The 117,263-nt window shown below is 43.5% G+C and overlaps 3 protein-coding genes and 1 long non-coding RNA gene across 6 annotated transcripts in view; 2 read left to right on the top strand and 2 right to left on the bottom strand.

Moving 5' to 3' along the window:
• Positions 1-12,757: 12,757 nt before the first annotated feature.
• On the top strand, positions 12,758-67,121 carry LOC109874184 (volume-regulated anion channel subunit LRRC8A-like). 2 transcript variants are annotated; one of them, XM_020465993.2, is made up of 3 exons: positions 12,758-12,896; positions 32,230-34,351; positions 46,397-48,013. In XM_020465993.2, the coding sequence occupies exons 2-3, from the start codon at positions 32,240-32,242 to the stop codon at positions 46,670-46,672; spliced, it is 2,388 nt and encodes a 795-aa protein (XP_020321582.1). In that variant the 5' UTR covers positions 12,758-12,896; positions 32,230-32,239; the 3' UTR covers positions 46,673-48,013. The 2 variants fall into 2 exon arrangements, with proteins under 2 accessions (XP_020321582.1, XP_031665211.1); XM_031809351.1 differs by lacking the exon at positions 46,397-48,013 and adding an exon at positions 65,721-67,121 and having other exon boundaries at positions 12,783-12,896.
• LOC109873536 (myomegalin-like) lies at positions 65,288-76,358 on the bottom strand. Its single transcript, XM_031809350.1, has 13 exons — positions 74,979-76,358; positions 74,569-74,703; positions 74,344-74,463; positions 72,863-73,075; positions 72,331-72,501; positions 71,403-71,513; positions 71,114-71,251; positions 70,722-70,901; positions 68,583-68,777; positions 68,263-68,454; positions 66,327-66,459; positions 65,951-66,130; positions 65,288-65,811 (listed from the first exon to the last, which is right to left on the bottom strand). Exons 1-12 carry the CDS (start codon positions 76,071-76,073, stop codon positions 65,982-65,984), a joined length of 2,832 nt encoding a protein of 943 aa, XP_031665210.1. The 5' UTR covers positions 76,074-76,358; the 3' UTR covers positions 65,288-65,811; positions 65,951-65,981.
• On the top strand, positions 70,455-96,211 carry LOC116358286 (uncharacterized). 2 transcript variants are annotated; one of them, XR_004206160.1, is made up of 4 exons: positions 70,455-70,856; positions 93,119-93,163; positions 93,506-94,372; positions 94,488-96,211. It is a non-coding gene; the product is annotated as an uncharacterized LOC116358286 (long non-coding RNA). The 2 variants fall into 2 exon arrangements; XR_004206161.1 differs by having other exon boundaries at positions 93,280-96,211.
• Positions 96,212-116,456: 20,245 nt separating this feature from the next.
• Positions 116,457-117,263, bottom strand: part of LOC109874366 (phosphatidylinositol 4-phosphate 5-kinase-like protein 1) — a 24,054-nt gene continuing 23,247 nt past the window's right edge. The window contains exon 10 of the mRNA XM_020466239.2: positions 116,457-117,263. This exon is cut by the window's right edge and continues 4,194 nt beyond it. The gene's annotated coding sequence lies outside the window, so the exon portion shown is untranslated.

The following is a 117,263-nucleotide window of genomic DNA, read 5'->3' as shown; positions in this document are numbered from 1 at the left end:
GGGAAGCACAGTGACACAAACATACCAATGACACAAACCTACCAGATGAGCTGCCCAGTGACACAAACCTACCAGATGAGCTAAATAAATTTTATGCTCGTTTTGCTCCAAGTAACACTGAAACATGCATGAAAGCACCAGCTGTTCCGGACAACTGTGTGATCACGCTCTCCGTAGCCGATGTGAGGCCTTTAAACAGGTCAACATTCATAAGTCCGCAGGGCCAGATGGATTACCAGGACGTGTCCTCTGAGTATGCGTTGACCAACTGGCAAGTGTCTTCACTGACATTTTCAACCAGTCCCTGACTGAGTCTGTAATACCAACATGTTGCAAGCAGACCAGCAAAGTCCCTGTACCCAAGAACACTAAGGAAGCCTGCCTAAATGACTACCGACCCGTAGCACTCACATTGGTAGCCATGAAGTGCTTTGAAAGGCTGGTCATGGCTCACATCAACCCCATCAACCCAGAAATCCTAGACCCAGTAGATCCACAGATGATTCAATCTCTATTGCACTCAACACGGCCCTTTCCCACGTGGACAGAAGGAACACCTATGTGAGAATGCTGTTCATTGACTACAGCTCAGCGTTCAACACCATAGTGCCCTCGAAGCTCATCACTAAGCTAAGGACCCAGGGACAAAACACCTCCCTCTGCAACTGGATCCTGGTCTTCCTGACGGGCCGCCTCCAGATGGTAAGGGTAGGGAACAACACATCCGCTACGCTGAACCTCAACACGGGGGCCCCTCAGGGGTGCATGCTCAGTCCCCTCCTGTACTCCCTGTTCACTCATGACTGCATGGACAGGCACGACTCCAACACCATCATCAAGTTTGCCGATGACACAACAGTGGTAGGCCTAATCACCGACAAAGATGAGACAGCCTATAGGGAGGAGGTCAGGGACCTGGCCGTCTGGTGCCAGGACAACAACCTCTCCCTCAACGTGATCAAGACAAAGGAGATGATTGTGGACAACAGGAAAAGGAGGACTGAGCACGCCCCCATTCTCACGACGGGGCTGTAGTGGAACAGGTTGAGAGCTTCAAATTCCTTGGTGTCCACATCACCAACAAACCATCATGGTCCAAACACACCAAGACAGTCGTGAAGAGGGCACAACAAAACCTATTCCCCCTCAGGAGACAAACTGCCTCCTGCCTACTCCTCTCTACACCAGTGACAGGGTTGTTATTTTACCTGAAATTGACAAGGTCCTCTATTCCGACAATTAATCCACAGATAAAACGGTAAACCAAGTTATTTTCCAGTAATCTCTCCTCCTTTAGGCTTCTTCTTGTTTGGACTTTATAAGGTGTTTGGCAACCAATTTAAGGTACATTACCACCACCAACTGGACTGGAGAGTGGACCTCAGTTCATCTTTCAATCACCCACATGGATATACAGTGGGGCAGAAAAGTATTTCGTCAGCCACCAATTGTGCAAGTTCTCCCACTTAAAAAGATGAGAGAGGCCTGTAATTTTCATCATAGGTACACTTCAACTATGACAGACAAAATTAGATTTTTTTTCTCCAGAAAATCACATTGTAGGGTTTTTATTAATGTATTTGCAAATTATGATGGAAAATAAGTATTTGGTCACCTACAAACAAGCAAGATTTCTGGCTCTCACAGACCTGTAACTTCTTATTTAAGAGGCTCCTCTGTCCTCCACTCGTTACCTGTATTAATGTCACCTTTGAACTTGTTATCAGTATAAAAGACACCTGTCCACAACCTCAAACAGTCACACTCCAAACTCCACTATGGCCAAGACCAAAGAGCTGTCAAAGGACACCAGAAACAAAATTGTAGACCTGCACCAGGCTGGGAAGACTGAATCTGCAATAGGTAAGCAGCTTGGTTTGAAGAAATCAACTGCGGGAGCAATTATTAGGAAATGAAAGACATACAAGACCACTGATAATCTCCCTCGATCTGGGGCTCCATGCAAGATCTCACCCCGTGGGGTCAAAATGATCAGAAGAACGGTGAGCAAAAATCCCAGAAGCACACGGGGGGACCTAGTGAATGACCTGCAGAGAGCTGGGACCAAAGTAACAAAGCCTACCATCAGTAACACACTACGCCGCCAGGGACTCAAATCCTGCAGTGCCAGACACAGTGCCAGACACGTGTCCCCCTGCTTAAGCCAGTACATGTCCAGGCCTTTCTGAAGGGGCTGTTTTTCTGCAAAGGGACCAGGACGACTGATCCGTGTAAAGGAAAGAATGAATGGGGCCATGTATCGTGAGATTGAGTGAAAACCTCCTTCCATCAGCAAGGGCATTGAAGATGAAATGTGGCTGGGTCTTTCAGCATGACAATGATCCCAAACACACCACCCGGGCAACGAAGGAGTGGCTTCATAAGAAGCATTTCAAGGTCCTGGAGTGGCATAGCCAGTCTCCAGATCTCAACCCCATAGAAAATCTTTGGAGGGAGTTGAAAATCCGTGTTGCCCAGCAACAGCCCCAAAACATCACTGCTCTAGAGGAGATCTGCATGGAGGAATAGGCCAAAATACCAGCAACAGTGTGTGAAAACCTTGTGAAGACTTACAGAAAACGTTTGACCTCTGTCATTGCCAACAAAGGGTATATAACAAAGTATTGAGATAAACTTTTGTTATTGACCAAATACTTATTTTCCACCACTTTTTAAGTGGGAGTACTTGCACAATTGGTGGCTGACTAAATACTTTTTTGCCCCAATGTATGCTCCTAAATACCAATGATGGGAGAGCACGTCAAGTTCTATTTTAGCGCCTGGCTACGCAGAAGCGCATAAACAGTGTGATTGAATAACTTCTGTGTACATTTATTTTGCACCGCTTGCGGGAGGCGTGGTCAGCATGCTTTGTCTTTCAGTACAAACTATTCCGCAACAGCAAATGTTTAGGTCGAACTGAACGCACCACAGTTGTCTTGAAAACACTAACTGTTGCACACGTGTGCCACATTCAAAAAAACTTGGAACTCAGAAATCTCCAACTTCCGACTGGGAAAAATCTATTTTAACGGTCCCCCGTTCTGAGAGACTTGGCATTAACTCGGGAACTTGTTCTGAACGTGGCAGTATGTGCAAAATCTACACCACTGGGGGAAATGGAATGAAAATAGTCACACAGTGGGAAGGCATTGGAGCCAAAAGTAATACAGTTGATATAGTAGTCTATCAAAGTAATCAGACCAATTATTTTACTAAATTTAACTTTGACTATATATAACTAAAGCAAGTCCCACAGCTTTACCTGTAAAGCTACCATCTAGTTAGCTACCGAAAACACTACCTAGATTTGAAAGTACTGTGTGGTTCAGTAGTAGTGGTCATTATTTGTAGTTTTGTGGTTGTGGCCATTAGTTGTGTGGTTGTGGTTGGTAGTAGTGTGGTTGTGGTCAGTAGTTGTGGTCAGTAGTTGTGATCAGTTGTTTTGTGGTTGTGATCAATAATTGTGATCAGTGGTTGTGGTCAGTACTTGTGGTCAGAAGTTGTGTTCAGTAGTTATGGAATGTAGTTGTATGGTTTTGGTCAGTACTTGTGGTCAGGAGTTGTAGTCTGTAGTTGTGTTGTCGTTGCCAGTAGTTGTGTGTGTTGTGTTCACTAGTTGTGTGTCTACATTGTTGGCAAAGTAGCTGATTTGTGTCAAAAGTTGTATTGTTGCATTTACAGTGAATGGAATGTTGTAAGTCATGATGTCACAATGGGACTTTTAGAATGCTGAGGAAATCCCATAAAAGTGGGAAAAAGAAGGATAGAACATTTAATGTGCTGTTATCAATAAAACGTGACAATACGGTGCAGAGCATTCCATTGGGCTGCTGGGGGGCAAGGAGACGCCGAACTCTGCTAAAACCATTGACAACTAAGTGCCGTTTTCGAGGGATTGTTAAATAAATGTTATAATAAAACTATTTGATTTTAATATCGTTACCTCGAAGTTCACTCAGAACTACACTTTTTAGCCCCGTGCCAGTCTCCTGGGGCTAAGATACTCCGGGGCTAAGAACAATGCAGTGTGAAAAGGCCTTAGGTCTACTTACCACTGCACGGCAAATTCACCCTTCTGCTGCTTGAAAGGCAGAGCCCACAAAGGAACGAGAAATGAACCTAAACCACTCATGCTTGTATAGTTCACTTTAATTTTATATCAGTCAAATATCAAATTAATGGTGGCCAATATTGAGGGGCTACCATCACATATCTGAAATTACATGATCAATTTATGTTTACTGATCATGAAAAGCATGCAGTTACTTGCTTTATATCTCTGATGATAGAGCTAAATGTGCACAATTACTTTGCATGGAATTATCAGAAATGTGTAGTTCTGACTATGCTCTTCAAGATCGAGGATATTACAACCAAATGGTAAACATTTATTTAACAATACTGTGAAAACGGCACTCAGTTGTCAATGGTAGGGGAGCTGGAGAGTCTCCTTGCCCCCCGGGAGGCAAATGGAACGCTCTGCCCCATATTGTGACCTTTTATTGATTACGATCTCTTCATGTGTTGCAACTCGGTCGCATCGTTACCATTGTTTTCAACGTTCTTCAGATGTCGCAGCATATGATGTCTGACTGATGGTTAATGCCAAGTCTCTCAGAATGGGGGATGATGCTACGAGGGGCATAGTTAACTGGTTGTCTTTGTACGAAGGGAGTGAGACAATCAAATGACAGTGTCGCGAGCGAAGCACAATCGACTCTCGTTTTCTTGCCTGACAGACTAACTACAGAGTTCGCCAATGTTAGCTTATTAGCTAGTTACGAATATGGGACAGTTTCCAAATGAATAGCATCCGTAGAAACAGGACAAAACAAGCAACTTCTTAGCTGGCTATGTAAACAAATATCACTGCCACTCAATATCTTATGAGTTCCACTGCGCGGGCCACTAAGACGACAGCTAAACTGTCAAATAATAGGAAAAGGGCAACGTATAGCCTATGAATATCTGTACCTACCAAACATAATGTCATATATATATGTTAACATTCATACACATAGCTCATATATTATACAGCGCCAAGCCAAACCGCCTGACTCAAGTCATCTTACGTACCCCTGCTAAAACAGGAACCAGCTCACACACCCAGCAATAAAACTACCCCCCTAAAACTACCCCCTCAGCTCTGTTGTCTCACGACCCCAGGAAACAAAGACATTCCATCGCAAGAACACGTACACCCAGCCATAAAACTGCCCCCTCTCTGTTGTTCCTGCCTCACGATCCCCTGACACACAAATATCTCCTTGCATAAACACACACATCTCAACCCCCCCTCTACTGGTCGGGTGCTCAGAACAGAAGATTCTGCTGTGCACCAATGGGGCTCCTGCTCTGGCCAGAGCAGGTCCGCCTCCAACCCTTCAGGACCATCCAGAAGGCGACAAGACTCTACCTACTTTTTTCTATGTATAAAAATTATTGTAACCTTTGTATAGGTCCCTTTTTCACCTAACTCCCTACTGAGTTATGCGAATAGGTCCGTGCACGTTAAACTGCAGGACAAGATATCTTTGACTCGTTAAAACTGCCTTTTGTTACATCTGAAATCCACTCTGTCCAGCGTCCGTGATTTGGTCTCGACTCTCCAGTAATTGAACATCAACAATGACAAACCATAACTTTATCCCAACAGATTAACACGAATTGCTCTAATCTCCATTTTGGTGGCTAGTTAGCTGGTTGACTGTATGGATAGCTGAGGTTGATGCTTCAAGAGCGCAGCCCACATTTACCGGCACACAACTTTTCTTGCCTTACAGACTAGGTAGCTATAGACTAGGTAGCTATAGACTAGGTAGCTATAGACTAGGTAGCTATAGACTAGGTAGCTATAGACTAGCTAGCTATAGACTAGGTAGCTATAGACTAGGTAGCTATAGACTAGGTAGCTATAGACTAGCTAGCTATAGACTAGCTAGCTATAGACTAGCTAGCTATAGACTAGGTAGCTATAGCAAGCAGCTTGAGCCGTTTTCATATGAATTACATTTGTAGAAACAAGACCAAACAGCCATCTAGTTAGCTGACTGTACACAGCTAAATGCTGGAGCTAGTTCCATGAGACAGAAAGCAATCATTCAAGCATTTTGAGTAATGAATTGAAAGAAAAAAAAAGTCACACAAAAAACCTAATGTCAGCATACCCTGTTTCCGGTGTCTGGTTGATGACAACAGCCATGCGAATACTAAAACAAGTTGTTAGCGAGTTCATTTTGTGTTATTGACAGAGACATTATTGTTAGAAAAACAAGACCGTTCGCGGCCGCTATATTCATTTAAAGAAAGGCCATCGAAGGCCGATATGGGTTGTAAAGGGTTAAAAAGTTGTATACAAGCAGCGCAATCCAGACCACCATTCCAAAAAAGTCCTACAGGAATCCTTCACAATACATTTAGCAGGAATCCTGCAGATGATTTATCCTGCAGGAATAGGAAGTCATGCAGGATATCCCACAGGATTTTCGGGGCCACTTTCCTGTATGACAATGCCGGTAATCCTTCAGGAAAACAATCCTGCAGGGATCCTGCAGATAGTCCTCAAATAAATGCTGCAGGACTGTTTCCTGAAGGACTACATGAAGGAATTGTCCTACACCAAAATGGCCCCAAAATCCTGTGGGATATCCTGTAGGTAAGAGTCCTGCAGTTAATTCCACAAGATTTCCAGGGAAGAATTCCTGTAGATTCTTTCCTCCTCCTTCAGATAATTTAATGTAGGTCAATCCACATTCCTTCAAAATAATGCACAGATTGCACAAGATATAAGGTTGCATGGCAATTGTATTATCCAATCAATCCAATCAATCCACACCTGACGTTTTTTGATTGTCCATTTTACCAGCAATGCATAAAATATAATTCCTAGGAGAAAGAAAATATGAGATTTTTAATAAATATGGTAAAAGCTGAATTTATAACAAGAGTGAGAGTAATGGTGACATCACATGAACAGCTTACAGTATGTATGTGTGTTGGTGTGAAGGGAAACAGATGTCTGTAATGGTAAACTTGGTGAGAGTTGGTTTTAATATGGCTGTTAAACCAACATCTGTGAGTATGCATGTGTCTTAGGCTCCGTTTTAAAGGGAGAAGTGAGAGGCTGAAACTGTGTGTGGTGTTATCGTCGCCTGCATGGCTGTCCAGTACTGCCTTCTGTGGTGTCTCACTGTTGTTTACAGGCTCTGTTTTAACTGGGGAGGTCAGGAGACAGATGAGGGGCAGAGTTCAGAATAGAACTGCAGAACATCTGTGCGTTACATGAAAAACAGCGACAAAATACTGCAAATTATATATTAAATGTATTGTTTTCTCATGCACTTACCAACTCTAATGCCTTCTGCTAAACTATTAGAAATACAAGGTAAAGAATTACAGTGAAATACTAAGTGTGTGTATTTTCTGTGCTCTGCATTTTCTGACTGTTTCTAGTCTGAGCTATAAGGGGAAACAAGGCAACTCACATGAGGGTGGTGGTGAAACTGTCCAAGCTAAAAGTAAAACAGAGAAAGTCAAATCAAAATAAAATGACTTTAGTGACATGCGCCGAAAATGCTTACTTTACAAGCCCCCAACAATGCACTATTAAGAAAAATAAAAGTATAAATGTTTTACAAAAATAAAATAATAACAAGGCTATATACAACGGGTACCGGCACCGAGTCAATGTGCGGGTGTACAGGTTAGTTGAGGTAATTAGGTAATATGTACTTGTAGGTAGGGGTAAAGTGACTTTGCATAGATAATAAACAGCGAGTGTCAGCAGTGTAAAAAAAAAAGGGGAGGCTCAATGCAAATAGTCTGGATTTGATTTGATTAACTGTTCAGCAGTCTTATGGCTTGGGGGTAGCAGCTTGTCACGACTTCCACCGAAGTTGGTCCCTCTCCTTGTTCGGGAGGCGTTCGGTGGTCGATGTCCCCGGCCTTCTAGCCATCGCCGATCCACTTTTCATTTTCCATTTGTTTTGTCTTTGTCTTACACACCTGGTTTCAATCCCCAAATTCCCTGTTCATTATTTAACCCTCTGTTCCATGTTTGTTTGTGACTGATTGTTTCTATGTAGGAAGGTCCGTTATTGTGGGCTCTGTATTTGTATTGCATTTATCATATGTTAAGTAAAATATGTTTATTTACTCATATCTGCTGTCCTGCGCCCGAGGGAGTATGATTGGATGGCTGCCGGATGCCAAGGGTTTCTACTACAGCTGGAGCTCTACCTGGCGACGGTCCACCTGGCTCCTTCGGGTCGTGAGAGTATGTCCGCCCTCGCCCTGGAGTGGGCCGACCCGTATGGAGTGAGGGAGGTTGGACCATTACGCAGACTTCACCCGCCGCTTTCGGGCAGTGTTCAACCACCCGCCTGAGGATCGAGCGACGGGTGAACGTCTGTTCCACCTGAGGCAGGGGACGAGGAGCTCACAGTCGCCTTGGACTTCCGGACCCTGGCCGCCAGCGCGGGATGGAACGACAGGGCCCTGATCGATCACTACAGGTGCAGTCTGAGCGAGCACGTCCGTCGGGAGTTGGCCTGCCGAGACACCACCCTCACATTGGACCAGCTGGTGGACAACCTGCTGACTGTCCGTGGACGTCCGGATCGGGACCTGTCAGTTCCAGCACCTCTGCTCCAACGCCGATGGAGTTGGGGAGGTGCTGCACTTAGGGCGACCGGAGGAGGGGCCATTCCCTGCACCATCTGTGGCCGCAGAGGGCACACTGCTGGTCGTGCTGGGCGGGTTCCACCAGGGAGTCGAGGCAGCAGGCAGGACACTATCGTGTCACCCCAGGTGAGTTGGCACCAGGCTCACCCAGAGCCCCCTGTTGCTCACATGTATGTGTTAAATTCATTTCCTGAGTTTTCCCCGCATTCCCCACATAAGGCGCTAGTAGTTTCAGGCGAAGCTGGGAATTTTATTGTCCGTTCATTTGCTCATAGTTTAGGGATTCCCCTTGTTCCTGTGGATATGACTTTTCCTGTGCATGCCCTAGATAGTAGCCCATTAGGGTCAGGGCTGATTAGGGAGGCCACCGCTTCACTTGACATGGTTACACAGGAGGGTCATAAGGAATGAATCAGTCTCTTCCTTATTGATTCTCCTGCGTTTCCCGTGGTGCTGGGCTTACCCTGGTTGGCCGGTCATGACCCCACTATTTCGTGGAAACAGAGGGTTCTCAGGGAGGTGTGTGGGGGTTTCCAACAGTGCGACTACGGTGGAAAGTCCAGACCAGGTCTCCACCGTGCGCATCCCCTCAGAATATGCCGATTTGGCTCTCGCCTTCCATAAGAAGAGGGCGACTAAATTACCACCTCATCGACGGGGGGATCGTGCAATAAATCTCCTGGTAGACGCAGCACTTCCCTGGAGCCACGTGTATCTTCTGTCACAGGAGGAGACGGTGGCTATGGAATGATATGTCTCCGAATCCCTGGGGCAGGGATACATTCGGCCCTCCACTTCACCTGCCTCCTCGAGTTTCTTTCTTGCGCCTGTGTATTGACTATCGAGGGATCAATCAGATCACTGTGAGGTACAGCTATCCGCTGACTGATGAATGCTCCATCAGTCTTCCAGGCCTTTGTTGACGAGATTTTCCAGGACCTGCTTGGGCAGGGTGTAGTGGTGTATATCGACGACATTCTGATATACTTCGCTGCATGTGTCCCTGGTGCGCAGTGTAATTGGTTGACTGTTGGAGCATGACCTGTTCGTCAAGGCTGAGAAATGTCTGTTCTTCCAACAGTCTGTCTCTTTCCTAGGGTACCACATTTCCACTTCAGGGGTGGAGATGGAGAGTGACATCATTTCAGCCTTGCGTAATTGGCCGACTCCCACCACGGTAAAGGAAGTGCAGCGGTTTCTATGGTTTGCCAACTACTACCGGAGGTTTATCTTGGGTTTTGGTCAGGTAGCAGCTCCCATTACCTCGCTGCTGAAGGGGGGACCGTTGCGGCTGCTGTGGTCGGCTGAGGCGGACAGAGCCTTTGGTCACCTGAGGGCTCTGTTTACCTCGGCTCCCGTGCTGGCTCATCCGGATCCCTCTTTGGCGTTCATAGTGGAGGTGGACGTATCCCAGGTTGGGATAGGAACCATGCTCTCTCAGTGCTCGGGCACTGAGAGAGTGCCTGAAGGCTCTGAAGGCGTGGAGATATTGGCTTGAAGGGGGCTAAACACCCTTTTCTCATCTGGACTGACCACTGCAATCTGGAGTACATCTGGGCAGTGAGGAGACTGAACCCTCACCAGGCAAGGTGGGCCATGTTCTTTATCTGTTTTTTTTATTATTCTGTCCTACAGACCAGGTTCCCAGAACGCTAAGGCACTGTCCCAGATGTATGACACAGAGGAGCGGTCAATGGATCCCATTCCCATTCTTCCGGCCTCTTGCCTGGTGGCACCGGTGGTGTTGGAGTTGGACGCGGACACAGAGCGGGTGTTACGCACAGAGCCCACTCCCCCCCAGTGTCCAGCTGGGTGCCTGTACGTTCCGTCTACTGTCCGCGACCATTTGATCTTTTGGGCCCACACGTCACCCTCCTCTGGTCACCCTGGCATCGGTCGGACGGTGCATTGCCTTAGTGGGAAGTACTGGTGGTCCACCTTGGCCAAGGACGTGAGGGTTTATGTTTCCTCCTGCTCGGTGTGTGCCCAGTTCAAGGCTCCCAAGCACCTGCCCAGAGAGAAGTTACAACCCCTACCCGTTCCACAACGCACCTGTCAGTGGACTTCCTAACAGATCTTCCTCCATCACAGGGCAACACCACGATCCTGGTCGTTGTGGATCGGTTTTCTAAGTCCTGCAGTCTCCTCCCTTTGCCCGGTCTCCCTACGGCCCTACAGACTGCGGAGGCCCTGTTTACTCAAACTTGTTGCATATTGAACCCTCTGTTCCCCCCCATGTCTTTGTGTGGGATTGTTTATTGTAGTGCCTGTGCACGTTCCCCGTTAGCGCACGGTGGGTTATTTTTGTGCCTATTTATCTTGTTGTTCTAGATGCCGTTGGTTTTGCATAATAAATCTCATGTTATCACCCAGTTCTGCTCTCCTGCGCCTGACTTCTCTGCCACCCATTACGCACCCGCTACAGTCAGACTTGATTTTTCCTCACAAATGTATCAACCCCTACAAAAATGTTAATTAATTATAATTCTCATTCCCTGTTATTGCATGATTATTGTCTTACTGTAGCAAACTGACTCAAATTAATCAAAGTGATGACATTTCAGATTTACATATGATAATTTATCATGATGTAGTTTGGATGTAGTGAATTCCTTTTTCAAAGTAATCTAGAGGCGAAATAAACTACACCTATTTAGTCTTGCTGGCTAGCGGAGTAGAACACTTATAAAATAAAGGAGAGCCGCACACTATAGGAACTCAGATGCAAAAAATATTTAAGTCCAACGTTTCGACAGACAAGCTGTCTCCATCAGGGTATAATGACAAACGCTGTGAGATGACTCGTTTATATAGTGTCAAAAGGCACACACAGGTGTCTGTAATCATGGCCAGGTGTGGCCTGATATCATTGGTTAATTCTCATATATTAAAATAGCATACAAAAAACACAAATGGATAGCATACAATTTGGCTACATAAGCCTACAAACATTTACAACAGCAAAATCACAACAATCACAAGAATGGCTTCAGATCAAAGTCGACGTTGAGACCGAAGGGAGCAAGGGACTTTAAATTAAAGATCCAGGCAGCCTCTCGTTTTAACAATAAATTGTTGAGGTTACCCCCTCTCCTAGGGAGGGTGACGTGTTCGATGCCAATATAACATAGAGACGAAATCGAGTGGTTTTCAACTGGGTAAGTCAAGTTGTTGCATCTACTGGTGCTACGATGCTCCAAGATGCGTACTATTAATTCACGCTTTGTTTTACCCACATCATTTCCCCCACAAGGACAAGTTATAAGATAAATAACTGCCTTAGTGAAGCATGTGATAACACCTTTGTTTTACCCACATCATTTCCCCCACAAGGACAAGTTATAAGATAAATAACTGCCTTAGTGAAGCATGTGATAACACCTTTGTTTTACCCACATCATTTCCCCCACAAGGACAAGTTATAAGATAAATAACTGCCTTAGTGAAGCATGTGATAACACCTTTGAATGGGATTTGTTTCCCGGTTTTGGGGGTGTTTGAAGGATCTACATTTATGAGTGCCATTGCATTGAGCACAGCCGTTTACATTTGTAGTTTCCATCCATCAAAGTAACTTTATTTAAGAAATGTATATTTTGTGAGGGTAGTTTTAGTGTAGCTTAATTAACTTATTCCAGAAGGAAGTACATGGTAACTTAATAAACTATACTTCCAGAGTAGCTTCGCCACACTGCATTTCATGGGTGCACAATCCATAGGTCAGGCTGTGCAGTTCAATATGAATGTTCAATATACTGCCTGGGATAGTGATTTCCCACAGTTAAAGTCTTGCAATAAGAGCTAAAACACTAATATTTGTTTAAATTCTTCATGGGTGCACAATCCATAGGTTAGTCTGTACAGTGCATATAAGTATGCCCCCAATGAAATTCTGAATTCAAATACATCCCCATCAACTGATTTATACTTTTGGGGGGGTTCACATGAACTAATAATTGTATTTTGTTAATTTGTATATAATTATAGTTCAATTGTGGCATGTTTTGACTTTTTATCCGTTTGCATCAGTTTCAATTGCAGACTTTTATTTTGCAGGCGAACCGCCGATTCCACTATATGCTAATGTTGCTCACGACACACACGTGCTGCGGATGGTTAGTGTGAACGGTAACATTGCCCCTCTGTGAAACAATACGAAATGTTTCAATTATGTGCTGAAGAGGATAAAGACAGTTACTGTAACAAATTAGGTGAGTAAGGACTTTATACATTATGATGTTCAGAGAAAAAATGCGACTCCTGTGTATGACATCGTAACAGCGTCACCGGGGTATTGTTTAGGAATCCAACAAAGACTGTCGGTGATAACGTAATTCTACCTTTGTTATAGACACGAAACGACTTTATATATAAACGTACACTGTATTTTGTGCCTTGTTGCTTCATTATCAGATTATGCATTTTGTTGGAGCCATAACACGTGCCATTCAACCGGCACCTGGCACACGCATTTAGACTGTTAGTCTTTTTATGATTTCACAGCGGTTTAATCTTACACCAGTCTAGGTAGGCAATTGTATATCACTATCCCTATAAATCGTTGCAATGTGGATAAAATGTTAGTGCCGATAATGAATGATTTCTGGATATACACTTGTTAAATTAATGTCATGGGATGATATTTCAATATGGAATGATTATTTGGAAAAATGTAAAGTAGGCCTTACAACATGTATTGTAAAAAACAACAACTAATAACAGCTCAAACAATGGCACACAGAAGCACATATTGAGTGGGCCTTCAAATGCTCACCGGTCTTGGATTATCTGTAGTCTGTAATAGCACATCAGTTGGCAACATGTCATTCTATGCAATTGCATTTCAGCAAATAATGGATTTGGATAGTGATGGGTGAAGAATGTATACAGTTACATTATTCTGCGGTCTGTTGGCATTTTACCTGCCTCAGGTAGGCTACTGTCCAGAACATCATATAGGACTGCCAGCCAGGCCACTTAACATTGTCCACTGAACCTCATGGAGAAAATTATAAATGCAATGTACACATCACATTGATGCCATCAGAACCCTGTATGTGAGTTGGACATCAAGGCTAAATTGGAGTGTTTTTATTTCAGAGAGGTTGAACTGTTCACAAAATTGCTATTTATTCCAAAAGAAACGGCCACCACTACATGTCCCCCCCTCCACCCAGTTATAACACCTGAGCATGGATGCCCTGACATAATATGATGATGACATCTTGTCTCTCTGTGAAACTGTCTGTCCCCGGGGCTGGACATCGGCAAGGTCACTGGAATGTTCTGCAAAGTGTTATTTTTGAAGTTACTCACCAGATCATAACAAACACAAACAGCCCTCATGCTAATCCTATGCACTGGACTGTGCTACTGTCTCAGCCTTGGTCTACTTTCAAAACATTGTTGAAGAAAGTCAACATCTCTTTTACAAGGCTGACATAAAGAGGGACACAATGTAATTACCCTGTGTGTAAAAATGTTACAAACAACTTGACCTCTAACTTCTTTGTTGAGTACGTGGTGTTGATTAGGTTGCTAACAAATGGCTTGTTTGTCTGCTACGCACCACCATGTTTGTAAATCAAATGTCATTTGTTTTTAAATGTTGAGTGTCTCAACTGTCCTTGGATCCTCTTGGCAAATCACCCTCTGATGAATTTCAGCTACATCACTCAACATCTTAATGCTCTTTTAGAGGGATGGTATTTGTTCCCTATTTTCACAGGGACCATTCTTTGATATTTTCTCTAAGAATGACTCCCTGTAGTTCCAGGTAAAGAGCAGTAATGCCCTTGGAGGAGGTTATTTGGCCTTGACTCAGGGATATAAGTTTGGCTCAGGTTTGGCCCCCATAGAAATATAATTATTAGAACTAGCATCTCCAATTAGTGTACCTATCATGGTACATACAAATCGCAGTGGTGACGGGCCTTCTAGTAATTATATTTCTATGTTTGGCCCTTTTTCTAATGTATGCCAGTCAACACTGCCTGGACAAAGCAGCCCTGCCTGGACAATGGTAGCTTTGTCTTCAGAAGGTGGGAGCACTGACTCACTGTACCTACATAAGGCTGAGGGTAGGATCTGAAAACCGGCCACCAAATTCTCTTATTTTACTCCTCTCCTCAAAGCCTTACATAAAACAAGCTATACTATTTAACAGACTCGTCATCATCTTTGCTTGTTCTGGATGGAGACCTAAAACAGACTCAGGTAATCTCTTACTGAAATGCATTAACGTCCAGTGTTCAGCTGGGCATTACTATTCTCCTGTACCCCCATTTCTACACAAGGACTGTTCTGGTAGTGGTATGCTTTCAGATTTCTGTAGCCCAGACGATCAGACTACGTCGATCAATCTACTGGGGAATAACATAAATTAAGATGCAGGAGGGGTGGCAGGTAAGCCTTAAACTCTCTACCTGCCTACTTGAATACTATGTCAGGCAACTGTCAGGGAAACTATTTGAGTGGTAAAGATATGTTGCAGTTCAATCAGGCAAGGCTTCACCATGTGATTATAATTCTGTCTGACATTTTGGAGATAATGTAATATATATATACAAGGGTTCACATACTTTTCCCACCCTGCACTATGAATGTCTACACGGTGTGTTCAATAAAGACAGAACTCATAATTGTTTGGGTGTTATTAGTTTAAGCAGACTGTTTGTCTATTGTTGTGAGTAGATGAAGATCAGATCAAATTGTATGACCAATTTAAGCAAACATCCAGATAATTCCAAAGTGTTCATACTTTTTCTTGACACTGTACACTACCGGTCAAAAGTTTTAGAACTGTTACGGTTTTCTTCCGTCGAAGGAGAGTCGGACCAAAATGCAGCGTGGTAAACTCGATACATCTTTAATGAAAATTAAACACGAACATACAAAAACAAGAAACGGAACGTGAAAACCTATAAAGCCTATCTGGTGACAATAAACACAGAGACAGGAACAATCACCCACAAAACACTCAAAGAATATGGCTGCCTAAATATGGTTCCCAATCAGAGACAACGATAATCACCTGCCTCTAATTGAGAACCAATTCAGACAGCCATAGACTATGCTAGAAAACCCCACTAAGCCACAATCCCAAAACCTACGAAAAACCCCAATACATAAACACACCACAAAATAAACCCATATCACACCCTGGCCTGACCAAATAAAGAAAGAAAACACAAAATACTAAGACCAGGGCGTGACAGAACCCACCCCAAGGTGCGGACTCCCGGCCGCACACCTAAACCCATAGGGGAGGGTCCAGGTGGGCGTCTGTCCACGGTGGCGGCTCCGGCTCGGGACGTGGACCCCACTCCAACCAAGTCTTAGTCCCCCTGTAATGCTTCCTTTGATTGGCGACCCTCGCCGCCGACCTTGTCCTAGTAAACCTCATCAAGGACCCCACTGGACTGAGGGGCAGCTCGGGACTGAGGTAGAAGCTCGGGACTGAGGGGAAGCTCGGACTGAGGGGAAGCTCGGGACTGAGGGGAAGCCCAGTACTGAGAGGAAGCCCAGTACTGAGAGGAAGCTCAGGCAGGCAGTAGGCTCTTGTAGATCCTGGCTGGCTGGTGGTTCTGGCAGATCCTGGCTGACTGGCGGATCCTGGCTGACTGGCGGCTCTAGCTGCTCTGGCTGCTCCCTGCAGCTCTGGCTGCTCCATGCAGACTGGAAACTCTGGCTGCTCCATGCAGACTGGCAGCTCTGGCTGCTCCATGCAGACTGGCAGCTCTGGCTGCTCCATGCAGACTGGCAGCTCTGGCTGCTCCATGCAGACTGGCAGCTCTGGCTGCTCCATGCAGACTGGCAGCTCTGGCTGCTCCATGCAGACTGGCAGCTCTGGCTGCGCTGAACAGGCAGGAGACTCCGGCAGCGCTGAACAGGCAGGAGACTCCGGCAGCGCTGGAGAGGAGGAAGGCTCTGACAGCGCTAGACAGGCGGGAGACTCCGGCAGCGCTGGAGAGGAGGAAGGCTCTGACAGCGCTAAACAGGCGGGAGACTCCGGCAGCGCTGGAGAGGAGGAAGGCTCTGGCAGCGCTAAACAGGCGGGAGACTCCGGCAGCGCTAGAGAGGAGGAAGGCTCTGATAGCGCTAGACAGGCGGGAGACTCCGGCAGCGCTGGAGAGGAGGAAGGCTCTGGCAGCGCTAAACAGGCGAGGCGTACTGAAGGCCTGGTGTGTGGTGCTGGCACTGGTGGTACTAGGCCGAGAACACGCACAGGAAGCCTGGTGCGGGGAGCTTCCACCGGAGGACTGGTGTGTGGAGGTGGCACAGGATGGACCGGACCGTGAAGGCGTACTGGAGAGCCTGAGAGCAGGACTGGCACAGGACGTGCAAGGCTAGGGAGGTGCACAGGAGGCCTGGTGCGTGAGGCTGGCACAATCTTCACCAGCCGACTAACACGCACCTCAGGACGAGTATGGAGCGCTGACCCAGGTGCCATCAAATCCCCGACAAGCTCCGTCGGGCAAATATCGTACCTAAAGCACCAAGCTAGCAACTCCCTCATAACTCTCTCCTTCACTTTCCCCATTAACTCCTTCACAGTCTCTGCTTCACTCACCTCCAACACCGGCTCTGGTTCTGGTCTCCTCCTTGGCTCCTCACGATAAACAGGGGGAATTGGCTCAGGTCTGAACCCTGACTCTGCCACACTCTCCCTGAGCCCAATATGGCTGCCTAAATATGGTTCCCAATCAGAGACAACGATAATCACCTGCCTCTAATTGAGAACCAATTCAGACAGCCATAGACTATGCTAGAAAACCCCACTAAGCCACAATCCCAAAACCTACGAAAACCTACAATACATAAACACACCACAAAATAAACCCATATCACACCCTGGCCTGACCAAATAAAGAAAGAAAACACAAAATACTAAGACCAGGGCGTGACAAGAACACCTACTCGTTCAGGGGTTTTCTACATTGTAGAATAATAGTGAAGACATCAAAACTATGACAGAACACAAATGGAATCATGTAGTAACCAAAAAGAGTATAGAACATATCAAAATATATTTTATATTTGAGATTCTTCAAATAGGCACCCTTTGCCTTGATGACAGCTTTGCACACTCTTGGTATTCTTTCAACCAGCTTCACCTGGAGTTCCCACATATGCTGAGCACTTGGCTGCTTTTCCTTCACTCTGTCGTCTGACTCATCCCAAACCATCTCAATTTGGTTGAGGTCGGGGGATTGTGGATGCCAGGTCATCTGATGCAGCACTCCATCAATCTCCTTCTTGGTCAAATAGCCCTTACACAGCCTGGAGGTGTGTTGGGTCATTGTCCTGTTGAAACACAAATGATAGTCCCACTAAGCCTAAACCAGATGGGATGGCGTATGGCTGCAGAATGGTATGGTAGCCATGCTGGTTAAGTGTGCCTTGAATTTCAAATAAATCACAGACCGTGTCACCAGCAAAGCACCCCCATACCATCACACCTCCACATCCATGCTTCACAATGGGAACCACACATGCGGACATCATCCATTCACCTCCTCTGCATCTCACAACGACATGGCGGTTGGAACCAAAAATCTCATTTGGACTCATCAGACCAAAGGACAATTTCCACTGGTCTAATGTCCATTGCAAGTGTTTCTTGGCCCAAGCGACTTTCTTCTTATTATTGGTGTCATTTAGCAGTGTTTTCTTGGCAGCAATTCGACCATGAAGGACTGATTCATCAGTCTCCACTGAACAGTTGATGTTGAGATGTGTCTGTTACTTTGAAGCATTTATTTGGGCTGCAATTTCTAAGGCCTGTAACTCTAATGAACGTATAGTCTGCAGCAGAGGTAACTCTGGGTCTTCCATTCCTGCGGCGGTCCTCATGAGAGCCAGTTTCATCATAGCGTTTGATGGTTGTGAAAGATTGGCGTCGACAAAGAGTGCTGCCTCGTTTCTAGTTCTTAGGAAACTTTTCCGTTATTTAGTTTTTATGTATAATTTCTTACATTGTTAGCCTAGAAAATCTTAAGTGTTATTGCATACATCCAGGAAGAACTATTGGATATCAGAGCGACGTCAACGTCAACTCAACCAGAACTACGACCAGGAATACGACTTTCCCGACGCAGATCCTTTGTCCGCCCCAGCCAAGGGCATTTGAACTGATTCCAGAGGCCGACCCAAAACAACGCAGCTGGAGAAGAGAGAGACTGGAGCGGTCTTCTAGTCAGACTTCGGTGGCGCACACACCACCCACCACTTTCGAGTATATTACTCGCTAATGTCCAGTCCCTAGATAACAAGGTAACAACTAAATCAGATAACAACAAAATCAGGACAAGGGTTGCTTTCTAGATTGACATCAGGGATTTTAACATACTCTGTTTCACGGAAGCATGGCTCTCTCGGGATATGCTGTCGGAGTCGGTACAGCCACCTGGATTCTCAGTGCTTCGCTGCCGACAGGAATAAACATCTCTCCGGGAAGAAGGGTGGGGGTGTATGTTTCATGATTGATGACTCATAGTGTAATTGTATAAACATACAGAAACTCAAGTCCTTTTTGTTCACCTGACCTACAGTTCCTCACAATCAAATGCCGACCGTATTATCTCCCAAGAGAATTCTCTTCGGTTATTGTAACAGCTGTGTATATCCCCCCTCAAGCCGATACCACAACGGCCCTCAAGGAACTTCACTGGAATTTATGCAAACTAGAAACCATATATCCTGAGGCTGCATTTATTGTAGCTGGGGATTTTAACAAAGCAAATTTGAGAAAAAAGGCTACCTAAGATCTATCAGCATGTCGACTGTAGCACTTGCGCTGGGAAAAACACGAACACTGTTACTCTGACTTCCACAATGCTCACCCACCCTTGTTTCAGAAAATCTGACCATTTTTCTCCTCCCTTCCTATAAGTTGAAACTCAAACAGGAAGTACCCGTGCTAAGGACTATTCAATGCAAGGCTGACCAGTCGGAATCCACGCTTGGAGATTGTTTTGATCACGCGGACTGGGATAGGTTCCAGGTAGCCTCAGAGAATAATATCGACATATGCGCTGATTCAGTGAGTGAGTTTATAAGGAAGTGTATAGGAGTTGTTGTACCCACTATTATTAAAACCTACCCAAACCAGAAACCGTGGATAGATGGCAGCATTTTCACACAACTGAAAGCGCGTACCACTGCATTTAACCATGGCAAGGCAACTGGAAATATGGCCAAACTGTGTAGTTATTCCCTCTGGAAGGCAATCAAACAAGCATAATGTCCGTATAGAGACGAAGTGTACATTACTTATGTATACAATCACGGACCACAAAAGGAAAACCAGCCACTTCATGGACACTGACGTCTTGTTTCCAGACAAACGAAACACCGTCTTTGCCCGCTTTGAGGATAATACAGTGCCACCGACGCGGCCCTCTACCAAGCACTGTGGGCTCTCCTTCCCTGTGGCCGTCGTGATTAAGACATTTAAACATATTAACCCTCGCAAGGCTTCCGGTCCAGACGGCATCCCTATCCACGTCCTCCGAGCATGCACAGACCAGCTGGCTAGTGTGTTTACGGACATATTCAATCTCCACCTATCCCAGTCTGCTGTCCCCACATGCTTCAAGATGTCCACCATTGTTCTGTACCCAAGAATGCAAAGGTAACTGAACTAAATGACTATCGCCCCATAGCACTCACTTCTGTCATCATGAAGTACTTTGAGAGACTAGTCAAGGATCATATCACCTCTATCTTACCTGTCACCCTAGACCCACTTCAATTTGCATACTGCCCAAATAGGTCGACAGATGACGCAATCACCGTCACATTGCACACTGCCCTATCCAATTGGGACAAGAGGAATACCTATGCAAGAATGCTGTTCATTGACTACAGCATTCAACACCATAGTACCCTTCAAGATCATCATTGAGCTTGAGGCCCTGCGTCTCAACTAAGGATGCCCGATATATTTCAAAAAATGCCAGCATCGGCCCAATGTCTAGTTTAACACCAATGTGCAAAACCAATGTCAAAGCTGACGTGCATACCTAATAAGGTATACTGAAGAAGTTTGGCATGTCACCTAAAACCCTCACAAATTTAACAGATGCACATTTGAGAGCATCCTGTCGGGCTGTATCACTGCCTGGTATGGCAACTGCATTGCCCACAACTCTCTTGAGGATGGTGTGGTCTGCACAACGCATCACCGGGGGGGGCAAACTACCTGCCCTCCAGGACACCTAAGGCACCTGATGTCACAGGAAGGCCAAAAAGATCATAAGGACAACAACCACCTGAGCCACTGCCTGTTCATCCCGCTACCATCCAGAAGGCGAGATCAGTGCAGGTGCATCAAAGCTGAGACCGAGAGACTGAAAAACAGCTTCTATCTCAAGGTCATCAGAAGTGTTAAATAGCCATCACTAGCACAGAGAGGCTGCTGCCTACATACATACTTTAAATCATTAGCCACTTTAAAACACTAGTCACTTTAATAATGCCACTTTAATAATATTGACATATCTTGCATTACTCGTCTCATACTGTATTCTATACTATCTATTGCATCTTAGCCTATTCCGCTCGTTCATTGCTCATCCATATATAGTGGGGCAATAAAGTATTTAGTCAGCCACCAATTGTGACCCTCTGATCTGTGTGTATTAGGTATTTGTTGTGGAATTGTTAGATATTACTTGTTAGATATTGCTGCACTGTCAGAACTAGAAGCACAAGCATTTTGCTACACTCGCAATAACATCTGATAACCATGTGTATGTGACCAATAAAATTTGATTTGGTTTTAGCGACTGCACTTGAAACTTTCAAAGTTCTTGACATTTTTGGTATTGACTGATCTTCATGTCTTAAAGTAATGATGGACTGTCGTTTCTCTTTGCTTATTTGAGCTGTTTTGCCATAATATGAAGTTAGTCTTTTACCAAATAGGGCTATCTTCTGTATTACCCCCTACCTTGTCACAACACGACTGATTGGCTCAAACGCATGAAGAAGGAAAGAAATTCCAAAAATGTACTTTTTAAGAATGCACACTTGTTAATTGAAATGCATTCCAGGTGACCACCTCATGACGCTGGTTGAGAGAATTCCAAGTGTGCAAAGCTGTCATCAATGCAAAGGGTGGCTATTTGAAGAATCTCAAATCTTAACTCTTTTTTTGATTACTACATGATTCCTTATGTGTTATTTCATAGTTTTGATGTCTTCACTATTATTCTACAATGTAGAAAATTGTAAAAATAAAAGATAAACCCTTGAATGAGTAGCTATTCTAAAACGTTTCACCGGTAGTGTAACTCCAGCAGAAGGAGAGAAAGTATGTTGTGTTTACTGTTGTTGGATGGATATGTTTAATACCCCAGGGGCAAACGGGAATGATTTATCAAGCTGCCGTATAGTGATCCATGTGAACTGCCTTTACAGTGTCAGATCTGCCAGATAGTGCTCAGTGCGCAGCTAGGTACACTGTGAACTGTGCAGCTGTATAACGGCCTGTTTGAGTCACCCAGTAGGCTGGCACACATTATTCATTATGCTCTCAGACGGAATTGTAGAAGTCATGCCACCACGACTTGAAATTTGTGCAAACAAAGACTTCATTTGATAGGTTACTTGGTTCGTGCTACAGAGGGGAGGGGGTGGGGGTGGGGGTGGAGGGAGGGAGGGAGGGGGGGAATAACAGCGTAGAGAGAGAAACAAACCTTTTTTTTTCGGTCTCAGTCGGAGTGTTTAAACTAGACTTCTGACAAACTGGGAGCTACTGTAAGAGTGGGCAGCGAACGAAATAAATAGAGTGACTTAAGATGGCTTTGTCTGACTGGTTTGGACTGGATGAGGCTCTTTTGTGAGCTTCCACTGACCACACTCCCTTATTCTCTTCCTGTTAGTTTGTGCAGGTAGAAGGGGAGGTGCACATGGAGAGAGGGAGCTAGAAACTAAAGTCTACAGCCAGTCCACCCCAACTGACCTCACACATACAAAAGGAAACGGATAACTGATTAGATAACTGATTAGATAGCTGATATTGGAAGGGGTTGTTCTGCTGGGGCACTCTAAGCTTTACTATGATCTCAGTTTGAGATGTTTTCATTAAGTAGCGTGTCTGGGTTAAACAGTCCAAATGCAGAGGACTTGTGTACCTGAATAATGATTTCATTATGGTTTCCCCAGTAGACCGTAGTAGTAGTATTAATGTCTCAGGACAAAGGTGTTTCTGACCTCTTGTCCTGACTAGGGTAGAGATTATTTTCCCTAATCAGGTCATGTGATCAGTAAAAACTCCTGGCCCCAACAATGTCCTAATAAATGGGTCGTTCTCTTTCAAATATTAATTTTGATATCTCACATGTGGGGGTTCGCTACGACCGCCTATTCTCATGGAAGTACCTATCAAAAGCGTCTGTTGGAGACAGAGGTAGAGTAGTGAATGAGGTGATACTCTCACTTCTATAAAAGGAGCCACTCTACCACCCTCTGGTTATTCTTGCTTCTCTTCCTCACGAATGCTCACTACTCTAGCTCGCCGCATATCGACTGGATACCCAGAAATGAACCCTGAAGGATAACTTCTGACTTCAACTGGTGGTCTTCATACCCTGTCGAGAGGTTGTGTACTAACCGGAAGGTTTTTGTTTTTCTCTTTCTGAAGTCTAACTTGGCCAGCACTGAGCTAGACACAGCACACCTTAACCACAAGGTAGCTTCTAGCTAGCTAACGCCCCACTAGCCTCCACTCTCTCCCCTCAATGGCTGATGATGACATAGTGTCAGGGGAAGGCGAGTTGGGGGATCACGATGGGATTAATATCATGGAGATCCTTGAGAGAGTGCAGGAGATGGGGACTGACGACCCCGTTCTCCCACCCTCTCAGGCCCACAGACCACGTCCAGTGAAGTTTGGACTCTTTTATGTCTGAAAGCGGCTGCGGCCAGACTGAAAATTGTGTGGCCATCCCCTGTAGTGGCTCAGCGCCCGTCAATGGATCTATACAATGGGAAAAGACTCAAGCCCTGATTTTTATTTGTTATTTTTATTTATTAACTGCTCCCCGCAGTACCAGTTTGCCTTTGCCTCAGGGAAGCTAAGAGGCCCTCACTAGCAGGATTCATGCTAAGGCTACCCTGAGCCTGGACATTGGATTACCCAAAGTCAGTAATGTAATCTCATTTACTTTCCGTTACTTTTGTATTACTTTCGCCTTAAGATGCATTAGAAGAAGACAAAAAGGATACGTGACCTCTGACTTGTGGTCAGACTCACTCAGGTGAAACAAACTTCAAATTGTGCCTTTTTTCCAATGCTGAATTGAATGTCATTGATAACAGAAAGGTGTCTCTTTTTTTCTTTCTAAATTTAAAAGTATTTTTTTTTGTAATCAGTATACATTAATCAGTTACTCCCCAACCCTGGCTGCCGTCATGCAGGGTTTAAACCCTAACGAACAAAGCAATTCTCCACCCTCACCCAGATTCTTTAGAAAAAAAGGGAAAGAGACAGGCCTGCAACTCTTGGAAAAGAGTGGCAGCCACTTATGCAAGCTTTCTGTTTTCACAGTTGGTGTGTTGTTTTTTTGTGGAGAAGTGGTGTGACAGATTGTTTTTCACTACACTGTTTTCCATGGTCCTATGCTCCTTGCAGGGTTTGTTGGGGTGAGAGAAGGTTCATATTTGTTATGGTCCTTTAGCCACTTTTTCAGCCTTCCAAGGCTCAAGGTTTTCTAGCGGTAGGGACTGGGAGACTAGTCAGGATCAAGGCAAAGATGAATGGAGCAAAGTTCAGAGATGCTTGAAACAGGTTATCCATAACTGTTGTGTTGTCTCTAAACAGGGCACTTTGCTTAAGCCCAGTCTGAGATTTTAGCTCGTCCTGGGACGTGTCTATTATTAGCCACTGGAAAGTATTCCTCCTTCATTCACTTTATTAAGGCCTTTGGCATCAAGAAACGTATGTGTGGACTGTGCTTTACCAGTCACTGTTCGCGCCAACAGTCTGCCCTGGGGTTTTTCAGGTCAATGTACCTAACCCTATCTTTGGCCCGGGTCGTCTTTTTCCCATTGTCGCACCTTGGAGCCTATGGCTTTTCACCTGTTGCCTTCTCTAAAAGGGTGTCTCTGTTGTCCATTAGGTGCAGTTCGCATCTACTTGGATTGTAGGAGAGCTCGGGCAAGGGTGTTATGCGCTGCACTTATTGGGCCCTTCTCTTTTTGACGATATCCTGCCGGATCATGGGAATCATTATAATGGGGCGATAATCTTTGGAGGTGCCTGGAAGGTCCCTCTCCTACAAAGGAGTTTACCTCTTGGGCACTGTTTTTGTAGCATATCTCATTAAACTGAGATTGTATGCGTCTTATTTTGGGCTGACCCTCACTTTATGAAGATTTTCCCCTGTTGGGTTGTCTCTGCACCTCTTCGGTACGTACTCGGGACCTCTGAGGGTTGCTGATGTTGGGACTTCCCTGGCTTTGGAGAGCATGTTTTGCAATACGGGAGTTGGCCATATCCCCATGTGAGATATGAAAACAAATAATTGAAAGGGAACTGAAGATTACTTTCATATCCCTGGTTCTCTGATATGGTATGAGACATCTCACCACATTCCCCTGCTCGCAGGAGCATGAGGAAGAAAAGCATGCTTGAGAATAACCAGAGGGCGGGAGAGTTATTATTTTTATGGAAGTGTGAGGGTTTCACCTCATTCGCCACTCTTACCTGTCTGTCTCCAACAAACACTTTTGATAGGCACCTCCGAGAGGGTGGGCAGTCTTAGTGAAGAGATCTCACTCATAATAGCAGAGAACCAGGATTACGCAAAGTAACCTTACATTTCTCCACGTCTGTGCTGTCTGGGAGATAAAATATCACTGGTGGAGAGGATACAGTTTGACTATAGCTGAGCTAGACATAACAGCTGGAACACCATGAGGATGTGAGCCTTTTCGGCATAAACACATTCTAGCCATGTTAATGGATTCAGCATTGGATTTATTATAATCAGACAGGCTGTCTATGACATTTAGCTGTTGGCCCATAAATACCGTCATTAAATCTCCCCCATTGAGTAATATGCCTTCAGAAAGTTAACCGTTAGAAACATGTTCACTCTTGCAGCCAGTCCCTGTTTTCTTAATGTACTTTTAAAGGCCAAAGTTCTCAAAAGCTCGCCTTCCTGACAATGTCAAGTTTGCCTACCTGATGGGCTTGTCCTTTTTAGAACTTTGTGTTTTTAAAGTACGAGTCACAATGATTACTCATTTTTGTTCAGGGTCTTGTAACAATACATTTATTGCTTACTTTAGCATTTGTGTGCTGTGTCAGTTTCTGTTCCCCTCTGCATCCAGCTTCCGCTGTCTTCTTGGAGCCACATAGTGTTCTCTGTCTGCTCACAGGATGTCTGGGATGTCCCTGACATGGAGTACACCCCCCCCCCCACACACACACACACACCACTCTGGCAACCCACACACTGGCTTGACCTGAAAGTAGCTGACTGGGCTGTAAGGCCTATTGTAAAAGGCATGATAAATATTACTTCTTAATTGTTTGAATTAACTTGGTGATGAAGCGTAGCCTAAACATTTGGCTAGAGCAGGGTTTCCCAACCTTTTGTCCCCAAGCCCCCTTTTTTGATGTTGGAAAATGTTGTTTTGAAGCTAATTTCCTGAAATTGTACTTAGTTAAAAAATACTGACATATTTTAGGTAGGCTATTTAATGATGATGAATGAATCCAAGATGGTGTAGCAGTCAGACGTCTTTGTCCTGTCGTGTCCCTTGTATATATCGCATTACAACTTTTTCGTTACATATCCTGTAAAATATTTTGCTAAACCTCAACATCTAAATACTCTCCTGCAACCCGCCTCACCCAATGGATCTGCTTTTTTTCCCTAAAGTATTTATATTTACTTCGGATCTGGAATCCCTCAACTGAAGCTAGCCAGCAAACTACCCAGCTATCAGTCAGCAAACCATTGCCAGCTGTCATCAGCTAACCTTCAGCTCGGAAAGCTCTCGTCAGTTCGAACAACGTGACTCTAATCAGAGCATAACGGACCTGTTATGTTTATCCCCGGATTCCTACCGCAAACTGAACATTTTCATCTGGATCTTCACAACTAGCTAACCGCAATCCCGGACGAATACTCCTGGCTAGCGTTTCCATCCCAGAGCAAGCACCAACTAGCTTGAAGCTAGCCCGGCCAGGGCTCCTGTGCTACCACCGAAGTATACTCCTGGGCTACAATATCCGGACCCCTTCTACAGCCGGTACGGGGCATGGAACCCCGCAGATCCCCTACGACTGGAATACCGACATAATCTGCCCGAGGACTCCAACAGGCCTCTCAGGCGCGACGCCCGCTGAAGGCAGATTATGCTAACCAGCTAGGCCTGCTAGCTACCTAGAGCTACTTGGAACCCTACTAATTGCACAACTGGTCTATCGACGTCACTGCACGAAGAGGCAAAAACAGACTTATCCAGGTGTTAGAATGGCCAAGTCAAAGTCCAGACCTGAATCCAATCGAGAATCTGTGGAAAGAACTGAAAACTGCTGTTCACAAATGCTCTCCATCCAACCTCACTGAGCTCGAGCTGTTTTGCAAGGAGGAATGGGAAAAAATGTCGGTCTCTCCATGTGCAAAACTGATAGAGACATACCCCAAGCAACTTACAGCTGTAATCGCAGCAAAAGATGGCGCTACAAAGTATTAACTTAAGGGGGCTGAATAATTTTGCACGCCCAATTTTTCAGTTTTTGATTTGTTAAAAAAGTTTGAAATATCCAATAAATGTCGTTCCACTTCATGATTGTGTCCCACTTGTTGTTGATTCTTCACAAAAAAATACAGTTTTATATCTTTATGTTTCAAGCCTGAAATGTGGCAAAAGGTCGCAAAGTTCAAGGGGGCCGAATACTTTCGCAAGGCACTGTAGCTTGTTTAGCCCCGGCTTACTAACTTTTAGCTTGTTAGCCTGCTAACTGTCTAAATTGTCCCCAGCAGCCCAACCACTCACTGGACCCATATGTTCACTTGGCAACGCATGCCTCTCTCTAATATCAATATGCCTTGTCCATTACTGTCCTGGTTAGTGATTACTGTCTTATTTCACTGTAGAGCCTCTAGCCCTGCTCAATATGCCTTAACCAACCATGTTGTTCCACCTCCTACATATGCGATGACATCACCTGGTTTAAACATCTCTAGAGACTATATCTCTCTCTTCATTACTCAATGCCTAGGTTTACCTCCAATGTACTCACATCCTACCTTACCTTTGTCTGTACACTATGCCTTGAATCTATGCTATCGTGCCCAGAAACCAGCTCCTTTTACTCTCTGTTCTGAATGTGCTAGACGGCCAGTTCGTATAGTCTTTAGCCGTACCCTTATCCTACTTCTCCTCTGTTCCTCTGGTGATGTGGAGGTTAATCCAGGTCCTGCAGTGCCTAGCTCCACTCCCACCCCCAGGTGTTCTCATTTGTTGACTTCTGTAAACGTAAAAGCCTTGGTTTCATGCATGTTAACATTAGAAGCCTACTCCCTAAGTTTGTTTTACTCACTGCTTTAGCACACTCTGCCAACCCAGATGTCTTAGCCGTGTCTGAATCCTGGCTTAGGAAAACCACCAAAAACCCTGAAATTTCCATTGCTAACTATAACGTTTTCCGCCAAGATGGAACTGCCAAATGGGGCGGTGTTGCAATCTACTGCAAAGATAGCCTGCAGAGTTCTGTATTACTATCTATGTCTGTACCCAAACCATTTGAGCTTCTACTTCTAAAAATTCACCTTTCCAGAAACAAGTCTCTCACTCTTGCCGCTTGCTATAGACCTCCCTCTGCCCCCAGCTGTGCCCTCGATACCATATGTGAATTGATTGCCCCCCATCTATTTTCTGAGCTCGCACTACTAGGTGACCTAAACTGGGACGTGCTTAACACCCCGGCCATCCTACAAACTAAGCTTGATGCCCTCAATCTCACACAAATGATCAATGAACCTACCAGATACAACCCCAAATCAGTAAACATGGGCACCCTCATAGATGTCATCCTAACTAATTCATCCTCCAAATTCACCTCTGCTGTTTTCAATCAAGATCTCAGCGATCACTGCCTCATTGCCTGCATCCGTAATGGGTCTGCGAGCAAACGACCACCCCTCATCACTGTCAAACGCTCCCTGAAACACTTCTGCGAGCAGGCCTTTCTAATTGACCTGGCCGGGGTATCCTGGAATGACATTGACTGACATTGACCTCATCCCGTCAGTAGATGAAGCCTGGCTATTCTTTAAAAGTGCCTTCCTTACCATCTTAAATACGCATGCCCCTCTCAAAAAATGTAGAACTAGGAATAGATATAGTCCTTGGTTCACTCCAGACCTGTCTGCCCTTGACCAGCACAAAAACATCCTGTGGCTTTCTGCATTAGCATCGAATAGCCCCCGTGATATGCAACTTTTCATGGAAGTTAGGAACAAATATACACAGGCAGTTAGAAAAGCTAAGGCAAGCTTTTTCAAACAGAAATGTGCATCTTGTAGTACTAACTCCAAAAAAGTTCTGGGACACTGTAAAATCCATGGAGAATAAGAGCACCTCCTCCCAGCTGCCCACTGCTCTGAGGCTAGGAAACACCGTCACCACCGATGAATCCACTATAATTGAGAATTTCAATAAGCATTTCTCTACGGCTGGCCATGCTTTCCACATGGCTACCACTACCCCGGTCCACTGCCCAGCACCCTCCACAGCAACCCGCCAAAGCCCCCACCATTTCTCCTTTACTCAAATCCAGATAGCTGATGTTCTGAAAGAGCTGCAAAATCTGGACCCCTACAAATCAGACAGGCTAGACAATCTGAACTCTCTTTCTCAAATTATCTGCCAAAATTGTTGCAGCCCCTATTACTAGCCTGTTCAACCTCTCTTTCGTATCGTCTGAGATTCCCAAAGATTGGAAAGCTGCCGGGGTCATCCCCCTCTTCTACATCCCCCTCTTCTACAGACCTATAGTGGGGCAAAAAAGTATTTAGTCAGCCACCAATTGTGCAAGTTCTAATTTTCATTATAGGTACACTTCTATGACAGACAAAATGAGAAAGAAATCCAGAAAATCACAATGTAGGATTTTTAATGAATTTATTTGCAAATTATGGTGGAAAATAAGTATTTGGTCACCTACAAACAAGTAAGATTTCTGGCACTCACGGACCTGCAACTTCTTCTTTAAGAGGCTCCTCTGTCCTCCACTCGTTACCTGTATTAATGGCACCTGTTTGAACTTGTTATCAGTATAAAATACACCTGTCCACAACCTCAGACAGTCACACTCCAAACTCCACTATGGCCAAGACCAAAGAGCTGTCAAAGGACACCAGAAACAAAATTGTAGACCTGCACCAGGCTGGGAAGACGGTAAGCAGCTTGGTTTGAATAAATCAACTGTGGGAGCAATTATTAGGAAATTGAAGACATACAAGACCACTGATAATCTCCCTCAATCTGGGGCTCCACGCAAGATCTCACCCTCTGGGGTCAAAATGATCACAAGAACGGTGAGCAAAATTCCAAGAACCACACGGGGGACCTAGTGAATGACCTGCAGAGAGCTGGGACCAAAGTAACAAAGCCTACCATCAGTAACACACTACGCCGCCAGGGACTCAAATCCTGCAGTGCCAGACGTGTCCCCCTGCTTAAGCCAGTACATGTCCAGGCCCTTCTGAAGTTTGCTAGAGAGCATTTGGATGATCCAGAAGAAGATTGGGAGAATGTCATATGGTCAGATGAAACCAAAATATAACTTTTTCGTAAAAACTCAACTCGTCGTGTTTGGAGGACAAAGAATGCTGAGTTGCATCCAAAGAACACCATACCTACTGTGAAGCATGGGGGTGGAAACATCATGCTTTGGGGCTGTTTTTCTGCAAAAGAACCAGGATGACTGATCCGTGTAAAGGAAAGAATGAATGGGGCCATGTATCGTGAGATTTTGAGTGAAAACCACCTTCCATCAGCAAGGGCATTGAAGATGAAACGTGGCTGGGTCTTTCAGCATGACGATGATCCCAAACACACCGCCTGGGCAACAAAGGAGTGGCTTCGTAAGAAGCATTTCAAGGTCCTGGAGTGGCCTAGCCAGTCTCCAGATCTCAACCCCATAGAAAATCTTTGGAGGGAGTTGAAAGTCCGTGTTGCCCAGCAACAGCCCCAAGACATCACTGCTCTAGAGGAGATCTGCATGGAGGAATGGGCCAAAATACCAGCAACAGTGTGTGAAAACCTTGTGAAGACTTACAGAAAACATTTGACCTCTGTCATTGCCAACAAAGGGTATATAACAAAGTATTGAGATAAACTTTTGTTATTGACCAAATACTTATTTTCCACCATAATTTGCAAATAAATTCATTAAAAATCCTACAATGTGATTTTCTGGATTTTTTTTCTCATTTTGTCTGTTATAGTTGAAGTGTACCTATGATGAAAATTACAGGCCTCATCTTTTTAAGTGGGAGAACTTGCACAATTGGCGGCTGACTAAATACTTTTTTGCCCCACTGTGTGTGGGAACTCCTTCAAGACTGTTGGAAAAGCATTCCAGGTTAAGCTGGTTGAGAGAATTCCAAGAGTGTGCAAAGCTGTCAAGACAAAGGGTGGCTACTTTGAAGAATCTAAAATCTGAAATATATTTTGATTTAACACTTTCTTTTACTGCATGATTCCATATGTGTTATTTCATAGTTTCACTATTATTCTACAATGTAGGAAATGGTACACATAAAGAAAAATCCTTGAATGAGTAGGTGTGTCAACTTTTGGCTGGTACTGTGGGTCTACACCATCACTGGTATTATCAGGCTGTTTAGCTAGTTACGTTTGCTCTGACTCAGTACATTTATTAGCTAGTTAGCGATTAGCATTAACGGCTAACAAGATTCAGGCCCAGTTTGCTAAGATAAGACAATCTAGCTGTTTGCAGATATAAGAAACACAAACTAATAGAACACTAGTGGATTTATATTAAGAAGCAAAGTGAAAACAGCATCTTTGTCTTCAACATTGTTTAATGTGCTGCATTAATCATGCAGAGACTGAATTCAAGTATCTCGTGGTTGAGGAACAACATCTGCTCCTTGAGTGTCGGGGCGGGGCTAGGTCTGTGTGGAAAGAGGCATGGAGAGAGAGCAGAGAGAGATGACTTAAGTAGCGAAGTAATCTATAAAAATGTACGTTACACATGGCATATCACATTTAACAAACCAAACATTCAAATACGTTTTTTGAAGGTAAAGTAAAAACCCAAACCGGTCCGTGTATCAATACCAGTTCATGGCCCAGCCCTAACTCATGCTGACATGGCGTATTTCCTCACAACGGAAATAATTCTCTGACTTCATTGTGCAATCCTGTTCGATTTGATGAGCTTTGTTGGAGCCAACCTTTTGAAGCTTTTACTCTAATGAACTTTGAAGTATACGAGTGGCATTGTGAATGTCTTGCATTACATTTTTCCTCTATCCCTTTCTATAGGTAAACCATCATGATCCCCATCACAGAGCTCCGGTACTTTGCCGACACACAGCCGGCGTACCGCATCCTGAAGCCATGGTGGGACGTCTTCACAGACTACATCTCCATCGTCATGCTCATGATCGCCGTGTTTGGGGGCACGCTACAGGTAACCCAGGACAAGATGATCTGCCTGCCCTGCAAGTGGGTGGTCAACAAATCCTGTGAGTACCTCAATATGAGCTTCCGTGACCCCTTTGACCAAGAGCCAAAAGGCATCCAGTATGAACTGGACCGGCACCAGTACAACTACATTGACGCGGTCTGCTATGAGAACAAGCTGCACTGGTTTGCCAAGTACTTCCCCTACCTGGTGCTACTGCACACCCTCATCTTCCTGGCCTGCAGTAACTTCTGGTTCAAGTTCCCCCGGACTAGCTCCAAACTGGAGCACTTTGTGTCCATCCTGCTCAAGTGTTTTGACTCGCCATGGACCACCAGGGCTCTGTCTGAGACTGTAGTGGAGGAGAGCGACCCCAAGCCTCTGGGGAAGATGAACGGTACCACGGACAAGAAGGCATCATGCATCAGCGAGGACGTGGAGGCCAGCGTGCCCATGCTCCAAAGGACCAAGTCCCTCATCGAGCAGGGCATTGTTGACCGCTCCGACACGGGTGTCCTGGACAAGAAGGAAGGCGAGCAGGCCAAAGCTCTTTTCGAGAAGGTCAAGAAGTTCCGGATCCACGTCGAAGAAGGGGACATTGTCTACCGGCTCTACATCCGCCAGACCATCATCAAAGTCATCAAGTTCATCCTGATCATCTGCTACACGGCCTACTATGTGCACTACATCAAGTTCAGTGTGATCTGCACGGTGGACATTGAGAAGCTGACGGGCTATAGGATGTACCACTGTGCTCACCCGCTGGCCACACTCTTCAAGATTCTGGCATGTTTCTATATCAGCTTGGTGGGGATTTACGGTCTCATCTGCATGTACACCCTCTGCTGGATGCTCAGTCGCTCGCTTAAGCGCTACTCCTTTGAGTCAATCCGCGAGGAGAGCAGGTACAGTGACATACCAGACGTGAAAAACGACTTTGCCTTCATGTTGCACATGATAGACCAGTATGACCCGCTCTACTCCAAACGCTTTGCGGTCTTCCTGTCGGAGGTTAGCGAGAACAAACTGCGTCAGCTGAACCTCAACAATGAGTGGACGCTGGACAAGCTGCGGCAACGTATCACCAAGAACTCCCAGGAGAAACTGGAGCTGCACTTGTTCATGCTTAACGGAATCCCTGAAACAGTGTTTGACCTAATAGAACTGGAGGTGCTCAAGCTGGAGCTCATCCCTGATGTCACCATCCCCCCCATCATTGCCCAGCTAGTCAGCCTGAGAGAGATGTGGCTCTACCACACACCGGCAAAAATTGAGGCCCCAGCTTTGGCCTTTCTGAGGGAGAACCTCAAGTCCCTCCACATAAAATTCACTGACATCAAGGAGATTCCTCTATGGATCTACAGCCTGAAGAACCTGAGCGAGCTGCACCTCACAGGGAACCTGAGCGCAGAGAACAACCGCTACATTGTCATCGATGGGCTACGAGAGCTCAAGAGGCTCAAAGTGCTCCGTCTGAAGAGTAACCTGACCAAGCTGCCTCAGGTGGTGACAGACGTTGGGGTCCACCTCCAGAAGCTGTCAATCAACAATGAGGGCACCAAGCTGATGGTGCTCAACAGCCTGAAGAAGATGGTGAACCTGACAGAGCTGGAGCTGTTGCGCTGTGACCTGGAACGTATCCCACACTCCATCTTCAGCCTGCACAACCTGCAGGAGATTGACCTGAAGGACAACAACCTTAAGACCATCGAGGAGATCATCAGCTTCCAGCACCTGCACCGTCTGGTAAACTTGAAGCTGTGGTACAACCAGATCGCCTATATCCCCATCCAGATCGGCACCTTGACGAACCTGGAGAGGCTCTACCTAAACCGCAACAAGATCGAGAACATCCCGGGCCAGCTGTTCTACTGCCGCAAACTGCGCTTCCTGGACCTGAGTCACAACAACCTGACCAGAATACATGCCGACGTGGGCTTCCTCCAGAACCTGCAGTACTTTGCTGTGACAGCCAACAGGGTGAGTACAGATCTAGCATTTGAGCGTCCCAGAGAAAATATTTGATACACACTTGGAACTAACTCTATAACCAACAGTTTTTCTTCTTTCCTCTAACTGTCTTTGTTAGGGCCCAGATTATTTCCAGGTCAGGTCAAATGGTCAAAGAAACACTTGTCTTTGCATTTACCTGTGTGTCACAGGAAAATGTTAGACATTTGTTCTTGAAAAGCCCTACTCCCGTCTACCTGCCTCTTTCACATGTGAATGGGAAGGTAAGGCTTAGCATAATGATGAAGACCAGAACGTGGTTATGTTAGGGATAATTTGCCCTAATGATCTTGTGCACATATTGTAGAGTTTTGTGTAGTAGACCGAGATGTCTCCAACTCCATTAAGTTGAAATTATCGCTTCAATAGTTCATTTGCCCAATATTCTGAGACGGTAACAGCCTACCCTGCTAGTGCTAATAATATGTTTCAAATGAGTTCAAGTTAAGTAACTGTCTGATGTGATGCAATGTGCCCGAGTTTTAAAAGTACACTGATGGGGGGGCACTAGTGAGCACCATGGAGTAGACACTTCTCCGACTACCTCCTCACCCTTGCTTAAATTTGATTTAAATTCTACTTTTGCCCAACCAAACTGCTACTATGAGCAACTCCATGAGAAACACGGCCATGGGGAAACTAATTAATCCAAAAACAACAAGCAAGATGTTAAAGTCCCCACCACAGCACAAGACGAGGATGGCGATGCTTGTGTTTGCCTGACCGTAATGGCTAGCCCTGACTCGGAGCCCTCATCGACTATTATTTTATCAAGACAATGGAAGAGGACATCCTTACAATTAGTGCAAACCTCCCTGGCTGAACATACAACCCACATTATTGATCTGGAAGGAAACGCAGGTGACCACGAGACATGCTTCGCCACCCTCGAGGGACAGTATGAAGAGCTACTAAATCTTTATTCTAAAATTGCAATACTTGCACTTAATGCACCAGAAATCATTAAATGAGTTTGGTCTGGGCAAGAGTGTTGTCTCGTGGCCTGAAATACTATATGCGTGCCCGACGGCTTCAGTTCTCACTAATTACAATAATTCCGCTCCTTTTCACTTTAACATTCCTGCAGCCAGGGATACCCCTGGAGTCCGTTGCTATTTGCCACTGCTATGGAACCTAGCTGTCTGTATCAGAAGCCGTCCTGCCTGCTATTGCTTCAGCTAAACATAGGCAAGGTTGATCACCGCATCTCGCTCTATGCGGATGACATCATCTTGTTTGTCTCATGCCCCAAAGAGTCATTTCCACTGCTGTTGGAGCTCATCGAATCATTTGGAGAACTCTCTGGGTATACCATAAACTGCCAAAAAAGCGAATTCATGCCTCTTAAAGGGGAGTTCCTTAAACATATACCTTTTAAATTCACAGGAGACTAAATTAAATATTTAGGGGTTGTCATCCCCAAGGACCCTAAATTGAACTACCACGACGTGATAGGGATGTTGAAATGCAACATTGAGATCTTGAGAGTGTTGCCTCTATCTATGATAGGCCGTGTTAACGCTATTAAAATTGTTACACTCCCCAGATTCCTTTATCTCTCTAAGAATTTGGCTATATTTTAAGTAAAGCTTTTTTCAAATCCTTGGATTCTATTATCTTGCCTTTTGTGTGGGGATACAAAGTACACCAGATCTCTAAAAAACATATAATCAAGCCCAAAGAATTAGGTGGCCTGAGCCTACCAAATATTCAACATTGTTATTGGGCAGGTTTATTAGGTTTATTGGCAGGATGCATACCCTGGCGTGGTAGATCCAAGATACACACAACACCTCTCTTCCAGCACTTTTCTTTTCCTCAACTAAATCCTCTACAGGTATTACTGGCAATAACTTTATGCAAAAATGGTATTGTAAGGAAAACATTTGGTCTCCCGGAGACCTCTGTATGTACTCCTATTTGACATAACTATGCCCCCCCCCGATCTCCCCGCCTCTAACTTCTACCGATATCTTCAGATAAGAAACTATGTTTACTTAAATATACCACATTTTGAGGCAATTACACCTGCCCACCAGTTGTATATTTTCATGAACTTCGCCCCTGGCTCCAAGAGTTTGATCTCCAGCTTTGTAGATAACTTTACAGCATATTACTCTAACATTTGAAGGAGACCTGGGAGGAAGACCTTGTTATAAAGATTACTGATGACTGTTATGGTGATTGCTTCAAGATATTCACTTGTGCTCGATAAACTCCCGACACCAACTTATTCAATACAAAGTGATTCACAGACTACACTATTCCTGTACCAAATTACACTCGTTCTACCCCTCGGTCTCTCCGATATGCCCTCAGTGCAAATCTGCAGAGGGTACCCTGGGTTACCTCTTCTGGTCACGCCCCAAACTGCACACATTCTGGCAGGATATTTCTAAGTGTTTCTCAGGAGTATACAGCTGTAACCTCATACCAGCCCCAGATACTGCTGTTTTAGGCAGGTCACAGCACCTAACGGCTTTAACCCACTGGGAACAAAAAAACATTACAATATGGCAGGGTTATTTCAAAAAAGAAACATTTTGAGCCTTTGGAATAAGGAGACTGTACCTGTTTTTAAAACTTGGTTAGCTGAAGTCACCAGCTTGCTACACGTAGAAAGGATACGACATGATATCTCTGGCAGATATAATACATTTGTTAAGATATGGCAGCCCTTTATCACGTATCTTTCAAGTGATGGTGGGAAACAACATGCAACCTGCAACCAACCCTGATCCACAGTGATTATTTTTAATGCCGAGCATAGTCCTTATACTGTGCAGTATGTCAAATATCATTGAAGCAAGGTGCCAATTCCTTAAGAGCAATGTTGTGTTCTGTTGTTTTTGAATGTATTGAGTTGTCTCCAGTTGAGGGGTGGGGTGTATTGTTTGTCATTATCTGTCTGTTTTGTAAAGCAAAAAATGCATAAATATGTCTAGTGTATTTGTTTTTAGGACTATCTAAAGCAGTGTCATTCTTCGAACAGTGTGTCCTACAACCCATTAGATGCAACTCAGCCTTGTTAAGCAGATTTTTTATTTTTTATTTTACTAGGCAAGTGAGTTAAGAACAAATTCTTATTTACAATGATGGCCTAGGAACAGTGGGTTAACTGCCTGCTCAGGGGCAGAACAACAGTTTTTTTGTTTTACCTTGTCAGCTCGGGGATTTGATCTAGCAACCTTTCAGTTTCTAGTCCAACACTCTAACCATTAGGCTACCTGCCGCCCCAATGATAGCTGGAAAAGGTTTACTGTCTTCTGTACAGAACACCTCAGGGTTATGCTGTCTTAGACTCATTCAGGAGTTTTGTGAATTGTTTAAGAAGATTATTTGACTAAATATACAATGTATAATGTAAACACATTACATCATTTAATATATTTTTATAATTATATAAATGTGAGGTGACTTAGCCATAGCGCTTGTCATTTATGTTTTTGCAATGGCCAATTTGTGAATTTTGCATGAACAACACTCGGATCACCTGATGAGCTGACCTCATACTCTTTACAAACAATTTGCCTGTAATGTCTAATGTGCATTACTGTCGGTTTAAACACGCCGTTCATCCAATTGATTTATTTAGGGATCGAGTTCACAGTGAGAAACATGCTTAGGGCTTGCAAGGAATTCTGGGAGGTTATACAACATTCTCCCTGTTGTGTTCAGGTGGGCATCTGCTGTGTGTGGGATCAAATGGTTACTCTAAACGATACTATTATCATGGTTTTAAGGCGATTCCACTCCAGCGGGAGCAAAACATATTTTTGGTATCTCAGATTGTTCTGGCAATTCTCACATAGAAACTTCATAGGGAGGAAGGATGTTTAACCCATAAGAGTCTAAGCTATTAACCCATAAGAGTCTAAGCTATTAACCCATAAGAGTCTAAGCTATTAACCCATAAGAGTCTAAGCTATTAACCCATAAGAGTCTAAGCTATTAACCCATAAGAGTCTAAGCTATTAACCCATAAGAGTCTAAGCTATTAACCCATAAGAGTCTAAGCTATTAACCCATAAGAGTCTAAGCTATTAACCCATAAGAGTCTAAGCTATTAACCCATAAGAGTCTAAGCTATTAACCCATAAGAGTCTAAGCTATTAACCCATATACAAATGCATTGAATAACTGATAGTCCAAACAAAACATCTAAAGGAAGTTCTGAAGAGTCTGTCCTATATCTGAGAGATTCATTTTATTTTTTACATGTACGTATTTCACCCCTTATTTTTGTTACTAAACAGTCTCCATATGTGACCAACCGACTCAATTCGGTCTTATGTAGCGAAATCTGAAATTCTATTTTTATATTGGATAAAAGTAGAGACTCAGAGCTAGAAAATTGTATGTCATACACTATGTTTTAATATCTTTATTTCACCTTTATTTAACTAGGCAAGTCAGTTAAGAACAAATTCTTATTTACAATGACGGCCTACACCGGCCAAACCCGGACAACGCTGGGCCAATTGTGCACCTCCCTATCACGGCCAGATATGATACAACCTGGATTTGAACCAGGGACTGTAGTGATGCCTCTTGCACTGAGATGCAGTGCTTTAGACCGCTGTGCCACTCGGGAGCGTGGAGGAACAGTGGGAAAGTAATTCTGCATTTAAAGTTGATAAACTTATAACCCCACTTTTCAGAGTGTAACAAACTAGGTTCCATGTTGACTGGCTAACATTAGGCTATAACTAAAATGGCCCTTGAATGTTTTGGTACCTACTGGAGAGCTCATCTTTGTCTACACCCATTCAGCATCGTTCACACCCTCTTAAGTCACGAAAATCAGAAAAGCAATCAAAAAAATCGTTTACCTTTGATCTTCGGATGTTTTCACTCAAGAGACTCCCAGTTACACAACAAATGTTCCTTTTGTTCCATAAAGATTATTTTTATACCCAAAATACAGCCGTTTGTTTGTCGCGTTATGTTCAGAAATCCACAGGAAAGAGCAGTCACGACAACACAGACGTATATTCCAAATAATATCCATAATGTCCACAGAAACATGTCAAACGTTTTTTATAATCAATCCTCATGTTGTTTTTAAAATATATATTCGATAATATATCAACCGAGTGTGTAAGTTTTTCAACAACAGCGGGAGGAACAATGGCCGCTTTACTCAGTTGTGCAAAACTCACTCTGAGATCCCCCACCTATCCACTTACGCAATGTGATCCTTCATGCTCATTTTTCAAAATAAAAGCTCACTCTGAGATCCTATGTCTAGACTTTAGACTATGTCTAAAGACTGTTGACACCTTAGGGAAGCCATAGAAAAAGGAATCTGGTTGATATCCCTTTAAATGGAGGATAGGCATGCATAGGAACACAGAGGTTTCAAAATATGATTGGATTTTCCTCAGGCTTTCGCCTGCAATATCAGTTCTGTTATACTCACAGACAATATTTTTACAGTTTTGGAAACTTTAGAGTGTTTTCTATCCTAATCTGACAATTATATGCATATTCTAGTTTCTGGGGCTGAGAAATAGGCCGTTTCAAATGGGTACGTTTTTTTTGCCAAAAACGAAAATACTGCCCCCTACACGCAAAAGGTTAAGGGTTCACATGTGAGTCCATGTGGTAAACCCACACCAAATCAAATAGAATCTAAGTTTATTTGTCACATGTACAGGATACAGAAGGTGTAAACGGTACAGGGATAATACTTGCATAGGAGCAATATCAAAAACAAAGTGTCCAGATTAAAAATATTTGATAAACATTTTATCGTTATTAGATGACGCTTACCCGACACACTTGTCTAAATTGATGGGTCATGTGAAGGAAATACTCTAACCACCCCTCACCCACATCTAGCTAAGTGGATGGGTCACTATTGTCTAGACGTACACATGTTCACAAAATACATTTGATGGCCGTAATCACTCCCAGACACACCTACTAATTTGATGGGTCATGTAATAATCGGGCCAAAGTGGAGTCTTCTTTTTGTTTAGACATGTAACTAGCTAGCTAAACAATGAACCGGCATAACCCCAACTTATACTACTACCAATACAAACTCTCTTAGCAAGAGTATGAATATGTAGGTAGCTAAAGCTAATGAACTAGGTTCAATGTTAACTAGCTAACATTATCCTATAATTAGCAATGCAAATGGATTTCTGATTTTAATAATATTACTACACAGATCATACAGGTAACATTAGCTAGCAAGCTAACAGTATGCATTAACTTGCAATAAAAATGACTTTCTGACAAAATTAGAAACTTATCTGGGAAATGTAGCTAGACTCTTATCTGTATACGTGGATGAACGCTTCACGGCAGACTTGAACCATTTAACTTTGTTTTGTTTGTAGCTTCATCTTGTTTGGCCAGCTTTGTGTCAAGTCACTCCGTCAAGTCACACATCACTTTGTATACTGATCTGTCGGTAGCACCTACTAAATTCAGGACAACGTTGAGAAAAGTAGCAAAACTTTTGTAGTTCTCGGTGGTTAACGTTATGTCTTTCAAAAACGGCGCCGTAGAAAGGACTGTCATCACATACTGAACCGCTCACTTTATAGACAGAAGCGGGCTACATGGCAGACCAATCCAAACTCAACTCCCGGCATGTCCAGCCCATACATTCTCAGCTAATCATGGCTAGTGGGAAGGTTCCTCACTTTTTCCATGGCTAAACCAACTAAGCTCGTCATTTTTAACAATTGTATTAATATTTATGGAAGGAATACAACTTTTTTTTAAGGCACATGAACGTTCACATGTTCCAAAAGGCATTTCTGCCAAAAAACGCATTTTGATAAAAAATGTTTCTTCAAATGCTGCTCCTGTGAAGTAGTGACATGTGACATACGCCTAGTTTCCTGAAACGAGACATGAATATCTATATACAGTGGGGAGAACAAGTATTTAACACACTGCCGATTTGGCAGGTTTTCCTATTTACAAAGCATGTAGAGGTCTGTAATTTTTTTTATCATAGGTACACTTCAACTGTGAGAGACGGAATCTAAAACAAAATCCAGAAAATCACATTGTTTGATTTTTAAGTAATTGATTTGCATTTTATTGCATGACATAAGTATTTGATATATCAGAAAAGCAGAACTTAATATTTGGTACAGAAACCTTTGTTTGCAATTACAGAGATCATACGTTTCCTGTAGTTCTTGACCAGGTTTGCACACACTGCAGCAGGGATTTTGGCTCACTCCTCCATACAGTCCTTCTCCAGATCCTTGAGGTTTCGGGGCTGTCGCTGGGCAATACGGACTTTCAGCTCCTTCCAAAGATTTTCTATTGGGTTCAGGTCTGGAGACTGGCTAGGCCACTCCAGGACCTTGAGATGCTTCTTACGGAGCCACTCCTTAGTTGCCTTGGCTGTGTGTTTCAGGTCGTTGTCATGCTGGAAGACCCAGCCACGACCCATCTTCAATGCTCTTCGTGAGGGAAGGAGGTTGTTGGCCAAGATCTCGCGATACATGGCCCCATCCATCCTCCCCTCTGCGGTGCAGTCGTCCTGTCCTCTTTGCAGAAAAGCATCCCCAAAGAATGATGTTTCCACCTCCATGCTTCATGGTTGGGATGGTGTTCTTGGGGTTGTACTCATCCTTCTTCTTCCTCCAAACGCGGCGAGTAGAGTTTAGACCAAAACGCTCTATATTTTGTCTCATCAGACCACATGACCTTCTCCCATTCCTCCTCTGGATCATCCAGATGGCCATTGGCAAACTTCAGACGGGCCTGGACATGTGCTGGTTTGAGCAGGGGGACCTTGCGTGCGCTGCCTATTGTCCTGTAGCCCATCCCAGCCTTGTGCAGGTCTACAATTTAACCCTGATGTCCTTACATAGCTCTCTGGTCTTGGCCATTGTGGAGAGGTTGGAGTCTGTTTGATTGAGTGTGTGGACAGGTGTCTTTTATAGAGGTAACAAGTTCAAACAGGTGCAGTTAATACAGGTAATGAGTGGAGAACAGGAGGGCTTCTTAAAGAAAAACTAACAGGTCTGTGAGAGCCGGAATTCTTACTGGTAGGTAGGTGATCAAATACTTATGTCATGCAATAAAATGCAAATTAATTACTTAAAAATCATGATTTGTGATTTTCTGGATTTTTGTTTTAGATTCCGCCTCTCACAGTTGAAGTGTACCTATGATAAAAATTACAGACCTCTACATGCTTTGTAGGTAGGAAAACCTGCAGAATCGGCAGTGTATCAAATATTTGTTCTCCCCACTGTGTGTATATATATATATATGTATATACATCTCGAAGGAATGAGCGTTACACCGAGGCCTGTACTCTGGAGTGGGATCGAGTTGGAGGTGGAGGGACCGTCATGGTCTGGGGCGGTGTCCCACCATCATCGGACTGAGCTTATTGTCATTGCAGGCCATCTCAACGCTGTGCATTACAGGGAAGACATCCTCCTCCCTCATGTGGTACACTTCCTGCAGGCTCATCCTGACATGACCCTCCAGCATGACAATGCCACCAGCCATACTGCTCGTTCTGTGCGTGATTTCCTGCAAGACAGGAATGTCAGTGTTTTGCCATGGCCAGAGAAGAGCCCGAATCTCAATCTCATTGAGCACGTCTGGTACCTATTTGGATCGGACGTTGAGGGCTAGGACCATTCCCCCCAGACATTTCTGGGAATTTGCAGGTGCCTTGGGGGAAGAACTGGCAAATCTGGTGCAGTCCAAGAGGAGGAGATGCACTACAGTATTTAATGCAGCTGGTGGCCACACTAGATACTGACTGTTACTTTTGATTTTGACCCCTTCCCTCCCCCCTTTGTTCAGGGACATTATTCCATTTCTGTTAGTCACATGTCTGTGGAACTTGTTCAGGTTATGTCTCAGTTGTAGAATCTTATGTTCATTCAAATATTTACACATGTTAAGTTTGCTGAAAATGAACAGTTTACAGTGAGAGGACGTTTCTTTTTTTGCTGGGGGACCTTCAGACAAGTCTTGTGAGGTCTTATGTGGGTATCCTAGAATTAGGACCTTCAGACAAGTCTTGTGAGGTCTTATGTGGGTATCCTAGAATTAGGACGCATCCAATGCAACAACAAAAAACATCTCTAGCTAAAACTGTCTGATTTGTATGGGATGTTTTTTATTTTGCTAATTTGATTTCTGTGGGGGTGCAGACATCGACCTTGGGAGGTTAACCAATCACAGACCACATTTTGGATTGCACATTCAGCAAGTCAACAGCAGAGGGAGTTCCCTTTGAATCCATTTTTCCATTCACTGTGGTGGTGGTGCGCATATAATTTGACATACCTTCAGAATTAGCAGAGAGCCCACTCTGGAAATGTGATGTACTTGTGGAGTATATTGCTCCAAACAAAGGGTAGTTTAATTAATGAATGTGGAAATTATATTTTAGATTCAAGACATACTTCATATTTTAAAGCACAGTATAAGTAGTATAATGGCACCAATATGTTGTCTTTATCACGTTCACAGGTCATATGGTTTTACAGAAGGCATAGGTCCAAAAAATGACATTTTCATCATGATTTTAAAAAACGTGATAAAAATGTCAAAAGAATTTCAAACATCATTCCTCCCAATGAAGTTGGAAAACTATTAAACACCCTTTGCTGCACTCCTTTGTCCACACTGAAAATAGTCCTGGAACAGAGTGTTATGCATCCCAAATTAGCCTCGTTTACAAGGAACCCCTCTGATGTGTTCCGTTTTTACAATCCTCTCCGGAGTCTTCTCTTTGCAATTTGCACATTATTGACTTAAATGAGTTGTGTAATTTGCAAAATGTCGTTCCCAGGTGGGCCCTAACGAGGATCCAATGCTTGCAGCTGGACACCAATGTGCTACATTTTAGTTTTTTGCTCGAAGAACAATGCCAAAGTAGCCCCAGCCATCTCACATATTCAGCGCATGAAGCTAAGAAAAGCATTTGTAATTTGTTAAGGCTATTTTTAGGCTCGTAAATTGGCTTACTCTGATCGTAATTGTCTTACATTAACATAATCTATATAGGATGCACTCATTGTGCTGTTGTCCCAACAGATGGCAGCCAATAATAACAGGTGTCAGTGTGGGCATGATGCATAAGTTATTATAGAATATGTACGTGTACAGTGCATTCGGAAAGTATTCAGACCCCTTGACTTTTTCCACATTTTATGTTAGTCTTCATCTAAAAGTAATTAAAGTAATTTTTCCTCATCAATCTACACACTATCCCATAATGACAAAGCAAAAACAGAGCTTATTTACAGAACTACTCAGACCCTTTGCTATGAGACTTGAAATGTAGCTCAGGTGCATCCTGTTTCCATTTATCATCTTTGAAATGTTTCTCCAACTTGATTGGAGTCCACCTGTGGTAAATTCAATTGATTGGACATGATTTGGAAAGGCACACACCTCTCTATATCAGTTGACACAGTTGACAGTGCATATCAGAGCGAAAACCAAGCCATGAGGTCAACGGAATTATCCGTAGAGCTCCGAGACAGGATTGTGTTGAGGCGCAGATCTGGGGAAGGGTACTAAGAAATGTCGCATTGAAGGTCCCCAAGAACAGGGTGGCCTCCATCATTCTGAAATGGAAGAACTTTGGAACCACCAAGAATCTTCCTAGAGCTGGCCGCCCAGCGGTCAGGGAGGTGAGCAAGAACCTGATGGTCACTCTGACAGAGCTCCAGAGTTCCTCTGTGGATATGGGAGAACCTTCCAGAAGGACAACCATCTCTGTAGCACTCCACCAATCAGGCCTTTATGGTAGAGTGGCCAGATGGAGGCCACTCCTCAGTAAAAGGTACATGACAGCCCGCTTGGAGTTTGCAAAAATTCACCTAAAGGACATGAGAAACAAGATTCTCTGGTCTGATGAAACCAAGATTGGCCTGAATGCCAAACGTCACGTCTGGAGGAAACCTGGCATCATCTCTATGGTGAAGCATGGGGGTGGCAGCATCATGCTGTGGGGATGTTTTTCAGCGGCAGGGACCGAGGATAGAGGGAAAGATTAACAGAGCAAAGTACAGAGAGATCCTTGATGAAATCCTGCTCCAGAGTGCTCAGGACCTAAGACTGGGGTGAAGGTTCACCTTCCAACAGGACAGCGACCCTAAGCACACAGCCAAGACAACGCAGGAGTGGCTTTGGGACAAGTCTCTGAATGTCCTTGATCTCTTTAGAGACCTGAAAATAGCTGTGCAGCGATGCTCCCCATCCAACCTGACAGATTGAGAGGATCTGCAGAGAAGAATGGGAGTAACTCCCCAAATATATGTGCCAATCTTGTAGCGTCATACACAAGAAAACTCAAGGCTGTAATCGATGCCAAAGGTGCTTCAACAAAGTACTGATTAAAGGGTCTGAATACTTATGTACATGTGATTTCAGTTAACTTTCTTACAAATTTGCAAAGAATGTTTCAAAAAAATTATATTGATGTGTCATTATGGGGTGTTGTGTGTAGATTGATAAGGGGGGAAAACAATTGAATCCATTTTAGAATAAGGCTGTAATGTTACAAAATGTGGATAAAGTCAAGGGGTCTGAATACTTTCCGAATGCACGGTATGTCTGTACCTCTACCTAAATCATTTACTCTAGATTCTTGGCTAGGGTATCATCCCAGTCTTTGCTTTAGGGCAGATTGTTTTGATTTGTTTCTGATTGGTTTAAAGTTCTATGGGCTGGTGTGTGACTGGTTTTTGATTGGGTAACTACGGCGGGAACAGTGCACGGATTTCTCGGCTAGGGTATCATCCCAGTCTTTGCTTTAGGGCAGATTGTTTTGATTTGTTTCTGATTGGTTTAAAGTTCTATGGGCTGGTGTGTGACTGGTTTTTGATTGGGTAACTACGGCGGGAACAGTGCACGGATTTCTCTCGCCTCTTTTTCCAAGTCTGCTATTACAAATATAGCTGTTAACTATGCACTGGGGAGAAGTTAACAAATACAAGAACCTTTCTCCTATTTTTCAACATTCATCCTCTCTCTGTTCTCCCTCCTTGTCCCTGTCAGATCGAGTCCCTCCCGCCGGATCTGTTCCAGTGCAAGAAGCTGCGCACCCTTAACCTGGGCAACAACTGCCTGCAGACTCTGCCCTCGCGCTTTGGCGAGCTGACTGGCCTGACCCAGCTGGAGCTGCGGGGGAACCGTCTGGAGTGTCTGCCCGTGGAGCTGGGAGAGTGCAGGCTGCTGAAGAGGTGTGGTCTAGTGGTGGAGGAGGACCTCTTTAACACCCTGCCCCCCGAGGTCAAAGAGCAGCTGTGGAGGGCCGACAAAGAGCCGGTCTGAGGAGAGACTCCAGAGAGCCTAAGGAGAGGAGGAAAGCGGGAGAGAGAAGGGGTATTTGGCAGTGGAAGATGATGTCATTTTAAATCAGCAGCCATCCTCCAATTTCTCCCTCCACCAGCCTCCACTGGTATCGGGAAGGAGAAAGGGGTGAGAGGTGTCAATATTTCTGGACGTACGTTTAGAGAAGGATGGTTGGTTGGTGTCTTGGCTTTACTGGTTGAATTAGTTTGTTTAGGTTCACAAGATGCTCTTTAACAGACTAACCAGACAGAAACCTCTCTGAGATCGAGGCCCTTTTTTAGTACTGATTCGTCTCCGTATAGACAGAGACCACAAAGGGACAAGGGGTTACAAAGCTAAGCAGTACCCCCACGGTTCCCCCATGTGGTAAAAATAAAAAAACACACGCACTCCTAGAACTCAGAAATATAGTATTTTCTGCCTAACTGATCCACTGCTAGAAAGCCAGTGGTCAACATGGAAAAGACGCTGTATGGGAGTGGAAGGCTCATGCAGCCTACCAAGCAATGTGTGTGTGCTCTGTTTTCCATCATTATCACTTTAAAGTATACAGTCCACCAATACCAGCAGTATGTGTTTATCCAAACGGCAGTGAGAGGACACAGGATCCGACTGGCTTAAGGGAACACATCTCAATGGCAATACATCCAAAGCAGGGCCCTGTTCATTAGCCACCAAATGGAAGAAAATGGTCTGAAACAGAGGGACTATCAATAAGAAACACATATTTTTGTTTCCTGTTGCTAAATGTTTTGAAACGTTTGATACTGTGCCCTAATGAAAATGATCCAGATGTTTGCACTCCAAAACAGTGTCCATGGATACGGCATTGGCTCATACAGTACATGTTAGTGCAATATATTCTGCCGGGATATCGAAGAAGAGACACTTTTATCGATTGGACTTGGAGTAAAAATTTGGAGGGCAATTGCCACCTCAGCTGATTCCTTCAAGACCAGCCAGGCAACTCTTGTTACTAATATGGCCTTACCTTTTGGGTGCTGTGCTGTACGTCCCACATTGTCTGTGATTAAAACCATAATGTTCATGATTTTGCTAAATATGCAGACAAATGTATAGCTGTTGTAAAATTGTTTTGAGCATAGGCATTGATGGTTTTATTTTTCTCACCAACTGTCCCAAGTTATATTAGGAGATGAAAGCCTAACTTTGGAGGAAAGGGAGATTAATTCATCTTTGTTCACACAATTATTTTCATTTTATGTATAAACTACATATGTCATTTCCCTTTTCTTGCAATGTTACTTACCGAATAAAACTTTCCAGCTAGGTGTTTTGAATCTAGCTCTGTTCTGAAAAGTTAGCGGTTTTGGATTTGTTAGTAAAGGCTAGGGCCCAGATTTAAATGAATGGAGCAATGCTCACAGAGTAGGAGTGCATCAGAAAGGAACAAGCGATCCCAGAGCAAAGGCTCGCTGGTCGAGACCAATGATGTATATAAACCCTGGATTGCTGATGCTAAAAATGCACCAAAAAATATGTTTTTGTATGTTTAGCCCAAGTAATATAATTTAAAAGTATGCAATAAGGTGTACCAAGATGGAGGCGTGGTGGTTTCAACACAGCATCCCCAATTAGTAATCAAGTGTGTATATAAATCATGGGTTGAGACCAATGATATATATAAACCCTCGATTGCTGATGCTATGTATTGGCCATTGAGAGGCCACCGAACGGTCATATTGGCACTCCCCAGTAGGAGCAGTCCTCTATAGGAATGCATGGAATTCTATAGTAAACTCAGCAAAAAAAAGAAACTCACTCACTCAACTGTGTTTATTTTCAGCAAACTAACATGTGTAAATATTTGTATGAACATAAGATTCAACAACTGAGACATAAACTGAACAAGTTCCACAGACATGTGACTAACAGAAATTGAATAATGTGTCCCTGAACAAAGGGGGGGGGTTAAAATCAAAATGAACAGTCAGTATCTGGTGTGGCCACAAGTACTGCAGTGCATCTCCTCCTCATGGACTGCACCAGATTTGCCAGTTCTTGCTGTGAGATGTTACCCCACTCTTCCATCAAGGCACCTGCAAGTTCCCGGACATTTCTGGGGGAAATGGCCCTAGCCCTCACCCTCCGATCCAACAGGTCCCAGACGTGCTCAATGGGATTGAGATCTGAGCTCTTCTCTGGCCATGGCATAACACTGACATTCCTGTCTTGCAGGAAATCAGGCACAGAACGAGCAGTATGGCTGGTGGCATTGTCATGCTTGAGGGTCATGTCAGGATGAGCCTGCAGGAAGGGTACCACATGAGGCAGGAGGATGTCTTCCCTGTAACGCACAGCATTGAGATTGCCTGCAATGACAACAAGCTCAGTCTGATGATGCTGTGACTAGAGGTCAACCGATTAATCGGAATGGACGATTTAATTGGGGCCAATTTCAAGTTTTCATAACAGTCGGAAATCGGTATTTTTGTGCGCCGATTTTGCCGATGTTTTTAATTAGATTTTTTTTACACCTTTATTTAATCTTTATTTAACTAGGCATGTCAGTTAAGAACACATTCTTATTTTCAATGACGGCCTAGGAACGAGGCAGAACGACACATTTGTACCTTGTCAACTCGGAGGATTCAATCTTGCAACCTTACAGTTAACTAGTCCAACGCTCTAATCACCTGCCTCATGAGGAGGCTGCCTGTTATGCGAAAGCAGTAAGCCAAGGTAAGTTGCTAGCTAGCATTAAACTTATCTTATAAAAAACAATCAATCAACGACTGTCGTTGCTCCAATGTGTACTTAACCATAAACATCAATGCCTTTCTTAAAATCAATACACAAGTATATATTTTTAAACCTGCATATTTATCTAAAATAAAACCAGGTTAGCAGGCAATATTAACCAGGTGAAATTGTGTCACTTCTCTTGCGTTCATTGCACACAGAGTCAGTGTATATGCAACAGTTTGGGCCGCCTGGCTCTTTGCGAACTAATTTGCCAGAATTTTACATAATTATGACATAACATTGAAGGTTGTGCAATGTAACAGGAATAGTTAGACTCATGGATGCCACCCTTTAGATAAAATACGGAACGGAATAAACGTTTTGTTTTCTAGGTGATCGTTTCCGGATTTGACCTAAGGCTCGTATTTGATATTTGATAGAGCAGTCTGACTGAGTGATGGTAGGCAGCAGCAGGCTCGTAATAGTCAAAGGTATATGGTTTAGAGAGAAATAGTCGACGCGTTATAATTCCTGTAATAACTTGCGGCTGAACTTGAAAGAGGTTCCTTCGTTATTTTACCGTTCATGTCTTCCATAGAGAATGTCTTGATCTAATTCAAATAAGGTCTGTGTTTCATGCAGGTTAGGGTGCAGGTTTAAACCGCCTCGGCGTTTTGATTACCCGTGTAAATCTCACTAGGATAAGGTAACGTTTGTCAAAATATTTTCATAAATCCACTCTACAATTTTTTTTATCTTTGCTTATATTTAGCCAATATTGATCAGAGTTACCTTGTCCTATGGATATCTACACAGTTATAAAATTGGCAAGGTGGTGTAAGCCTACACAAAACACAGACCTTATTTTAAGTGAATGTAAAAAATATCCTATGGAATAAATGAATGAAGGAACCGCTTTTCAGATTTGTCTAGAAGGTGTCATGGGAATTATGACTCGCACTTTGGTAGTCAATTCTTACCATGTCCATTATTAAAATAGGATTTCCTGCATATAGAAATTACAGTTTTTGTTTTCAACATTCATCACAGGTAACTTAAACTCTATTTTTATTCAAACAGTTGAGAGTATTTGTCTCCTAAGCAGACTCTTCAGTATCGTTGTCACTTCAGAGCTGTGTGTGTGTTTTACAGATGGCAGAGAAAAGCAGAGCACCAGTGTGGGACTATTACATGGAATTGGCACCAGGGAAAGCAAGGTGTCTTATTTGGGATAAAGATGTAAGCATGGGGTCAGCAAAGGCTAAATCAAAAAATACCACCAACCTGTGGAATCACCTTAAGAACACTCATCCAAAAGCCCATATGTATTATATTAAGTTAAAATAAAAGTGTTAATTCAGTATTGTTGCAATTGTCATTATTACAAAAATGTGTATATATCACAAAAGTGAGTACACCCCTCACATTTTTGTCAATATTTGAGTATATCTTTTCATGTGACAACACTGAAGAAATGACACTTTGCTACAATATAAAGTAGTGAGTGTACAGCTTGTTTAACAGTGTAAATTGGCTGTCCCCTCAAAATAACTCAACACACAGCCATTAATGTCTAAACCACTGGCCACAAAAGTGAGTACACCCCTAAGTGAAAATGTCCAAATTGGGCCCAATTAGCCATTTTCCCTCCCCGGTGTCATGTGACTCGTTAGTGTTACAAGGTCTCAGGTGTGAATGGGGAGCAAGTGTGTTAAATTTGGTGTCATCGCTCTCACACTCCCTCATTCTGACTGGTCACTGGAAGTTCAACATGGCACCTCATGGCAAAGAACTCTCTGAGGATCTGAAAAAAAGAATTGTTGCTCTACATAAAGATGGCCTGGGCTATAAGAAGATTGCCAAGACCCTGAAACTGAGCTGCAGCACGGTGGCCAAGACCATACAGTGGTTTAACTGGACAGGTTCCACTCAGAACAGGCCTAGCCATGGTCGACCAAAGAAGTTTAGTGCACGTGCTCAGCGTCATATCCAGAAGTTGTCTTTGGGAAATAGACGTATGAGTGCTGCCAGCATTGCTGCAGAGGTTGAAGGGGTGGGGGGTCAGCCTGTCAGTGCTCAGACCATACGCCGTACACTGCATCAAATTGGTCTGCATGGCTGTCGTCCCAGAAGGAAGCCTCTTCTAAAGATGATGCACAAGAAAGCCCGTAAATAGTTTGCTGAAGACAAGCAGACTAAGGACATGGATTACTGGAACCATGTCCTGTGGTCTGATGAGACCAAGCTAAACTTATTTGGTTCAGATGGTGTCAAGCGTGTGTGGCGGCAACCAGGTGAGGAGTACAAAGACAAGTGTGTCTTGCCTACAGTCAAGCATGGTGGTCATTTCTTCAGTGTTGTACCATTAAAAGATATACTCAAATATTTACAAAAATGTGAGGGGTGTACTCACTTTTGTGATAAACTGTATATACATTTTTTAAAAATCGTCCGACTAATCGGTATCAGCCTTTTTTTGCCCTCCAATAATCGGTATCGGTGTCGGCGTTGAGAAATCATAATCGGTAGACCTCTAGCTGTGACACACCGCCCCAGACCATGACAGACCCTCCACCTCCAAATCGATCCCGCTCCAGAGTACAGGCCTCTGTGTAATGCTCATTCCTTCGAAGATAAACGCGAATCCGACCATCACCCCTGGTGAGACAATACCGCGACTTGTCAGTGAAGAGCACTTTTTGCCGGTCCTGTCTGGTCCAGCTACGGTGTGTTTGTGCACATAGGCTATGTTGTTGCCGGTGTTGTCTGGTGAGGACCTGCCTTACAACAGGCCTACAAGCCCTCAGTTCAGCCTCTTTCAGCCTATTGCAGACAGTCTGAGCACTGATGGAGGGATTGTGCGTTCCTGGTGTAACTCGGGCAGTTGTTGTTGCCATCCTGTACCTGTCCCGCAAGTGTGATGTTCGGATGTACCGATCCTGTGCAGGTGTTGTTACATGTGGTCTGACACTGCGAGGACGATCAGCTGTCCGTCCTGTCTCCCTGTAGCGCTAACTTCGGCGTCTCACAGTACGGATATTGCAATTTATTGCCCTGGCCACATCTGCAGTCCTCAAGCCTCCTTGCAGCATGCCTAAGGCACGTTCACACAGATGAGCAGGGACCTTGGGCATCTTTCTTTTGGTGTTTTTCAGAGTCAGTAGAAAGGCCTCTTTAGTGTCCTAAGTTTTCCTAACTGACCTTTAAAGCCTTTACAATGAAGATCTGTGAAGTTATTTGGATTTTTACGAATTATATTTGAAAGAAAGGTTCCTAATAAAGGGATGTTTATTTTTTTGCTGATTTTATTTCAATTAAATGTTTCAACTACAAAATTGCATGTATTTAAGATTTGTTTTGTTTGTAGTAGCATTAATCCCCCCCAAAAAGTGTACTTTAATATTATTAATCTCCCAAAATTATGCTTTAATTAAGGAAAATGTTTATATTTTTTTCATTTTCTATTTTTATGTTTAACTCACATACGTATGCATTAAGGTGTCTGTAATTATAATACATGTGGCAAAAACAAATGTAGACATTTAATAAATGCATTTTTATAGCTTCTAAAATATATTTTTTAACGGTGGGGGAGTACCAAGATGGAGATACGGTGGCTTCAACATAGCGCCCCCTAACAGTCATCTAGTGAGTATATATAAATCGTTGTTTGACTACAGACATACTATAATGTCCAAGTATTCCTCTCTGATCAACTGCAAACAGGTACAGCTCTCAAACGGACTCCTGGTCATTCCTTGACAGGGCTGTTATGATTGATGACCAAAACTGATCTGAGTGCCATAGGATTTAATCTCAGGGCTTCACTGGAGAGCTCATTGATTCACAGCTTTAGTGTGGCGCGGGCTTGAAAGGGTGAATATGATAACAGTTAGCGCTGACTGACTCAGAGTAGGAAATAGAGATTCTGCAAATAAAACTGGATAATATATTTGAGTATATTTCTCTTCTTTGCTGTGGCCATATAATTAAAGTAATACTTTAACAGCCTTATAGCGTCACAAAAAAAAACCCTTCTTTGTGTAGGCCTCTATGTTCAGCTGAGGTGATGGTTACATGCTATTGTTTTGAATCACATCTAACTCTGCTTATGTACTGTTTTTACACTGTTAAAACATAATTTTTTATGAGCTATTTGTATCTAACTAATCTCTAGCTTTTTATGTCCTTTCCATGCCCCTCCCCCAACAAGCAAAAATGTATATCTGTTTTGTACTTGGCCTGACGGCACAGTGGCAACACTTTCACCTTTGAGTCACAAGACTGTAGACTTTCCCCCCTAAATGCACATTGAACATCTATCCCCACTCCACTCCAGCATGTCACCATAGAGGGAACAGGCGAGTTAAAGGACCGATGGTGAGGTCAGCCAAGTGTTTACAGAGCAGTGGTGTGTGTGTGTGTTGTGTGTGACCTGCAGAAAATATCTGATTACATGATGACTTAGGCCCCTGTAGGAACGATATCTGGCTCTACATGTTGCCCTTAACGACAGATCTAGGGTCAGATTGCAATACCCTCAATTATGAGTTTAGTCATTGGGGAGATTAAATGGCATGTGATCTTGTATCAGTCTTTGGGGAAGACCTGTGCACCTACCCCCACTGTGCCGTCACTTTAGGTAGGTCGCTATGCTATGGTCCCAACAGTTTATGCTGTTACCCTGTAACTTCTTTTGTTACCTCCCATCAGCAATGTGCCGGTTTTTGCATATTTTACATACAATACCAGTCAAACATTTGGACACCTACTCATTCAAGGGGTTTTCTACATTGTAGAATAATAGTGAAGACAAACTATGAAATATCACATATGGAATCATATAGTCACCAATAAAGTGTTAAAAAATTAATATTTTATATGAGATTCGTTAAAGTAGCCACCCTTTATCTTGATGACAGCTTTGCACACTCTTGGCATTCTCTCAACCAGCTTCACCTGGAATGCTTTTCCAACAGTCTTGAAGGAGTTCCCACATATGCTGAGCACTTGTTGGCTGCTTTTCCTTCACTCTGCAGTCCAACTCATCCCAAAACATCTCTATTGGGTATATTGTGAATTGTTTAACACTTGTTTTGCTTACTACATGATTCCATATGTGTTATATCATAGTTTTGTCTTCTATTATTCTACAATGAAGAAAATAGTAAAAATAAAGAAACTCTTGCATGAGTAGGTGTCCAAACATTTGACTGTACATGTATATGTCCCCAAATTCCTATATGTTTCTGCAGAATGACTGACAGCTTGCTTTCACAAGCAAAATTGTAATTCTCACAGAAATGGTCTTCAGTGCTCCATTCCTTGCTTCGACAATCCTTTTGTAAATTCAGTGTGGGTGGAGCGCCCCCGTGTGAGCACTGAGTAGGCCTTAATTTTGTCATGTAAGAAAAAGGTTCTATGGTTGTGTATTACCATAAAAATATCATAAATGTCTGGCCATGAAGATTAGAGAAATTAACGAGATTCTCAATCCATAATTTGGGTTGCATACCGACTTGTGGTCTTTTACATAGTCTAAGCAGCATTGATGCTCCTCATGAGTATGTATTTTACATGTTTAGGAGTATAGTTTCTCAATTAGCAACGCATTGTTGAAATCCTAACAATGAGCATATTCATAAACAGGCACTACCTCAGTGTTTCCTAAACTCGGTTCTGGGAACCAAAAGGGGTGCACATTTAGCTTTTTTCCCTAGCACTACACAGCTGATTCAAATCATCAATCAGTGGTGGGCAAAAACTAAAACGTGCACCCCTAGGAGTCCTCAGGACCGAGTTTGGGAAACACTGCACTACCTGCTAAAGTTCATGATATAGTTAAAACGTTCTCACATTTTAAGGGAGGCTGAGACAGAAAACTGCTTTTTACTTTCATTACATAATGTACTTGGCTTAGCAACAAAAGGTGCAGGTGCAAAAGGTTGACATGGTACGATGGCATTAGTTAAATAATAGCTCAGCAAGAATGACAAATGGACATGGACAAGGCATGCTCTCTCAGTATTGGAAGGCCCATGGAAGTTCAGATTGTCTTTGTCAAACAATTTCGTTGTTTCTTATAAGCCATACATTTTTGGGTGGTTGACAGGACAATGATACATATTTCAGTCAGCCAACTGAATGAGTTCATAGAGGTTTTTACTGTTTTGTGTTCACTCTGATTGAGGGGTTGGGTTAAATGCGGAAGACATTTCAGTTGAGTCAACTGACTAGGATTCCCCTTTCAATCTAGAACCGCGCTGGCTGGCATTGTAAGGGCCCGAATGTGCTCTATGCTGGCTTTTGTCCAGTCAGGTTTTGGTTCCACTCCATCTTTTTTGATCATTGGATGGTCATATTCATCTCAACCTACACATTGTATGCCGCCCACAGTGGGCGGTACTATAATGTTCTTGTTTAATTTAAATGCAGAATATAACGTGGACCTGTGTCAAAAGTGAAAACAAATAAACCATCTCTGTTTCTTCATCACCATTATGGTTGCCCACTTTGTTTCCAAAATGAGTGAACACTAGCTTTCTAAGTGTAGAAATGACCCTTGTAACAGTGGGAGACTTTAGTCTTCACAACACCACGACAGGTGTTTTACCATTCCCTTTTTACTATTGTGATACATTATTTTATTATTTATTTCCTGTAATGACATGTATGGCAAACAAAAAAACATTTGATTTCAAAAGTTATTCTGTTACCAAACACTATCTGCAAAGTTCTTCCAGTAGATGTTTTTGTAAAATATTCTGTGGAAATTGTTGAAAGTAGTCATTGTGCATAGTTATTTTTATTTATTTTTTACTTTGAAATCAATGTTTTTTATTTGGTATACCTTTTAAAGTGAGAAATCGGAGCCTGAGTAATTCCATTATCATGGAATTGCCCAGATATACACTGCTCAAAAAAATAAAGGGAACACTTAAACAACACAATGTAACTACAAGTCAATCACACTTCTGTGAAATCAAACTGTCCACTTAGGAAGCAATACTGATTGACAATACATTTCACATGCTGTTGTGCAAATGGAATAGACAACAGGTGGAAATTATAGGCAATTAGCAAGACAACCCCAATAAAGGAGTGGTTCTGCAGGTGTCCACAGACCACTTCTCAGTTCCTATGCTTCCTGGCTGATGTTTTGGTACACTTTTGAATGCTGGCGGTGCTTTCACTCTAGTGGTAGCATGAGACAGAGTCTACAACCCACACAAGTGGCTCAGGTAGTGCAGCTCATCCAGGATGGCACATTAATGCGAGCTGTGGCAAGAAGGTTTGCTGTGTCTGTCAGCATAGTGTCCAGAGCATGGAGGCGCTACCAGGAGACAGGCCAGTACATCAGGAGATGTGGAGGAGGCCGTAGGAGGGCAACAACCCAGCAGCAGGACCGCTACCTCAGCCTTTGTGCAAGGAGGAGCACTGCCAGAGCCCTGCAAAATGACCTCCAGCAGGCCACAAATGTGCATGTGTCTGCTCAAAAGGTCAGAAACAAACTCCCATGAGGGTGGTATGAGGGCCCGACGTCCACAGGTAGGGGTTGTGCTTACAGCCCAACACCGTGCAGGATGTTTGGCATTTGCCAGAGAACACCAAGATTGGCAAATTCGCCACTGGCGCCCTGTGCTCTTCACAGATGAGCACATGTGACAGATGTGACAGTCTGAAGACGCCGTGGAGAACGTTCTGCTGCCTGCAACATCCTCCAGCATGACCGGTTTGGTGGTGGGTCAGTCATGGTGTGGGGTGGCATTTCTTTGGGGGGCCGCACAGCCCTCCGTGTGCTCGCCAGAGGTACCGAGATGGGTACCGAGATGAGATCCTCAGACCCCTTGTGAGACCATATGCTGGTGCGGTTGGCCCTGGGTTCCTCCTAATGCAAGACAATGCTAGACCTCATGTGGCTGGAGTGTGTCAGCAGTTCCTGCAAGAGGAAGGCATTGATGCTATGGACTGGCCCGCCCGTTCCCCAGACCTGAATCCAATTGAGTACATCTGGGACATCTCCATCCACCAACGCCACGTTGCACCTCAGACTGTCCAGGAGTTGGCCGATGCTTTAGTCCAGGTCTGGGAGGAGATCCCTCAGGAGTCCATCCGCCACCTCTTCAGGAGCATGCCCAGGCGTTGTAGGGAGGTCATACAGGCACGTGGAGGCCACACACACAACTGAGCCTCATTTTGACTTGTTTTAAGGACATTACATCAAAGTTGGATCAGCCTGTAGTGTGGTTTTCCACTTTAATTTTGAGTGTGACTCCAAATCCAGACCTCCATGGGTTGATAAATTAGATTTCCATTGATAATATTTGTGTAATTTTGTTGTCAGCACATTCAACTATGTAAAGAAAAAAATATTTAATAAGAATATTTCATTCATTCAGATCTAGGATGTGTTATTTTAGTGTTCCCTTTATTTTTTTGAGCAGTGTACATAGTCTCCACTGTCCTTTAGTTATAATTTACATGAATGAGTGACCCCCGGTCTGCTGTCACCTATGTACGTTATCAGCTGCATCTGGTTACTTGTCCCTTGTGAAATTATGGGCAGAACGACAAATTCAACTCCATCTTTCATCAAATCAGATAGCTTATTCATCACATAACCATTTGATGTTGCCAATTATTTTAATGATGTCTTCAAATCAAATGTTGTCACATACGCCACATACAACAGTGAAATGCTTACTTAAAAGCCCTTAACCAACAATGCAGTTAAGAACAATACCTAATTAAAATTAAAAATATATTTTTTTAAATAACAATAGCGAGGCTATACAGAGTCAATGTGTGTGGGCACTGGTTAGTCGAGGTAATTGAGGTAATATGTACATGTATGTAGAGATAAAGTAACTATGCATAGATGAGAGTTGCAGCAGTGTAAAAGGGGGGAGGGTAGCCATTTGATTAGATGTTCAGGAGTCTTATGGCTTGGAGATAAAAGCTGTTTAGAAGCCTCTTGGACCTAGACTTGGAGCTCCGGTACCATTTGCTGTGCGGTAGCAGAAAGAACAGTCTATGAAGTCCTGAACATTTTTAGGGCCTTACTCTGACACCACCTGGTATAGAGGTCCTGGATGGCAGGAATCTTAGCCCCAGTGATGTGCTGGGCCATACGCACTACCCTCTGTAGTGCCTTGCGGCCAAGCAGTTACCATTCCAGGCGGTGATGCAACCCAGCAGGATGCTCTCGATGGTGCAGCTATAGAACCTTTTGAGGATCTGAGGATCCGTGCCAAATCTTTTCAGTCTCCTGAGGGGGAATAGGTTTGTCATGCCTTCTTCACGGCTGTCTTGGTGTGCTTGGACCATGTTATTTTGTTGGTGATGTGGACACCAAGGAACTTCTCAACCTGCTCCACTACAGAATGGGGGCGTGCTCAGCCCTCCTTTTCCTGTAGTCCACAATCATTTCCTTTGTCTTGATCACGTTGAGGGAGATGTTGTCCTTGCACCACATGGTCAGGTCTCTTGTCGGTGATCAGGCCTACCACTGTTGTCATCGGCAAACTTAATGATGGTGTTGGAGTCGTGCCTGGCCGTGCAGTCATGAGTGAACAGGGAGTACAGGAGGGGACTGAGCACACAACCCTGAGGGGCCCCCGTGGTACCGATGGTACTTCATTGGCAAAGTGGGCAAACTTAGGCAGGAAATGCCAACAACGAACAGTGAGCCATTGTACTCAAAACAAATAATTAAAGAAAAGCATTGCAAGTTAGAATTTTGTAAAGTTAGTGTGGGAGAGGTCGAAAAAGTTATTGACCAGTAATGACAAACCTCCTGGCATGGACAACTTCGATGGAAAGCTACTGAGGATGGTAGTTGACTCTATAGCCAGTCCTAGCTGTCATATCTTTAATCTGATATTTAATCTGAAACCAAAGTCATTCCATTACACAAGAGTGGTAAAGCGGCCTTTACTGGTTCTAACAGCAGAATTATCAGCTTGCTGTCTATAGACTAGGGCCAAATGTATTTATTTCAATTGACTTATTTGGTTATATGATCTGTAACTCAGCAAAATCTTTGAATGTTGCGTGTTGCGTTTATATTTTTGTTAAGTATAAATCAAGCTTCTCTTGGTAACAGTAAAGAATCCCCTCCTGGATCAACAGCCTTGCTGTCTAATATTTGTTTTGTGCGTGCAGCACAAACTGTGAGTAGCATATTTCTTTGACACTTTATGAGCTGGGATGTCTACATTTAGATCGTATTCATTATGGGATTTTACATTAACGACAGAGGCTCTCTGCGGTTTGAAAATTGCGCCCCTTGTGTTTAGTGCCAGTAGTACCGAATATCCCGGGATGACACAAGGTTGGTATGACAACCTGGATACCACCCAAGCCTATTACTTAACCAATAAGAGAGGTTCAGTGGTGATCACAATAGCTAGATTAGCTAGACAGAATTATCTCAACTGCAGAGAGCTGACCTTGAGCTGACAAAATTATACAAATTAAATTGTAAATAAACAATCAATTGGGTACATAATCATACAATGAGACTGTAAATAAACAGCCATTCAGATAAAAGAAGATCAGCATAAAAGATTGTATCCTACTACATCGGCTCTGATACTTGTCAGACGTGGCAGGGCTTGCAAACTATCACGGATTATAAAGGGAAAGCCAGCTGAGAGCTGCCCAGTGAATCGAGCCTACCAGACGAGTTAAATGCCTTCTATGCTCACTTCGAGGCAAGCAACACTGAACCATGCGTAAGAGAACCAGCTGTTTTGGACATCTGTATGATCACGCTCTCTGTAGCCGATGTGAGTAAGACCTTTAAACAGATTTACATTCACAAGGCCGCAAGCCCAGACGGATTACCAGGACGTGTACTCAGAGCATGCGCTGAACAGCTGGCAAGTGTCTTCCCTGACATTTTCAATCTCTTTTTGACCGAGTCTTTAATAGCTACATGGATCAAGCTAACCACCATAGTCCCTTTGCCTAAGACCGCCAAGGTAACCTGTCTACATGACTACCGCCCTGTAGTACTCACATCTGTAGCAATTAAATGCTTTGAAAGGACCCCTCTAATTTGCATACCGCCCCAACAGATCCACAGATGATGCAATCTCTATTGCACTCCACATAACTCTTTCCCACTTGGACAAAAGGAACAGCTACGTGAGCATGCTCAGCGTTCAACACCATAGTGCCCTCCAAGCTCATCACTTTTATTTTATTTTGCCTTTATTTTACCAGGTAGGCTAGTTGAGAACAAGTTCTCATTTACACCTGCGACCTGGCCAAGATAAAGCACAGCAGTTCGACACATACAACAACACAGAGTTACACATGGAATAAATCAAATCAAATGCATTTATATAGCCCTTCTTACATCAGCTGATATCTCAAAGTGCTGTACAGAAACACAGCCTAAAACCCCAAACAGCAAGCAATGCAGGTGTAGAAGCACGGTGGCTAGGAAAAACAGGCCAAAACCAAGGAAGAAACCTAGAGAGGAACCAGATAATGAGGGGTGGCCAGTCCTCTTCTGGCTGTGCCGGGGGGAGATTATAACAGAACATGGCCAAGATGTTCAAATGTTCATAAATGACCATTATGGTCAAATAATAATAATCACAGTAGTTGTCGAGGGTGCAACAGGTCAGCACCTCAGGAGTAAATGTCATTTGGCGTTTCATAGCCGATCATTGAGAATATCTCTACCGCTCCTGCTGTCTCTAGAGAGTTGAAAACAGCAGTTCTGGGACAGGTAGCATGTCCGGTGAACAGGTCAGGGTTCCATAGCCGCAGGCAGAACAGTTGAAACTGGAGCAGCGGCACAGCCAGGTGGACTGGAGACAGCAAGGAGTCATCATGCCAGGTAGTCCTGAGGCATGGTCCTAGGTCTCATGTCCTCCGAGAGAGAGAAAAAAAGAGAAAAGAAAGAATTAGAGAGAGCATACTTAAATTCACACAGGACACCGGATAAGTCAGGAGAAATACTCCAGATATAACAGACTGACACTAGCCCCCCGACACATAAACTACTGCAGCATAAATACTGGAGGCTGAGACCGGAGGTGTCAGGAGACACTGTGGCCCCATCCGATGATTCCCCCGGACAGGGCCAAACAGGCAGGAAATAACCCCCCCCAATTTGCCAAAGCACAGCCCCCACACCACTAGAGGGATATCTTCAACCACCAACTTACCATCCTGAGACAAGGCCGAGTATAGCCCACAAAGGTCTCTGCCACGGCACAACTCAAGACCACGTCAGTGACTCAACCCACTCAAGTGATACACCCCTCCTAGGGACGGCATGGAAGAGCACCAGTAAGCCAGTGACTCAGCCCCTGTAATAGGGTTAGAGGCAGAGAATCCCAGTGGAGAGAGGGGAACCGGCCAGGCAGAGACAGCAAGGGCGGTTCCTTGCTCCTGTGCCTTTCCGTTCACCTTCACACTCCTGGGCCAGACTACACTCAATCATAGGACCTACTGAAGAGATGAGTCTTCAGTAAAGACTTAAAGGTTGAGACCGAGTCTGCGTCTCTCACATGGGTAGGCAGACCATTCCATAATGAGCTCTATAGGAGAAAGCCCTGCCTCCAGCTGTTTGCTTAGAAGTTCTTGGGGCAATTAGGAGGCCTGCATCTTGTGACAGTGGCGTACATGTAGGTATGTACGGCAGGACCAAATCGGAAAGATAGGTAGGCGCAAATCCATGTAATGCTTTGTAGGTTAGCAGTAAAACCTTGAAATAAGCCCTTGCCTTAACAGGAAGCCAGTGTGGAAAGGCTAGCACTGGAGTAATTTGATCAATTTTTGGGGTTCTAGTCAGGATTCTAGCAGCCGTATTTAGCACTAACTGAAGTTTATTTAGAGCTTTATCCGGGTAGCCGGAAAGTAGAGCATTGCAGTAGTCTAACCTAGAAGTAACAAAAGCATGGATAAATTTTTCAGCATAATTTCTGGACAGAAAGTTTCTGATTTTTGCAATGTTACGTAGATGGAAAAAAGCTGACCTTGATATGTTAATCAAAAGAGAGATCAGGGTCCAGAGTAACACTGAGGTCCTTCACAGTTTTATTTGAGACGACTGTACAACCATCAAAATTAATTGTAAGATTGAACAGAAGATCTCTTTGTTTCTTGGGACCTAGAACAAGCATCTCTGTTTTGTCCGAGTTTAAAAGTAGAACGTTTTCAGCCATTCACTTCCTCAGGGCTTCACCATGTTTCATTGAAATGTACATCTGTGTGTCATCCGCATAGCAGTGAAAGTTAACATTATGTTTTAGAATGACCTCCCCAAGAGTTTAAATATATAAGGAAAACAATAGCGGTCCTAAAACGGAACCTTGAGGAACAGAGGACAGCGGACAAACCATTCACAGAGACAAATTGATATCTTTCTGACAGATAAGATCTAAACCAGGCCAGAACTTGTCAGTGTATACCAATTTGGGTTTCCAATCTCTCCAAAAGAATGTGGTGATCGATGGTATCAGAAGCAGCACTAAGGTCTAGGAGCACGAGGACAGATGCAGAGCCTCGGTCTGATGCCATTAAAAGGTCATTTACCATCTTCACAAGTGCAGTCTCAGTGCTATGATGGGGTCTAAAACCAAACTGAAGCATTTCGTATACATTGTTTTTCTTCAGGAAGGCAGTGAAAACAAACAGATTTTTCTAAAATTTTAGAGCGGAATGTAAGATTCGATATAGGCTGAAAGTTTTTTACATTTTCTGGGTCAATGTTTGGCTTTTTCAAGAGAGGCTTTATTACTGCCACTTTAAGTGAGTTTGGTACACATCCGGTGGATAGAGAGCCGTTTATTATGTTCAACATAGGGCCAAGCACAGGAAGCAGCCCTTTCAGTAGTTTAGTTGGAATAGGGTTCAGTATGCAGCTTGAAGGTTTAGAGGCCATGATTATTTTCATCATTGTGTCAAGAGATATAGTACTAAAACACAAGTGTCTCTCTTGATCCTAGGTCCTGGCAGAGTTGTGCAGACTCAGTACAGCTGAGCTTTGGAGGAATACACAGATGTAAAGAGGAGTCTGTAATTTGCTTTCTAATGATCATGATCTTTTCCTCAAAAAAGTTAATGAATGTATTACTGCTGAAATGAAAGCCATCGTCTCTTGAGGAATGCTGCTTTTTAGTTTGTTAGGTAGTTAATTAACAGATTTTTGTACTCTGGCGTCCTTGGTAGGCAGAGGGAGTCTGGAAGGGCATCAAGGAATCTTTGGGTTTATAGCACCACTTTTGATGCTCCTTGGTTAGGGTCTGAGCAGATTATTTGTTGCGATTGCAAACATAATAAAATGGTGGTCCGATAGTCCAGAATTATGAGGAAAACATTAAGATCCACAACATTTATTCCATGGGACAAAACTAGGTCCGTAGTATGACTGTGACAGTGAGTAGGTCCAGAGACCTGTTGGACAAAACCCACTGAGTCGATGATGGCTCCGAAAGCCTTTTGGAGTGGGTCTGTGGACTTTTCCATGTGAATATTAAAATCACAAAAAATTAGAATATTATCTGCTATGACTACAAGGTCCGATAGGAATTCAGGGAACTCAGTGAGGACCGCTGTATATGGCCCAGGAGGCTTGTAAACAGTAGCTATAAAAAGTGATTGAGTAGGCTGCATAGATTTCATGACTAGAAGCTCAAAAGATGAAAACGTCGAGGTATTTTTGTAAATTGAAATTCGCTATCGGAAATGTTAGCAACACCTCCGCCTTTGCAGGAAGCACGCGGGATATGGTCACTAGTGTAACCAGGAGGTGAGGCCTCATTTAACACAGTAAATTCATCAGGCTTAAGCCATGTTTCAGTCAGGCCAATCACATCAAGATTATGATCAGTGATTAGTAGTTCTTTGACTATAACTGCCTTTGAAGTGAGGGATCTAACATTAAGTAGCCCATTTTGCGATGTGAGGTATCACAATCTCTTTCAATAATGGCAGGAATGGAGGAGGTCTTTATTCTAGTGAGATTGCTCAGGCGACCACCACCATGTTTAGTTTTGCCCAACCTAGGTCGAGGCACAGACACAGTCTCAATGGGGATAGCTGAGCTGACTACACTGACTGTGCTAGTGGCAGACTCCACTAAGCTGGCAGGCTGGCTTTCAGCCTGCTGCCTGGCCTGCATCCTATTTCATTGTGGAGCTAGAGGAGTTAGAGCCCTGTCTATGTTGGTAGATAAGATGAGAGCTAGGATGGAGTCCGTTACTCCTCAACAGGCCAGGTCTGGTCCTGTTTGGGTGAGTCCCAGAAAGAGAGCAAATCTACAAATGCTATCTTTTGGGAGGGGCAGAAAACAGTTTTCAACCAGCGATTGAGTTGTGAGTCTCTGCTGTAGAGCTCATCACCCCCTAACTGGGAGGGGGCCAGAGACAATTACTCGATGCCGACACAACTTTCTAGCTGATTTACAGGCTGAAGCTATGTTGCGCTTGGTGACCTCTGACTGTTTCATCCTAACATCATTGGTGCCAACGTGGATAACAATATCTCTATACTCTCTACACTCGCCAGTTTTAGCTTTAGCCAGCACCATCTTCAGATTAGCCTTTACGTCTGTAGCCCTGCCCCCTGGTAAACATTGTATGACCGCTGGATGATTCGTTTTAAGTCTAATACTAATGGAGTCGCCAATGACTAGGGTTTTCAATTTGTCAGAGCTAATGGCAGGAAGCTTCGGCGTCTAACCAATGTTGGAGGTCGGCTGTTGGAGGTCCTGACGAACCATGTCCAGCTAAAGCATACGGAGTGAAAAAGTTGAATGAAAAAAAGTTGAGTGAGGGAAAACTAAAAATATAAACGGTAATTAAAAAGTAAAAACCGTAAAGTTGTCAGGTAGCAAAGTAAGGTTGGCAACAAAACGCACAGCAACACGTAAACAAGTCTGCAAGTTGTTTTTCCTTTTTAATTAATTAGTAAACATTTCTAAGAACATAATTCCACTTTGACATTATGGGGGTATTGTGTGTAGGCCGGTAACAGCAAATTAAAACGTGCCCTTAAAGGGTTGAAAAAACAAACGTATTGAAGTAAATGTATTGTCCAAACATGTTCCTTTTACAATTTATAACGAATGCAATACATGGTTTCAACTTTAAAGCCACGCTCAAGAGTAGAACAGGTGGTGATGGATAAGTTCAGTTCAATGTTAGTCAAAGGGATTAACCCTATGACAGCTACCCGTGAACCCAAGTGAACCTAATGAGCCTGTTTGAATGTGTGTATGAGTGTGTGTTGATTAGTAGCAGTGTGTGAAGATGCCACTGGCCGTCCACTCATTTATAATCTTGTCTTTGGTCCCAAGGGTGGTGGTGAGGGAGTCTATACTGACCACCTGGACCTCGATACGCTCCTTCAGCTCTGACAACACTGACTCGATGATCAGCTAGGGACATCTGGAACACAGGAAGACACCAAGGTCAGTTTTGTGTTTTTCCATCTAATGGTTAAATATTAGGATTTGTGGAGGGCAAGATGATTCTAGATCTGTGCCTAAGAATGACGAGCCAACAAAACACCCAAAAAGTGACACACCTTGAATGAGCAGGGGTGTTCGTGTGTTCTTTTAGTTTACTTTGAGGTCATTCTCCCTCTTCAGAGCCTTGTTGAGAGCATCAGTCTTCTGAGCTAGCTCCTTCTTCAGGATGACCAGAGTATTCTTGGCGAGAGGGACCTTCTCCATGTTGTCCTCGTTGTTCTTCTTGGAGAGCTGCGCTACAGAGAGGGACAGAGCAGTTGAGGACAATGTTAGTGGGTTACCTTTCCCAGAGAGACTAAAGAAAGCAATGTTCAACCCAAAGTTTTCCCCCGTTTCCTGAATGCTTTGAAAATGCCTTCGTCCTCAGCTTGAAGTCATTGGTCTCACATTACTGGTGACCTGCCTGTAGCTCAAGAGATATGAGTTTCTCACCTTCCCTCTCCTCCAGCCTCTCCTGCAGAACTTTGATGGTCTGTCTGATCTCCATCACCTGGGGCGGTGCAGGCTCCTTCTGCCCTAACTCAGCCAGGAACTGGTCTCTCTCCTGCCCACGCTCCAGAAGTTTCTTGAAGAGGAAATCAAATGTTTAACACACTGGAGCTCTCTTGTTCATAACCTTGCAATTGAATAACCTTGCAATTATCTTTATTCAACGTTATTCTACGAGGAGCAATTATTGCAAGGGAGATCAGGGATGATGTGTGCAGGCCAATGACGTGCGCAGACTTTTGTTCTAGCCCAGCATTAACACACACATTTTTTTATTTTTTTTATTTCACCTTTATTTCACCTTTATTTAACCAGGTAGGCTAGTTGAGAACAAGTTCTCATTTACAACTGCGACCTGGCCAAGATAAAGCATAGCAGTGTGAACGGACAACAACACAGAGTTACACATGGAGTAAACAATAAACAAGTCAATAACACAGTCGAAAAGAAGAAGAAGAAAAAAGAGAGTCTATATACATTGTGTGCAAAAGGCATGAGGGGGTAGGCGGATAATTACAGTTTAGCAGATTATGGGTATGGGGATGTGGTAGGTAAATTGGGTGGGCTATTTACCGATGGACTATGTACAGCTGCAGCGATTGGTTAGCTGCTCAGATAGCAGATGTTTAAAGTTGGTGAGGGAGAAAAAAGTCTACAACTTGAACGAATTTTGCAATTCGTTCCAGTCCCAGGCAGCAGAGAACTGGAAGGAAAGGCGGCCAAATGAGGTGTTGTCTTTAGGGATGATCAGTGAGATACACCTGCTGGAGTGCGTAAAACGGGTGGGTGTTGCCATCGTGACCAGTGAACTGAGATAAGGCGGAGCTTTACCTAGCATGGACTTGTAGATGACCTGGAGCCAGTGGGTCTGGCGACGAATATGTAGCAAGGGCCAGCCGACTAGAGCATACAGGTCGCAGTGGTGGGTGGTATAAGGTGCTTTAGTAACAAAACGTATGGCACTGTGATAAACTGCATCCAGTTTGCTGAGTAGAGTATTGGAAGCTATTTTGTAGATGACATCGCCGAAGTCGAGGATCAGTAGGATAGTCAGTTTTACTAGGGTAAGTTTGGCGGCGTGAGTGAAGGAGGCGTTGTTGCGAATAGAATGCCGACTCTAGATTTGATTTTAGATTGGAGATGTTTGATATGAGTCTGGAAGGAGAGTTTACAGTCTAGCCAGACACCTAGGTACTTATAGATGTCCATATATTCTAGGTTGGAACCGCGGGTGCAGGCAGCGAATGGTTGAAAAGCATGAATTTGGTTTTACTAGCGTTTAAGAGCAGTCGTCTGCGTAGAGGTGGATCAGGGAATCGCCCGCAGCAAGAGCAACATCATTGATATATACAGAGAAAAGAGTCGACCCAAGAATTGAACCCTGTGGCACCCCCATAGAGACTGCCCTCCGATTTGACACACTGAACTCTGTCTGCAAAGTAGTTGGTGAACCAGGCAAGGCAGTCATTAGAAAAACCGAGGCTACTGAGTCTGCCGATAAGAATATGGTGATTGACAGAGTAGAAAGCCTTAGCCTGGTCGATGAAGACGGCTGCACAGTACTGCCTTTTATCGATGGAGGTTATGATATCGTTTAGTACCTTGAGCGTGGCTGAGGTGCACCAGTGACCGGCTCGGAAACCAGATTGCACAGCGGAGAAGGTACGGTGGGATTCAAGATAATACATAATAATAATAACCAAAGTGTCTTCCATTTTTACTGCGTATGAGTTGGGCAGGAGCAAAATCCTACACATAGTGAAGCCAGCACCCATCTAAATCCTAAACTCTTAAAAATGACCCCCACACTTTACAAAATAGTAATTTTTTTACAATGCATCTAACCAAATAACTGAGTAGCGCTTTCGGTCCCACTTACGTTGATGATGGAGTCCTTCTCCGTCAGCAGGGCCCTGAGCTCGGCAGTCTCCAGGTAACCCTCCTGTGTTGCCTCAGAACTCTGTTTCTCTGCCAAGGCCAGCTGCTGCTGCCGGACAAACAGCTGTCGCTTCAGCTCCTGGATCTCCTGGGTGCGCTCAGACAGTGTGCGGTTATAGTGCTCCGCTGACTCCTGGTAAGACAACACAGACATGAGAGATCATAAAACTACACCTCCTGTAAAAATGACATGTTATTGGGTGTAGATGAATGTGTCTGAGACAGATTGGAGGATATGAACGTGTGTGTGTGTGTGTATACATTGAGCAGCTGGTCGTTGCTGCTGATGGTGGACAGCAAGCCCTCCACAGTGCTCCTGTTGTTCTCCACCAGCCTCTCCCGGGCCTTGACTGCCTCTGCCAGCATGGCCTCTGTCACCTTTAACCTCTGACCCATCTGCTCTGCAAGGTCACAGGCCTGAGACTGGGACTGACTAAGCAAGGCATTCGCCATCTCCTACACACAGAGAGGGCGATGGAGAGACACGGAGAGAAAGAATGAGTTGAATATATATTTTTGTTCAACCTTTATTTATCCAGCTTTGTCCATTGGAGAAAAACATTTCTAAGATGGCAGTATATTATTACTGTATGACTGTGTCGAGTGAGTGACAAGATATAAATCTGTCGTTCTGCCCCTGAACAGGCAGTTAACCCACTGTTCCTAGGCTGTCATTGAAAATAAGAATTTGTTCTTAACTGACTTGCCTAGTTAAATAAAGGTAAAATAAATAATACAAAAATTCAAGGGTTTCTCTTTATTTTCACTATTTTCTACATTGTAGAATAATAGTGAAGACATCAAAACTATGAAATAACACATATGGAATCATGTAGTAACCCCATAAAATTGAGATTCTTCAAAGTAGCCACCCTTTGCCTTGATGACAGCTTTGCACACTCTTGGCATTCTCTCAACCAGCTTCACCTGGAATGCTTTTCCAACAGTCTAGAAGGAGTTCCTACATATGCTTAACACTTGTTGCCTGATTTTCCTTCACTCTGTGGTCCAACTCATCCCAAACCATCTCAATTGGGTTGAGGTCGGATGATTGTGGAGGCCAGGTCATCTGATGCAGCACTCCATCACTCTCCTTCTTGGTCAAATAGCCCTTACACAGCCTGGAGGTGTTTTGGGTCATTGACCTGTTGAAAAACAAATGATACTAACACTAAGCGCAAACCAGATGGGATTGGGTATCACTACAGAATGCTATGGTAGCCATGCTGGTTAAGTGTGCCTTGAATTCTAAATAAATCACAGACAGTGTCACCAGCAAAGCACCCCCACGCCATCACACCTCTTTCCTCATGCTTCACGGTGGGAACCACACATGTAGAGATCCTCCATTCACCTCCTCTGCATCTCACAACGACACGGTGGTTGGAACCAAAAATCACAAATTTGGACTCATCAGACCAAAGGACAGATTTCTACCAGTCTAATGTCCATTGCTCGTGTTTCTTGGCCCATGCAAGTCTCTTCCTCTTATTCGTGTCCTTTAGTAGTGGTTTCATTGCATCAATTTGACCATGAAGGCCTGATTCACGCAGTCTCCTCTGAACAGTTGATGTGGAGATGTGTCTGTTACTTGAGCTCTGAAGCATTAATTTGGGCTGAAATATCTGAGGTGCAGTTAACTCCAATGAACGTATCATCTGAAGCAGAGGTAACTCTGGGTCTTCCTTTCCTGTGGCGGTCCTCATGAGAGCCAGTTTCATCATAGCGCTTGGTGGTTCTTGCGACTGCACTTGAAGAAACTTTCAATGTTCTTGACATTTTCAGGATTGACTGACTTTCATGTCTTAAAGTAATGATGGACTGCTGTTTCTCTTTGCTTATTTGAGCTGTTCTTGCCATAATATGGACTTGGTCTTTTACCAAATAGGGCTATCTTCTGTATACCAACCCTACCTTGTCACAACACAACTGATTGGCTCAAACACATTAAGAAGGAAAGAAATTAACAATGCACATCTGTTCATTGAAATGCATTCCAGGTGACTACCTCATGAAGCTGGTTGAGAGAATGCCAAGAGTGTACAAAGCTGTCATCGAGGCAAAGGGAGAATACTTTGAAGAATCTCAAATATAAAATATATTTTGATTTGTTTAACACTTTTTTGGCTACTACATGATTCCATATGTGTTATGTCATAGTTTTGATGTCTTCACTATTGTTCTACAACGTAAACATTTGTCAAAATAAAGAGAGAACTTTTGACGGGTACTGTGTGTCTACGGGTGTATGTACGTACTGTATGTGTATGTGTCTATGTGTGAATGAATGAATGAATGAGTGGGTAGGTGGGTGGGTGAGTGAGTGGGTGAATGAGTGGGTGGATGGGTGAGTGAGTGCATGCATTAGCATGTTTCTTAGTGCGTGTCTCAGCAGCCTACCTCCATGTCCTTGGTCTTGCACTCCAGGCAGAGCTGCAGCTGGCTAATGATGGCATCCTTCTCCTTGCAGGCCCAGTTCAGGTTGTCCTCCACGTCCTGCTTGGCCTGCTGCAGGTTTTTCAGCATGTTCATAAGGTACTGTAGCTCCATGTCCTTCTCCTTTATCAACGTGTCAAAACTCTGGAGTTCGGGAGAGAGAATATGTGTTAGTCCAAGAGGTGTGAAAAATAGTGCCGTCTGAGACTTCATTGAACATGCTTTTTACCCCAGGAGTAAGGCAAGGTGTAGCTATCACCATCAAATCCTCTCAGATCTCCACAAGTGTCTAGGGATTGCAAGCAGTGTGAGCACTGAGCAGTCAAGGTAGTGTGAACAGCACTAGTGGTCCCTACATTGATGGTGTCCTCATTGTAAGACAGCAGTTTGTTGAGTCTCTCCAGGTCCCTCGCCTTCTCCCTGAGTGACAGGTGCAGCTGGTGGATCTCGTTGTCTTTCTCTTCTAGAGCCGCAAACTTATCATCCAGCGCTTCCTGTAGAGGAGCAATACAACAGGCTGATAATGAAGACTGTAGATGCTTACAACATTCTTTGTCAGCTGAGACAGATCTAGAACACGAGAGAAAGTGTGTGTGTGAGTGAGTGAAATATTTTATTTTAAAAATACATTGATAGAAAGCACACCTCCAGAGCCTTCTCTTTCTGTTTCAGTTGTTCTCGTAGCTTCGACAGCATGGTGTCGTTTCCCCCAGGACTTCTGCTCTGTTCCATGTCTCTCGTTATGTTCATGTACTCCTGAGAGGAAGAGAGAGAATAGACAGAGAGAGGAGGTAGAGAAAGTGAGAGAAAATAGTGTGAAAGTTAGACAAGGAACAAGATAGAATAGAGACAGAAAAAAAAGAACCCGTCCCCGTGCCAGCACCAGTCCCCGTGCCAGAACCAGTCCCCGTGCCAGAACCAGTCCCCGTGCCAGCACCAGTCCCCGTGCCAGAACCATTTCCCGTGCCAGAACCAGTTCCCGTGCCAGAACCAGTTCCCGTGCCAGCACCAGTCCCTGTGCCAGAACCAGTCCCCGTGCCAGCACCAGTCACCGTGCCAGAACCAGTCCCCGTGCCAGAACCAGTCCCCGTGCCAGCACCAGTCACCGTGCCAGAACCAGTCCCCGTGCCAGAACCAGTTCCCGTGCCAGCACCAGTCCCAGTCCCCGTGCCAGAACCAGTCCCCGTGCCAGAACCAGTTCCCGTGCCAGAACCAGTCCCCGTGCCAGAACCAGTTCCCGTGCCAGCACCAGTCCCAGTCCCCGTGCCAGAACCAGTCCCCGTGCCAGAACCAGTTCCCGTGCCAGCAACAGTTTCCGTGCTAGCACCAGGTCCCGTGCCAGAATCAGTTCCCGTGCTAGCACCAGTTCCCGTGCCAGAACCAGTTCCCGTGCTAGCACATCGCCTTTACCTAGTTTCACCCATAGAAACTATAGAATTGGCCTCTCCAAATGGTCAGGGTTAGAGGCTCTAAACCCCTTCTATAGATTATATTTCTATGGTTTCACCTAGTTTCTCTAGTTCTTAGACTATCCATTTCTTCTTCACTGCCCTCCTGCATTATATCTCTCTACCTGCAGCTGCTGCTCCTTGTCGGTCAGGCAAGTGGTGAGGCGCTGGATGGTGACCTCATGGCCCTGCAGCCTCCTCTTGGTCTGCTCCAGCAGCTCCTGGTACTGCTGCTTCAGGCTGCTCTCCCTCTCGCCCAGCTCCCCGGTCAGTTTCTTCAGCTGGTTCTGCACCTCCTGGGGGTTAGAACAATGCCACTGAGTGGTTGCATTGAAAATACGTATTTTCAACGGCTTTTCAACCAAAACCACATACAGTATTTTCAACGTCTTGTGCTCATAAGGTACATTGATTACAGGTAGGGTCAGGAGTTTTCTTTCCTGGTCGGGTCACGTGGTTAGCAAAAGCACTGAAAATAAGTCACCCTCATATTTTGGGCAAAGGGCTTTGGGTAATACACTCTGCATTATATTACATAAAACCATGTAGTTATGTGGTAAAAAAAAAACTTTAAAAAACAGCAGACCTGCTGCCAGCTTGCCGTTATCAAAGTTTTCCCTCACAATGACAGAATAGAAATTCCTCCCGTGGGCTTACATTGAGGGCCTTGTCGACCTTCTGCTGCTGCAACTCCTCCAGCTCCTGGTCCAGCTGCTCCTTGGCCTGCTGCAGGTCGGACAGCTCCTGCTTCTGCCTACCCAGGGAGCGCTGCAGCTTCTGGGCCTCCAGCAGCTTGGTTTGGTGCTCCCCTTGGAGCTGGGCCAGCTCCTCCTGCTTCTCCATCAAAAGGTTCTGGTGCTCCTCCACACCCTAGGGGAAAGCATGAAATTAGGATACAGTTAGAGAAGCAGGAGACCTCTTTTTTGTCTTTTTAGTGTGTGGTGTACATGTTGAGTCTGCATTTGTGACCTTTTGTAAACACGCATATACTGTACACACATTCAGTCCCCCCAGGACTTCAGGGGGATTTTATGTGATATTTGTAGACAAAAATGTTTGATTCTGCTGTGACAATTCTGACATTTTGCATGGCAATATGCAGGGATTTTTTCCAATTTGTCCCGAAAATGCGCTGACAAGGGAAAAAGTTAGATTGGGTCTTGATTGAACCATATGAGGTAAATGTGCATTGGCTGGTTGAAATTGCTCTTTTTGAACTATGGTGATGTGTCAGTTTTATATGTAATATTGAGCTGATTTAAATGTTTTATGTGGTAACATTGCAGTGATTGGTCAAATTTGTAATCCCTTTGCAAAATATGGGGAGAATTGTTAATTTTGCAAAAAGGTTTTGATCACGGAATCCTGGAGGGACAGCACATTGGCATTACAGCAGAGTAGCAGAGTTACAATGCCTTTATAGGTGTTTAGCTAATGACATCATATGACATAGCAATCCCGACTGACGTGGCACACAGCCATTGGTTGATGAGTTTAGTGCGACTGCAATGTATTGAGCCTGGAACGGGACCAATGCTAAGTGTCTGGTCTGACGTCTTGCCTGGTATTTGTGGAGTTGGGCTTTGTGCGCCGTCTCCCTGGCTTTGACTAAAACCTCGTCCCTGTCCTCAATCTCATGGTACAGCTCTTCAATCTGGAACACACAGACAGACAGACAGACAGACAGACAGACAGACAGACAGACAGACAGACAGACAGACAGACAGACAGACAGACAGACAGACAGACAGACAGACAGACAGACAGACAGACAGACAGACAGACAGACAGACAGACAGACCAGACCAGACCAGACCAGACCAGACCAGACCAGACCAGACCAGACCAGACCAGACCAGACCAGACCAGACCAGACCAGACCAGACCAGACCAGACCAGACCAGACCAGACCAGACCAGACCAGACCGGTTAGTGTGATGATGTTACATAAGCCCTCAGTCTGCGTAACACAGATGGCATAGCGTATGGGGAGAAACTATAATGGTCAACATTCTGTCATACATTGGTATATTTACAACAGTATATTATCATTTCACACGATCAAATCGTGTTGTCATGGTCAACACTCATTGGAGAAAGAAAAGCAGTTGAAAAAGCAATATACAAATCAACCTTACCTCTTTTTCTTTCTCCTTGAGCAGCAGAGTGAGTCCCTGGATGGTTTTGTCTTGTTTCAGAGTGTTCTTTTTCTCAGAGGTGAGCTCGTTCTCAGTGTTCTCCAGTTTACCAGACAGCACCTATTAAATCACACCAGGAGTCAGGGACCTTAAGTAGCCAGAACAGTAGATGAATCTGCCTCTAACATGTTAGATTGGTCATTTTCTCTTTCCACCTCAATCTACCTTGTTGTTGTTCTGGGTGTCCTCCAGGGTCTTGGAGAGGTTCTGGTTGGCTGCTCTGAACTGGTTCATCTCCTCACTCAGCTGCCTGTGGGCTGTCTTCAGTCTGCTCACTTCACTCTGATGCTCAGTGAAACCCTGGAAAAGTAAAGCATAAGATTCAGGAATATTCATCAACAAGGAGGGATGAGTTGGCTAACAAAGGACAAAAGGACAGTGCGTTAACAGAGGGATTATTTATATCATTGTGTCCAATACTAGGACACATGGGCACAGAACAGCTTTGAATCCCATTTAGTTTTTGATCTTTAATCATTCAAAACAATGCGCAGCATTCAGTCTAGTTTAACCAGGCTACATTTCCAGGGCCTTTAGATTCTCTACAGAGTAAGGGTCTGGGTTGACTGGACTACCTCGACTCTGAGCGGCATGTAATCATCATTAAACTCCTCAGTGAGGTCCTGGAGGGACCTCCACTCTGCCTCCCTCAGTCTGTGCCAGGCCCAAGGGGTGAGGCTGCGTCTTGGGGGGAGTGGCTGTCCGTCGCAGGGCCTCCTACGCAGTATGGGGATGCGGCTTCCGGGGGCACCTGGCACTGGTAGTCTGGGGATGGAGCGCAGCAGCTGCAGCAGGTCAGAGATGATGGAAGGCTGGGCTCTCTGGGGTGTGGTAGTGCTGGTAGCTGGGCCAACTGAGGACGAACGCTCCCTCAATGGTATCTTCGACTCTCTGTGCTGTCTCTGTGGCAGGGGGCACAGGGGTTCTGTTTGTTGAGGGGGGTCAAGATTGATGGACTGGAGCGAGGCTGAGCGGAGCCTGGGGCCGGGAGAGGTGAGAGTACCCTTGCGGTAGACCAGGTCCAGGTAGATCAGGCTCCTGGAGCGGAGCCGTGATGACTGTAGCCAGGGGTTCTTCACCTGGCACACCGGGCAAAGATCTGTCCCTGCTTGCACCCTCCTGGGGACTGAGCTTGACCGACCTGTGACTCCCCCTGGACCACTCGGTCCACCCAGGAGGTCCATACTCACAGAGCGCCTCCCCCGACCATCCCTCTCCCCCGCGCCTTCCTTGGTCTGCCCCTCTGACGTACACTGCCCTCCCCCGTAATCCTCTGGGCTTCCCCCACCTTCAGAGGACCTCCAGAGGGGGACCTTAACATTGTTCTCTTCCCCCACATCAGGCCTCTTAGGCAAGGGGTTATGGCGTCCGTAGACATGGGCCACACACTCCTTCAGGTGCTCCCTCTCCTGCTGCAGCTGCTGCACCAGAGTGGCGTGCTCCTCCTGCAGCCTGCCTATCTGCACATCGCACTGCACCACGCGCTCCAGTGTGAACACACACTTGCCGCACAGGAACTCTGAGGCCTGGCCGTCAGGGTCGCGGTCGACCTGGCGCCCCAGCACGTGGGACAGGATGACCTGGAGCTGGCGCTTGCCCAACGGGTTGAAGATCCAGCGGCACTGGCTGCCAATGAGGCGCACGCCGCAAACTCGGCACGGGTCCTTCATGGTGATGACAAGAGATCACAGTTCAGTACAGTTCAGACACACTCAGATAGGCTCCTTGTATAAATGCTCCGATGTCCCACAGTCGTCAGCTTGCCAGTCATGGCACACAGAAAATGCTCTCTATCCATCTCTGTGTCAGTGACAGCGCAGTAAGCTCACAGTTTAGTCCAACACAAATAGTCTACTACAGACCCTAAATAACACTCCGCTGTCCCATGGTCGTCTGCCTGCCAATCATGGAACACAGCCTACTCTCCCTCTCTCTCTGAATGAAGAGGAGAGACTGATAGAGCTCTTCCTGGTAAGATCAGCGTAAGCGTCAAGAAATCTGTCCCTGCTACCTATCCCCTAATCCCTCGTCCACTGCCCCACACATTCAATCAGACTAAATCCCCTGGATGAGACCCGCTGTGATCTCCTGTGTTACGGCTGGCTGCTGTCCTCGTAATCCTGCCCCGTCAGACCCCTGGCCTGTCTACCTAGCCTAGCTGCACTCACAAGGACAACAGGCTCTGGGTTGGCCCTAGGTCTATACAGGTGAAGACTGACTTTGACTGGGGGTGGGTTAAGGTGTGGTAGTAGCTGGTACCCTTATCCTTGGCTGTCCTCCTGTAAATCTGATTTATCTCTTTTGAGATTAAGAGATGGCCTCACCTGGTCCTCAGTCCTCTGTGCCACCACCTGCCTCACCTCAGAAAACATGATAGGACCACAGTGATATACTGCCTGACAACTTAGACCTCAATGTGTGTCCCTCTCGGACACTTTCAAACACACACACAAAATCTTCAACAATCCACCTGTGGCCTGGCCTCCTTTACCCACTTAAACCATCTAATCTAATCTGACAGGCAGCCCAGACAGAAAACAACAGGGGTTATATTTTTTTATATAAAGTTCATCTATGAATAACCCTGTGAGGACAACTCTCGCTTGCCGGGTGCTACTGCTGTATTAACCTAATAGCCTAGGCAAAGAGTGTGGAGCAAACATGGGCACTGCCAGAGACAGACTTACAGATAGCGTCCACTCCTACTCTCTTCTGATTTGCTCTGCTCCCAATCACACCCCAGAAACAGACACACTCAACTAGAGTGGGCCTCTGTGACATATAGGCTCGGGCAGAGAGGCCCACTCACTCATTTGTAATAATTTCTGTAGTTGTGAAATAGATCACCTCCCTTCATAATAAATAACTCAACATACAGTACATGGAAAAGTCATTGTTCTTTTGACTGGGCCCTAAGTGTTTTCAGTGCTGCCTATCACCCCTTTGACTTAAATATCTTTAGCCTGACTTAAACATCTTTACTGTCATTAAACCACATTTAGGCAGTGAAAACACACAGCTGTTTCAGAGGACATGGAGGAAGCTTTCCATGTTAATAACTTCTTATGGCTGGGGGGGCAGTATTGAGTAGCTTGGATGAATAAGTTGCCCAAAGTAAACGGCCTGCTCCTCAGTCTCAGTTGGTAATATATGCATATTATTATTAGTATTGGATAGAAAACACTCTAAAGTTTCTAAAACTGTTTGAATGATGTCTGCGAGTATAACAGCACTCATATGGCAGGCAAAATCCTGAGGAGAAAACAGGAAGTGAGAAATCTGAGCTTGGTATGTATTCACCACATTTCCCAATGAAATCCCCTTGAGATATTAATGATGTTGCACTTTCTATGGGTTCCACTAGATGTCAACCATCTATAGAAATTTGAACGAGACTTCTACTGTGTTGTGGGACTGAATGAGAGCAGAATCTATCAGGTGACTGGCAGTCAGCCATTTTCTGATCACGCACATTCCTCATGGTATCCACTTGCATTCCATTGCTCCTCAAGACACAAAGGAATACTCTGGTTGGAACTTTATTGAAGCTATATGTTAAAAATATCCTAATGATTGATTCTGTACTTAGTTTGAAATGTATCTTTGACCTGTAATATAACTTTTTGAAGTTTTTGTCCGATCTAACGCTGACCAGAATGAGCGATTGGATATGTAATCCAAACGCGCTAACAAAAGGAGGTCTTTGCACATAAATAACGGACATTATCGAACAAAACAAACATTTATTGTGGACCTGGGATTCCTGGAGTGCTTTCTTATGAAGATCATCAAAGGTAAGGGAATGTTTATCATGTAATTTCTTGTTTATGTTGACGCCAACAGTGCGGCTATTGTGACTTTCTCTTCTGAGCGCCGTCTCAGATTATTGCATGGTTTGCTAATTCCGTAAAGTTTTTTTGAAATCAGACACAGCGGTTGCATTAAGGAGTGGTATATCTATAATTCCATGTGTATAACTTGTATTATCATCTACATTTATGATGAGTATTTCTGTTGAATGATGTGGCTATGCAAAATCACTAGATGTTTTTGGAACTAGCCAATGTAAATTCATATTTTGATAAATATGAACTTTATCAAACAAAACATACATGTATTGTGTAACATGAAGTCCTATGAGTGTCATCTGATGAAGATCATCAAAGCTTAGTGATTCATTTTTATCTCTATTTGTGCTTTTTTGTGACTCTCCTTTTTGTGGCTGTTTTTATTGTGGTTTGGTGGTCACCTAACATAACCGTTTGTGGTGTTTCACCGTAAAGCCTATTTGAAATCGGACACTGTGGTGGGATTAACAACAAGACTACCTTTAAACGGTATAAAATACATCTATGTTTGAGGAATTGGAATTATGAGATTTTTGATGTTTTGAATTTGGCGCCCTGCACTTTCACCGGCTGTTGTCATATCAATCCCGTTAACGGGATTTCAGCCCTAAGAAGTTTTTAACAACACAGCATCACAATGACTCCAAGAGGCAAAGCAGGCAAAGAGGCAAAGCAACTGGTCATCTTATGCAACGATTATCAGATATATTTTTCTTTCAGCAATATTTGGTCTTAGTTTGTGGATGGTAGAATTTAGACAGCTGACAACTGGGCGATTTCATGCCAGGACAGCCCAAAAATAGTTTTGCTATCTTAGATTGTTCTGGAAATTGTAAGCATGACAGGAATCTAAACTAACTTTTTCAGTTGGTGGCACCAGCACATGATTTGGTCGCACCATTTCCTTATAAAAAAAGTATTCTTGATTTTGACCTCTGTCCCATAACGTGCCTGCATTACCATAAAGAACCAGAATGACCAGACATATTTTAAATTAGCATGTCCTTGTGTTTTTAAATTCATTTGGATAGATTTATTATAACAGCAAAGAAGAGCGACTTAAAAGAAAGTGCAAAATGTATTTATAGCGGATTTCAAAGTACCATGTGTTCTTTCCTGCTAAATCCTATAGAGGGCATAATTAGGAAAATTGGTCAGAAGGAAATAATGTCCAAAATGGAGATTTGTGTTCACAGCAGTAGGTGGCGAACTGCACTTGGTAATGAACTAAACATTGCCAGCATGTGATAGCTCATCACTGAGATCTTAAAGGGACAGCCATCCTAAATGTCTGCTATGACATTCTAACCAGATGGAAAGTCTGTTCTAGGCGAATGGTTCTTCTGCGTCGTCGTCAAGGATGCCTGGGAGCTGCACCAGCCGTTCTACTGGTCGTAGGTAAGTCCGACCTTTGACCTGGATAGCAGCAGATCTAATAAGTCCATCAGCTCTGGGGTAAGTATGAGTCACCTTCCCAACAGGCCTGAGAGCTTGATGGAGCAGAGGGTCCACGATGAGGACCACTTGATCCACAGTAAGTTGTCTTCCATCTTTCCTCCACTTCTGTCTTTCCTGTAGACTTGGCAAGTAATAGTGAACAAACTGGGACCAAAGGTGAACAGCAAGTACTTGGCCATTGCCTCCATCGGCATTTCCCTAGGATGTTACTGGAGTCATACAAAACTTGAGGAAGAGATGCGTTGTAGCATCCCATGAGTAGGAGGCTTGGTGTGACAGGATCTGGATCTGCGACATCGGAGGAGATGTACCCGAGGGGTTGTGCATTCAAGATTCCCTCCACTTTGATAAGCACAGTGCAGAGCACGGTTACAGTGAGGGTCTGTTCCTTGAGTATGACCTTGAGAGCAGTCTTCCCTGGTTTCACCTCTCTTTCCCACATTCTACCAAAGTGAAGAGCAACGTGCAGTGAAGCATATTAGAGACATCAGGAAAGCATCGGCATCCAGGCCCTCCAGGAGGTCCAGGTGCGAGCAGCTGCTGGTCGTGCATTTGTAGACGATGCCCCATCTCTTTTCGTTGTGATGTCCAATTTTTATGGTGAATGGTTCGAAACAATCCACTCCAGTAGAGTAGAAGAGTGGCTTGTACAGTCGCATCTTTGGAACTTCAGGTTTGGTGCGCCATCTTTGGCATTGCCAACAAGTGTGCTAAAACTTCCGGATGAACTGGAGAGTGGATTGGCCATCCTGTGTAGGGATCTAATTGTTGCGTCATGAGTTCTTTCCATGTATCAAACTTACATCTGGGAACTGAGGACTGGAACTGACAGACACATGTCCGCAGAAGGCTGATTTCTTCAGTTCGCTGTCATCAGGCACCCGGTCAGCAGAAGGCATTGAAGGCTACTGATCTTCTGAGTGTTGGAGGAACTCAGGGCCATGGTGCCATCGACGTCGTTGGGCCAGCGCTTTCAAGGTCTTCCCTGAGTGATGTCATCCGCCGGGTTGTTTGCTGTATCCACATACAGTGCATTCGGAAAGTATTCAGACCCCTTGACTTTTTCCACATTTTGTTACATTACAGCCTTATTCTACAATGTATTAAATTGTATTTTTCCTCATCAATTACCACACAATACCCCGTAATGACAAAGCAAAAGCAGGTTTTTATACATTTTTGCAAATGTATATAAAAAAATAGAAATATCACATTTACATAAGTATTCAGACCCTTTACTCAGTACTGAGCACCTTTGGCAGCGATTTCAGCCTCCAGTCTTCTTGGGTATGACGCTACAAGCTTGGCACACCTGTATTTGGGGAGTTTCTACCATTCTTCCCTGCAGATCCTCTCAAGCTCTGTCAGGTTGGATGAGGAGCGTCACTGCACAGCTATTTTCAGGTCTCTCCAGAGATGTTCGATCGGGTTCAAGTCCGGGTTCTGGCTGGGCCACTCAAGGACATTCAGAGACTTGTCCCGAAGCCACTCCTGCTTTGTCTTGGCTGTGTGCTTAGGGTTGTTGTCCTGATGGAAGGTGAACCTTTGCCCCAGTCTGAGGTCCTGAGCACTTTGGAGCAGGTTTTCATCAAGGATCTCTCTGTATTTTGCTCCATTCATCTTTCCCTCGATCCCAGTCTCTGCCGCTGAAAAACACCCCCACAGCATGATGCTGCCACCAACATGTTTCACTGTAAGGACGGTGCCAGGTTTCCTCCAGACGTAACACTTGGCATTCAGCCCCACCCGTGCTCTCCCCGTGCCAATAAGATATAGGATATACTCTTCAATCAATTAAGATGCGAATTTTGATAATTGTAAAAGTTTTCTGTAATTTAGCCTAAATGTGTTAAGCCTAAACACCACAAAAGTTAGATCTTGTTCATCTCAAATAAGACAAATGGCTTAATCTATACATTTAATATCAAGTTCACATCGGAAAAGTAACGTTAGCTAAGTTGTTTTTATTTTAAATCAAGGAAGTAATTGAAGACAGAATTGGAGGAAGCCTTGAGAATGACAAATAAATCAAATTGTATTAGTCACATGTGCCGAATACAACAGGTGTGATAACAGTGAAATGCTTACTTACGAGCCCTTAACCAACAATGCAGTTCAAGAAGTAACAATATACTCTAATAGTTTGAAATCAGCACACAAGCAGGACAATTAAATAGTTGACACAACAGAGCATTCAATGACTGACATTAATTGACCAAAATGTAATAAGAAAATTCAGTTGGCCTTTGTGCTCGGAGTGAATTAAGAGGAGTATCTGTTGAGTAATACATCAGTGAAAAATGATGCTGTATATACAGTTACATAAACACCACAGAGGGAAAAACTATTGAACACAAATCATTACAATTATATATAATTAACTGAAAATGAGAGAGCTACTGATCGCTGGCTCCATCAGAATTCCCAGCCCGTAAGGAGCAGAGGACGGGACTGACTGAGGGACAGTCAAGCATAGGTGGGGAGGTCACAGGTCATCTGATTGGCAGCATGTGTTTTTGTGTCACTATTCCTCGATGCCACTAAATACCCAGCATACAGAGCATATTCAACCACCCACTTGAAGGTCTGCTTCCTATAAAGGCTGAACTGCATGTCGTGTTGACCCAACAAGTGTGCCTTGTTGCTGGGTTGCCACCTCGGAGTAATACAGCCGTCCTGGCCCAAATTATCCGGAGACGTAGCGCTGGTGTACCCTCTTTTAGAACTATGACTCCTGAAATGGCAAAAATCAAATCAAATCAAATTGTATTTGTCATATATACAGGATACACCGGGGTTTAAACAGTGCAATGAAATGCATACTTGCAAGCTACCTCTCAACATAGCCCTTATGCCCCCCCCCCCCCAAAAAAAATGCTAATCTCCGCTGTTATTGTAATATTGAGAGTATAGCATGTCTTGGGGGTATGATATTTGTGCGTCTGTAACTTTCTCACTCATCATTATCCACAATTCATCGGGACTATCTATAATCCTGGTAGCGTACACATTAATGTAGAAGTGTTTAGAAACATGTTCTTATTTACAATAAGTGACACAATACATTATTTACCAGTCATCTCTGCTGGGCACGAAATACTGGGCACAAAATAAACAGCAAATGCATCCAACAAGTTTGTAGAGTCAAAAGCTTGATGTAATCATTGCGCGCTAGGAATATGGGACATAATACTAAACCTTTGACTATTTTAATACACACAAGTGAATTTGACCCAATACTTTTGGTCCCCTAAAATGGGGGGTGACTATTTACATACACCCAATATGTATGGAAAAACCCTCAAATTAAAGCTGACAGTATGCACTTTAACCTCATAGTCATTGGGACTCGTGAGTGGCGCAGCGGTCTAAGGCACTGCATCTCAGTGTTTGAGGTACCACAACTAGCTGTGACTGGGAGTCCCATAGGGCGGCACTCAATTGGCCCAGCATTGTTAGGGTTTGGCAGGAGGACGTCATTGTAAAATAAGAATTTGTTCTTAACTGACTTAATAAAGGTCAAATAAAATTATCCTGAGATAGCCATTGATTATGACTCTTAGTTCCATTACATTACACATAAGAGTCATTGTAAGAAGGCATCTTCTATACAGGGGAGTTTGTTTTAGAACCCCGGCGATTGGTCTGAGCATTAACACACATTGCTTGCAGTACTGTTTTGGAAGGATATGGACCTTATCTTTCACAACAGCGAGAAATAATTGTAATAATAATTTTATACGGAAGCAATACTGTTACAGAGAGTCAGTGGAAATAGTCTCTTAAAACCTCTTGGTGTTAGGGGGCAGTATTTTCATTTTTGGAAAAAAACATTCCCGTTTTAAACGGGATATTTTGTCAGGAAAAGATGCTAGAATATGCATATAATTGACAGCTTTGGATAGAAAACACATATTTATTGTCTGTGAGTATAACAGAACTGATGTTGCAGGCGAAAGCCTCAGAAAAATCCAATCCGGAAGTGCCCCAGGTTTTGAAAGCGCTGCGTTCCAATGACTCCCTATTTGGCTGTGAATGTACCATCAACGAGCTTACGTAGTTTTACGCATTTCTGTTGAAGAATAGCCGTAGGCGGCCACATTGCGTAAGTGGTCACATGGTGGCTCCAAGAGAGATTTTCGCATAAAATACAGAGGTAGCCATTACTCCAATCGGTCCTACAGAAAAACGAATTGTCCCGACGGATATATTATCGAATAGATATTAGAAAACACCTTGAGGATGGATTCTAAACAACGGTTGCCATGTTTCTGTCGATATTATGGAGTTAATTTGGAATATTTTTCAGGGTTGTGGTGACCGCAATTTCCGGGTGATTTCTCAGCCAAACGTGAAGAACAAACGGAGCTATTGTGCCTACAAAAATAATATTTTGGGAAGAAATTAACTTTGGCTGTCTACCTGGGAGTCTCGTGAGTGAAAACATCCAAAGTTCATCAAAGGTAAACAATTTAATTTAATTGCTTTTCTGATTTCCGTGACAAGGTTGTCTGCTGCTAGCAATGCATAATGCTATGCTAGGCTATGATAAACTTACACAAATGCTTGTCTAGCATTGGCTGTAAAGCATATTTTGAAAATCTGAGATGACAGGGTGATTAACAAAAGGCTAAGCTGTGTCTCAATATATTTAATTTGTGATATTCATGAATAGGAATATTTTCTAGGGATATTTATGTCCATTGCGTTATGCTAATTAGTTTCAGGCAATGATTACGCTCCCGCATGCGGGTTTGGGAGTCACTACAGCTTTTCAACAGTCTTATGGCCTGGTGGTGGATGCTCTGTTATAGTCTGCCAGACAGTCTGCCAGATGGTCGTGGCTGAAGTCCTTGTTGATCATCCGGGGGACAATGCAGCTGCCTTTACAGGCTGTTATGCAGCCAGACAGGATGCTCTCAATGGTGCATCTGTAGAAGCTGGTGTCTTTCAGGACAAGGCTCCCATCTGGCAACTTTTTGAAGATGGGCCGCTCCTTGTCTAGTATGGACATAAGGGGGCAAGTTTGTAATAATGAGTATAAGATGTACAATTTCAAGCAGCCTGGATGTCGAGATGGAACATTAAATGAATGGCGTCTAACCTTTACCTAACATCTTAGCTTGCTCAGCACATTAGAACACACACACAATCAAGTGCATGTTTATTCAATATCAACTGCTTGCTAGCTAGACACAGTAACGTTTGTTAAGTAATTTAAAGGTATCTAACGTTAGCTAGCTGGGTGTGACAAAACATAGGCCTACTATGAAATCACACTATGATTTTAGCCAAATATAGAAATATTGGGGCTGACAGAATATTTTGATTACGATGTGACAAACTATTTAGATAACCTGTCAAAACCCACAGCTAGCTACTGTTACTTTAAGTTGTTAGCCAACTGTACTAATGTGATGTAGCCTAATGCACTGATCTTACTTGCTAGTGTAGATATTAGATATTATGCTAGATATTTCAAACAAAAACAGCCAACAAATTCACCTCCAAAGTGGCGCAGTGCTCTAAGACACTGTATCACAGTGCCACAAGACATCCTGGTTCGAGTCCAGGCTCTGTTGCAGCCGGCCGCTACCGGGAGACCCATGGGGTGGGGCACAATTGGCCCTGCATCGTCTGGGTTGGGGGTGGGTTTGGCCGGTCGGATGTCCTTGCCTCATCCCACTCTTGCAACTCCTATGGTGGGCCGGGCGCATGCACACTGACATGGTCGCCAGGTGTATGGGGTTCCCTCTGACCACATTGGTGCGGCTAGCTTCCGGGTTAAGCGGTCATTGTGTCAAGAAGCAGGCTGGGTTGTGTTTTGGAGGACGCACTGCTCTTGACCTTCGCCTCTCCTGAGTCTGTACGGGAGTTGCAGTGATGGGACAAGACTGATACCATGAAAAAGGGGTACAAAAATATATGTATATAAAAACACTTTACACAAGCTACACTGGAGTGTCTCCATTGTCTTATATTTACAGCAATAGCCCTTTGCGTTCAAAACTATGATGAAATGTTGCGATGTGCCTGGCTTGACCTCAACGTTTCATAGACAGTCGCAACTCAACAATCTACAGCAGTGGTTCCCAACCTTTTTGGTTACTGTACCACCAAATACATTTTGCTCTGCCCCGAGTTCCCTTGAAGTACTCCCCCCATGTGCATTTTACCTATGGTCTCATGAGTCTTCTCAAGTACCCCCAGGGTACCCCTGGTTGGGAAACACTGATCTACAGTATGTGTTTTTTTTTTTTGCCCGCACACTGCCCAAATTGCAGGCCCTTCTGACTAGACAATGTGATTTAAAACCATCTACAGCTTATTTTTCTTTAAGAAGCTAAGGATCTTCGGTGGCCAAATCATGCTTTCTGGTGTAGTAGCCTATTTTGAATGATTTTTTAAATTTATTTCAGTTTTCAAAAACAAATGGTCACTGGATTGATGCAGATAATCATGATTATGCCAGGCAGGCATAGGCTACTTTGTAGTTACTTTTTAATTGCATTTCCATCCACCCGAAGATGGTTAGACTATCAATAGCATCACTAACATCTACACAAAATAGTAGACCTATAGGCCCTGCACACAGAGAGACAGGGGCATTTCTGTGCCATTGTTTCCTCTTCAGGAAGTTGTTTATTTTTGGTCAATTGCACAGTAATCACTGTTGGAATAAATCATAATAATAAAAAAATCTAAAAGCAAATTGTGAGCCAAAAACGAACGTGACCAGGTGAAAAAAGATTCACTGCCACCCTTGTGACCAATGTTTGTCGCACTGCCAAGTCAAACGGTCGCAAATTACTGTTTTGGTCGCTGCATGATGGTAGGGACTGTCCGTTACTGCTTATCACTTATTAACCATCATTAATATACACAACTGAAATATTGTGTAGTTGTGTATATTACACTTTTGTTTTATTTGATGACTTTGTTATTTCATTCCAAGTCATCATTTCATTTCCGTAGAGCTGCTGCCTATGCTGTCTGACAAAATCACTATATTAATAGTTACTCCCATTTGGAGGTAGTTTTATCTAAGTTCCCAGTTGTTTTGAACTCACTGAAGCCAAGTTCCGAGTTTCCAATTGTTTTGAGGTCAAGAGCCAAGCCGCACTGCTACTTGGCACACTGCTTGCTTAACCCAGAAGCCGGCAGGTAGCCTAGTGGTTAGAGCGTTGGGCCAGTAACCAAATTTCATGAAGCTTTCAACAAAATGTTGTTGTGCTGGCGTTGCTTCCAGAAGCAGTTTGGAACTCGGTGTTGCAACAGAGGACAGACCATTTTTACCCACCATGCGCTTCAGCACTCGACGGTCCCGTTCTGTGAGCTTGTGTGGCCTACCACTTCGAGGCTGAGCTGTCGTTGCTCCTAGACGTTTCCACGTAACAATAACAGCACTTATAGTTGAACGGAGCAGCTCTAGCAGGGCAGAAATTTGACAAAGTGACCTGTTGGAAAGGTGCCACGTTAAAAGTCACTGAGCTCTTCAGTATGGCCATACTACTGCCAATGTTTGTCTATGGAGATTGCATGGCTGTGTGCGTCATTTTATACACATGTCAGCAAAGGGTGTGGCTGAAATAGCCGAATCCACTCATTTGAAGGGGTGTCCACATACTTTTGTGTATACAATACCACTCAACATTTTGGACTCATTTCTTTATTTTATTATTTTATACATTGTAGATATATATCCTCGAAAGCGGTAGGTGGTATGCGTGCCTCCTAACTCGACTAGAAGACCACTCCGACCCCCCGGCCTCTGGGATCAGTTCAAATGCCCTGGGTAGTGCAAAGAAAGGGTCCGCTTCGGGAAAGTCATATTCCCGGTCATAGTGCTGGTAAGTTGATGCCGCTCTGATATCCAATAGTTTTTCACGGCTGTATGTAATAACACTTAAGATTTTCTAGGATAACAATGTTACACCTAAAATTACACATAAAAAATAAATACTGCAACGTTTCCTAAGGACTGAAAGTGAGGTAGCCCTCTCTGTCAGCACCATTTTGATGTGAAGACATCAAAACTATGAAATAACACATATGTAATCATGTAGTAACCAAAAAAGTGTAAATGTATTTTATATTTGAGATTCTTCAAAGTAGCCAACCTTTGCCTTGATGACAGCTTTGCACACGCTTGGCATTCTCTCAACCAGCTTCACGAGGTAGTCACCTGGAATACATTTCAATTAACAGGTGTGCGTTGTTAAAAGTTAATTTGTGGAATTCATGAATAATGCGTTTGAGCCAATCATTTGTGTTGTGACAGGGTAGGGGTGGTATAGAGAAGATAACCCAATTTGGTAAAATACCAAGTCCATATTCTGGCAAGAACAGCTCAAATAAGCAAAGAGAAACAGCAGTCCATCAATGCTTTAAGACAGTTAATCTGGACCTTCATGTAGGCGTGTCCAAATTTATGACAGGTATTGCATACTTTACCTTAAAGAAAAAAGGCAAGGGCGTGGATCAGAAAGCCAGTCAGTGGTGACACATCTCCATGCAGCGCGACACATCTCTTTTGCATGGCTGTGCAATGGCTGTGCGAAGTTGCTGGATATTGGCGGGAACTGGAACATAATGTCGTACGCCTCGATCCGGAGCATCCCAAACAGGCTCAATGGGTGACATGTCTGGTGAGAATGCAGGGCATTTTCAGCTTCCAGGAATTGTGTACAGATCTTTGCGGGCCATGTATTATCATGCTGAAATATGAAGTGATGGCCGCGGATGAATGGCACAATGGGCCTCGGGATCTCGTCACGGTATTTCTGTGCGTTCAAATAATTGATCAAATGCAATTGTGTTCATTGTCGGTAGCTTATTCCCTTTATGCCTGCTCATACATAACTCCACCAACACCATGGGGCACACTGTGCACAACGTTGACATCAGAAAATTGCTCGCCCACATGACACTATACACGTAGTCTACGGTTGTGAGCCCAGTTGGACGTTCTGCCAAATTCTCTCAAACGATGTTGGAGGTGTCTTATGGTAGAGAAATTAACATTAAATTCTCTCCCTCACAACGCTCCCTCAAAACTTGAGACATCTGTGGCATTGTGTCGTGTGACTAAACTGCACATTTTAGTGGCCTTTTATTGTCCCAACAAGGTGTACCTGCGTAATGATCATGCTCTTTAATCAGCTTCTTCATATGCCACAACTGTCAGGTGAATGGATTATCTTGGCAAAGGAGAAATGCTCATTAACAGGGATGTAAATAAATGTATGCGCAAAATTAAAGAGAATAAGATTTTTGTGCATATTGTAACGACCCTGGGTTTATAAGCGCAGAAATCGACATGAGCATGCGGCACAGTCGATAGCGCGCCGGACCTTCTGGCTCGAAGGTCGAGGGTTCGAGACCAGCTCCCTGTTGTTTCATTACAATATGGAACATTTCTGGGATCTTCCGTTTCAGCTCATGAAACATGGGACCAACACCACACATGCTGAGTTCATATTTTTGTTCTGTGTACATGAACAAGCCTTGATCAGCTATAGCCGAGAATGGAAGACTGGAAGACGCCTCTCTTGTCTCTAACATGTAGGCTCACTCAGGCTGTTGAATAAACTTCATTTGAATGTATTTGACCTGTTATCCTCTGAATTTGTCCTTATGTGGGAGGTAATCTGAGACAAAAAAAATATTCAGAGTAGTGATTAACCGGACTCTCAGTATGCTGGTCTGTATGTCGGATTTGTCGGTTTGTATTTCTGGTTCATATTTTCAATGCTGACACTGAAAATTTTGCGGAGCGATGGGTAGCGATGCTTCGTGGGTGTCAGTTGTTGATGTGTGCAGAGGGTCCCTGGTTCGAGCCCCGGTATGGGTGAGCGGATGGGCTAAAGTTATACTGTTTACACTGGCACAGATCTACTACTCACACAAATCCTCTCAGTATCCCTCCGCCTTGACCCATCTTCCTCCACTTTATTCACTTCCTCAGCATACAACACCCTCTGCACTACTCTAACCCTGATAACCTCAACCTGCCTTTCTCGCACTGGACACTTCTGATCCCCAGCCCAACGGCACCCGTACAATTAACACGTACTGCCTCTTTATCCATTTTTGTACCTTGATTGAACTAGGCAAGTCAGTTAAGAACAAATTCTTATTTACAATTACAGCCATGTTCACCTGCTAGTTGGATTGTACTACTGCTAGTTGGATAACTACTGATTGTAGTTATTCACATGCCGGGTTCAACGAATCAGCAAGTCAAACATTTCAGAGTTTCCTAGTTCTGACTAGCATGCTAACGTGGCACCATTTCATAGGATTCTTACCCGATCGTGAAAATATGTCTGGGACAGCAAAAACCTGGCAAATTCGTGGCGAAATTATGTAGTGTATGCCCGGCATCACATAGATTGTAATTATCTCCAGTAAAAGTAGCCCTCTTAAAACCTCTTTGAACCACCCCTCCCGGAACCGGGATAATTGTCATCCGCAACGCTGAATAACAACGCAACAGTCAAATAATATTACTAGAAAATATTCATATTCATGAAATCACAAGTGCAATATAGGAAAACACAGTTTAGCCTTTTGTTAATCCACCTGTCGTCTCAGATTTTGAAATGATACTTTACAGCGAAAGCAATCCAAGCATTTGTGTAAGTTTATCGATAGCCTAGCATAGCATTATGTACACTTAGCATCAGGAAGCTTGGTCACAAAAATCAGAAAAGCAATCAAATGAACCGTTTACCTTTGATGATCTTCAGATGTTTTCACTCACGAGACTCCCCGTTACACAGTAAATGTTCCTTTTGTTCCATAAAGATTATTTTTATACCCAAAAGTTTGTTTGTTTATACCGACGTTTGTTTGTCGTGTTATGTTCAGAAATCCACAGGAAAGAGTGGTCACGACAAAGCAGAAGGAAATTCCAAATAGTCTTCCTAATGTCCACATAAACATGTCAAAGTTGATGGGGGTGTGGGAAAACCCCCTCTCTCCCATCGTTCCATGGTGTGCAGCAACCAACAATTGATTTGGCCTATTTGTTGCCTTGAATATATAATAAAACAAATGATCTGATAAAATATGCCCCGTAGTCATGTAGCCTACACTAGGCTACTTGAGCTGATGCCCAGTGGACCTGCAGTCTATGTGATATAGCCTACAAACACCGCTTCCAGCTTCCCCCTGACGGCGATTCTAAATATTAAATTTATTCATATTGCTCCTCCTGCGGCGAAATGGGTCAGATTAAGAACTGACATCTGTAATGTAGTGAACGGCGAGCCAGGGAAGCAAACCCTAGTCTCCGGCGTGACCCTGGTTTCCCTACGCATCGCTCCAATAGCGTTAACCCACTTTATGGGAAATTTATTGTGGCTCATATAGCGAGGGTCGCTACACTGCCCCTCAGAACGGGAAGGCATATCCCCATGTTTTGACTTACTTCACACGTCCAGGCTCTGCGTTCTGATGGCCTCACAGCCGCCATCCCACTTCTGACACCAAGGTAACGAACTGCAGGGCTGCGAATCCCGGGTCTTCGGTGTGAAAGCAAACACCCTACGCATCGGGCCAATAGGGTAAACCCACATAGGAATTGTTACGTGGCTCATATAGCGAGGATCACTACAATCGTAATACTATACTATACTGCAGGTAGTATGTATTACAGATTCAGTATTAATTGTTTATAAAGTGTCCACACTATAACAATGTCCTTGGAAATAATTGCGATAATAGTAATAAGTAGCCTACTTTTAGAAGCAATTTGTCAAAGCTCAGTCTATTGGAACCCATTAAGTTTGTCAAAGCTCAGTCTATTGGAACCCATTACGTTTGTCCTCACTTGACCTTCTCCTGGTACAAACTATTATATTCTGGCATAGTGGGAATGCTCCTGTAAATACATTCTCTAGTTTCTGTTGCAATCAAAAGATCAGGTTCCTCATGACAGAGAATTGCTGACCTCCAGACAACATGATGATTCTAGCCTGTGGAGGGTGATTTTAAGACCACATAAACCTGAATTGCAAAACAGGGTGTTTCAGTGTTTTAATCAGAGATTTGGTAATAGTAAATTTAGTATAGTGTAATTTATGTTTTATCAGCATTTAAACCATTTTGCAAAATCTATTCACCTGGTCCTAGTTGGACAAGCATCAACAGCTTTAAAAATACATAAAATAACTTTAAATAGACATATAATAGTGGTGGTGGTCATCATCCGTGCAAAGCAGGAACTGACTATGGGGCAAATCCTAACTTCCACTTTCAGGGTATGATGATGACTTTGTTACCATGAGGACATTTTGTCTGCTCAACAATTTGTTGAATAACACGAAAAAATCATGTATTATGTAGCAATAGGCAGCATATTAGGATTTAATGCAAAATAGGTATGACATTCTGCTGACAGGGACATTTAGGTTAGTCACAATGGCATTGCCTTACTTCACGGGACTCGTAGGTTGGTGTGATGCACCTGAATGGCACACAGGCTATTTTTATATACCTATTCACAATCTTATGTATTGTGGGTGTAGTGAAATGCTTGTGCAGGTAAAGGAATGGAATTAAGAATATATAAATATTTGGGTGAGCAATGTCAGAGCGGCATAGACTAAGATACAGTAAAATAGGATAGAATACAGTATATATATACAGTGCCTTGCGAAAGTATTCGGCCCCCTTGAACTTTGCGACCTTTTGCCACATTTCAGGCTTCAAACATAAAGATATAAAACTGTATTTTTTTGTGAAGAATCAACAACAAGTGGGACACAATCATGAAGTGGAACGACATTTATTGGATATTTCAAACTTATTTAACAAATCAAAAACTGAAAAATTGGGCACCAGTCTTTAAATAATAGGTAATATAATTTATTCTCGGAGCGCGCTACCTCTCAAACACATGCATCAGTGTAAATACAGATCATGACGTCATTTCACTGTCTTAACCGAACCCCCCCCCCCTCTCGACAGGACAAAGTAAGGTGAAAAGTTCATTCTAACTTACTAACACACTCCCAGATAACTTTTGACCCCTCAACATTATTGATCACCACTGAACTGACAGTTTTATTTAACAGAAACCCTAGGAATGCACTCACTGCCTAATCTAAAAACCCCAGAGCTAAGTTTCAGGTTGGGTCAACCATAGGCTAACGACCTTATGTGTTTACACAGTCCACAACCCACTTGTTCCTGCCCAGTTGGAATGGTTTTATTACTCCTTTCTCCTGTCACAATTTCTTCTTATGAACTCATATTGTCTATTAAACATACAGAGTATAAGTTTACCTAGACACAATTCTATTTAAAATGGGGATATTGTTTATTCATTTATCCATAATAAATCCATAATAAATTCAACACAAACATGCACTGATGATTTTCTTTTTCGTTTTTTCTACCAGATCGTCAAGGACAGAATCTGAAGAAGCCAAACGCTCACCTGACAAGTAGGTTAATTTCATTTGGTTTGCATGTACTGTAGGTATTTGCTACTTAGCTACAATGTATTTATTGATGGTTAATACCAGTTCTTCTTTTTCTTTTTATATAATTTTATTCTCAGGAAGAGAATGATGCCCTCATCTTGCAGAAACCACATGCTTTTTGGATTTCACTGTTCTTCACTTGCCTAATCTAACTTCCTACTGAGTTTGCTACTATGGTGTGCCTAGTGTATGTCTGTGGTAATATTGTGTGAGAGACTCTGTCAGGAAGGTTGTGTTTTTTAAATATTAAGTGTGTATATATTTATATTTTCTCTGACCCTCTCCATCTTCTCCTACCTCCAGCATCAACAAACTGCAGCAACTCAGTGCCTGCAGACTACATCCAATGGGAACACCAGGAAATCGGCTTGGTGCACATGCAGGATTTTTCCTATGACGAGAAGACGCACTCTCTGGTTGTTCCTCGGGAAGGCCAATACTTTGTCTACGTGGGGATCAACTTTAGAATGCCGGATAAGGACGAGGTATCTAGAGATGTCCAATTTCTTAGCCTGACAGTCCTAAGATACTCCAAGAACTACAAAGATTATCACCATTATCATCATAGGGAGACAATACACCTGTAACATGCAGGTATTAGTTTGAAATCCTTGTGGGTTTAGGGAGACAATACACCTGTAACATGCAGGTATTAGTTTGAAATCCTTGTGGGTTTAGGGAGACAATACACCTGTAACATGCAGGTATTAGTTTGTAAGGTCTTTCCATATGACAAAGCTAAATGTTATAATTAATTTATTAATACATTGATTTCATAGTGTGTCCCTTCTTTATCAAGATTCATTGTATTGTTGTTCAATTTTAAATACTGTATTATGGCTTTGTAGAGTGTGGAGTGTATTCAAATCATAACTAGAGATACATGCACATCTCAAACTTTTGCCTAACTCTTAAATGCATATTTTGTGCAAGGGTCAATGTAGGATTTGACCTGTAGGCTACAGCTACACAGAGACATATGAAGATGTATGAAAATGCACGGGTATTCATTTTCCTCTTTGGTCCATTAAGTTTCATTCCAGTCAACTATTGTTGCATACCTAAAAGATTGATATACTGTGCGTTCTCTGTTGTCCATCACCTGTTAACAGATTACTTCCATAGAAAACCCACTGGCTGTAAGCAGTCTTACCTTGGACTGCTTATAGGGTAAGGAAACCAATATGTATTTTTGTAATTGGGGTGATGTATCCCTTTAAATATACTGTGTGTTACGAAATCAAAGTTTTATATGGACTAACTAAACTATCCCTGTGCATGGAAGCCTAAGGGTGAATCCTGACCTGTGTAACGAGTGCCTTGAGAGTCCGGAAGCAAGGTCATGGAGTGAGTGTTTTTAATAAATGAAATAAACATGAAACACAAACAACGGACCAAAAACACCTGAGGCAAGAACCAAGGGGAGTGACAGATATAGAGATGATAATCAAGGAGCTGATGGAGTCCAGGTGAGTGTCATGAGTGGCAGGTGCGCGAGACGATGGTGACAGGTGTGCCGGATAATTAGTTTTGATAAAAATTTGGCTGAGTTGTGAATGCAACGGGGAATCAACATTTCACTCGATTTAGGTTAAAAGTTGGGTGACATAAGCACAAAATGCCTTACTTTTTGCAAATCCAATTAGTTTTCCACATTGATTCAACATCAATACATAGATTTTGGGGGGTTGAAATTAATTGGAAACAACGTTGATTCAACCAGTTTTTGCCCAGTGTGTAAGTCGCTACAGACAACTTTCTCTTAGTTTCATGAATCATTTTAGACATAACACTGTTTGATATTTTGACAGTTTTCACAACGTAAGGACCAGACAATAAAATAGGTTTCGAATATTTGCGATAATGGAATGGATGTGAAGGCATTCAGGAGGAGAAAGAGAATGGACAAGATTAAGTCACGGGCTATAGATTAAGGATTCAGTCAGTGGACTCTGTAGCGTTTGGGCTTGGAGTCACGGGTTGACATCATCACCATCAATGATAGCTAGTGATACATGGAAGAACCTTAGAGATACTAGATAGAGGGTGGAGCGATGCAAAACTTGATAAGGCTAGTAACGCACAGTGTCGTGCAATGCGACATTCAGAGGAGGAATGTTAGTTTGGTCAGGTTTAAGTAGTGTGGCAGAGGTGAATAAGGAGAGCGAGGTGCTCAATGAGTTGCTAGAGGAGCTGCACTTCAAGGCAGCTAGTTGAAAGAGTTGCGTTCAAGTCTCCTGAACTTCATTCTTAACTCCATCAAAATGTCAGGAGCATCATAATGATTAGTTTAATAGGGAATGCCAGACTCGAAACCTTCTTCACAACAGCACATGCTGTGAGTGACAGTTGGCTTAAAAGTTGTGATATTACCGATGTACTTCAGCCAACATGCTATGGTTTCACCTTCATTACATTAACCCCCTCTTTGACATCCTCCTATTCCTTTGAACCCAAGCAGCCGCCAGAGCCTTAGTGTGGATCAACCAGGTGGCGGCACCATTGTAACAGAATGCATTCTATTCTGCGCAACAACAACAAAAATTTGACAAAAGGGAAATGGAATTTCAATATACTGTAGATCCGTTAAGAGGGCACATCTTTTTGTTCAAGTGTGAGACAATTTATCATAATAGATGCAAATAAACAATCTCCCCCCTCAGCCAAAGGGGTTTTTCCATCAGTCTGTATTGTAACGATTCAAAAGCTATGCGTGTATGTGTAGTATTGTGAAAATGTACTAACATGAGTGAGATGACGTTGAGATTACATCCTCATTGAGGAAAGGCTCTAGGCCTTTGGGGCAAAATTATTTACTGTGGTTGGAAACTTGAAATTCCAAGCAGAATGGCAACATCAACAAACAACAACATGTTTTTCTTTTTTCAGGTATTCCAAGTGTTCCCCCAAAAAGCAAGGGAATATACAGTGGGGCAAAAAAGTATTTAGTCAGCCACCAATTGTGCAAGTTCTCCCACTTAAAAAGATGAGAGAGGCCTGTAATTTTCATCTTAGGTACACTTCAACATGACAGACAAAAGGAGAAAAAAATCCAGAAAATCACATTGTAGGATATTTAATGAATTTATTTGCAAATTATGGTGGAAAATAAGTATTTGGTCAATAACAAAAGTTGTTCTGGATTTAGCTCACCACCACTGCCTTGGATCCCCTCCGGACCTGTTTACCTGGTTTTACCCAGTTCACTCTAACCTCAGTCTCCACATCTGGTTTTCTACAACTCATCGGAGCTTCCCCGGATCTGCACTCCATAGCTCCCTGTGCTACAATAAATATAGTGGTTCATTCATCCCTGTTTCCTCGTCTGAGTCTGCTCTTGGGTTCCCCTGTGTCGCTCCGCCTAACACATTGGGTCATACAGCTGCATAAGACAAAAAAACATATTCACATTTAAACCCTTTCTCCTATGCTGAGCCTCTCCTTACGTCTGAACAGCCAATACATGTCTGTTGCTAACCAGAATATTAGTGATATCTGTTCTTCCTCACTTCATCTGACCTGACCTCTGCCCCAAAGTGCTCACTCCTCTCCAGCTCACAGCCAGACTGTGTCACTTCATCTAACCTGACCTCTGCCCCAAAGTGCTCACTCCTCCCCAACTCACAGCCAGACTGTGTCTCTTCTCCTCCCATAGGATCCCTGATGGCTAACAACATATCCGGACAGAATGTGAACGTTATACATTCCCCTCTCTCCCTCAGTGACATCATATTTTCAGAACCCAACAATACCCATAACATGATGTAGCCGCCACAATGCTTGAAATTATTAAGAGTGGTACTCAGTGATGTGTTGTGTTGGATTTGAGCCCAATATAACATTGTATTCAAGACAAAGTTCATTTCTTTGAGCATTCTTTTGCAGTTTAACTTTAGTGCCTTATTGCAAACAGGATGCAAATTTTGGAATATTGTTTTATTCTGTACGGGTTTCCTTCTTTTCACTCTATCATTTAGGCTAGTATTGTGGAGCAACTACAATGTTGGGGATCCTTCCTCAGTTATCTCCCATAACAGCCGTTAAACTCTGTAACTGTCTTAAAATCAGCATTGTGTAATGGCTGTCTGTGGCGGAAGAAGAAGACCAAGGTGCAGCGTGGTAAGTATTCATAATATCCTTTAATCAATACGAATACTTGTACAAAAAAACAACTAAACGACAAACGAACAGTTCTGCAAGGTGCAATACACAAAACAGAAAACAACTACCCACAGCCAATAATGGGAAAACAGGCTGCCTAAGTATGGTTCTCAATCAGAGACAACGATTGACAGCTGCCTCTGATTGGGAACCATACCAGGCAAAACACCTAGAAATATAACACACAGAACAAAACATAGAATGCCCACCCCAACTCTTGCCCTGACCAAACTAAAATAGAGACATAAAAAAGGAACCAAGGTCAGGACGTGACAGTACTCCCCCCCCCCCCCCAAAGGTGTGGCCTCCGGCCGGAAAACCTAAACCCATAGGGGAGAGTCTGGGTGGGCATCTGTCCGCAGTGGCGGCTTTGGCGCGGGATGTGGACCCCACTCCACCTTAGTCTTGGCCCACTTAGGTGGCGCCTTTGGAGCGCCGACCCTTGCCGCCGACCCTAAACTGGGGACCCTTGCAGCGGGCCCCGAATAGACGGGAGACTCCGGCAGCGCCGGACCGGCGGGAGACACCGGCAGCTCTGGAGTGAAGGGTGACTCCGGCAGCTCCTGACTGACGGGTGGTTCTGGCAGCTCCTGACTGACGGCGGCTCCGGCAGCTCCTAACTGACGGGCAGCTCCGGACAGATGGGCGGCTCTGGCAGCTCCGGACAGGAGGGAGAACCTAGAGGGAGGAGACGGAGAGACAGCCTTGTCCTCGGAGGAGGCACAGGATAGACCGGGCCGTGGAGGCGCATTGGAGGTCTCGAACTAAGGATGTAACGCACCGGGCTAAGAACGCATAACACGGTGCCTGACCAGTACGACACCGCCACGGTAAGCACAGGGAGTTAGCTCAGGTCTCCACACTCCCAGTGTGCCCCCAATGCGTGTTAGAATCACATTTGGTAATGATTACTTACAGTTGTCTTTCTGGGTAAGTCTACGAGCTTTGCACACTAGGATTGTATAATATTTGCACTTTTTTTTTTCTTCTTCAAGCTCTGTCAAGTTGGTTGTTGATCTTTGCTTAACAAGCATTTTCAAGTCTTGCCATAGATTTTCAAGACAATTTAAGTCAAAACTGTAACTAGTTCACTCAGGAACATTCAACGTTGTCTTGATAACCAACTCCAATGTATATTTGACCTTGTGTTTTAAGCTATTGTCCTACTGAAGGATGAATTTGTCTCCCAGTGTCTGTTGGAAAGCACACTGAATCAGGATTCTGCCTCTATTCCATTTCTTTTTATCCAAAAAATCTTGTCAGTAAGAATTGAACTGTAAGATGTATTCGCCGTATGTGACAAATACAATTTGATTTGATTTGAAAAGCATTTCTTTTATTTTACTGTTATGATGATTATTTTATTTTCATAGCAGTCTTCCCCCATAACCATTGGTTACACGGTAATACAGTAATTGTGCCAGCCCTAATCAATACATCCTGTAGATTTCAATTATTACTATGGTTCAGGAATACTGACTTGCAAAACCAAGAGGGTGTTGCAGAACAAATAGCACAATAGTCTTATGGCCCCCTTTTGTTTGTAAATGCATGTTTGACAGCTGTGACAGAACGACACAAGCAAAAGTCACATCCACCAGTTCCACCTCCCATATGGGGTCCCTGGGCCAAAATCCTTAGCAGTGTCCAGCATATACTGTCCCAGCAGCTCTCCATTGGTGGTCCTGGATGGGATATTCTTGTCTAACTTATCATAGAACTCCTCTATATGCGAACCTGTGTAAACATAGATCGTTCAGAACCGAACAGCAATTAGCAATAGGCCTATAGGCTAATAATCATTTGTGCTAATTTGTGCCAAATAAATAAATATGCTAGAAAATACACGTTTCAAGGCACAAATAGGCACAAGTGAGAAAGTATAATGATGTACCCCCCAAAAAGAAAAACCACACAATAAAGTAGGTATCAAAATAGCCTATATTAATCACCTGTATTCTTAAGCCTTTACCTATGCCCTTTCAGAGGCATTCATTAATTACATATTTTCATTTAACTTGGCAAGTCAGTTAAGAACAAATTCTTATTTACAATGACAGCTTAGGAACAGTGGGTTAACTGCCTTGTTCAGGAGCAGAATGACAGATTTTTACCTTGTCAGCTCAGGGATTCAATCTAGCAACCTTGCGGTTACTAGCCCAACGCTCTAACTACTTACTAGGCAACTTGGGGCCAAAGTCCTCACCTGTGAAAAGTCCTTCAGGTGCAATGAAATGACCTGAACGTCTCTTCCATTTTCAAAGCGATGAGTTTTAAAACCATAACCCAAAACATCTTCTCTACATACCATATATAATTGATTATGAAAGATAATTATACAAGTTGACTGAACTTGACTGTTCTTATCTAGAATTTTATAATATCTTGTTGTTGGAAATTGAAAGGTAATCATTGATTAAAGATCAATGCACTACAGAAGAATCTACAAAACAATGGCACAGTATGGGAATGAAAAGGAGAGGATGGCAGGAATCTATCCAGATTTCTTCACAGAAAATTAATCAGAAAAACAAAAAATAATAATAATTGTCAAGAATCGCAGAAATTGTTTTGCATTGCCATTTAGCTAGGGGCTGTTACTGGCACTCAAAGGTGGGACCAAGTCGTTATTATTCTAATCACAAACCAGGCACAAGGTCCAAGTCTCAAGTTGAGTCACAAGTAGAATGGGTTGAGTCTCGAGTCAAGTCAAGTCCTGCAAGTCAAGTTAAGGTTCAAGTCAACTACAAATATTTTTCTATTTATTGAGGCTACCAGTAAACCCTTTAAATTATTTTGTCTACAACATATTTTAACAACACATTTCAAATGCAATTTTCATAAATACATTTCAAGAAATTGTGATATAGGCCTACCAAAATCCCAGTCAGCCTATGCTAGTAATTGTTGCTTGATGCCCCATTGGTGGTGAGCTTGCAAAGTAAACTGTTAATACTCTTTTTTAATAGAAATTCTCTCTCCCTACAATTTTACTTTTGAGCTGCACCCGATCCTAAAGCTGTACAGCAAATCAGCAATCTGTTCGCTAGCTCACCCGGGATGTTAACCATGTCCCGTTTAGGTCACCTAACAGCACGAGCTCTGAAGATAGATGGGGGGCAATCAATTCACATATGGTGTCGAGGGCACAGCTGGGGTCAGAAGGTGGTCTATAGCAAGCGGCAACGGTGAGAGAATTGTTTCTGGAAAGGTGGATTTTTAAAAGTAGAAGCTCAAATTGTTTGGGCAATGGATAGTAGGACAGAACTCTGCAGGCTATCTCTGCAGTAGATTGCAACGCCGCCCCCTTTGGTAGTTCTATCTTGTTGGAAAATGTTATAGTTAGGGATGGAAATTTCTAGATTTTTGGTGGCCTTCCTAAGCCAGGATTCAGACATGACTAGGTCATCCGGGTTGGCAGAGTGTGCTAAAGCAGTGAATAAAACACTTAGGGAGGAGGCTTCTAATGTTAACATGCATGAAAGACAAAGGAAACCGCACACTGCTCTTGATTGTCACGTTCTGACCTTAGTTCCTTTATTATGTCTTTGTGTTAGTTTGGTCAGGGCGTGAGTTTGGGTGGACTGGGTGGACTCTGGACTCATGGACATGGGAGGAAATTTTAGACGGTAAGGGACCCTGGGCACAGGCTGGGGAATATTGCAGCCCCAAGGAAGAACTGGAGGCAGCGAGCGCTGAGCGGCGGTGATATGAGGAGGTAGCCAGCGTCCCGCAAGTGCCAAGCGAGAGTGGTTATCCAGCCAGGGCGTGTTGTGCCAGCCCAGCGTGTTTGGTCTCCGGTACGCTGTTTCGGCCCAGGGTATCCTGCGCCGGCTCTGCGTGCTGTGTCTCCGAGGCTCTGGGAGGGTGCAGTGCGTCCTATGCCTGCACTCCGCCCGTGCCAGGCGAATGTGGTTATGGAGCCTAAGGGAGAGTTGCGAGTGGTATGCACCAGATCTCCAGTGCTCACCCACAGCCCGGTTCAACTTGTGCCTGCACTCTGTATGGCTAAAATGGTGATCCAGCCGGGAGGAGTGGTGCCAAGACTGCGCACAAAAAATGACGTCAATATATCGATACCACTTCAGCACTTTATTCAAAAATGGATACTTGTTTTCATTATTAACAAAACGTTCTTCAAAAAGACCCATATTGAGGTTAGCATGGCTCGGAGCGAATGTAGAGCCCATCGATGTTCCATTCGTTTGGAGGTAGTGTTCATCATCAAACCTGAAATAGTTATACGTCAAAACATATTCAGCCAACTAGAATGAAGTTTGTTGGTGGATATTCATTAGTATCTCTGTCTCCCAAATAGTGTGCTAGTGCTGTCAGCACCCCCACATGGGGAATGCTGGTACATAGACTCTCGACATCTAATGTGACCAAAATACACTCTTCTTTTAAACCCGTTATTGGTGAGATCTTGTTTATGAAGTCTATAGAGTCTTTTGAATAGTCCTGAAGTGGCTGTTCAGGGGCAGAACGACAGATTTGTACCTTGTCAGATCGGGGGTTTGAACTTGCAACCTTCCGGTTACTAGTCCAACGCTCTAACTCTGAGTAAAAGAGAATGTTTGGGGATTTTCACCCTCCAGACATTATTTCCTAAAGGATTTATGATGAAATGCCTATGTATGTTATGTTGTGAATTTGAACATGAAATATGTGTCTCTTGTAGATTATTCTGACATTTTTCGAACGATGTACCCAGTGACTAATGAAAATTTACTATGTCCTCATTGAGATTTTACAGACGTGTTCAATACTGTCACGACTCCCACCGAAGGTGGCTCCCGTTCGGGTGGCGCCTGGAGGTCGTAGTCACCGGCCTACTAGCTGCCACTGATATTTTTCCTCCCCCTCCTTGTCTGTTTATTAGTTACACCTGTTATCAATTAGGTTATTTGTTGGGCTTTATTAGCCAGCCGGTCCACCTGCTGGGTGTGCGGGATTGTTTCATGTGTACTCGTTGTACACGCATGTATGTCACAGTTGTTCGTGTTTTTTTGATACTCTTTAGTTGCCCTGTGTTTTGAGGCATTTGTTTTGAGTGGCGTCTGTTTTCACCTGGTCGGTGTATAAAGTAATCGCCTACTCTGAACTCTCTGTCTCCTGCGTCTGACTCCTTCTTCCACTACACCACGGGCATTACAAATACGCCTTATAAATACACTTTTGTAATATTTATGAAATGCATATTGTTATATTTGGTAGCACTTATTTGTTTTTCCTTTGCCCCCAACCCCCTTCGATGTGTAGAACGGATATGGGTGGGGTCTACATAAGGGTGCAAAAATCACAAAAGCTCTGATGAAGGCCGTGTGGCCGATCCTTAAATTATTACATCTCTGTGATACTATCAAGAGCAGTGTGCGGTTTCCTTTTTCCTTCATCTTGTTCAACTGTTACCATGCACCTGCAAAGAAGATTGGGAGTGGAGCTAGGCACTACAGGGCCTGGATTAACCTCTACATCACCAGAGGAGCAGAGGAGGAGTAGGATAAGGGTACGGCTAAGGGCTATAAGAACTGGTCGTCTGCGTATCAGGGGATTGACAGAAGACCCCCTTTGTTTTTGTTAAATTTCACCTTTATTTAACTAGGTAGGCCATTTGAGAACAAGTTGTCATTTACAACTGCTACCTGGCCAAGATAAAGCAAAGCAGTGCGACACAAACAACAACACAGAGTTGCACATGGAGTAAACAAACATACAGTCAATAATACAAGAGAAAAAGTGCATACAGTGTGTGCAAATGAGGTAGGATAAGGGAAGTAAGGCAATAAATATGTCATAGTGGCAAAATATTACAATTTAGCAATTAAACACTGGAGTGATAGATGTGTAGACCCTTCCCTTATCTCAGCAACAAAAAGAAAATGGCCCAGAGAGAAAAAGGGCATGTTAAACACGTTGTCTTCAGTGTATTCAAAATGTCAGACTCATAACGTCTTGGTATAACACCAATATAAGCCAATGTTCCTACATTTTCCCCATGTTATTAAAAGTATAATGTGGATGTAACATAAGGTGTAAGGGTTTGACCAGGGCCATGTATATATACTCTGTATGTATATATACTCTGTATGTACATGTGTATATACTCTGTATGTACATGTATATATACTCTCCATGTATATACTCTCCATGTATATATACTCTGTATGTACATGTATATATACTCTCCATGTATATACTCTCCATGTATATACTCTCCATGTATATATACTCTGTATGTACATGTGTATATACTCTGTATGTACATGTATATATACTCTCCATGTATATATACTCTCCATGTATATACTCTCCATGTATATATACTCTCCATGTGTATATACTCTGTATGTACATGTATATATACTCTCCATGTATATATACTCTCCATGTATATACTCTCCATGTGTATATACTCTCCATGTATATACTCTCCATGTGTATATACTCTCCATGTATATACTCTCCATGTATATACTCTCCATGTATATACTCTGTATGTGTATATACTCTCCATGTATATACTCTCCATGTATATACTCTCCATGTATATACTCTCCATGTATATATACTCTGTATGTACATGTATATATACTCTGTATGTATATATACTCTCCATGTGTATATACTCTCCATATGTATATACTCTCCATGTATATACTCTCCATGTATATATACTCTGTATGTACATGTATATATACTCTCCATGTACATATACTCTCCATGTGTATATACTCTCCATGTATATATACTCTGTATGTACATGTATATATACTCTCCATGTATATACTCTGCAGACTATGTATTTCATCCTGGAGATTGTTTTGGTTGTTCAAGACACCTTTTGGCATCATGGGCAAATCTCAGGTTTATATCATATGAACATTGCCTTGCTGAATTCTTACATTCAACACGGCAGTCCCAATGACATGGCCCGGCCGTTAGGCCCCACCTTCTGTGAGTTCCCCTATACACTTGAGGATTTACTGAACAGAAATGAGATTGGATCTTCGGAAAGTGTTGCCACCACCTTAGAGGTTCAATGATTCACCGCTTGAGAAACCTAACACAAATCTGACCATTACCGTCCGATTCCAAGAGAAACCATCACCTAAGAGGAACATTTGCTGAACAACACTCTAAAACTCACAACAAACCGCTGAGTCTTAACTCTCCCTGAAAGGAACCAAACTTTATATTGAACTTAAACATATACAGTAACATATTGCCTTAAACATCTTTGGATGAATGGATGGAGAACTGAACCAAGATAGAAGATAGCTCAGGTCTAGGCTTCGATAAGTGAGAAGCTTCTTTGACCCGACAGCCCAAACGCAGGTGTTGTGCCCAGAATTCTCCCGCCCTGCTGGAACCTTGCTAGTAAAGATTTCTGCTCTTCACTCCGTTGTCGGTTTAGCCTCCATTTTACTGATCTTAGTAGCAGAAAGCATTTTTTATTTGTGTCCTTGAATGCAGCTGTCAATGATCCCGCTAGGCTGCGTTTCATTCTATTTTTAAAAGTGACCAATTAGACAACCCTCAAACTACGGTTCTCTGACAGTAGCCTACAGTGGTGAAGCGGATAGAGGCAGGGTTGCCATGTTCATGGTTTTCCTGCCCTTTGAAAACGATGTCGCGGGTGAAAATATATTGGTTGCGGGTTCTTGGGCTACTTCTAAATTGCACCGTGGTTGCCATGGCATTTCTCTTTTGTATTATTTATTCATTTTACTGTGACCTGCTGCTGCTTACTATCAGGCAGTGAGGCAGGCTGCTGTTGCTGAGTGGGGGGGGGGGGCTTCATAAACAGTTATTGTAAGGGAGGGGCGGGACAGAGGGTTGTATGTAGTACTGTATGTACAGTATGTAGTACTGTTGAGATGTTAATTCTTTGCATCCTGACTGCCCCCGATCCTACCAATCATTACAGCCAACACAGCGAGAGAGAGAAACGGAGAAATACACATCTAACAGTTTCAGAGCGGGAGAGAGAATTGAAAAATGCGCTTGCTCTTTGGGTATGTAGCTAGCTAGCTAACATTTGCAAGAAAGTTTAAGTCAGAGGAGAGAGAGCAACTTGCAGAGGTGAAGACAGAAGAATGAACCAATTTGACACACTAGTTTACTGGCTAGACACGATTCTACTGTCAGAATGCCAGGTAAAATATTCCAAAGACTGGGAAAGAGAACAGGGTATAATGGAATGGATCAAGAACATCCAAGGAGATGACAGAAAAGCTTACTGTAGGTATTGCAAATCGGAAATGCGAACCCACCACGCTGATCTTATTTCTCATTTCTCACGGAGAAACAAGAGAAATCCTGCTCCATTTTCTAATGCAAGAACATTGTTGACACAGGAACTGCATTTGTAAGAGAGAATAACACAGTTAAATGGTCAGTTACAGATGGCTGCGCATATTGCATGCCACTCCAGCATTGCAACTGTAGATCACCTGGGATGTGTTGTTGGAGACATTGCAAATAAAGGAATCAATATCCACAAAATAAAATGCACAGTGTTCATAAATGCAGTTATAAGGTCCGCAGTGCATTAGGAATTAATAAAGGACATTGAGAATGAGTCACTCATAGATTATTGATGAAAGTACTGACATCACAACCATGAATCAACTGTGGGTGGTGATAAGATACCACAGCAAGAAACTCTCAAATCACACAAAAAAACAAGAAAAAAGAAAGGTGAGTAACTTTTGCACACACACACACACACACACACACACACACACACACACACACACACACACACACACACACACACACACACACACACACACACACACACACACACACACACACACACACACACACACACACACACACACATTTGGCTGTAAGGTCTCATTCCCCCTGTCTCTAACTCATCCCTCATTATATCTCTGTAAGTTCCTTTACTCTCTGTCTATGTTATGTGGTGATGGGGAATGGCAGCAGCACCAACTTGTATGGGGATCACCAGCATGCACCTCCTTTGGGCCCTCACTGGCTGGAACCCTGTTTCTGGCTGCAACCCTGATGCTGAGTGTTCCCTAAAGTCCAAGAAATGACTTCATCCTGGAAGTGGGGCTCCTGGTTGGCCTAATCCAGCACTTTCAGGTGAGCCGAACACACACACACACAAACTTCCTTCAGTCATCTGTCTGTAAAGTATCGTTCCCCCTGTTTATCTAACTCATCCCTCATTATATCTCTGTCTGTTCCTCTGCTCTCTGTAGAGCGGTGGTACTTATTGCGCAGCCTGCAGGCCTCATGCGTCCCGCGAGCCCTTAATTTGCGGCCTGAATTGCGGCAGGTAGCCTAGTGGTTAGAATGTTGGACCAGTAACCGAAAGGTTGCTACATCGAATCTCAGAGCTGACAAGGTAAAAATCTGTCATTCTGCCCCTGAACAAGGCAGTAACACACTGTTCCTAGGCCGTCATTGTAACTAAGAATTTGTTCTAAACTGACTTGCCTAGTTAAATGAAGGTTAAATAAAAAAACTTCATTGAATATATTTATTGTTCCCTGGACAGCAGATAGATGTCAGTATAGCGCTGCTGTTGAACAGAAAGGTCAAAATAGAACGTTTGCCGAAATAGAACGCAACTGCTCAGCTATAGCGACCAACACATATCAGTTTGCTATTTGCTAATTTTGCAGTCTGGTCGACATGAATCGATGTATTGTAAAAAAGAAACGTAAATCTATTGACAATGAAAATGAGGGGGAAGAGCTGGAGAACGTGACAGCTATGAATGAACAACCACATGAGAACCAAGAAAGTCTGGAAGATTGAGGAGGGGAAATGCAGCTAGCTAACGCGGCTAAGAGAAGGCTACGGTCGATTCAAGAAGAACACTGAAAGTTCCAAGAGAAATAGACAGACAAGTATTTTTTTGTACTGCATAAATGGGACTATTTCACTTTGTCTTATTTGTCAGAAAGCAGTCAATTGTCAACCAGGCCACCTGCTGGTTACTAGTCTAACGCTCTAACCACCAGGCTACCTGCCGCCCCAATGTGACTTGTAATAAGCTAAATCACATAAACATCAATAATCACTTCTATAGTTAAGATTAGATCATTTGGTATATCATAAGTATTTAGATTGTCATTATGAAGACACCTATTGGATAAATGTGCAAACTTTTGGGGCTAGTTTCAGGCCTTGTGGGTAGGTTTTGCGTGGTCATTGGGTTAGAAATGTTAGCTTGACCTGGCAACACAGGTTAGAGGATGCCACTGTCACATCTGTGAGTAGGCCTTTCTAATCGACCTGGCCCGGGTATCCTGGAAGGACATTGACCTCATCCCGTCAGTTGAGGATGCCTGGTCATTCTTTAAAAGTAACTTCCTCACCATTTTAGATAAGCATGCTCCGTTCAAAAAATGCAGAACTAAGAACAGATACAGCCCTTGGTTCACCCCAGACCTGACTGCCCTCGACCAGCACAAAAACATCCTGTGGCGGACTGCAATAGCATCGAATAGTCCCCGTGATATGCAACTGTTCAGGGAAGTCCGGAACCAATACACGCAGTCAGTCAGGAAAGCTAAGGCCAGCTTCTTCAGGCAGAAGTTTGCATCCTGTAGCTCCAACTCCAAAAAGTTCTGGGACACTGTGAAGTCCATGGAGAACAAGAGCACCTCCTCCCAGCTGCCCACTGCACTGAGGCTAGGTAACACGGTCACCACTGATAAATCCATGATTATCGAAAACTTCAATAAGCATTTCTCAACGGCTGGCCATGCCTTCCGCCTGGCTACTTAAACCTCGGCCAACAGCTCCGCCCCCCCCGCAGCTCCTCGCCCAAGCCTCTCCAGGTTCTCCTTTACCCAAATCCAGATAGCAGATGTTCTGAAAGAGCTGCAAAACCTGGACCCGTACAAATCAGCTGGGCTTGACAATCTGGACCCTCTATTTCTGAAACTATCTGCCACCATTGTCGCAACCCCTATTACCAGCCTGTTCAACCTCTCTTTCATCTCGTCTGAGATCCCCAAGGATTGGAAAGCTGCCGCAGTCATCCCCCTCTTCAAAGGGGGAGACACCCTGGACCCAAACTGTTACAGACCTATATCCATCCTGCCCTGCCTATCTAAGGTCTTCGAAAGCCAAGTCAACAAACAGGTCACTGACCATCTCGAATCCCATCGTACCTTCTCCGCTGTGCAATCTGGTTTCCGAGCCGGTCATGGGTGCACCTCAGCCACACTCTGGTTTTAGGCTGGGTTTCTGTACAGCACTTTGAGATATCAGCTGATGTACGAAGGGCTATATAAATAAATTTGATTTGATTTGATTAAACGACATCATAACCGCCATCGATAAAAGACAGTACTGTGCAGCCGTCTTCATCGACCTTGCCAAGGCTTTCGACTCTGTCAATCACCATATTCTTATCGGCAGACTCAGTAGCCTCGGTTTTTCGGATGACTGCCTTGCCTGGTTCACCAATTACTTTGCAGACAGAGTTCAGTGTGTCAAATCGGAGGGCATGCTGTCCGGTCCTCTGGCAGTCTCTATGGGGGTGCCACAGGGTTCAATTCTCGGGCCGACTCTTTTCTCTGTGTATATCAATGATGTTGCTCTTGCTGCGGGCGATTCCCTGATCCACCTCTACGCAGACGACACCATTCTATATACCTTCGGCCCGTCTTTGGACACTGTGCTATCTAACCTCCAAACAAGCTTCAATGCCATACAACACTCCTTCCGTGGCCTCCAACTGCTCTTAAACGCTAGTAAAACCAAATGCATGCTTTTCAACCGGTCGCTGCCTGCACCTGCATGCCCGACTAGCATCACCACCCTGGATGGTTCCGACCTAGAATATGTGGACGTCTATAAGTACCTAGGTGTCTGGCTAGACTGCAAACTCTCCTTCCAGACTCATATCAAACATCTCCAATCGAAAATCAAATCAAGAGTCGGCTTTCTATTCCGCAACAAAGCCTCCTTCACTCAAGCCGCCAAGCTTACCCTAGTAAAACTGACTATCCTACCGATCCTCGACTTCGGCGATTTCATCTACAAAATGGCTTCCAACACTCTACTCAGCAAACTGGATGCAGTCTATCACAGTGCCATCCGTTTTGTCACTAAAGCACCTTATACCACCCACCACTGCGACTTGTATGCTCTAGTCGGCTGGCCCTCGCTACATATTCGTCGCCAGACCCACTGGCTCCAGGTCATCTACAAGTCTATGCTAGGTAAAGCTCCGCCTTATCTCAGCTCACTGGTCACGATGGCAACACCCATCCGTAGCACGCGCTCCAGCAGGTGTATCTCACTGATCATCCCTAAAGCCAACACCTCATTTGGCCGCCTTTCGTTCCAGTACTCTGCTGCCTGTGACTGGAACGAATTGCAAAAATCGCTGAAGTTGGAGACTTTTATCTCCCTCACCAACTTCAAACATCAGCTATCTGAGCAGCTAACCGATCGCTGCAGCTGTACATAGTCTATTGGTAAATAGCCCACCCTTTTCACCTACCTCATCCCCATACTGTTTTTATTTATTTACTTTTCTGCTCTTCTGCACACCAATATCTCTACCTGTACATGACCATCTGATCTTTTATCACTCCAGTGTTAATCTGCAAAATTGTAATTATTTGCCTACCTCCTCATGCCTTTTGCACACATTGTATATAGACCCCCCCTTTGTTTTCTACTGTGTTATTGACTTGTTAATTGTTTACTCCATGTGTAACTCTTTGTTGTATGCTCACACTGCTATGCTTTATCTTGGCCAGGTCGCAGTTGCAAATGAGAACTTGTTCTCAACTAGCCTACCTGGTTAAATAAAGGTGTTCTCAACTAGCCTACCTGGTTAAATAAAGGTGTTCTCAACTAGCATACCTGGTTAAATAAAGGTGTTCTCAACTGGCCTACCTGGTTAAATAAAGGTGTTCTCAACTAGCCTACCTGGTTAAATAAAGGTGTTCTCAACTAGCCTACCTGGTTAAATAAAGGTGTTCTCAACTAGCATACCTGGTTAAATAAAGGTGTTCTCAACTAGCCTACCTGGTTAAATAAAGGTGTTCTCAACTAGCCTACCTGGTTAAATAAAGGTGTTCTCAACTAGCCTACCTGGTTAAATAAAGGTGTTCTCAACTGGCCTACCTGGTTAAATAAAGGTGTTCTCAACTAGCCTACCTGGTTAAATAAAGGTGTTCTCAACTGGCCTACCTGGTTAAATAAAGGTGTTCTCAACTGGCCTACCTGGTTAAATAAAGGTGTTCTCAACTAGCCTACCTGGTTAAATAAAGGTGTTCTCAACTGGCCTACCTGGTTAAATAAAGGTGTTCTCAACTGGCCTACCTGGTTAAATAAAGGTGTTCTCAACTGGCCTACCTGGTTAAATAAAGGTGTTCTCAACTAGCCTACCTGGTTAAATAAAGGTGTTCTCAACTAGCCTACCTGGTTAAATAAAGGTGTTCTCAACTGGCCTACCTGGTTAAATAAAGGTGTTCTCAACTAGCCTACCTGGTTAAATAAAGGTGTTCTCAACTAGCCTACCTGGTTAAATAAAGGTGTTCTCAACTAGCCTACCTGGTTAAATAAAGGTGTTCTCAACTAGCCTACCTGGTTAAATAAAGGTGTTCTCAACTAGCCTACCTGGTTAAATAAAGGTGTTCTCAACTTGCCTACCTGGTTAAATAAAGGTGTTCTCAACTAGCCTACCTGGTTAAATAAAGGTGTTCTCAACTTGCCTACCTGGTTAAATAAAGGTGTTCTCAACTAGCCTACCTGGTTAAATAAAGGTGTTCTCAACTATCCTACCTGGTTAAATAAAGGTGTTCTCAACTAGCCTACCTGGTTAAATAAAGGTGTTCTCAACTGGCCTACCTGGTTAAATAAAGGTGTTCTCAACTAGCCTACCTGGTTAAATAAAGGTGTTCTCAACTAGCCTACCTGGTTAAATAAAGGTGTTCTCAACTAGCCTACCTGGTTAAATAAAGGTGTTCTCAACTTGCCTACCTGGTTAAATAAAGGTGTTCTCAACTAGCCTACCTGGTTAAATAAAGGTGTTCTCAACTAGCCTACCTGGTTAAATAAAGGTGTTCTCAACTAGCCTACCTGGTTAAATAAAGGTGTTCTCAACTAGCATACCTGGTTAAATAAAGGTGTTCTCAACTAGCCTACCTGGTTAAATAAAGGTGTTCTCAACTAGCCTACCTGGTTAAATAAAGGTGTTCTCAACTAGCCTACCTGGTTAAATAAAGGTGTTCTCAACTGGCCTACCTGGTTAAATAAAGGTGTTCTCAACTGGCCTACCTGGTTAAATAAAGGTGTTCTCAACTAGCCTACCTGGTTAAATAAAGGTGTTCTCAACTGGCCTACCTGGTTAAATAAAGGTGTTCTCAACTGGCCTACCTGGTTAAATAAAGGTGTTCTCAACTGGCCTACCTGGTTAAATAAAGGTGTTCTCAACTAGCCTACCTGGTTAAATAAAGGTGTTCTCAACTAGCCTACCTGGTTAAATAAAGGTGTTCTCAACTGGCCTACCTGGTTAAATAAAGGTGTTCTCAACTAGCCTACCTGGTTAAATAAAGGTGTTCTCAACTAGCCTACCTGGTTAAATAAAGGTGTTCTCAACTAGCCTACCTGGTTAAATAAAGGTGTTCTCAACTAGCCTACCTGGTTAAATAAAGGTGTTCTCAACTAGCCTACCTGGTTAAATAAAGGTGTTCTCAACTTGCCTACCTGGTTAAATAAAGGTGTTCTCAACTAGCCTACCTGGTTAAATAAAGGTGTTCTCAACTTGCCTACCTGGTTAAATAAAGGTGTTCTCAACTAGCCTACCTGGTTAAATAAAGGTGTTCTCAACTAGCCTACCTGGTTAAATAAAGGTGTTCTCAACTAGCCTACCTGGTTAAATAAAGGTGTTCTCAACTGGCCTACCTGGTTAAATAAAGGTGTTCTCAACTAGCCTACCTGGTTAAATAAAGGTGTTCTCAACTAGCCTACCTGGTTAAATAAAGGTGTTCTCAACTAGCCTACCTGGTTAAATAAAGGTGTTCTCAACTTGCCTACCTGGTTAAATAAAGGTGTTCTCAACTAGCCTACCTGGTTAAATAAAGGTGTTCTCAACTAGCCTACCTGGTTAAATAAAGGTGTTCTCAACTAGCCTACCTGGTTAAATAAAGGTGTTCTCAACTAGCCTACCTGGTTAAATAAAGGTGTTCTCAACTAGCCTACCTGGTTAAATAAAGGTGTTCTCAACTGGCCTACCTGGTTAAATAAAGGTGTTCTCAACTAGCCTACCTGGTTAAATAAAGGTGTTCTCAACTGGCCTACCTGGTTAAATAAAGGTGTTCTCAACTAGCCTACCTGGTTAAATAAAGGTGTTCTCAACTAGCCTACCTGGTTAAATAAAGGTGTTCTCAACTAGCCTACCTGGTTAAATAAAGGTGTTCTCAACTGGCCTACCTGGTTAAATAAAGGTGTTCTCAACTAGCCTACCTGGTTAAATAAAGGTGTTTCTCAACTAGCCTACCTGGTTAAATAAAGGTGTTCTCAACTAGGCCTACTGGTTAAATAAAGGTGTTCTCAACTAGCCTACCTGGTTAAATAAAGGTGTTCTCAACTAGCCTACCTGGTTAAATAAAAGGTGTTCTCAACTAGCCTACCTGGTTAAATAAAGGTGTTCTCAACTAGCCTACCTGGTTAAATAAAGGTGTTCTCAACTAGCCTACCTGGTTAAATAAAGGTGTTCTCAACTAGCCTACCTGGTTAAATAAAGGTGTTCTCAACTAGCCTACCTGGTTAAATAAAGGTGTTCTCAACTAGCCTACCTGGTTAAATAAAGGTGTTCTCAACTAGCCTACCTGGTTAAATAAAGGTGTTCTCAACTAGCCTACCTGGTTAAATAAAGGTGTTCTCAACTAGCCTACCTGGTTAAATAAAGGTGTTCTCAACTAGCCTACCTGGTTAAATAAAGGTGTTCTCAACTAGCCTACCTGGTTAAATAAAGGTGTTCTCAACTAGCCTACCTGGTTAAATAAAGGTGTTCTCAACTAGCCTACCTGGTTAAATAAAGGTGTTCTCAACTAGCCTACCTGGTTAAATAAAGGTGTTCTCAACTAGCCTACCTGGTTAAATAAAGGTGTTCTCAACTAGCCTACCTGGTTAAATAAAGGTGTTCTCAACTAGTCCTACCTGGTTAAATAAAGGTGTTCTCAACTGGCCTACCTGGTTAAATAAAGGTGTTCTCAACTAGCCTACCTGGTTAAATAAAGGTGTTCTCAACTAGCCTACCTGGTTAAATAAAGGTGTTCTCAACTAGCCTACCTGGTTAAATAAAGGTGTTCTCAACTAGCCTACCTGGTTAAATAAAGGTGTTCTCAACTAGCCTACCTGGTTAAATAAAGGTGTTCTCAACTAGCCTACCTGGTTAAATAAAGGTGTTCTCAACTAGCCTACCTGGTTAAATAAAGGTGTTCTCAACTAGCCTACCTGGTTAAATAAAGGTGTTCTCAACTAGCCTACCTGGTTAAATAAAGGTGTTCTCAACTAGCCTACCTGGTTAAATAAAGGTGTTCTCAACTAGCCTACCTGGTTAAATAAGGGTGTTCTCAACTGGCCTACCTGGTTAAATAAAGGTGTTCTCAACTAGCCTACCTGGTTAAATAAAGGTGTTCTCAACTAGCCTACCTGGTTAAATAAAGGTGTTCTCAACTAGCCTACCTGGTTAAATAAAGGTGTTCTCAACTAGCCTACCTGGTTAAATAAAGGTGTTCTCAACTAGCCTACCTGGTTAAATAAAGGTGTTCTCAACTAGCCTACCTGGTTAAATAAAGGTGTTCTCAACTAGCCTACCTGGTTAAATAAAGGTGAAATAAAATAAAAAAATAAATAAAACATGCACACCTCGGCAGCCGAGAACAACCATGAATTATGGAGTAGGGCTTAACCAGATTTAACTGCGAGAAATACCTAAACAAATAATGTTTGACCTGACAGTTTTTGTTTGGTGTTTGCAACGTTATTTGGGAAGGGCGACTCATTAGAATTCCTTTAGCTTCAGAATAATATAGGCCTAATTAAAGCATACGCACGACAAAAACAATTATTCATGGAATTTCAAATAATATACACATGTAAATGCTAAATACCTGCAATGCACGGGTGAAGACGCCTGCGTCAGAAGAAAGATTTTTGCGATTGAAATCCATCCTATCAGTGTGTGCACAGCTACATTGGCTTGTTTGTGTCCAATGCAAAGAGAATCCTCTCGCGATGATGTAGTATACAAACCCAGGACTAGCCTCTAAATAGATTGGCTTTTTCTCAGAAATCTACAATTTATCTTCTTAAATTTAGATTTTAAACCTAACCTTAATCACACTGCTAACCTTACGACTAACCCTAACCATAAATTAAGACCAAAATGCAAATATTTGTTTTCATTCATTTTTACAATAGGCTTTAACCAATTTTCACTTTGTGGCTGTGCTATCATGTATAAAAATGCTGTCAATGCCTATGCCCCAATAGGATGACAATGCACCCATCCACAGGAAATGAGTGGTCACTGAATGGTTTGATGAGCATAAAAACGATGTAAACCATATGCCTTGGCCATTTCAGTTGCATGATCTCAACCCAATTGAACACTTCTGAGAGATTCTGGAGCGGTGCCTCAGACAGCGTTTTCCACCACCATCAACAAAACACCAAATGAGTTTCTCATGGAAAAATGGCGTTGCATCTCTCCAATAGAGTTCCAGACACAGTTCCCAAGGGGTCCCCCAGCAGAACTTCAGGAAATAAGCTTTACCCCCTGAGGTCGATGTCCGCCCCCCTGCGGAAATCAAATGAGCATTAAAAAAAATCCCCAGAAAAAATCTGTCAGTTTAAGATAGAGATGGTTTTTGCATTGGATGCATCTCAATCAACCGCACCCACCTATATCGCACTTCGGCATCTGAAAGGTGGCAGAGCTGGAGCGGTGTTTGTCAGACCATGAGACATCTGTGGTGAAAGGTGGCAGAGCTGGAGCGGTGTTTGTCAGACCATGAGACATCTGTGGTGAAAGGTGGCAGAGCTGGAGCGGTGTTTGTCAGACCATGAGATATCCTGAAAATGGGTCTTCTCACAAAAAGAAGAAAGATGAGACTCCCACGAACACGATGGGGTTCTCCGTTTTTTCTCTACGACCCCCACAAGTGTCTTGGGACTCGTCTGAAGTCGGGTACAGCCGATCTGCCAACTTCTAGCTGTAGAGGCCACAGTTTGAGCTACACACTAATATGACCCTTCTGTGGAGAGGTGAGACTCTCGCGAACACGTACATGTCGGTCGATTGCGCCACAGGCCTCACAAGAAGGTACCCCGATACCAGTTGAAAATATGAATGGAAATACAGTATATATGGAGACAAAAAATAAGGGGTTGTACAAAACATGTACAAAAAAAAACCCAATCCTGATCTTTCTTATATCTCTCAGACAAATCGGGACAAACTTCCTTTAGATTTTTTTGTGAGGACTATTTGTTGTTCCATGTAAGTGAATCTGTTATTCAATGCATTTATATGGGCTAATTGCAGTAAGGCCAAATGAATAGCTACATCATTAAAACAATTCCGTATAGCTTAGCAGAACCCCCACTGCTTAGACTGTTTAGACTGAACCCGACTTATAGAATCGATGCCAAGGTGCATTGAAGCTGTTCTGGCTCGTGGTGGCCCAACGCCCATAAAGACACTTTATGTTTGCGTTTCTGTTATTTTGGCAGTTACCTGTATATCTGTAGTGTAGCATATACTGTTTGAATTGTGCTATTGTGTTTTTCTTTTCTTCCACTAGCTTAGTGGCAAAGTTTGGTAACAGAATGATGGCACATTCTTACAAAATTTAGCATTTGCGCTGTTCTTCAAGTAAATGTGTTTTTGTTTAATTTGCAGTATAAATGTTTTGTTTAACTTGGCAATCATTGATTTTTGTTTGACATCCAAAGTGAAAAATCTTAGTCTCATCATCACTCTGTTACCGTGGAATTGGCCAGTATAGGATTAGAGAGGGTAACAGAGTTAGATACAGCCCAGTAAGCAAAATAAGCAAACTGTACACACAACTTAACTCGTAAAAGTTATTTATGCATTGAGAAAAGGTTTCAGCACATACCATTTGCAGGCAGAAGGCACAAACATGACTTAGGGGTTAAACAAGTTGAGCCAGGAGAGAGTTGGAGTTGCCAATCCACACCCTTACTGTATCAATGAAGTAGGCTACATTAGTGAACATGTGGTCACCACATATCCCAGTCCTTAAATCAGGGTATTTATTATTTTTTCCAGAGACAACTAAAACCCTGTAAATACAGTGCCTTACTTTGAAAAACAATTCTGACCCAGTCAATGTGGAAAAACCTCCGAAATTCACATATTTCCCTGACTGACACTGGGTGTCCCAGGTGAGGTGCAGAACGGAGAGCACCTAAGCAGGTGTAAATCACATTTGGGTTATATTTTCAACAGCAAATACTAAGAACTCCAGGCCCCAAGTGTGTAGCCTGCATTTTGCTGTAAAATTGGACAGTGTAAGTAATATCTCTGCTGAGGCAACATTAAAGGGATAGTTCACAAGTTTTAGCTTATTAAAGGGATAGTTCACAAGTTTTAGCTTATTTTCAACTTACCTAGGTTGTCCCAAGTTCAGGTAAGTCAAAAATAAGCTAAATCGTAAAAACCATCAGAATAACAATTTGTATTTATTTATTTTATTTAACTAGGCATGTCAGTTAAGAACAAATTCTTACTTACAATGATGGCCTACCCCAGTCAAACCCGGACGACGCTGAGCCAATTATGCCGCCCTCCATGACTCCCATCACGGCTGGATGTGATAGAGCCTGGATTCAAAACAGGGACTGTAGTGACGCC

The sequence above is a fragment of the Oncorhynchus kisutch genome, linkage group LG29, assembly GCF_002021735.2.
Source record: "Oncorhynchus kisutch isolate 150728-3 linkage group LG29, Okis_V2, whole genome shotgun sequence".
In the NCBI taxonomy this organism is placed as follows: Eukaryota; Metazoa; Chordata; class Actinopteri; order Salmoniformes; family Salmonidae; genus Oncorhynchus; species Oncorhynchus kisutch.
The sequence above is the reverse complement of the archived record's forward strand: the minus strand, read 5'-3'. Positions and strand labels throughout refer to the sequence as shown.

Excerpts from the sequence above, each read along its gene's own strand:
- LOC109874184 (XM_020465993.2), top strand. The coding sequence starts at position 32,240 with ATGATCCCCATCACAGAGCTCCGGTACTTTGCCGACACACAGCCGGCG. Across the intron at positions 34,352-46,396 it reads TTGCTGTGACAGCCAACAGG|ATCGAGTCCCTCCCGCCGGA; the intron begins GTGAGTACAGAT and ends TGTCCCTGTCAG.
- LOC109873536 (XM_031809350.1), bottom strand. The coding sequence starts at position 76,073 with ATGAAGGACCCGTGCCGAGTTTGCGGCGTGCGCCTCATTGGCAGCCAG. Across the intron at positions 73,076-74,343 it reads TCAAGGAGAAAGAAAAAGAG|GGTGTGGAGGAGCACCAGAA; the intron begins GTAAGGTTGATT and ends GCTTTCCCCTAG. Across the intron at positions 70,902-71,113 it reads ACAATGAGGACACCATCAAT|AGTTTTGACACGTTGATAAA; the intron begins GTAGGGACCACT and ends CCCGAACTCCAG.